This window comes from Acomys russatus, chromosome X, assembly GCF_903995435.1.
Source record: "Acomys russatus chromosome X, mAcoRus1.1, whole genome shotgun sequence".
Classification (NCBI taxonomy): Eukaryota; Metazoa; Chordata; class Mammalia; order Rodentia; family Muridae; genus Acomys; species Acomys russatus.
This window is the reverse complement of record NC_067169.1, coordinates 63,484,444-63,628,622: the sequence shown is the minus strand read 5'-3', so window position 1 is coordinate 63,628,622 and position 144,179 is coordinate 63,484,444. Positions and strand designations below refer to the sequence as shown.

General features: G+C 33.4%; 1 protein-coding gene and 1 pseudogene across 1 annotated transcript; both read right to left on the bottom strand.

Moving 5' to 3' along the window:
* Positions 1-43,184: 43,184 nt before the first annotated feature.
* Klhl4 (kelch like family member 4) lies at positions 43,185-103,452 on the bottom strand. The gene is made up of 11 exons (XM_051141823.1): positions 102,793-103,452; positions 73,251-73,415; positions 72,555-72,691; positions 71,248-71,444; positions 66,841-67,053; positions 56,027-56,213; positions 50,811-51,035; positions 48,738-48,900; positions 46,804-47,016; positions 43,730-43,901; positions 43,185-43,244 (listed from the first exon to the last, which is right to left on the bottom strand). Exons 1-11 carry the CDS (start codon positions 103,212-103,214, stop codon positions 43,185-43,187), a joined length of 2,154 nt encoding a protein of 717 aa, XP_050997780.1. The 5' UTR covers positions 103,215-103,452.
* A 37,456-nt stretch (positions 103,453-140,908) lies between these two features.
* On the bottom strand, positions 140,909-142,913 carry LOC127185317 (thymidylate synthase-like; annotated as a pseudogene).
* Positions 142,914-144,179: the final 1,266 nt, after the last annotated feature.

The window sequence follows — 144,179 nt, the reverse complement described above, 5'->3', positions numbered from 1 at the left end:
TTTAATTTAAATATCTGATGTGTATTACATCAATATATAACCACTAATTCACAGGTTGAAAACCACTGCTCCACACCCCAGGCTCAGAGAACATTGCAGAAGAAGGATGGAAAGGACAGATGATCATAATATCTGCTACTACATAGTGTCTTTTACACATGACATTGATCATGCACACATGAAATTTCAACAACACAACTGTTGGAGCTTGGTCTGATGTATTTTGATGATAATTACTGCTTGCTGTCTCTGTGACCCACCTTGACAATAGAAGACCATAATACCTGGGCAGGGCAAATGGGATCAGTGTGGCTAATGCTCCAGGGTGAGGGGAGACAGGGAGAATATTGGAAAGGAAGGGACAAGAAGAGAGGAGAGGAGAGGAGAGGAGAGGAGAGGAGAGGAGAGGAGAGGTGATGAAAGCTACACTATGGGATAGGTGGAGGAGAAGCACATGGCTGGCATGGATGGAGGATTTGGCCCAGATGAAGAACATTAGCAAGTATTTGGGATTATGAATGGGAAGTAGCTTGATAGAAATTATTAGAACTAGACACCATGGGCTTGGGACAGGAACCGCATACCTGCCCCACTATGGAAGTAGTTTAGGGCATTAGTATCTGCCCTACCCCAGGTTAACTAAAGATATTTTAAAATATAACACATGGCTGTGTCTTGATTGATTGCTAGCAGGTTAGAAAACACAGCTGTAGTAAGAATTATAGACCTTATAATAAACATTATTAGGCTACACTGGTAAATTAACTGCAACACATGACTGACAAAATATTACCTGAATAATGACACCATCAGTAGACATTCCATCATTGATGAAGGTAGTTTTAAGATGCTCCATTAATAGATGAAGAACTACAGTTAATAAATAGCTTCAAAGAGTAACAGGATAAGTTTTCTGAAAGGATTAGTGCCCTAATGAGTTATGCAGTCCAAAGTGGTTAACCCTAAACACATGAAATATTGGCAACACTAAATAGGCTCGGTAAGATGTCTGCGTGTGTATTTGTGTGTGTGTGTGTGTGTGAAAGTATGTTTGTGTGTACATTTTAAAGGATTAACTTATCTAACCATTAAAAGTTGACAAGTGGATAAATAAATGTACTTTCACATAAAATATATGTTTAAAGTATAGTTAATAATTTTATTTTGCATGAATGTTGAAGTTTTATATGACAATTTTATCATGGTACATATATTTACCTTTAATTTGACAGGTGAGAACACTGAAATTTTGGAAACATAAGTAACTTTCCCCAAGATAGCATATCAATCAGTATTGTATAGAAGACTCAGAGTGGTCTTCCCTCATCTCAACCCTTCTGTTTTCTCTGGTACAAAAAAAAAAAAAAAAAAGCAAAATTTCAGAAACAATAGAACTCATGCTACTTGAGATTGAACTGTTCAGAACTTACATGATGTGAACACAAATCTCATCTTTTGGAACAGTTGTAACAACCAAGCATGATGATTTTGTTACGGTGTCCTGAGTGTTGTGAGACAACTATGTTAAGATTTCATATTTTTTCTTAAAAAAACACATTAGAGACATCTGTTAAGGATGTTTGACCATCATACACTCCTAGATGGAGAGTACATTTGTTTTCTTTTCAGTATAAACACAAGGTAACTTCTTCGTCCAATCATAAAAAAAAAACAAACAAATAAACAAAAACCTTAGGCAAGCAAGTTTCTTACCGGAGACTGTTCTCTAAGCATACTTGCAGCTTTCTGCAGTGCTAGAAATTTACCATGTGTTGTTACCATGGTTAATTTTCTGTGTCATTAAGAAGAGATCTGAAGTAATAAAGTGTAATCTTCCCACACAATGACATAGTTTCAGCTACACGAGCTTTTGTTTAGCTTAGTGATGATGGATATTCAGAGGCAGACAGTTACAGATACTCTAGAATGTTTGGTCACCTTAGTAAGGATTCTTGACTTAACTTTCTGAAGCATATATACTGGAGAAAAAAAAGCCACTTTCAGAGACACAATTATAAGGATGAAGCTAGAGTTATTGGAATGGAGCTATGGATGCATTTAAAATATACACTATACATTTATATTTTATATAAGCTAGGTTATACAAAAATGCTCTTCTGAAAGTACTGGGTGTGTCCTAACATTACCCTTGAAATATACATATTTCTTTGTGTTTATTGTCTTAATATATACTTAGGAACAGTTTTACAATTTTGGCATAAGTTGGAGAACAGTCTCTACATATGTTTTTATTTTTAAAAATTATTATTATTACTATTGTGTGTGCATGACAATATATACCCATGACATATGCTAGGAAACATGTGGTCAAAAGTACTATGGTTTGCATGTGGAAGTCAGAGGGCAACTTTGTGAAATCTGTTCTTTCTTTCTGCCTTTAGATGGGATCCAGAGGTGGAATTGAGGTTGCTAGGTTTAAGCAGTAAATGCCTTTGTCTGCTAAGTGAGCCATCTTACCAGTCCTGAGTATTTGTTTTTAAGACTTAATCCTAATATATAGTCCAGTCCTGCCTTGAATTTATGATCCTTATCCCACAGGTCCATTACTTCTAGCATTGTAGAGACATGCTAGTATATGTGACTTACATTTTACATTTTTGGTAGTAACCAGTATAGATTTTATGAAATACTACATCAATTGAATTCCTATAGTGAAGAACCTATTATATACTTTTGGCTATTTGTTTATCTTCTTTATGGATATTTTTTCCCACCATGGATAGAAGTTTTACTATTTTAATTTGTCCTATTTTTAAGTATATAAAAATTCCAGTAAATTCAATATATTATCTTTTTCTTACATAAAGTTTGTTTTTTGTATCAAATTTCAAAAAACCTTATCAAAACTCATTGGTTTTTTTGGTGCATTTTTATTCATTTTTATAGTATAAAGATGAGGCAAAATTATTTCATTTGAACAAGAGTTTCATTTATCTCAACATAGATCACTTATTGAATGGTCTTGTTACCCGTGTAAAAATAACTTGTAAATATTTATTTGTGTAAATCTTATGCTATTCTGTTGATATATATCATATATACAATAAGAAAATTTCTGACATTACAATGTTTGAATTACTACAAGTTTGTAGAAAGTTTTCAAATAAAAAACAGTAGTACTTCCAACTTTTTTGCAATATTATTTAGGCCACCTTCAGATTAATCATAAATTATAAAGCTCTTATTTGTTTTGCAAAATAATTATTTGGATTTTGGTAAGTATTGGATTATATGGCTTAATTTTGTACTATTTCATTGAAAATATATTACAGCTTCAAATCTGTGAAAAGAGCATATTTGTCTACTTAATGTGTATAACTTTGAGATCTCTGTTCTATACTATAATTTTCACTGTACTTTTGTTTCTTTGGTTGCATCTATTCCTACATAGTTTGGTGATTTTCCAGTAACTATTTTGACTTAACTTTTATGTGTAAAAATAATAATGATTAAATTTATCCTTTATCCCCAACTTACTTCTGTCCATTTCTTCCCAATCTCCTCCCTTCTACTATTCCCTCCCAATTTCATGTGCGTTTTTTTCTTTTTCTTTTTTTTTATTTAAAAACACGAGTGCACTTAGTATTATATGTATGAACAGGTGTTGGACTATTTGCAACAGCGTGGATAGCCACTGTAAGCCTGCCTTCTTGAGAAAACTTGACAGTCTATCCCACAACAGCTACAAATTGAAAATAGCTAGCTCCTCAAATGTGGGTGAGACTTTAGAACTCCATCTCCTAAACATGCTTTGGTCTGACTTGACCTTCTGTATGTACTGTGTGTAAATTCAGAGTCTCTGTGGTTTCATGGAAAAAAGAGTGTCCTCATGTCAAGAAAGCAGTTTTATTGAATTCATCCACTATATTAGGCTTTTACAACCTTTTTGACCACATCTTATACAATGATCTCTGAGCCCGGGAGGAACCGCCACACTAATTCTCATTAAAGATTGCAATAATTTGCTTTCCCATCAACAGTGAATGAATGTTTCTCTTTTCCCACATCATCCCCAGTATTTATTGTCATTTTTATCTTAGCTATTCTGACTGAGGTAAGATGAAATCTAAAATAATTTCAATTTGCATGTCTCTGACAGCTAAGAATGTTGAACACTTTTAAAAAACTATTTATTTGAGAATTCTTTATTTGTTCTGTGACTCAATTTCTTTTTTTTTTTTTTTTTTTTTGAGACAAGCTTTCTCTGTGTAGCCTTGGCTGCCCTGAACTTCTGGCTGGCCTAGAGATCCACCTGACTCTGACTCCCGAGTGCTGAGACTAGAGGTATGTACCACCATGTTTGGGCCTTTTTTAAAATTTAAGTAATCTATTCATGGCCTTTGAATTTTTTTATTTATTGTAATTTATTCACATTACATATTACATCACAACTGTTATCCCCTAACTCCTTTCTTCCAGCTCTAACTCTCCCTCTGTCTTCTGCCCTCTTCCCCTCCCCTAGCTCTCTGACAGAGGGAGAGGAGGCCCCTCTCCCATCTCACTACAGTCTATCATCAGGATAGCCTGCATCCTCTTCCTACCCAAGGCCACCCTGCCAAAGGGAAGTGATCAAATCATGGGCACTGGAGTTTAAGTCAGAGGCAGTTTCTGCTTCAACCACCACCACCACCCAACATGGAGAATGAACTGTCCCTTCACTACATCTGAAGAGGGCTTCTAGGTTCTCTGCATGTGCATCAGTTTGTCCCGGTCCCCTGGGTACAAATCTGCCAGATTGCATGATATCCTTGTGTAACTCCTAATCCTCCAGATCCTTCCATCCCCCAGTTCTTCCATACAACTCTGAGCATGCCTCCCAGAGTCCAGCTGTAAGTCCAAACCTCTGTGCTATCTATGCTGGGTAGAGTCTCTCAATGTTGGGCTAATATCCACTTATAAGTGAGCATATACCATGCATGACTTTCTGGGTCTGGGTTACCTCACTCAGGATGATCTTTTCTAACACCCATTTGCCTGCAAATTTCAAGATTTCCTTGATTTTAATAGCTGAGTAGTATTCCATTGTGTAAATGTACCAGTTTCTTTATGCATTCTTCAACTGAGAGACATCTAGGTTGTTTCCAGATTTTGGAAATTTTGAATAAATAGCAGCTTTATTCATAATTATCTGGGACTCAATTTTTAAAAATAAAATTTTAATCACTTTTGAGAATTTTGTACAATGTTTTCACTTTCCTCTCGCAACTCTTCCTAAGCCATCCTCTCAACCATCATTTTTCCAGCTCCCAAATTTAAGGTTTTCTTATCAGTTTTCAGAAACTCATCCTAATTTTTAAATGATTTGTTAGTTTTCTTGGTGTTTAGTGTTTTGAGTTATTTATAGAAAAATACTATGTCAGTTGTTTATCTGCTAACGATTTATTGGACATTCTGAAGGTTGTCTTCTCAGTCAAATTATGGTGTCCTTTCCTCTACAGAAGTGTTTTAGTTTCATGAGGTCCCATTTGTTAAATTTTGTCTTAATGCTTATGCTACTGGAACCATATTCAGAAAGCCTTTACCTGTGCATAAGTTGAATTGTATTCCATTCTTTCTTAACTATCAGATTCCTGATATCATATCTATCTGAAGGTCCTTGATCCATTTTGAATTGAATTTTGTACACTGTGAAAGCTAAGCATCTAGTTTCATTCCATTATATGTTGCTGTATAGTTTGACCAGTATTATTTGTTGAATAAACTTTGTTTCATATATTGTGTATTTCTGGCCTCTTTACAAGCATAAGCATGGTTGATTCTGACAATTTTACTAGCTTGTTCTTTGATTATAAGCTGGGAAGCCCTTACAACTACTTACATGACTCTTTTCCTCTGATGTTACTCCATGCTGAACGCTTTTTAAAAAGTTAAAAACCATGAACAGTGTAAGAAAGTCATTTTTGTTTAAAAATTAGTGTTAGAGGAAATGTATAATCATGAAAGAAAAGATATGTGACCCTAAAACCCACCACGTACACAAAACTAATTTGTAATACAGACATAACAGTAAATTTTAAATCCAGATAGTTTCTGCATGAAAACATATGAGAATATATTCACATATGAACAGTAACTGACCACAGAAAATAATAAATATATGAAATAAACTCAATTATACTGTTTTCACTTCTTAAAATCTATTACTTATTTAAATGTTTGTGCAATCAAATAAGTAATTTGGGTCCATGATATGTAATGAATACAAAAGATAATTCTTTTAAAAATACAATGGTAAAAATACAATAGTGAGCAAAATATTTCAAAGTGATTATATAAGATTGTCATTATAAACATAAAAATATGGTCATTATTAGAAAACTGCCAAATACAAATTAAAATAAATGGGATATAATTCAAAAAGCCTATAAAATACTACATATTTATAAATATATAAAAATAAATGGCATCATTATTGTAACTGGTGACTTTTAAAACAAAAAACCAACGTCCTGCAGCTGCAATAAGCTAGACATTGCCTACTACTGATATGCCTATTAGACAGACAATTATTAGTTATAAACAGAAAGATTATTGTGTTAGAGTTTTTTAGAAAAAAAAAAGTGTGTGGATCACTTAAGTCAACAATAACTGGCTATGCACGAAAAGTCCAAGAATCGAGAAATCCATCAGTTCATAAGAATGAATACCTCAGTTCATCTTCATTGGACTCTACAATCCCAACTTTGGCTCTAATATCAGTGTAAGAATGAAGTTGCTAGTATGGTAAGAGCAAGCAGACAAAAGGCAAAAGGTTTGGACTATCATGTACTTATGTAATCTTCCAGCAGAAGATGTGACCCATATTGATGATGCTTGGCTTCCTGCCTCAAGATCAGTATTAGAAGTGCATCTTCCTGATTCAAATTAACCCAAAATCCCTCACAGGCATGCCATCCATTTTGGATTTAGCTAATTCCAGACTCAGTCAAGTTGACAAACAAGAATAGTCATCAAAAATATCTTTATATAAATTGGTAACATTGAGAAAAGAAAAACAGACTAAATATCCAGTGATACTTAGTTCATCTCTGGAATATTGAACCAAGCTGTAGATTTAAAATAAAGAGCATTTGAAGAAGGGAGGGAAGGTATCCACATATAAGCAGTTGGATATGGTTGTTTTGAGTATTGATTCTGGGCTTGTCTTAAAAGATGAAGTAAACAGGCTCTCATTGTTTGAAATGACAAACTGGTTCTTAGGCAATAATCTCTTCGATATTAAGGTGATGTTATCTCACTCCTGAATAATTGGCTCATTTCATAGGCTATTCTTTTTTTTAACACATTCTTATTGAAAAATAAAATAATTCATATTACATCTCATTTTCTATCCCATCCCATGCATCCTCCAATTCCTCCCTCCCTCCCACTTTCACCCCAATCCCCTTCCCTATGACTGTGACCGAGGGAGACCTCCTCCCCCTGAATATGGTGCTAGGGTATCAAGTCTCTTCTTGGTAGTCTGCTATCCTTCCTGCGAGTGCCATTGGGCCTCCTCCACAAAGGGACATGGCCAAATATGGGGCACCAGAGATCCTGTGAAAGTCAGTCCCCAGTCTCCACTTAACTGTGGAGAATGTTCTGTCCCTTGGTTAGATCTGGGTAGGGGTTTGATGATGACTGCACATTTTGTCGTTGATTGGTGCCTTTGATCAAGCAGAATCCCTGGGCTCAGATCCACCTATCATAATGTTCCTCTTGTAGGTTTCTAGGACCCTCTGGATCCACCTACTTCCCTATCCCCTATATTTGCTCACCTAGAGTCTCAATAGGATGTTCTCACCTCTATCCCACTTTCCTGGTAGGTGCAGACTTTCATGGGATCTGCCCCTTGGGCTAGTGTCCAGTTATAAGTGAGTATATACCATTTGAGTCTCTGCTTCTGGGTTAGTTCACTCATTATGATCATTTCTACCTCAATCCATTTGTCCACAAATTTCGGGAATTCTTTGTTTTTAATAGCTGAGTAGTATTCCATAGTGTATATGTACCACAGTTTCTTTATCCATTCTTCTACTGAAGGACATTTAGGCTGTTTCCATGTTCTGGCGATTATGAATAAGGCTGCTAGGAACATGGTTGAGCAAATTTTTTTGTTGTGTGCTGGAGCATCTTCTGGGTATATTCCAAGGAGTGGAATAGCTGGGTCTTGAGGAAACCCTATTCCCATTTTTCTGAGATAGCACCAGATAGATTTCCAAAGTGGCTGTACTAGTTTGCATTCCCACCAGCAATGAAGGAGTGTTCCTCTCTCTCCACATCCTTGCCAGCATGTGGTGGCACATGAATGTTTAATTTTAGCAATTCTGATGGATGTAAGATGGAATCTCAGAGTTGTGTTGATTTGCCTTTCTCTGATGACTAGAGATGTTGAGCATTTCTTTAAGTGTGTCTCAGCCATTTGATATTCCTCTGTTGTGAATTCTCTGTTTAGTTCCAAGCCCCATTTCTCAATTGGGTTATTTGGTTTGGTGGCGTTTAATTTCTTGAGTTCTTTATAAAGTTTGGATATTAGACCTTTGTCAGATGTAGGGTTGGTAAATATTATTTCCCAGTCTGTAGGCTGTTGCTTTGTTCTTTTGACAGTGTCTCCTGCCTTACAGAAACTTCTCAGCCTCACGAGGTCCCATTTATTGATTGTTGACCTTAAGGCCTGGGCTGTTGGTGTTCTGTTCAGGAAGTTGTCTCCTGTGTCATAGGCTATTCTTATAACTTTTGTTCTTCCAGAACTCCAAGCTGACTTAGTCATGAAGCCAGTTGGGACAGACTAGGTAGACAGTCACACCTTGAGTGATTAACAAGGATGCAGAAGTACACAAGTAACTCAAAGTAAAAGAAACAAAAGATAAAGTCAGAGGTGACAAGTTTTTGTCCTTAATTTTGTTAACAGGTTGGTCCAAGTAATAAATCAATGTAAAAGAAGTAAAATAAGCTTGTAAATATTTCTTTCACTCTCCACTGCTGGTAGGAGTATAAATTTCTATCATTTTTAAGGAAAGGTTTTCATGTCTTTCTAAAAATTGAAATGTAATTCTTGTATACCTCAACAATTCTAGAGGATTATATCTCATACAGGAATTATATCAAGTATACACATAAAGACAAAGTGACTCCATGATGCTTATTAATGAATGAATATCTGTAGAAAAATATATTGGCCAAAAGAAAACAGGAGAAAAATTTTGTGCATTCAATAATTTCACTTGTCAAGATCAGAAACAGTCAAAATTATTTTTTTTAGTAAATATAACAATAAGTTTTGAGAGGCTGGAGAGATTTCTTAGTAGTAAAAAGCATGTGCTGCTCTTTCAAAGGACTAAATTCAGTTCCCTGAACCCATGTAGAGTGGCTTACAAGCTCCTGTAAATTCAGCTGCAGTCAACACAATGCCCACTGTGTTGTGGTCTCCTGCACTCATGACCCATATATAGTCAAACACATAAATGTATAAAAAACAAAAATAAAAAAATATTTTAAAAATGTATCTGCAAACAGATCCCAGGATCAAACAGAAGCAGAGATGCAGAAGCTTTGTGGAATGATTAAAATGTTGATGTATTAATTGAGATTTTAAAATAGCAATATGCTTTCACTGTGATTAAAGTATACCTCAGAGAAATATAAATAAATTGGTTGTCAACGATTATAAATACATTTATTCATCATTTCAGTGTGTTCCTTTCTTGTCTTGATAGAGGCTTATGAAATGCCATTCTTCTCACAACTCTATATAATAAGGATTGTATTACTATAAGATAGTACACATTTTCCTCTTGTTTCTCACCTGTTAGTTTGTAGATAATTTAAAGTATTATATATCCATAGAGTCTTAATCCTAAGAGGAAAAAAAAAGAATGTATATGAATGGCTAAAGTAAATTAGAAAGTTCATACTAAATAGGTTGTAGGCCTCTGTCTAAAGTGTTCCTTCTTGTAGATAACTAAGGTTTTAAAATCTATTAATAAAAGTAAAACTTTTCCTCTTTCATCTGAATTTAGAGTAAATTTCCCAGAGCTTTATGAAAGTTTTCTTCTCTTGGGTCACATCCAAGGCTAATTGACTGGGACACAGTTAGTGAGACAGCCCTGAGAAATCCTATCTAAGTTAGCGGACCCTTATGATTCAGTGTGTCCACCCTTTCTCTTGACAAAATTACTCAACCCATAAGAAGAGACTAAGTGATAATATTAGAGAAAGAAAAACATCATTGACATTTTGAGGTTTTGTGTTCTATAGAAAGCATGTCTTCTTTAAAGTGGGATAGGTAGCAATAGCCTCAAATTGGTATCTACAATAGATAAAATCTTTTTTAGAAATTGAAGTCAGGTAACAAACAAGTTCATTGTGACTAGAGTCATTCATTTTTGAAGAAGAAGGAAACTTTCTGCTTCAATGTTCCTTTCATACATTCTTTAGAGAATCTATTTTATTCAGTCACATTGAAGAAATCCTCTGGCTATTGATAAATTTTTGAGCATCTTCTTGCTATAAGAAGGCTCTTGTGACCTGAAGCAATATAATATTCAGAAAGACTAGTAGTTTTCCACATGGATTAGAATTTCTTTTTTATCATCAGTTCACTTGTTAAATCAAATGCAATAGTTGTGTTATAACCATTGCATTCTATTGTAACCTGTTTCACACCTTCATCACTTACATAACCTGTACAGATTTTAATAATTTATCTAATATTGTTATAGTTACCTATCCTGGTTTTGGTGGATATATGAAATGATATTATAAAAAATTTAAAGATTCACATATGAAAAGCAACATATAATGTGAAATTCATACACAATGAGGGCGATTAATTACAACAAAAAATACACTTTTAATTATTCTTGAGCTTACATCATTTCATCTTTCAAAAACCAAATAGTCTTAAATAACTATACAATATTTTGATGCAACTTTTTGCTTCAGAGTTAGATGTTTTAAAATCCCACATCTTCTAACTAATATTTATGTTTCCTCTCATCTATAATTTTATGTACTGTTTTTGAATTGTCAATGCATCACAGAAAATGCAGCCATATTCATTCATAAAAATCTCCTTGATTTCTAAATTTTTCACATCTAATATCCTCACGATTACTACTAAGGATACAAACATATGTGTGTATACACACATACTTGTGAAACTGCTGTTAAAAGTAATAGGTAATCTTAAGTTTAGGTCAATCTGAAATGATGAAAGAATCTATATTAAATGTTATTTGCAATCCTGATAATTTGCTTTCACTGATTTTTTATTTTGTTATACTTTTTTATAGAAACCCTTTCAAAAATAACAACAAAGAAATTAAACAAATAATAAACATAAAACAGACTCACTTGCTTATTATATTGCTCCACATCTGTTGTGTAGTGCTGATATACATGGTGAATTTTATTTACTTATTCTAAATTCTTGACACCTTCATAAACATTCAAAGGTACATAGTACATAAAATTTAAAAATATACACATATGGGTGTAATAGCAACTCATGTAAAAAGAGGCTGAACTTTGAATGATTGTGTAATACTTTCTTATTTATCCATTACAGTGCCAAATAATAATTCTCAGAATTCTCATTCTATCCCCCAATCAAAAGTTTACTTTTCTGCCTTTACTAATAAGGATTTAATGCCCAATAATGTGGCCCAATAATGTGGCTTGACCAGTTTTCAATCAGGTTTCATTATTAATCCTAATGTTGTGACCCAAATCCCCAACTGAGCCAGCATCTTAATATAGACCAGCACACAACCTTGAGCATACCTAAGAGTTGGCTGACTGCAAGGGAATTATTTCAGGTTCTTAACTCTCTAGTCACATTCTATTTTACCTTATCTATCTGTTACACCTAGAATGTAAATTCTTATGATAAAAATAAACTAGTAATTGACATGACCATGATTTAATCAAGTAACAAATAACTTATATAACTTACTTTTATCCTAAACAGCCTGCAAAAGCACTTTCAAAGCATTGGAAATAAACTTTATATTATAATTGTGTTATATGGGGACAATACCACATATTAGAGTATAAATATATATCATGTGTTTGAAGAATAATCTCAAATTTGAATTCTATATCAATGTATCTAAAATTAATTTAATTTGCATCTATATACAAAATTCTATACCAGAAAATAAAAAATAACCTTGTGAGTGACAATTAAAGCATTAAGTTGAGGAGTAGATTCACTAATCTATTTTTTGCCCTATCATTCCTATATATTTCTATATCCCCCACTTCTTTCTTTTCACCCCCTATCCCTAAACCTAAGAATGAAAAGTAAAGGAGAGGAGAGACATCTCTGAGTTCAACTTTGTTTTCTTTCTATATAAGTTCAATAATAACTTATAACCAACTACCAACGAAAATAAGCATCTGTCACCTAAGAAAACAACCAAAAACCTACTCAAACTCCTTATGCGAAATGGGGCATCATTCTCTTAAGGTTTTTTGTGGTTGATTTGTGGAAAATAATACCTTTGTATGGGCCCAAATAAAATTGATGTAAATGATTAAACAAGCTAGGAATAACATTTGTGGCCTAGTTTCTAAATGTTGAGAAATTCTAGGCTTAATTAGAGTCCTGTGTTAAGCAGTCTGAAATGCTGGACCAGTTGGGATCGTAAGCTTTCTTAAAAGTTCTCCTGGAAGCTGTCCTGTTCTGATGAGGCACAGCAACTAAAACATTTAGTGCTGGAAAATGAAGGATGCAGGACATCAGTGTCCAGCATGCTGAGAGAAATGAATGCTATCAGGTCTAATCCAATGTCAGTGTCCAGTTCTTTTGTTCAGAAAACATATAATTTCACACAAGCATTATATGGTCCTAAAAGTATAAATGTATAAGTTGTGTATGATGCATACATAGAACAATTAAGGCTGGTTCTCTGTTCTTTGTATGTACAGAGGAAAGACATCTGCAAATCGTCATTCATATCATATAAGGAACGGAATCTAAAGTCACATGGATTCTGTGACCAACAAGAACCCTTGTCTGTGCATAGATATTCATGTCTCAGCCAGTCTCACAGTTATTCCCATGTCATGAGATTAACAAAATAAGTTACCTGCTTGTTCTACAGTTTGAATTCTTCACATCCTGATTGTATCCTTTCCTATTCCATCCTCCCTCCCTTATCCCCTCTCCCTCCCTCACTAGTCCTCTGAAAGGGAATTCCTCCTCCCCTAACATCGGACTTCAGTCCATCAATTTTCAGCTGTACTACCTGCACTGTGTTTTCTAACCTGTGCTTTGCTTTATAGAAGTACTTGCAGTGATTTTGATGATCTTGGACAATGAATACACTGAACCTGAGATTTAGGCTACAAATGTAAACTCCAGTACTTTATAGAATGAATGGGAATATTAAAACAAGTATAACTGTACATTTTAAAATGTTTATTTATTGTCTTAAAATTATTCTCAGTACATTGATAGAATAGTAACAACAGCATATTTTGAGTTAGTGTAATCCATACTCTGAAATATGTGAGCTGCAGCATTACCATTGGCCTTTGTGTGTCCTGAACTTGATGTTTCTGGGATTTTCTATTGATAACAGAAGTGCGTAGTGGAATAGTTTTTACTTTCCTGAACAGCTTCATGACTACAGTAGCTGAAAATAATATTAAGAATAGCATATAGAACAATAAACATTAACTTTTCCTTTATAGTTTCTTGTGGAAGATCACTGAAAATCACCAACTCCCACAATATTTGTAGGGATGGGTTCATAGAGTATGTTGCTTTGCTATTTTAGTTTTCAACTCCCTTCTGAACTTGAGAATTCGTCCTTCTTTACTCTTGTTCTTGGTGTGTTGAATGTGATGAGTTCCTATTTTTTATAAGATTTGATATGATTTAGACCTCTTTCTCTTTAGTATATAAGAAAACATACAAAACAACAAAAACAGCAAACACAAGAAAATGAGTCTCAAGACATAGCTTATCAATTAATAACATCTCTTCTTTCAGAAAAGAGCTGGGTTAGATGCACACCATCTACACAGTAGCTCATAGCCATATGTAACTCTTGTTCCCGAGGATCTGATGATGTCTTCTGATCTCTTCAGTAACCAGACATGCATGTGATACATATAGCAGACATGCAGGCTAAATCTTCAGATACTTATGTGCATAGAAATAAAATAAACACATCTTAAAAGACCATTTTCAAAATGAGACTGTTACAAAAAGTAAAATCACACATCTTGTAAAGACAAATTATCGAAATGCCAAAAGTCAGGTGGAGCTTGGAGTAGTCATGTATACCTATAACTCCAATTCCTAAGAAGGCTAAGGCAGGGAGAAGACGAGTTTAAGGCTCACCGAAAAAAAGTTTAATGAGCTCAGTTAAGAATTAATTTTTTCTTCTTCATCAAGTTCACTTGCCAAAGTTAAGTGAAGAACAGATAAACAAGCTAAATAGTCCCATTTCCCCTACAGAAATAGAAACAATCATCGATAGTCTCCCAACCAAAAAAAAAAGGCCAGGGCCAGATGGTTTCAGTGCAGAATTCTACCAGACCTCCAAGGGCGAGCTAATACCGATACTATTCAAGCTACTCCAAAAGATAGAAATGGATGGAAAATTACCAAATTCATTCTATGAGGCCATAGTCTCATTGATACCTAAACCTCACAAAGACTCAACAAAGAAAGAGAATTTCAGACCAATTTCTCTTATGAACATCGATGCAAAAATACTAAATAAAATACTTGCAAAACGAATACAAGAACACAACAAAGATATCATTCATCATGACCAAGTAGGTTTCATTCCAGGCATGCAGAGATGGTTTAATATATGGAAATCCATCAATGTAATCCACCATATAAACAGACTGAAAATAAAAAACCACATGATCATCTCTTTAGATGCAGAGAAAGCATTTGATAAAAACCAACACCCATTCATGTTTAAAGCTTTAGAGAGATTGGGGATACAAGGCACTTTCCTCAACATAATAAAGGCTATATATAACAAGCCAATAAACAAAATCAAAGTAAATGGTGAGATACTCAAGGAAATTCCTTTAAAATCGAGAACAAGGCAAGGCTGCCCACTCTCTCCATATCTTTTCAATATAGTACTCGAAGTTCTAGCCAGAGCAATAAGACAACAAAAGGAGATCAAGGGTATCCAAATGGGAAAGGAGGAAGTCAAATCATCCCTATTTGCAGATGATATGATAGTGTACATAAGTGACCCTCAAAATTCCACCAGAGAACTCCTACAACTGATAAACACCTTCAGCAAATTGGCTGGATACAAAATTAACTCAAAAAAGTCTGTAGCCTTCCTATATACACATGACAAGCTTGCAGAGGAAGAGATTAGGAAAACCACACCCTTCACATTACCCACAAGTAATATAAAATATTTAGGAGTTACTCTAACTAAGCAAGTGAAGGACATGTTTGAAAAAAAATTCAAAACTCTGAAGAAAGAGATTGAAGATGACCAGAGAAGATGGAATGATCTTCCTTGCTCATGGATGGGGAGAATTAACATAGTAAAAATGGCCATCCTACCAAAAGCAATCTACAGATTCAATGCAATCCCTATCAAAATACCTACACAATTTTTTAAAGACATTGAAAGTTCAATTCTGAACTTCATATGGAAAAACAAAAACCCCAGAATAGCTAAAACAATCTTGTACAATAAAAGGTGCTCTGGAACAATCTCCATACCTGATCTCAAACTGTACCATAAAGCAATAGTAATTAAAACAGCATGGTACTGGCACAGAACAGTCTGGTTGATCAGTGGAATCGAATCGAAGACCCAGATATTAATCCACACACATATGGTCACTTGATTTTTGACAAAGAAGCCAAATCCATTCAATGGAAAAAGGATAGCATCTTCAACAAATGGTGCTGTGTACTTAACTCATGAACTTTTATATGCAAGGAAGGATCCCTACTACTGAGCTATACACTTATACTCCTTCTCAATGGAGATAAGAATCTGCATATTATTCAGGTTAGTTATAAGTTTACACTTTGAGATTACCTTCCCCAGTATCCATGGTTTATCCTTTTTTGGTATAACATAATATTTTATTTTCAATTATCAGGATTCACTAAAAGCCAAGAAAAGAAAAGGAAAAAAAAGTATTTTATATTAGTGCATTAAGGAGTAACAATTGATTCTGTAGAAAAAATTTTTAATTAGCATAGTTGGCTGCTAAAAGTAACTTATTATACTTGTTCAATAGCTTAATTAAAAGTAGTTATAAAAAAGACTTTGTTCTTAGAATGATAGCTTTTGAAACATATCTAAATTCTAACTGATAATTGGTATCAAAGATGGAAGGAGATACTTATATTTTGAAGACACTTGAAAATATTATTACTCAATAAAAACTTCACAAAAATTCTATTACATTTTGTCAACAAGGCTCATTTAATATTTTTATTACACCGACTGGCAGGATTTTATAGTAATATTTGGGTGTAGTTTGAGTATATTTCTATTATAAACAATTCCATAAACATTTTCTAAAAGGTTGTTTTCTATGGAAAATATGATTCATGATTCAACCAATATTTAGGATCATACTGTTACTATAAACTACTTCATTTGTAGATTAAATTTTAACTGAATTTAAAATATCATTCAGCAGAAGGCAATAGGGAATATGTGAACAAAGTAACATGTATTCAAAAGTGAATCCCAACACAGTGAATCTCAACGTTTTGTAGGTTAACTAAAAATAAAATGAAATAAAATCATATATAGGGCTGGCTAGGTGGCCAAAAATTTAAAGGTATATGCTGACAAACCTGACAATGTGGGTTCAATAATGTAAGGAGAAAACACACTCACCAGTTGTTCTTTGACCTCCACATACACATATGAGAGAAAGAGAGAGAGACAGAGAGAGAGAGAGAGAGAGAGAGAGAGAGAGAGAGAGAGAGAGAGAGAGAGAGAGAGAGAGAGAGAGAGAGAGAGAGAGAGAGAGAAGAATAAAGGGGGTAAGGAAGGAGATCTGGGAAGAATTAAGAGAAGGGAAAAACATGATCAGAATAGATTGTTTGAAACAAACGAGGTCAGCCAGGCATTGTGGCACACACCTTTAATCCCAGCACTCAGGAGGCAGAGGCAGGTGGATCACTGTGAGTTCGAGGCCAGCTTGGTTTACAAAGCGGGTCCAGGACAGCTAAGGCTACACAGAGAAACCCTGTCTCAAAAAACCAAAAAAAGAAAAAAAGAAAACAAGCATTGTCAATAAAAAATAAGAAATTGTTCATAACAATTTCAAGTGTTTTATTTTCTCCCAAATAAGAAAAAAATATTCTATTGGTTCCATTGAATCTGATAAAATTATTTAAATAATTTATTTGAAAAGTTTGATGTCACAGAAATTATCCTTACATTATGATAGTTTTTCTAGCCGTGTAGCCAATTATAGCATTTAGTCTTTTACTTTTTTCACATGTATGTAAGCTGAAAATCCAATGATTTAAGTTAACTCAGAATAAGAGTTCCTCGATCTAATTGCATAGAAATTTTATGCACACTCTTTGTAGTTGTGAATTAGCAGTACTTAACTCTTTACGCTCAACACTTACTGCATTTTGTTCAGCATAAGTTATTTACACTATCCTTATGAGAAATGTCTTGATAATATTTGAATGCGACAGAGTCAGATTAACTAACTTTATTTATTGCATTTACCAGTAGTAGAAAAACTAAAATCTGAAATTTAACCAGAAAAAATAGATGTTAGTCAAACATCCAGCTATAATAAGCCCTCATATCCCCCATAAGGTCTTAATTTAATACCTTAAGAGCATGGGCTACAAAATATAGTTAAGTGAATCAGGATATATTATTTCTCATATTTCAATTAGATTTTCATAATTAGTTTAATTTCAGATTCATATGGTGTTAGCTCATATATTGTCTTATTTCAATTTTACTAACAGAAAAGAATGTCAGTTCTCTAATATCAAATGTGTTTGGTCCTTAAAAATCAAACGACATCAACACAGTTATAAAACATTCAGCTATAGGATTATAATGATTTATTCTTAATTTTTGATGTGGTTTTGTACCTGAGAATATCCAAATTTTAGTCATTATAGAGGTATTGCTTAGATCTACATTGGAGAGAATGTCAATTAGTATTTTGAAGCTTCTTCTAACTTCTCTCACAATGTGAGGTATGTCTGTCACCAGATTAACATTCATCTTACTTTTAAATACCATGCAATTACATCTTATTGGTCATGGTGGTAATAATTATATGAATTTTCACATTTGGAAGCATCAATATTAACACTGGGAAATATCAAGGTTTAAAAATTTCAAGTAAGTATTTTAAACACTATCAAAACAAAGTCTTTTCCAAAAGAAGAATCTGGCACTGGACCAAGTTAGGGATTTGCTCCAGTTCTTTGTGTGATACATTTAAATTTCTTTTTCACCCACACAGTCAATTATTTCATTTTTGCCATTCAACTGATGTATGCATACAGTGGGGTATTATCAAATAGTGCTTTTGTTCATATTTCATATTCTTTCATGAGTGTCTGTTCTCTAGGATTTAAAAGTAATGCCTGCTACTTTCAAACCTCTCCTTTATCTTTGTTACTTTTCTATGTCTCACTTGAAGAACACACTTAAACTTAACTGTGTCTTTATGGAGGCTCTGCTAGAAAGTGATTATATAGTAAGAATAACATGAACAGAGGTCACATAAGGGCATCTAATAGTATAGAATTTCCTCTAAAGAGACACTTGATCTTGATGTAGACAATCGGGCACTGAAAACCTTCTAGGTTAGGGTCCTGAGAAAGACATGTGTTAAACCACCTCCATGACCTCCCACTGGAACCCTGTCAGAGCAAGACCTTATAGGGGTTTCTCAAGGAGAGACTTTGAAAGAAAATTGCAGAAAAGATAAAAATAGCCAGGATAGTGAGATTTTCTAGAAGCTGGTAACACTGCCTGTCCAAAATAGATCTTAACCTACCCCAGAAGGTGTCAACAGTAATTGGGGGTCTGCTTACATTGGTATCACTTCACATGCTCAACATGGAGCTATCACTTCTAAATTAAAATATTGCAACAGTTCAGAATGATAAGTCAATTGCCAGAAGAAACCCAGAGTTAGTCCTTGTGGACTTAATGATTTTATTAAGTACATGAAGATATAAAAAGCACTTGTTTCTTTATAATCTTAAATTTACTCCTTTACAATCCATATTTGATGATTAACAATTTGTTTTAAAAATATTTTTTTAAGTATAAAACTAACAGCTCACTTAGTTTTTTTATACCAATTCTTCTCTCAACCTTAGTGACTACTGATCTTTTTGTCACCATCATGGGGATTTCTTCTATTTAATTTTCTTTAGTTAGATCACATTGTATAGTTTAGTCATGAAATCTCACATCTGATGATTGGACTCATTATATTTAGTGCACTTTACAATTACAAATGTATTAGTGTAATTTCTAAATAATATATCTTCTTTACCATGTTGTGGGGTCCAAACACTTTACCTTACCTATGTATATCAGTGCATTGCAGTATATCTAGTAGTGAGTGAGAGCTACATGATCTGAAGTTTGCCAGACTCTGATTTTACCTTTCACTTTATACTGATTTTCTCATCATGTTCAAGCAATTATGCTTTTATATTTTCTATTCTTTTGTTCCACCTACTAATGTACTTGAATTTCTGTAGATATTTCATATCATTTAAAACTCAGATTAAATATTATCCCTTAGTGAATCAGTTCTTTGTGGTACCCAAAGAAAAGAATCAAGTCATTGTATACTATAGCCCTTGAGAGATAGTTGATGGTAAGAAAAAATTGAGAAACTCAGTCTTGTTCAAGGGAAATAAAAATAGATTAGAAAAATAACCCACTCTGTGTATAGTATACAAATGTTACCCGGAATGTTTTCTGAATTTCAAGAGCAGATGACTGTGATAATATATCTGGAAAAAATGAAAAGACACCATATGCTCTGGATTGGGCAACAATGATTCCATCACTCACATTAATTTAGAAATATGACATCACAGCACAAACCTTAAGACTGTAGAAGTTAGATATCTGTCACCTTACCCTGGATACTGATAGGTATTAGTAACAGCAGTTCTACCTTCATCAAATTGTAATACTTCTGTTGATCTGAGAGCACTAAATGTTGAAAATGGTAACCCTATGGTTTTTATTATTTTAAAAACACACTTTAATTAAAAATAGAATGGCATAAATTTCCCCTTCCCTTCCTATATCCAGCTCTTTCTTCCCATGTCCCTCCCATTAATTCTCAAATTGATAGTCACTTTTGTGTGTGTGTGTGTGTGTGTATAAACTGAATCCATATTTGTTGTTTGTGCATATATAGTTTCAGGGCTGATCACTTTTTGTTGGATAACTATAAGCATACTCCTGCCTGGAAGAAGCTAATTCATTAGGTCCCTTTTGTTCTTTATTTAGAGGCAGAACCTCATGATATTTCCCTTCCATGATGTCATGTTTATTGATACTGAAGTTGTTATATCTTGTTTATGCATCCATTTCTAAGACACAAAAAAACACAGAAGAATTTCTAGCATTCTGACTCTTAAAAATCTTTCAAATGCCTCTTCCACAATGTTCCTTGAGACACAGATGATTAATCTGTGCTATAGATGTATCCATTGTGGGAATGATTTTAGCAATCCACTAATGTCTGCATTGTGTTCAGTTGTGCCTTTTTTCTGACAGTCTCTGTTTTTTGTACTTTTTTTAAAGAAAAGTTTTCCTGAGAGATGGTAACTACAAGTCTCTGTAAGCAGAAGGATAAGATTTTGAATGTAGTTACAGACTTACGCTGGTCAACAAAATGTCAGTAGTGCACTGTTCCAATATGCATAACTTCACTAACTCTGGGTATTTGACTAGGGCATGATTTCCCTTCTTTTCAATGGACCATAAAATACAGCTAGCTGTTAGTACCAGCATGTTGATACCCCTTTTACTTATATCTTTGTGTATATCTTCCTATGTTGGTTATTATTGTGTACTATAGGTGTCCCAGGTGAATAGGACTATTAATTCATTCTGCCTCATGGCAGCTTGTGTAGTATTTTATGTACCATGGAAGCTCTACTACAGGGAGGAGGCTTTAAGGTAGATATAACTTGAATATTCTGCACATTCTAACTTTAGTGTTTTCAGTATCTGCAGTGTTTTCATCAGTAAGGGCTTAACTACAACCTCTGATGGATATCCAAAAGAAACAGCAATAATCTATGTTGTTCTGGGAGTGTTGGAGAGTACCCTGACCAACCACCTGAAAGGAAATATCTTACTTCTGATAGTGAGTTCTTTTTAGCATATAGACATTTATGTTGTTGTTGTTTATGGATCTTGTGAGGTGTGTGATCAACCCAAGTGACATAAATTGCTTTAAGATATGTGTGTAAATATACATATATATTGTGTGATGTGTGTGTAAATATATGTGTGTGGTATAATTTTAGGTAAACACAAAATATGCAATTCCTTCAGGTTTTATCAAATAACTTTGCTATTTTTGCCTTCATCTCTCCTTCTTCTGTATTAACATCCCTATTCCCTGCCTAGTTAAACACCCTCCCCTTTTTCTTTTACTTTTATCTTGCTATTTCCCTCACAAGCCATACACTGTCAACTAATTTGATGCTGATAGCAGTATTCATATGATGATGAAATGAGAAAAATGGCTATATAACACCATCTACTGAGAAAATCTGAGAATACAGAAAAATTGACAAAATCAGTTCATTCAGCTTTAGTTTTTGTATCCATCAGCATCTCCTGATTTCATAGTATAAATTAATGATTTCTGGATCACATTCTTTATTGATTTTAGTAAAACATTCAAGGGAAACAAAATCCATATCTGTGTACATTCCCTTGTACTTTATGTAGTTAGTGCCCACAGGAATATGTCACTTTTGTGAGCAATGCATAACTCAGTACAGCAATGATCCAGAGAAGTCAGTAAAGTATCATGGCAAAATCCTAGGCATATTGAGTTGCAGAGACAGAGATGATTATGAGACAGATGTCTGCAGGAAATCAAGACATTTTAGTTAGTGGTGCTATGTTAGGAACTAAAGGACTAAACAAGTAAATCTGTTAGAAAATGAAAAGTTGGTTTTTGTATAGAAAAGGAAAAAAGCTGATGAGCCTTTCTAACAGGGAATCTATTGATTTTGTTTTTCAGATATTATTGTATCGTGTGTAAAGAATTTTGCTCTGAAGGCTTTAAAAAGATATAAAATTTCAGGTAGCAACCACCAGGTATGATACATTCAACTTTAGCTTCTAGCACATGCTATAAAGCTTCATATGTTTGTATACGTATCTAATTATTTTTCACAGTAACTCTGAGGCAGAATTATCAAACATGAGCTTTTATATCCAAACTCATTCATCTTTTTCAAAGTCACACCAGGAGCTACAACTATGTATTAGTCAGAGTTCCTAGAAAAACAGAACCAATAGAGTGAATATATATGAATATATGTATATATATATATATAATACAATATATATGGCATTTTAGAGTGGCTTATAAGTCATGGTCAGATGTTTCCAACAATGCCTTTCTCTTAAGGTAAAAATGAAAGTGGGATCAGACCAATTTTACTAACCAGTGCTGGACCATGACTTCTAGAGTCCAGGCCAGATCATTTAACTTTAGCCATATTTAAGCAAAGCACAATTTAAAAAAAAATTATGATAGCATCTTAACCCCTAAACAACTAAGCTTCATTGTAAAACTAAGGTCTAGATACATGTTTTAAGTTGATAATGTCAAGATGTGATGGAGATTTATTTATATTCACAATTTTAGATGCACCAAGATAGGAAAGATGTTTTCTTCAAGGCTGCCAAATACAAATAGCCAAAACACTAAGAATGTAACATTTATACAATTTTTGATTGTGTCCCAGTTCTTCTTGCTATAGGTAGTTTATTGTATATATGTGTAATAATATAAACGTATATGTAAAAAATAAAAAATGTTTAATTAATAAAAAATTCTGATAGCAATTAACTCATTCCCAAGAATACAACAATTTAAAGACATATTTACATTGGGATTCTTTACAAAGTACATCTGGTTTCTTTCACAAAAATACATGCTGTTGATTAAAAGTTAGTGCCCAAGATTTAGTGTCTAGGGTGAGTGACTGAGGTAAACATTATTGCCTGTGTCATCAGGAATGGCCTGGTCATAAAATAGCATAGAAGTCACTTAGGCTGCTTTAAAGCACAAGTGACATCACTCATAAGGATGTGTTTTATGCCCTAAAGGCAATGACCCAAGATTTAGGGGGAAAGAATCAAGGATAAGTAACACTTAAATTCTGGGAAATATGGACAAAGTCTATCTCATTTTATAGCAAATATTAAAAAGTTATAAACTACTTTTCCCCCAGCACACCAAGGAAACAGCTGAGCATCTCTTTCCATTGAAGTGCCTAACTGAGTGCACAAGGCCATTTTTGCCCTCTGTGGAAAGTCCAAGAATCTCCTAGTTCTTTAGCCTCACAAGCTCGAATATCTTTCATGCTGGAATCTTGAAGTAGTTTCTAATGTCAGTGAAGGAATAAACTTGCCAGCACAGCAAAGTACAAGAAGGTAAACAGCAAAAAGTTTCTTTCTTCATTTCCTTTACAATACCTGCCACTGGAAGATGTGGCACTGATGATCTGGCTTTAAGATGAGTCTTCTGACTTCAAATGCTCCAATTCACTTAAAATCCTTCCCTGGCATGCTCAGAAACTTGGATTATTAGTTAACTTTACATGTAGTCAAATTGGCAACCAAAAATAGTCATTACAAGCCCATCCTCTGTCAATTTGATACAAAATCATATGTCTTTACAGCATACTTAATTTTTATGTGAAAATAATAATCAGGTCACAATTATTTTTAACATGATATAATTATCCTATATACAACTACAAACATGTAATATATTTATAATCTCCATTGAGAGATAATTTTTAGTATTTCAAAACTGAAATATGATAACCTTTAAGATTTTCTAAATTGGTATTAGATTACACAATACAGAACTCAAAGAAAGAAAACACAGATATTTGCACAAACACATTCTTAACAAAATGTGACAGAAATAAACATATGAATTACAATCCTTATTTCTGTAATTAGTCACATAGTCTTAGCTGGTATTTATAACTACCTTCCTCTAACACCCATTCGGAACTTCACTCACCTTCATAAAGCACCTTAAGAGGTCTCAGTTCTATTTCTGCAGGAGTTATCCATGTCTTCATTCTTGAAGTGTCTGTTTCCTTTGTCTTTATGCCTAGATTGGGTTTTTGAAGTTTTCCATTGGCTTTAATCACAACACAAAGATAACATGAGTGGACAATCTAAATGATCTCCTGAACTCCAAACGTTCTTTCTTGCTTCAACTGTTTCCCCTTGGTAATCCAAATCAATCACCTCTTCTAATTCTATTATTCCTTTGTTTGTCCACTGGCTTAAGGATATCAGAATATCAAAGGGGTCAGGAAGTAGTCTCAACTTCCAGTTCAATGTAATATCTGTTGTGTCTCCTGGCAGGAGTCTTCCGCAATCTGGAATAAAAATTCTAGGCGAGTAGAATCTAAGGTGGTAGAAATAGTGAGCATTTTTTCCCAGTGCTCACAAGGGATGAGATACTGAGTAGAGCAATTCTCTTTTCTACATCTTAATTCCTAGACTTTTGGTTCCTGTCTATGAGAGAAATCATATCATATATTTGATGCTCATTCAAAGTATATAATGCATTCTGGAGAACTTGACCCCAGACCTCCAGTGGATTCCATGATTATGGGCCTATTGATGTTGTTTTCTAGCTGTGATATTCGTTCCTTGATGAGAACCAATATGGTTTGGAATATCATCCCTGAATATAGCTTTCTGAATGTCTATGTATGATAATTTTGGGGGAAGAATTATGCACAGGGAAGGCAAATCCATAACCAGTGTGAATGTATATTAAAGTAAGAACAAAGCATTGCTGTTTTCATGAAGGAAATGATCAAATGTAGTCAAACCAGACACCAGGTTTCTGGATGGTTATCCTGGGGAATAGTGACATATCAAATCCTCATGGTTGGTCTTGGCTATTGGCATATTTCTAGATCAGCAGCAGTTGTATGTTGGTCAGCCTTGGTGAGTGAGAGCCCATGCTGTGGAGCCCTTGCACAGCCTCCATATCTGCCAACATGGCGATTTTCTTCAATAACCCACTGGGCAATAACATGTATGTCAGAGAAGAGACTGTCTGCAGAATGGATCATCCTATCTACTTGACTATTGAACTCCTTCTCTGTTAAGTCACCTTTTGATGAAGATTTGCACAAGACACAAGAATCTTCACACACTTCCCCTATTTGGGGAGATCTATCCACATAATTCTTCTCCAGATGTCTTTCTCAGCAATTTTGCAATCATGAGCGTTCCAAGTCTCTGATCATCCAGCCAGTGTACAATCTCATATCTGACCAACTATCCTTCCAAACAAATAGTATGAGCATATGTGGTGCCTGCATTTCTCTCCACTGTGATGATTTTCCATCACCTCTGTCTTTCAGAGTTGCCCAAGATAAGGATTGTAATGTAGCAACTGTCCACTTTTGAGCGGTGCCTTTATAATGTGCCAAACCATCAGCAAACCAGACCTTATTTTCCTCTTCCTCAGTCAACCAATCATATGATAAACCCTGTGGCACCATAGGGGGATGTTGCAAACAGGCAGCATTTTAACATCAGTAGAAGCTGTAGGAATTTACACAACTTGCTTGTAGCTTCAGAACCTCTGTGTACCTAATAACATATACTACTTCCATTTGATAATGGATTGCTGTTATACATGGCCCACGTTATGACTTTGTGGGTAAGCTAATACCCAGAACACCATGAGATGCTTAGTTCACAGGCTAATTTGGTGGCCCATTGTCAAACATACACTTTTACTAAGGCCCAGTAACAGACTCTGAGCTGTTTCTTGGGGGAAAAAAACAGAATATTGTCTGCAGATAAAAATAGAACCTTGCTCCAAAATCCCAAAGGTCTCTTCTGGGATTTACCTATAGTGACTGCCAAATGCTCGAAGCAGCATATGGTCCAAATGGTAGAACAACCTCCACAGCATCCTGGACCCTTTGAAGATCCTTCTGCTTCATGCCCAACTCAAACCTAGAACCTATGTACTAACTTGATATACAGGCTATAGTAATACTCCCACATAAGAAATGTGGTATTTCCAGAATCCAGAAAGGACCATATCTTTTTTATGATAGAGGGCCAAGTGCTAGACCTTATCCTTTACTTTAGGAAGAATATATCTGCATGTTCCACAGCACTGGGCTCCTAAAATTACATTGAGGTAGAAGGCCCTTGCTTTTTGTTTTGATTCATTTTCCATCCTCTAACACGTATATTTGTCACCAGCAAGTCCAAAGTGTTTGTCATTTCCTGTTCACTTGGTTCAATGACTATATTATCATCAATATAGTGGGCTAATGTATTATTTTGTGGAAAAGACACAATCAGAATGTTTTCAAACTAGGTTATAACATGGGGTTGTAGAATTAATACATCCTTAGATAACTGTAAACATTAACTACTGGCCTTTTGCACTGAATGGACATTCCTTCTGGTGGTCCTTATGGAAAAATAAATAGAAAAGGGCATTTGTTAGATCCACAGGTGCATACTGTGTACTATAGATGTGTTAATCTGCGTTAGTATTGACATCACACCTGGGATAGTAGCTGCAATCAAACTCACTACTTGATTACATTTTTGACAGTCTACTGATATTCTCATTGCTCCATTTGTCTTCATTAATGGCCAGATAGAACAGTTAAATGGAGAGGTGCTAGGAACTCACCCCTGAACCTTACAAGTCTGTGATACTGACACTAATTTCTGCATTTTATCCTTGGATGCCACATTGCCTTTAATTCACTATTTCCTTGATAAAGGCAACTGTAATGGTTTCTTTTTTACTTTTACAACAATAATAGGAACTCTATATGTCAGGAATCCAATATGAGAATTCTGCCAATTTATATGTATATACTTATCCTAATTTTACATTCTGGATCTGGGAAAATTACTACTGGGTGAGCTCTGTGATCCAATGGACCTACAATGTGGTGGACTGCAGGCAAAACTCCAATAATCACCTTACCACCATGAGCCCTTGTTTAAACTGCAGGGCCACAAGGTTTCTTGTGGTCTTCTGGAATCAATGTCAAGAGAACAATATCAAAGGTGCAAAAATGTGCTCTGAAGGGCTAATAACATTATGATGAAATTTCTGATAGCAATTACCAAGTACTACTCCTTCATCTTCATGTTCTAGTACAGGCTTTTTTAGCCTTAAAGGAGGGAACTGTAGATTAGCATTCAAATATTTTTTTTTCTATTGAAGAATTGCAGCATCAGAAGGCACATTCATCAAGCACTGGGCATATTCTAAAAGCATAGTCCTTCTAGCTAGAGGGAAATTATTTTATTTAAATTCAGTTGGTCAAAGTACAAACACAGTTGTGTAATGTATGCTGTGTATTCAAAAATAGCAGCAGCAGCAGCAACAACAGAAGTAGTAGAATTGTATAAGTATGCCTCTGGATTTTATTATGGAAAATAAGTAATTTGGATGAGAAAAGCTATCAATTTTTATATATCTTTTTGAGATAGAGTACATGACTGCTGTATATATTCAGGATAACTCTAGTTGTCACACAAGAACTTCATATATTCTTTTTGCTATTATATCATCATCATCATCATTATCATTATTATTTGGTTTTTAAAGACAGGGTCTCTCTGTGTAGTCTTGCATATCATGGGCTTACTTTGCACACCAGGCTGGCCTCAAACTCAAAGAGATCTGCCTGCCCCTGCCTACCAGAGTTCTGGGATTACAGATGTTCACTATCGCTCTTGGCTGGGATCCTTAATTTTAAGTGATGGTTCTTTTTGTTTATAAGACAAAGTCAAAAAAGGTAAACATATGGCAATTTCTTTCTATGACTAACACACACAGTTTCTCACAGACTTGTACACACACACACACACACACACACACACACACACACAGCTTCTTTGTTATATCTGTTATCTGTAATTTCCTCAGAATGTTTTTTTTTTTCTAATTCCAAGATATCTTTATAAACTTTAAGTGGGAGACCCAGGAATACCTACTTGTAATTTAACATGCATTCTTATTGAATTCCTTTTTCTTATATCTACATCCTTCAAGCTTACAATATGAACTATTTTTTAATAACTTCGGAATGGAGTAATAATTTAAATAGTTGTGAAAGAACAAGCAAAAAAATAGTTTTGAACATAAAATAGTATTGAGCAAAACTGGTGAATGACATTGACATCTCTGTTAGCAACTAAGCTAAATGACAGATAACAGCACTTTGTGATTCAGGCTAATATTCTCCAACAAATAGAAACATAAAATCTCTAGGGTATATAAAACCAGGTGGGTGCCATTTTAATAACTTTACAAATATTTATTTAGAGTGAAATTTATATGGTAGGATAATAACTCACTTAAATTATAGACTTTTTGTTTTTATAATTTTATTTGTAGAGTTATTTAACCATAACAAAAATTAAATTGAAAATTTTGTTATCTTATAAAATTTCAAACACACTCATTTATATCCCAATGTTTAGCCAGCGATTATCTCCATCTCAATTCATTAATGAGTTTTCAATTTTAAACACTCAGTATAAATGAAATTACGTGATTCTGGGCCATGCCAGAAAATCTGTGAAGATGGGGTTACTGTTCTACTGGTTTCAGAATATGAGACCTCTAATTCTATATGTCTGAAGGATGTGTCTACTATTCAAAATAGATATGGAAAGTTATGCCTCTGTTCCAATCTGTTTCTTTTTTTTTTTTTTTTTTTTTTTTTTTTTTTTTTTTTTTTTTTTTTTTTTGCTTTTCACCTTTTTTGTATATTTGCATTTACATATACATTTATATTATTACACATAAATAAAAGAAACTACATAGAGCAAGAAGAAGCACAAAACAATCAGGAATTATATAAATGTTACATTCATATGATTTGGTTATTTGTTCTTGGCAAACTTGAAGTAAACATCTTTCCTTTCTTGATGAATCTAAAATTCTGAATGAAAATTAATATCTATCATATCTCATCTCTATCCACTTAAAATATCTATCTAGACCTAAAAACAACTTAACCCCTAAACAACTAAGCTTAATTGTAAGATTAAACTAGTCTTCAACTCCATCAGACACTTGAGAAGGAATAAAATTAATTATCTAAGTGAACTAGAAGTGTAAGCTAGAAGCTTCCAAAATGAAAAAAATGACAGAGACAGTTTGCTGCATGAGCATTCACCCAAGACTCTCTATAATGGTGGAACATCATCTTCAGCCTTCTGACACAATATATCTGGCATACTTATTTGTAGGGAGGAACTATTGAGGACTTGCTTACCTGGCCTTGGCAGAGTTTGGTCTTTGACTCTGCCTGCACCAATCTTACCCATTTTTAGGGAGAATTCTGTCTGTGGCAGAAACAAGGACATATTTCCCAGTGGCTGGCTTGCTACAATTGAAGGCATCTCTATAAGGAGGTTCTTTGATGCTCACCGTCTTCTTTGAGGTAGGCTGGGTGTTGCCAGGAGTTAACCTGCCTTGTTGTCAAAGAATCTTTAAAATAATAAAAACATCTTTAAATGCCATATTCTTTAGGTCTCTAAGGCTCTTAGCCACCTTATCCAACTATTTTACTTTATATATCTATAGAATCATATTTCTCTGTAATTAAACCTAGGATATATATTCTCATGATAAAAATAGACTAGTAATTGACATGACCATGATTTGATCAACTAAAAATTAGCTTTTATCATGTAATTATCCTAAACAGCCTGAAATACCACTTTGAAAGTATTAGAAGTAAACCTTGTATTATAATTAGAGTTGTATGGGTATAATACCTCTTACTATATATATATATATATATGTATATATATATATATATATATATAATGTGTATGAAGAATAATCTAAAGTTTTAATTCTATTCTAATGTATCAAAATTAAACTCATTTTCTATCAATATACAAAATTATTTTTTAAAATAATTTACTTTTAATTTTCAATAAATACTTGCTACACAGGCATATCTCCAATGGTAAAGCAACTGTTCTGAGTTAGTGAGTTAGAAATTAAATTTATAACATTTTTATAAGAAAATTATTTATTATGCAGCATTTAATAAAGCTGAAGAGTTCAAATTTGACACATTTGTGACAAGTTTTAAAAAGTAGTTCAGTCAAGAGACAATAACAATATATGCCATTCTATAACCTCAAAATCGTAATATAGTATATGTCTATTCCTTAGCATCAATTTACTCACCATAAACTTCCTCATTGCTACCTCCTCCCACTTCCACATCTAAAGTTAAGATTACAATGAATTAAAATTAACCTTATTTATGAGTAACAATTAAGGCCTTAAGTTGAGTAGATTCAATAATCTACATTATCATCTATCCTCTCTGTATATTTCTATATCTTCCCATCTTTCTTTTCAACCCCTATCTCCATACCTACAAAAGAAAGATAAAGGAAAAGAGAGACATCTTTAAATTCTTACCTCAAGTGTTAAGTTATTGGCTCTTCCCAGCCTAGCAGAGAACTGACACTTTCAGGCAACCACATGATCACGAATGTGAAATTAATACACTATTGTTCATTGTGTTGATGTTTTGATATTTAGTAGTTTAGGGATATTAAATGTACACTTAGATGGGTTTTTGTGATGAATTATTAATAAATAATACTGCCATACATTATGAAATATTTGTACTCTAGACTTTAAGATCCAAACTAATTCTTTTTGTTGTTGTTATTTTTTGGGTTTTTTTTTTTTTTTTTTTTGGTTTATGTTTGTTAGGTTGGTTTGGTTTAAAATTGGTATTTGGGATCTGCCACTTCTCTTTTCTTTTATTTATATTTTAGAGGGGACAATCTATCATATTCCTGTCCCTTTATTAATATGTATATTTATTTGATGATTAGCAAATAAATAAATAATAATAGAAATACTTTTTATACAATGTAGTCTTAATTCTGAACCCATTCCCCCTCCCAAGTCCTCCCAAATCCCCTACCACCTACATACCCACTGTCTCAAGACATTTTCTTTCTTTTTCTGTTTAGAATGTAAGCAGGCATACAAACCAAAATGAAAATAACAACAGCACAAAGAAAAACGCACAAGAAAATACATACATACACACACACACACACAAACAAAACTTGTTAAAAACACAAAATTCAGAAGCAATAGTATAGAAGTAGAAGGACAGTAGGACAAAAATATGCCTCAACAAAACCACATGAGACAATATGTCTACAAAATTAATTATGTTCTGCAAATATTTATATATTTGAAATATGATATTATTTAACTCCAGTGTTTCTTTGTTTAATTTTTGTCTGTATGTCCCATTTATTGGCAAGAATTGGACATTGAAATCTCCCACTGTCACAGTGTCAGAATCAATATGTGATTTAGTATGCCTTTTATGAACTTATGTACCCTTGTGCTTGGTGCGTAACTGTTTAGAATTCCAATGTCCTCTTGGCAGACTTTTCCTTTGGTGAATATATAGTGTCTTTTGCTATCTCTTCTGATTAATTTTGAAATCCATTTTGTCAAATATGAAAATGCCTATACTGGATTGTTTCTTAGGTCTGTTTGCTTGAAAAATCTTTGGCCAACTTTTACCCTGAGGCAATGTCTACTCTTGATGTTAAGGTATATTTATTGGATGCTGCGAAAGGATGGAAACTGTTTTCTAATTCAATATATTCATCTGTGATTTTGTTATTGGCGAATTGGGAATATTGATATTGAGAGTTATCAATGAGCACTATTTTAAAATTCCTGCTATCTTGTTTTTACAATGTGCCCCCACGCTTGAATAACTCATCTGGAATTATTCAATTCTTATGCTTTTTTGGATGTGTTTAACTTCCTCAGCTTGAAATCTTTCTAGAACTTTCTGTAAAGCTGGATTTACAAACAAATACTGATGAAATTTGATTATATTGCAGAATGGTTATTTCCCCCCTTTTTTTTAGATTCATAGTTTTGTTGAGTATATTAGGATAGACTGGCACCTTTAGGTTTTATAGTTTATAGAACGTCTATCCAGGCCTTTCTGGCTTTTAGAGTCTCAATTGGGAAGACAGGTGCTATTCTAATTGTTCTGCCTTAATATGTTCCTTGAAGCTTCTAATATTTACTTCTGTATGTTTAACTTTTTATTGTTATGTATCACAGGGAATTTATTTTCTGATCCAGTACGTTTGATATTTTGTATGTTCATTTTCCTGTTTCTGGACAGATTTTAACGGAAGACAAGAAGGAGAGAGTCCCAGCCTGATGGGATTATAGGATGTTTCAGATAGAAAATATTTTTAGGTATATGGGACTGACCCAAAGGAATCTCATTACAATTTATACTCACATTAATGTGTTTGGTTGCATAAGGTCATGAATGGAAAATATTTTTCCTTAGGATAAAACATATCTTTATTCATACCCGTATGTGATTTAAATCTTTAGGTAAAATGTTAGACTTCAGGATTCTGAATTAAATCCAAAAATGGTTTAGTGTCTATAGTTGTTTCAGTGGAATAACTACTTTACAGGTAATATTATATTGTACTTTGAAGAATCAGGATTTAAATATATAAGTATAGTATTTATGCCTCTTACCTAAATACATGATGCAATCCTACTTCTTATTTATAATGATATTAAGACGGGAGGTTTTTCAAAAGTAATTGATCCCATGAACACAGAACTACATTTAGTTAAATGAATAGTTTTATAATAACTCTGAAAGCATGTTCACTCTGTTTTCCATTTTGTTAGGATTTAAGGAGAAAGTGGCAGTCTTAAGGTGGAAAGAGAGCCATTACAAAAATCATATCATGCTGGAACTCAAACCAAGATGATTTATCTGTCACCATAGCAAATAAATGTCTATTTTAATAAGGTACTCTATCAATGGTATTCACAAGCTAAGAAACTACCAGTTGTTTTAGTGTTGTTGATTTTACAGGTTCTTTGTATATTTTGGACAACTATCTTTTTTCAAATGTCTTTTGAAAACATTTCCTCCAATTCTGTTGATTATATTCTCATTCTTCTTATAATATCTTCTACAGAGATTTATTCATTTTTTAAGTTCAATAAAACATAACATATCAATTCTTTCTTAGATTATGTGTTTGGTGTTATACATAGTGAGCCATTATCAAACAAAGACCACCTAGATTGTTTCACATGTTGCAATTTAGAAGTTAGCTTTAAATCTTAAATCCATTTGGAACTAATATTCAAAAAGAGATTTGTATTTTCCAAATTCTTTTTTGTTTGTTTGTTTGTTTTTGAGACAGAGTTTCTCTGTGTTTCATTGGCTGTCCTGGACTCACTTTGTAGAGCAGGCTGAATCCAAATTCACAGAGATCTGCCTGTGTTTACCTACCAGACTGTTGGGATTACAGGCATGCACAATTGTAACTGGTTTTAAACTTATTTTTATATATTTGTTGAAAAATTACCTAAATCACTTATATTAAATTCACTTATTTGTCATATATTAGTTCTGTATATTTTTGTAATCTTCTGTTTCATTTTAGCAATTGATTTGTCTGTGGTTTAGTTAATATTACATATTGATTCTTGTAGATTTTATGACAGTCAAATATGTATTATGTAAACTATCTAAATTTGTTCCTCAATATATTGTGGCTATTCTGGGACTTATGCCCCTTCACTTCAAATTTGGAATCAATGCTTCAATGTCAATATAACTCGTGATTATCAAGAATAATAATTTATTTTATTTGAATCATCTATTCATCAATATATTTAAATATTACAATTATTTATTTATTGTGTGTGCATGCTCTTGTATGCATGTGGAAGTCAGAGGATAACTTGGAGTCATTTTTCATCTTATACCATATAGGTGCAAGGGATTGAAATCATGTTTTCAAGTTTGATTATATATTCTTTTAATCATTAAGCCATATTTTTGCTATCTTAGGATTTTTATATTTCCAATTTTACTCTTCAGTGTTAAATTCTGAGAAATGTACTTTGGTCTCTTATGAGTTCTACCTCATTTGTTAGCTCACTTTGTCAGCGATTTTTATTTTTAGTATTTCAAATATCCATTTTTACAAATGTACTTTATCCATCTAACAGCACTTATGATTTTATGATCTAAGTCTGCACTGGTACTAAGAACTCATGTACTTAGAATGTATGACTGAGATTATTAATTCCAAGATTAACTCTGTTGCCAAGTGAATGTACTATTCCTCATGAAGTTCCAAGTGCTTTGATTTTAACTTTTTAGAGCTCAGCTATGTATCTAAATTTATAACCTTTCATCTGACATTACTATATTTTTTCATGTTTCATATTTTTATTTTATTAAAATATATTCAAAATATCTCTATTGACCTGAGAGAAATTTTTGGGTAACATTTTTTAATGTAAGGCTCCACTGAAAAATTTAAGTTACAATTTGAAATTCACATGCTTTTTATGTAATATTAAGTAGACCTTTTAATTTACTCAAACACCATAATTTTATATCCACAATAAATTCATTCATAGAAATATATTTGTACATCAAATTCTTAAAACCTTCAGGCTCGAGAATAGATAAAACAAATACAGAGACACTGACTTATTCTAATCTGGCCAATATGCCAGATTTTTCCTTCTTGTTTTCAAAATTTTATACATGTATACAAAATGTGCTGTGATCGTGTTCACATCTAAAGCTCCCTTTTTTCTTTTTTTATTAATTTAATTTTCACTTTACATCCTGGTCATAGCTCTCTCCCTCTTCTCCCCCTAGTCTACCCCTCCCTCTCCTCTCCTCTCTTATATTACACAGAAAAGGTGAGCCCCCCCATCTATCCACCCCATCTAGTCCAGTTGTATCAGTACTGAGTTAGTCCTCATAACCTGTGGCCTAGCAAGTGATTGAAAAGCAGGCAAGAGTGTCCATGTCAGAGATAGCTCTACTGCCCGTACTAGTAAACCTACATAAAGTTTGAGCTGCCTATTGGCTACATCTATGTAGAGGACCTAGGTTCAGTCCATGCATGATCCTTGGTTGGTGCTTCAGATTCCACAGGCCTCTCTGGGCCCTAGCTACTTGACCTTGTTGGTCTTCCTATGGAGCTCTTGTTATGTCGGGGTCTTTTTATCGCCTCCCCCACCCTGCCCCACTTTTCCATTAGACTCCCTATGCTTGGCCAAGAGTTTGGCTGTGCGTCTCAGAATCTGTTTTGAACTGCTGCTGAGTAGAGTCTCTCAGAGTACAACTATGATAGGCTCCTGTCTGAAAGCATAGGAGAATAGCATTAATAGTGCCAGGGCCTGGTTCTCTTCCATTAGGTGGGACTTGGGTTGGGCTAGGCATTGGGCAGATATTCCTTTAGAATTCTCAGCAAAGGCATATTGAATGGCTGAGAAACACTTAAAGAAATGTGCAACATTATTAGTCATCAGGAAAATGTCAATCAAAATGACTTGGAGATTCCATCTTACACATGTCAGAATGGCTAAGATCAAAAACTCAAATGACAGCACAAGCTGGTGAGCATGTGGAGAAAGGGGAACATTCCTCCATCACTGGTGGGAGTACAAGCTTGTATAACCACCTTGGAAATCAATCTGGCACTTTCTCAGAAAATTAGCAATAGTCCTACCTTAAAGCCCAACTATACCACTCCTGGGCATATACCCAGAAGATGCTCCACCATACAAGAAAGACATTTACTCAACTATGTTCATAGTAGCTTTATTTGTAATACCCAGACTATGGAAACACCCTATGTGTCTCCAAACCAAAGAATGGATAAAGAAACTGTGGTACATTTACACAATGGAATAATACTTAGCTATTAAAAACAAGGAAAGAATGCAATTTGCAGGCAAATGAATGGAACTAGAAAAGATCATCTTGAGTGAGGTAACCCAAAACCAGAAAGGGACATGTGGTATTTACTCACTATAAGTGGATTTTAGCCATATAGTACAGCATAAGCATACTAAAATGCACAGACCCAAAGAACATAAGAAACAAGGAGGAACCAAGGGAGAATGAATAAATCTCAGTCAGAATGGGAAATAGAATAGAGGTAGTGGATAAAGAGAGGGAACAAGGTAGGAGAGAGAGTGCAGAGAATAATAAGGGTGGAGATCAAACCTAGGGTAAGCAGGTGGGAAGACAAGGCCTGCAGAGAAAAGAGAAAGTGTGGCTTGGGGCATCTCTGTGACCTGGAGACCTAAGACAGAACAGACTTCTGAGAGGATATTGAGGGATGCTCTTGCTGAGAATCCTAGTAGCCGGGACCATGGAAACTGAATAGGATACCCTCTAACTAGACAAGATTCCTAATAGAGGGAGAACACCAGTCCACCCACAACAATATTAATACAAAATTTACCCTGCCTATGAGATATACAGGGATTAAAATAGATCCTATAAAGTTCCTTTTTATAACTCACCTACTTCTTATGATTTTCTTTTATTTCTCAACTAATCTTTCTCATATCTTTGTACTACGTGTGCAATAAACCAGAGCTGCTCTCTGTTCATGGTTGCAATGGCTATGTCATGTCCAAAAGACAATATTATACAACACGCTCCCCCCACTCCAAAACATGTACACCATTACCATCCTGTTTTTTCATTTTGATGTATATTATAGGGCTTAACATATCTATTAACTTTTAAAAATTTTTTTATTAATTTATACTTGTTACATCTCAATGGTTATCCCATCCCTTGTATCCTCCCATTCTTCCGTCCTTCCCATTTTCCCTTTATTACCCTCCCCTATGACTGTTCCTGAGGGGGATTTCCTCCCCCTGTATATGCTCATAGGGTATCAAGTCTCTCCTTGGTAACCTGCTACCCTACCTCTGAGTGCCACCAGGTCTTCCCCTCCAGGGGACATGGTCAAATATGAGGCACCAGAGTACGTGAGAAAGTCATATCCCACTCTCCACTAAACTGTGGAGAATGTTCTGTCCATTGGCTAGATCTGGGTAAGGGTTTAAAGTCTACAGCCTGTATTGTCCCTGGCTGGTGCCTTAGTTTGAGCAGGACCCCTGGGTCCAAATATGCCTTTCATAATGTTCTACTTGTAGGTTTCTAGGACCCTCTGGATCCTTCTACTTTGCTATTCTCCCGTTCTTCTCTCATCTAGAGTCCCAATAGGATGTTCTCCCCTTTGTCCCAGTTTCCTGGTAAGTGAAGGCTTTCGTGGGACATGCCCCTTGGGCTAGTATGCAGATATAAATGAGTATATACCATTTGAGTCTTTCTGCTTCTGGGTTAACTCACTCATTATGATCATTTCTAGCTCAATCCATTTGTCCACAAATTTCGGGAATTCCTTGTTTTTAATAGCTATTCCACCATATTTCCAGTGTTTTTAATTAGATCCTGGCATTATAAAATGGAAGGTCTTCGATGCAATAAAAAAAGTGTTTATTCCTCAAGTTTAAACCATTTCTAAACGAGAAATTATGACATTTATTGGATATACTACAATGAATAAAACCAAGAGTCAGCTTATGATTAGAAGAGAATTATGTGTTTTTTGCTTACTTTGACATTTGCTCCATCAAACAAATTAATGTACATTGGGCTGAACAGATGTCATAGGAGTCCAGAATGACTTTCTGAGCCTTATTTTGCTAGAGCAGAATTAGCAAAACAAAGACAAATGCAATTTTGAAGATTTGTGAAAGTATAATTGTCAAAGATCTGCATCTGATTTTCTTAGTTCAGGCCTATTTTTTGTAAATGCTGTTTTTATTTCCTCCGGTGAGGAAATACGATGAGAGCTGTACCTAAGTTTTATGAATATGGGGCTTAGCCTAAGCCCACAGTGCTTTTAACTATTCCTAGGCCCAGGTCTAGGCCTCTAATCTCTGTCTGCTATCCTGGGCCTAGAATGTTTTCAGCCTCTGAGAGTTACTCCTAAACAGGCTCATCCTTTCTAATCTTTCTGAACTTTGGTTTGATGGTTCAACTCAGTTCTTTGGGCTCAAACTCCTCCCCAAGCTTATTCAAACTGGCTTCTCCCAGCATCACACTGAATTGCTTTACTTAGAAAAACTGGACAAACTCAACTGCACACAAATGAACTGCACTAAATTGTACTGTACTCCCAAACATAATACTTAATTCCTCTACTTCATATTGCTAAATCTTTCTCTGATTCATCACTTTGTCTGCGCCTCAATTAGATGTCATTGTTTGCTATTAAAATTATATTCTAAATGCTACCCAGAGGGATTAAAGGTGTGCATTCCAACCAGATATATTAAAGGTATATACTAAGGGCATGTCTGTATTCCAGCTAGATCACACAGATATAGATATTTGTATGTAATTACTTGCCATAGCAGACATGTTGCTGTGCTAAAATTCCTCTATATGATTTAAAGTTAAATGAGTCTTGCTCTGAAAACCAGGCCTTCAGTAGCTTCCACTATAGTTCATAATTTCATATCAATTCAACTCACTTTTAGACAGTTTACATGAGTGCAATGCAAATTCGTCACTCCCAGTTTTATCTTCTTACCACTTACCACTGTTGTCAGAGCTTCTCTTCCCCACCAGTCTCTCTCACACATTCATGATTATTTCTCATGTTTTGTGATTAACCATAGGCCATGTAATTCTTCCTAGATCCACCCTCACCTTTCTACCAACCCAATTTCATATCCTCTTTTTTCTCTTCTACACCTAGTGAAGGGAGTGTACTTTCTTGGGTTTGGGGCTACCTGATAGAATGCAGTAAATCTACCAGGAGTCAAACCCTTAAAGAAAACAGACTGCCTTTCTTACAGGAGTTATAAATGGCCAATTTGCCTTGGATAGGGGCTTTGTCCTAACTCCATTCCCCATGCTGAGATTTTGTCTGATGTGAGCTTGTGAAGTTCTTAAGCATTCTATCACAAGCACTGGGAGATCATATGTGTAACTCTCCTATTGGCTCAGAACACACTATTTTATTGTAGTCATCTGCTACTTCTGACTCTTACATATCTTTCAATTTTCTCTTCCACCAAGAATAATTAGATTAAGGAGGCTGGGTTAGGATTTTAAGTATACTATTTAGGGCTGAACATTCCATAGTCTCTTATTTTCTGCATGTTGAAACATTATAGACCCTACTGTTTATCACCATTTTCTGTTTAAAAAAAAAAAAAAAACCAACAACCTTCTTTATGAGGGAGGATAGTATAAAGTTAGAGTCAGAAGTTATTAGGAGTCCATTTAGAAGAATAATAGTAATAAGTAAGTATTCACCTAAAGCCTATGATTTGTCTAGCCCCAGATTGTTGGACCCAATATTGCTGCCAAGTAAAGTGTCCATAATATGGAGTAGGCAGTAATCCAATCAGAAACTGTGTGATTATTTTCTGTAACATTTATGCCACTATTTCACCATTGGGCATATACATGTATCATTATATATGCAACATTCCGTCTACTAATTGTAAAGGGTTTAAAGGTAGGAGTTCATACACTTGTTATGAGAATGTTAATTAACAAATCATTTCATGTAGTGGTTTGAGTGAGAATGGCCCCATAGACTCATGTATTTGCATGCTTAAACCCTTGGTGCACAGTTTGGGAAAGATTAGGAGGTGTGTCTTTGTTGTAGTAGTTTAGTCTTTTTGAAGGAGTTGTGTCATTGGAGGTGGACTTTGAGAATTCCAAAATCTATTCCAGACCTAGTATCTTTCCCTCTCTCTGTCTGCTTCCTGAAGATCAGCATATAAATTTCTTAGCTAATTTTCCAGTCCCATGTCTGTCTGCTTCCCTCTCAGGACAAAAATGGAACTAATCGTGTGAAACTATAAGCAAGTACCCAATTGAATATGTTCTTTTATAAGACTTGATAGCCTATGACCATAGTGGGGGTGGAGGTCCTCCTTGGTCTTAGACCTAGGGAAGGGGAATAGGGTGAAAGCAGGAGGGAGCAAGGAACAGGAGGATGCAAGTGATGGGATAACAATTGAGCTGTAATTTGAATAGATTAATTAAATAAAATATATATATATATATTTAAAAAAGTGTTACCTTGGTCACAATATCTCTTGTGATAGAACAGTAGCTAATACATTTCTCTACCTTGGTCTGCTTAAATTAGCACTGGGAAATGGTCTCAATAATACATGGAAAGAAGGAACTGTTTTCACTCCATTTCCCAGCTATGTTTCACCGAGACAAATATAGCTATGCTTTTGTGTTTTAGGCCTCTGTAGTTCTCGATCCCTATTGGTCACTTACACTCAGATTTTTGGACTTCATTTTGCTGCTCATTCTAAGCTAGAGTGGCTAAGCATACTTTTCAAATGCAACTATGAAATGGTAGCCCTGGGCATAATGTGCATTTCTCCTAGAAGTCGATAAGCATTTAAATGGAACCAAAGCAAGTTGGAAAAAAAAAAGATGACATTCTATGAATGCATGTACACAGTTCTTTGTTGATACCATGTAATCACTATTTTAACATTGCAAACCTGCTGTAAACAATGGGTTATTTAAATTCTAACTTAAAACATTGTTCACAACCTTAGTTAACATGGTGCTTCACACTGTGTGATAAGGCTAAAGGTTCAGATATCTCTACCATTACACTGATTTGGGGAAAAGAATTTTAAATCTAAATCATCTTACCAACATCTCAGCCATGCTATGGTAAACTAATGAAACTCATTCAGTAGCAAAGTTAAATACAAAAGTCAAGAAAGATGGGGGTAGGTGAGAAGAGGGATAATATTGAGAAAACAGAGGGTAGTTGAATAAGTATGATCAAAATACATCATGTACATGTAGGAAATGTGACAAAACAACTCAGTATTATGTATAATTAATATATGCTAAAAACATTAAAATTTCAGCAAGCTCTTATATGTGTTTTATAGCCTCTCTGTGTCATTCTATCTCACCCCTAGACATGGAAACATCTGTAGCTTTTTGTTGAGAATTACAGACAAGTCTCTTCTTCGTAGCCTGCTATCCTTCCTCTGAGTGCCACCAGGCCTTCCCATCCAGGGGACATGGTCAAATATGGGGCACCAGAGTTCCTATGAAAGTCAGACCCCACTCTCCACTCAACTGTGGAGAATGTCCTGTCCATTGGCTTGATCTGGGTAGGGGATCGAAGTTTACTGCATGTATTGTCCTTGGCTGGGTTCCCCTCAGTCACAGTCATAGGGGAAGGGAATAAGAGGAAAGTGGGAGGAAGGGAGGAATGGGAGGACACAAGGGATGGGATAGTAATTGAGATGTACTATGAATAAGTTAATAAAATATATTTAAAAAAGAAAAGAATTACAGACAAAATAAAAACAACAGAGGAACCATATATTAGCAGTAAAATATTTTTGATATTGAGGCACTGCAGCATCAGAATGATCATTCAGCATGCACTGGGCACATTCTAAAAGCATAGTCCAGTAAAAGGATAAAGATTTATACCATCTGAAATTCATTATGAAAAGTTAGTAGGCAAGCTGACACTATGGGGCAGTAAGCTGGGCTGGTTTGTGTGTCTGTTTTTACCATTTATAATGCTGTGGTGATTGGCATATTTCTTATATTATGTGTTGAATTTATTTTTAAATGTAAATCTCCTTGAAATACTATAAGCAAATAAGTGGAAATAAAATGTTCAACTCAAAAAAAATCATAATTCTTATAGACAGAGGAAAAAGATTTTATTTAAATTTAACTTGTGAAAGTACAAACACCTTTGTGAAACTTTGCTGTGATTTTAAAAAAATTGATAGGTAGCAGTAGTATATTTGCGAAGGATCTCTCTGGATTTTGTTTGTTGCTTTGATAGTCTACAGTACAAAGTTCATTGAAAAGAAGATATAGAAATCCTAAAATGAAACATATAGTTTTATCATTAGGTAAGGTGAATGAGCATAATAGTTAAAAGCTAAAATATGACTCAATAGTCTTTTAATTTTTATTTTCAAAAAAGTAGTAATACATGTGTTCCTACGATTTGCTGCTGGATAAACATGATTATGAATTTTAAGAAAGCAAGTACTGATAGGGAAAAGGAAATTATATAATTAACTATGCATAGTAAACATATTAGTGTTTCCAAGTATTAACATTGTGTATCCTTTTCTCAATTATAATCTTCTTTAGAATTGTTTAAACCAATTTTTTAATTTAATAGAAGCTGTTTACAAAGAACACATTAAATGTTTGAAGAGAAAATTAATTTCTGTACACATGAAGCCTTCACATTTAAAAGTTCAGGTCACAGTATGTATCAATATGATATTCACTGTTTCAGAATATAGATTGTATTTGTATATGTCACATTATACTTTCCTGTAAATGAATCTAGCAAGACACCACATCATGAAATAAACATCTACATGTGTATTTTGGCAGATAGTTAACTGAAAATGATAGGCTTGTGAAAAGTTTGACATAGTGTGATTAGTATAGTAAATTACATCAACGAATAATCTGTTTCAACTTTGACACAGAAAAACTTTTCTTCTTGGCAATGTGAGGTATTATTAGCTATGTGAGCTATTGTTTGAAAATCAGACATTATGCTTTAACGCTTCTGTTGTTTTTTGAATTAAATTATTCCAGACAGTTGAGTACCTTTAGTAAAGCTTGCTTTTACTTCCCATATTCGTACATGAAAATTGTTAATGCATTCATCACTTTCATATATTGCCCACCACCAAATGTTCATTCGATATTTTAAATTTTAAATAGCCCATTGGATTTCTCGTTAGTCTATAAACTGAGACAGAATACACACTTAACATAAACAAGTAATCCACATTTAAGCTTTGTTTTCAGCCTTGTGATTGTTAACACTTTCAACTATAGATAAGAATGACACCACAGAATTTAGATTGCTTATCAACTTCATAAAAGAGCAGTTTTTCTTCGAAATAATTCCATTTCGTTGCGTTAGCTAACTATAGTTTCAGTGTAGCTTCACAACTACAACACAGGCACCAGCTCTTCCGATGTTCACAGGGACTTCCTAAGACAAAAAGAAGAAATGAAACAATATCATTAGCATAACTCAGAAGGTTGGCCTTCAAAGAGTCTTAACCTACTTTGAACTTTCACATTTTCTAAAAATAAGAAAACTGTAGCCCAGATCATTGTAGACTGTTGAATGCTAATAGATTGTAGCTGGAAGAGTAGTTGATTTTGGATAAGTTTTACATTTGTGAAAAATTCCCCAGTTAAAAGGGCACCACTAATGATATTACTCATCAATTTTTGAGGATTAATAAAATAATGGATTCCAAGAACTTGAGATATATAGTAATACTGCCATTCTCTGTTAGTGTTCTTTTATACTTTGAGAGATTAAAGAATGAAAAAGTGATATATAAAAATAGAGTCTAGGTTTCTTAAATACTGTGTAAAGAAATATGAAATTAAATCCAAAATTAAACTTAAAATCTTTCTTTAAATTCTGAAAAATTCTCATTTGAAGATTTTAAAAAATAACAGTACCTCTTTCCATTCATCTTTCTGCGCATCATATGATTCAACAGTATTCAAATAAGTATGGCCATCATATCCACCAACCACATAGAGTTTGTCTCCAAGGGGGCACACGGCAACAGCATCTCGAGGAACACTCAAAGGTGCCACAGTTGACCACGAATCACGTTTTGGATCATATCTTAAGAGATGTAGGAAGACAATTGAGAAATAAACTCCAGTAATGTAACAATGAAAATTAATAGGTTTTAATAAAATGTGTTATGGTGTAAAGGACAGAGTTGGAAACACTGCAACTATTAAGTATAGGATTGCTATTCATGAAAAAAAGAATTTTCATTAAGGAACATGTACATGACATAACAGGCTTTGGTCACAAGAGGGCGCACAAAGCATTGGAAAATTTTCAGAAACTTTGAAGTGTATGTTAAAAACATATAACATTAAATATAAAAAGTCTCTCTGGAGGATCTTTTATTGCACAAAACTGTTTTAGCTACTCTGGGATTTTTGTTTTTCCATATGGAGTTGAGAATTGAGGGAACGCCTAGTGGCACTCAGAGGAAGGATAGCAGGCCACCAAGAAGAGACTTGATACCCTATGAGCATATACAGGGGGAGGAGGTGCCCCTGAGTCACAGTCATAGTGGGGGGAAGTAGGGGGAAAATGAGAAGGAGGAAGGAATGGGAGGATACAAGGGATGGGATAACCATTGAGATGTAATATGAATAACTTAATAAAAAATAAATATAAAAAGTGTGTAAAGTTAAGGAAATTATACACGAAATAATCTCTAATCATGTTGAACTATTTGTAAAAGCACATAGAAAGTATTTTTATGTATCACCTTATACTAATTTACTTATATTAATATTACGTCTTTTAAATTTTAAATTTTTCAATAGATATCTAAAATATCTCATTTTAACTTGTATATGAATTTAATATCAATTCAATAACATTTTAATACTCTTAGAAAACTATAAATTATCAAGACAAACTCTACGTATTTATATATTATTGAATGTCTTTAGTGTATATCCTTAGATTGTTATAGTATGTTCAGACCTAGAATTAAATCTCTATAGTTGATGTTTTAAGTGCTGCATCTTCCAAGCAATGTTGTGAGTTGAAGCTATAGTCAGTTAAATAATGTACTTACTTGTACAGAGGGAGCCAGAAGTTGCAGAGGGGTGTCCTTGCATATTAACATCAACTCTCAAGTCTTTTCTACTCATGTATAATTAAGTGCATATTATCAGGTTATTACTTAATTCAGAAAATGTTGAACTGATATGATTTTGGCTTATTTCTTCATTATTGGCATTCTTGTGGATTGAATCTGGGTTCTTAACATGGTTGACAAATGTGCTAACTCTATCACTTTCTATATCCACAGCCCATGAAATATTGAATTTTTGGAAGAGAGTGAAATTGTTAAGTTTACAATCAGTAAAGACATGGAGTGGTAGTTATCAAGCCACACACGAGTTCATCATATTCAATTTAAAATAGCACCGATTCTCTCCCTGAATCTCCTTTTTTTTTTTTCAGTCTATAGACACACACACATAAATTCATATTCATTCTAATGGAAATGTCTAATGATCTTGAAAACACAAGAAAATTATTTATGATACAATAATGGTGAACAAATTATTTCACTTCTTGAACTGCATTTTAAGTTAGCATTATAGAAAAATTAATGTGTACTGTTTGGGAACCTATTAAGTAAATGCTTGTATGTTAAATAATGGCTGAGAGAATTCCAGGATATTGGATATCCATTATTTCAACAAATAGTAATGTCAGAAAAATAAAGCAATTTACTGGTTAGTTTTTGACAGTTAGACACAAACTGGAATCACTGGTAAAGTGAAAGTCTCCATTGAGGAATTGCCTTCATTAGATTTTGGCGTGTAGGCAGATTTGTGGGTATTTCCTAGACTAATGCTTAATGGGAGGTAGTGCAACCCCCTGTGCCATCACAGTGCCATCACAGGGCTGGTGGGTCTAGGTTTCATAAGAAAGCAAGCTTAGTAAGACTTGGGGAACACACAAGGAAGCAGTGTTCTTCCATAGTCTCTGCTTCAGTTCTAGGCCCCATTTCTTTCTTGAATTGCTGACTTGGATTCCTTGATCATGGATTATAAAGGTATAAACTTAAACAAATATTTTCGTCTCTTAACTTAGTTTTGGTCAGTGTTTTCTCATAACAGCAGAGAAGTAAACCAGAAGAGTAGAAACCCTTCTTTTTCTTTACTTTAGTGACTTTAAATGTATGTGACTCTGTGTGTGTGTGTGTGTGTGTGTGTGTGTGTGTGTGTGTGTGTTTGTGTGTGTGTGTGTGTATGCATGTGCACACATGCTAGCAAGAAAATTCCAACAGAAACTTATGTCTATAAAGTACAAATTCTAAATGCTCCATGAATTTCATTAAAGGCATAATCCCTATATCATCTGAGTCTTCATATATCCAACAGAAAGTTTGTGACTTGGTGACAATACAGTTTTTGAAACTGATTTTATACCTACACATGCTGTCTACTTTGAGAAACAATGCAGACAGATGATCCTTATTTTAAGCAACACATCATGCTCTATTTATCTGAATCAATGTTTTCCACTCAAATTAACTCAGTTTTGAGCAAGGAAATATTTATTTCAGTAAGTAAGGTCATTGTTCAGAAAATTAATTTTATTTGAAAATTCTGCCTATATTCCTTGGTAACACTTTTAAAAATCACATTGAGAGTTGAGCTGAGTTCAGAACCAGTAAACTTAATTTGATTTTGTTCTGATGAGTTGATTGATATCTTTTCATAAAATGCACTTAAGGTGTAAGGGCATTTATTTCTTTTGTGCCAATACTTTATAACACAACTAACAGAAATATATTTCATAAAGTTTTATGCTAAATTTTGTAGACATTTACAAAATACTTTGGGTCTAAGCATAAGGGTAGATAGAATGTTACAAACAGAAAATATACTTAAGAGATTAACATATAAGTAGATTGCATTCCGATAGCTGCAAATTTTTCTTACTAAAATTTCCAAATAAGAACATACATAAAAATTACCTTTCCACACAGTCGGAGAGCCTGGAGCAATGGTTCGGAGCTGGGGCATCATGACCCCCTACAACATACAAGTATCCATTGTGTGTTGCTACGCCTACACCTCCACGTCTTTTGGACATCGGGGCACACAGACTCCACTTGTTAGTGTGTGGATCAAAGTACTCCATTGACTTGAGGCAGGAACTTCCATCACGCCCACCAATGGCATACAGCCTAGAAAAAATATAGACATATATTCATTCTTATATAGGTGCTCATATTCACACAAAATTCATTCACAGAAATAGGAATGAAGGCGTTTTTCTCATACTTCATAATGAATATTCTATTTTATCACTACAACAAAAATTTTGTGGTTTGTGAATGAGTACTTATCTGTGGGACTTATTTCTGCCTCGCCTATTCCAGATATCCTCCTTTCATTTTTGTCACAGTAAATTTAATATAACACTAAAAGATCCAGAAAACAAGTATGTGCAGAGGGCCAGAATGTATCAAATGGTTTTACACATGTTCCCAACAATGATTTTCAACAATTAAAGGAGGTCCAACTGCTTCACTTCACACTTTATGTCAGGCATAAATTGTTTAGTATGAAATATATCTCCTAAAATATATTGATGTAAAACATTTAAGAAGACAGAATAGAACTGAGAAGGTGGGTTATCATTAGGAAGAAAGTGTAGCTATTACACTTTCCTAGTTATTTAAAAATGTCAATTATTTTGACATATAATACTTTAATTTACATTTCATTCTGTAATAATACAGATGATGAGCATTTATTAAGCCACATGCTTGCAACTTTCTTTCACATTGAATATTGAACAGCAGAAACCCAGTAAAAACAGAAAAATAGTTCAAATTGATTTGAACAGGGTGTGATGTGCTGAGGGGATTATGGAACTGAATCGCTTAATATCCTCACGTTAGATCAATCAGTTTAGGACTATGAGAAATCCCAAAATATTATGAATAATGGGCTCTTTTATGCTGTAAATATTTTTTGTTTCTACTTGTGTTGAGTTCTAAAATATATCTGTGCTTATCCTTTGCTGAGCTCCCTTATTTGCTCATTTTATGCACAGCCCAAGTACAAATTACAGAGTCACATAGCTGTTTTAGACACTGGCTACCCTATTGTATGAAATTACTATCATGTAAGCTATCCTTGAGTAGTTCCATATCCCTGAAAACAGATATAAGTAACATTATAGAGACTAAGCATGGTATATTTAGCAATATATGTATAAACACACATGAATGTGAAAACAATTAATGAAAAAGAGGCCCTAAATTTGAACGAGAGAAATGAACAGGACAGTTTGGAGAGAAGAAAAAAATGATGTAATTATATTATAATCTCAACAATAGGAGAAAAAGTAAAAATAACAATAATTATGTGGTACTAATTCAATAAGTAGAAGCATCATTAAGTTTAGTTTATTAGCTCTATCTCATAGAAAGAGGAAAAAGTAAATTTTTCAGTAAAAAACAAGATGGATTTTAGGACTTATAAACCTTCAATTCTCTGAGGAATGATAGTTGAACAAAAAGGTATCTTATATCTAAACATTATCAAACAGATGATTTTATAAATTTAGAATAAGTAGCAATGCAAAATGTGCCATTTATTTGTGGTAAATTATAAATGATTATTCACAACAGTGTTCCTCAAATATATGTATATACACTTTTCCTGATGATCTCATTAAAATGCAGATTATGACTCTTTTCACATAGGGATAAGATGCAAAATTTGGCAAAAAGAATTTTGATATTTCTGGTCCTGGGACCAAAACTTGAATAGAGGGTCTACAAAATATTTAATGAAGCAATTATTTTAGCCAACCATTTTCTATTACAATAGAATGTAAGGGAAGTTTCCCCAAAAACTTTCATAATTGCTAATTAGGATGTTCACTTAGGCTTACTTGTTGTTTAATGCAACAACTCCAACTGTGCTTCTAGGAGTTGACATGCTGGCTACGTAATTCCACTGCCGTCCCTCAGGATCCCATCTTTCTACAGTATTTAGATAACTCCATCCATCGTGACCTCCAACAGCATACATTGGTCCTTCAAGGGTGGCTACGCCTAAAGGATAACATAGTATGAGGGATCACCTAGATATGCTTTATGCAATACATATATTTTCGCTTTACACTCAACCAACTGCTTATTTTTTTTCTATTTTGTATCTGAAATAGTTTTCTGTTCATGTGAGTATTTTACTGATTCCTGTATGAGACTAAATGTGGTTTAATTGCCAAAAAACTTCCACTAATCACTATATATCATGGAAATCTATCATTCTTATATCACTAAAATCAAGAGAACTAGTAGAGTATAATACCAGTAAAGCAATTAAAATGGAAAATAACATTTTTCTAACATAATTTCAACACTGTTTATTAATGCAAACACACACATGCTAGGATACTTAACATAAGATAAACCACTATTTTCATCCTTAATGTGGAATGTCTTTCCAATTTAAATTTGAATACAAAATTAAAATTATTTCCTTGAGATAATTCAATAATCATCCATTTTTTAGGCGAATCTGTAAGTTTCTGCCTCTCAGGACTCTAATAACTGGCCTTTCTTTTCCACTTTAATATTAATCAGAATCTCATTGTGTTTTGTACACCCATCTCATGTACATGGTTACTTACACCTGTTAGACTGTATTTTTAAAAGTTTGCTTTTACTTTTTCTACAGGACATGCACATTTATAAGAATTACATTGCTATGAGAGATAATAACTATATTGAAAATTATTTAACAGAAAAATTTATCAAAGCAAACGAGGAGAAAATTCCAGTCCTGGAACTGATACTTAGTAGCTCAAAAGAAGTCTATTGAGCTAATTAGAGAAATAACTCAGTAGTTAAAAGTGGATACTGATCTTGCCAAGAGTTCAGTTCTAGCACTTAAGTCTGGCAACTCACAATTGCCTGTAAATCAAGCTTCAAGAGATATTGTAACTTCTTTTGATTTACAAGGCACCATTCATGTGTTAATAAACCCACACTTAGACACGTTAAGCTACACACAATTTTAAAAATCAACCGTAAAAGTCTATTGTGTAAAAAAGCAATGAAATACTCTATTTTTCAAATATCATGATATTAAAAGCACATGGAACATAAGATAAGGAAAAATGTATTTTGACAAATATTCAGAAGAATTAATTTTCCCTACTATTCTACATGACCTTACTCATTCTTAAACTGTTTAGAAAATTCTGCCTTGATTGTACTTTAGAGTTCTGATCAACAGAAGCCCTAATCATTAATATATTTATGCTGGACCTACACCCTAAATTTTTCAATGAATGCAAATTTTCTTGTTGTGCCATGAGTAATTTTCTAACTACAACTTACAATGCTTTGCCATTGTAAAGAATGCTATACTTTCAACTGAACTTGAAGAGAGTGTTGCATTTTATATTCTATATAAAATTTATATTGCTTTTTATATTCTTTTTTTTATCTTTTTTTAATTAATTTATTCTTGTTACATCTCAATGTTTATCCCATCCCTTGTATCCTCCCATTCCCCCTACCATTTTCCCATTATTCCCCTCCCCTATGACTGTTCCTGAGGGGGATTACCTCCCCCTATATATTCTCATAGGGTATCAAGTCTCTTCTTGGCTACCTGCTGTCCTTCCTCTGAGTGCCACCAGGTCTCCCCCTCCAGGGGACATGGTCAAATGTGAGGCACCATAGTATGCTTTTTATATTCTTAAAATATTTTTTCTGAAAATTATCTTCTCTGAATTGGAAACCTTTCAAAAGTGGGTAGAATGGATATGGAATTAAAATATAACTTTATGTTAAAATTAAAAATTTCCTTGAGATTTTCAGGTTTGCTTAACCTTCCAGGAACTATGAAGCCACTGTGAATCTTTAAATAATTGCTCATAAACTGCATCTAGATTAATTTTAAAAGCTTTCCTGTACATTTCTGAGAAATTATATAGCTTCAAATATCTTACCTAACCCATGTCTATGTGTTGACATAGGAGGCATCACAACCCAGGCTTTGGTAACTGGATTAAAACATTCCACAGTATTTAAAGTTTTTAAGCCATCTCTTCCTCCCACAACATATAGTTTATTGTCAACAACCGCAACACCAAACTGAAGTCTACGTCCACTCATAGTGCCAATTTGGATCCAATTGTTGGTTCTGAGGTCATACTTCTCAATTGTAGTGGTACCTGTTAAAGATGCAATTAGTGATGATAAAACCATGTTAAAATTCTGACTTAGCTTATTTCATAGTATGTGTTATAATTTACCACATAGCATGAGGAAAAAACTCAAATTAACTAGCTCAGATGACAGTACTAACTAAAATAAAAGGCAAGCAGTGATAACTCTACCACTTCTGGGTTAAACTGGAAGATTGAGAAGAAAAGAATTTAACATATGGGGCTCATGTCATCAAAATATGATGTACATGCTAGTATTAAATATAGTATGAAATAAGATAAAATAAAATATTAGTAGTGGTACCAACACAGGTGTCAAACATATATAATAATAAAAAAGTCCATATCTTAAATTATTTGCATATGTGTGTGTGTCTGTGTACTGATTTAAAATGAATTAAGCTTTATATAGATGACTAAACAATTAGAAATTAAAATTCCTTTCAAGTAAGTTCTTAGCATTGGTTCTCAAAATGTTATACCATTGTGGCCAATGGTATAGAATTTTGAGGAACTATCTCACTGATAAAAGTTTTTCTTTAAACTTCTAAAATGTCAATTTAGTGAAATAGTATAATCTCACCAGTGCAATAGTACATTCTTCTTATTACTATAATAAATTTTTCACTTATGTAGCCAACACATTTTGTAATTCACCAAAGTCACTGCTTAGTATTTTCAGTTAAGCTTGCTTTTTCACTATGGTAAGGCTTCTAATGAAAAAATAAAAGTGAAAGTTGGTCAAATTAGTATTCACTTCTTCAGTTTACTGAAGCCAGTGAATTGAGGTTTCAGGGAATCTTAATTGTATAAAATCAACCACAGGAATAAACAAAATACTTTCCATGCTCTCTTTGTGGGAAAAATAATTCATAGTGATGGTGAAGATAAAGTTAATATCTGTAATATTTTCATTGACTATAAAGCTACACTGTAGGGTCATACAAAGGCAAAACTTCAACAGAGCATATATTGGTTCTAGTTAATTTACTTTGGATCAGGTCATCTTTTCTTCACGAAGCATATTTAGATGATAGATTTAAAACTGAAATAGACACAAATTAATATATGATTGCACATTCAGTTTTTTGTGAATGTTTTATGCTCCTGTTTAATTATTCTAATTTTCATAAAATTTTCTTATCTTCTGGTCTATTTTATTTTGTTTTAATCATTTAATAATAGCATAATAAATTTATATTATTATTCAAAAATTAAGCTGTGCTAATTATTAAGAAAATATAGGGTAATGGAAAGGTGATAGGTTAAAATATTAGACAAGGCTACATGAATTAGCTATCACAAAAAATTGAATTTGAAATATTTAGCTATGTGCCTTGTTTCAGGGCATTAGGGTAGTGATAGAAGGTTTTTTTTTTTTTTTATAACTTCTTTACTACAATCATAAAGTTTTGATTTGTAATTAAGCAACTTGAATTATATTTTCTCAGTTCCTTTATTCACTTTTACTGACAATTTATTCAAAACTTAAAATTTGGCTCTCATCTTGGTACAGCTCTCTGATGCTTCTTTTATGATACATCATCATAGGCATTAAAGTTAGCTTCAGATATTTGTGTGATATCTATGTCTAATTAAGTAATTGTGTATTTATGACATGATACAGAACCAAAATCAAATAGGAGAGCACTATATTCCCAGCTATTAATAAATGAATTTTAAAAAGCATCTTTAAGGTAACTGAAACAATATGCTATAATGCAAGGCATACACAGTAGTGTGAAAACTGTACTGAGAGATGCTTTTTCAATATAATGTTTATTTAATTATTTATTATTATTATTTATTTTTTACCAAAAACTGATATTTTTATTATTTGTTTATTTTAATTTCAAATTTTATTTTTATTAATTAAACCAAAACACTAAGAATTTACCATTTATATAATTCCTTATTGTTTCATGGTTCTTCCTGCTAAAGGTAGTTTATTGTGTTATGTGTAATAATATAAAGGTATATGTATAACATATAATGTTTATTTATATAAGCAAATGCAACCATTTACATTTTTTTGCACTTAACACTTAGATTTTGTATCTAATTCTTTACTGTTTTAATGTTGTTCTTAAGGGTTCACACTGGTTTTTAAAGAGCCCATAGGGAGAGTTTTGTGTCTACCCCTTCTAGAATAGTGGCAATAGAGACAAAGGCATATATATATATATTTTTAGTACAAATTCACTCAATAGCATTTCAAGATTATATAATCTTAAAATGCACAATGTTGAAATAATGGAAGCTCTTTTGAGTACTATGGTCAGACTTATGATGTGTTGTCAAAAGATAATTGAAAATATGAGCTCTTATTGTTTTCCTAATTTAAGCATTTTCCCATAGAGACTTTTATGGCTTCTCTGTCTATCAGGAACTCAGAGAAGGCACCTAAAACTGAAAGGTTTGACTGCTTACCAAACTGAACTGTAATTGTAATAGAATTTAGTTACAAAAATTTCCTACTTCCCTTATTTTTAGAATAAGATATAAAGCTGCATGTACTTATAACTACATTGTTGTTTAAAAAATCCATCTTTTAAATTTAAAATAGACAATAAATTCTTAAAAATGACAAAATAGAAGTAAATGCAAAAAAAACATGCACACATAAATGTTTCTATACTGTACCAGAAAAATGGCTCAGTGGATAAGGGTGCTGGTAGCTAAGCCTGATGGCTCGAGTTTGATTCCAAGGAGACAACTGCTGCCTGTAAATTGTCTTCACATGCACACTGTGACACACATATGCTCACACATACAATTAATAAATGAAATAAACAAACTCCTCAACATTTAAAATTGTTCCTATATTGCAGAGTGTGCCTTTACAGAAATCACAAGTTAGATAGAATTTTTAGCTCAAAAGTAGAACAGTATCTTAGCATGTTCATTTAATTTAAGTACCACAAAGCTGTTAAGTTTTTTTTTATTCAGTGCAATGATGCCAAGCATAGTGGCTCATGTCTGTAATCCCAGCACTTTAGCTGATGCAGGAGGACTACCATGACCTTTATGTCAGTCTACACTATGGAAAGAAAAACTAAACCAAAACTGAAAAACAAAGCAACAAAAAGCAATAAAATACCAAATTTTCAAACAATTATGCTATCCTATAATATTTGTTATTTTCTGAAAAACACTAGTTGTATGATGTAGTTCTACAATGTTGGAAATTTGCATCCATTTACAATCTCATTTTCAGAAGTGTCGAATTTGAAAATAAATCATCTAGGGTTCTGTGTTTTTGTTTTGATTTGGTTTTGTTTAGTTTGGATTTTTTTGTTGTAGTTTCCTTGTTGAGACGTTGTTTCTCTGTGTGGCCCCAGGTTTCCTAAACCATGCTGTTTAGATCAGGCTGGTCTTGAAGCCAGATATCCACCCGCCTCTGCCGCTCCAGTGATAGGATTAAATAAGTGTACCACCATCATCACCTGCTTTCTTCTAGAAATCATATATTGAAAATTTTGTCTATAATATGGCAACATTTAGAGATGTTTACATTTGAAGAAGTGATAAAATGATGAACTATTTCCCTCACAAATTAATTAATTCTGCTCTCACAGAACTCTGGTAGTTATCATGAGAGCAGTCTATTCCAAAGTAAAAATTCAGCAACATTTTTAAGAAAAGACAATAATAAGGAGAAAAAATAAGAGAGGTGAATAACAACAAATTATATCATATGTATATATAAAAGTGTCATAACTATTCTATTCTCAATTAAGGGACAATAATAAAAATCAGTATTGCTCCTCTATGCTTTTTACTATTTTCACTTTCTCTTTTATCTTTCTACTTTCAACTATGTTAGACTTCCAGCTCTATTTTTATAAGTTTCTATTGTTTTAAATTTCTCAGACTCAGACTTTTATAGTAATAGAATATTCACTAATTGAATATTAACATATTTTCTATGTTCTATTAAAAATTTGAACTAATATAATGGATTTTCAATTTCTAGTTCATTTTGTCAATTTATCAAGTATAATTTCAGCTTTTGAATTTTCAATACAGTTGTCTCTAAACATGATTTACATTATTCAAAATCAAATTTTAGTTATAAAATCCTTGATCCATGTTGTAGAGATGATTCAGCTGGTTAAAGCACCAGCTGCTCGTCCCCATAACCCAGGTTATATTCCCAACACTAACATGGTGGCACAATACCATCTGTAACTCAGCTTCTGTGGGACCTGATGTCTCTTTTAGTCTCATTGAGACTATATTCATGAGAATCATATATGCATGTTTCACAGACATGCATGAAAACAAAACACCCTTGCATATAAAATAAAATAATAAAAACTAAATCTTTGCTTCATCATATGAGCAAAATGTATTGCAAGAGTGAAAAATCACTTACAATAACCAAAGTCATAGACAAAATATGTTCAAGAAGGGGAAGGCTAATAGATTCAGAAATTTCTTATTTCATTTCATGGAATTATTATTTATGTGAAGTCAAGCTTTTATTGCAAATTTGAAGTGATGATCTTACTTTCAGCACTTTAATATTTTTATAATTAGCCTTTTAGCATGTAGCAGAGAGCTGAGAGCAACATCTATAGGTCACTATTCCATTTGTGTCAAAATACACTTGAATGCACTTATCTCTTTTACTTTTCACTTACCATATAAACCTATATAGATTATATGGATGTAGATAGATAGGTAGATAGATAGATGATAAATAATGTCTCTGAAAAGATTTGATAGGGAAAACTGAATATTCAAACATAGAATTGTGTCCATAAAATAAAATCCCTATTCAGTGTTAATTCAATCCTAATTATAGGATTAATGATCCATAAGATAAGAAGAAAAAAAGAGATCACAAAACAATACCCTATTTATGAAAACCAACTTCAAATACACTTAGATAATAAAGATTCAATCGCATCCTCATAATGTGGAGTTTGTTAGAACTATCTCTTCTTTTTCAAATGGAGATATTTCTCAATTGATTAATGTGTTGCTTTTACCTTTAGCAGCATCCATACCTCCCACAGCATAAAGTGCACCCACAGTTGATTTTCTAGGTTTGGTACGAGGGCTTTGCAACATGGATCTTCTCTCAGGCAAAAGATGATACTTCATAGCTTCCATTAGTAGCTTCTGACACTCCAGATCATCAGTAAACATTGCACAGTTTTCCAGATCTGCAAGTAACTGGAAATAAATGGTACATTGTACATATATCAGAAGTCCAACATCAGAAATATTTTTCTGTCATACAAAAGAGTAAGTATTGGAAAAGACACTTATAAAAATAATTAGCAAAAGTAATAAAAATGATTAGCTATAATCACACAAAGTCGAGTATCTTAATCCATTGCTTGTGGATAATGCAATAAATTGACATGTTTGTATATCTGGACTATCGGAGATGTCATAGAAACATGCTGTGTTAAGATATAATCCACTGAAAGGGTACTGTATCTTTATCATTACTTAAGAGCATTATTCTAAAAGTATATGCTTTTTAAAATGAGTTAATGTATAATGTGAATAACTAGTCAAGACCTTCAAAGTAGGTGATGAATTCTATCATTATGTGATACAATATAGGATCCTAAATAACACTGAAGAAATATAAGAAAATATTGCTCCCAAGATGAACTGGTGAAAAGTCATGGACAAATTTCATAATGCTAACATGTATTCTATTCTATTCTTTTTTTTTTTTTTCAGTTTTGGATATGTGCTGTCATAATACATGAAAAGAGATAGCAACCAAGCTTGCTGGAGTGAAATTATTAATCGAGTTTCATAAAATTTCTCTGACATTTCCTTATTTTTCCTGGAAATGTGCAATTTTGTTTTCTTTCAACTTGTAATTTCAGGATTAAAAAAATGTGTTCCTGATTGTAGCCCCTTTCCTCTTTATCTCCCAGTCCCACCCTCCCTCACTTATCCCCCTCCCCCATCCCCTAGTCTTCTGAAAGTGGAAACATTCCTCCTTTATCATCTGACCTCAGCCTGTCAAGTCTCTTATGGACTGCCTGCATCCTCTTCCTGGGTGGCCTGGCAAGGCCACCTCACCAGGGGGAAGTGAACAAGTAGTGGGCACCATATTCAAAATAGGTTTGAAGACTAAGATACACAACTTTAAAAAAAACACTTTATAGATTTATCATCTTTGTATATTTTATTTCTATCATGTTCCTTGCATATTAACTAGTCTAGAAAGCTTACATGTGTATGTCATTGCCTCTCACTAACAGCATGAGGAAATTTTTACATAAACATATTTTAGGCATACAGCATTATTAAAGTTGAGAGAACAAGAGTTGTATGTTTAGATATAACATATCCCTTCATTCTAATATAGAGAGCTTTAAACTAATACCTACTGAAAAATATAAAATCTACATAAAGAACTTAAGTTCATGAGCTTCAGATACAGAAAGACTTCTCAAGATTTTGCATACCTAAAAATATCTGATGCACAGGTTAAGACATATATTTGTAAAGTTGATGCTAGACTATGATTGGCTAGTCTGAGTAGGGCCTAAAAATCTTAGATTCTAGGAGAGGCCATGACGAGGACTCCAAAACAAAAGCATCTGAGTTTCCCAGATGAGAGGAGAGCCCAAGAGTGGCAGGAACTAAGTGTTTCAACCTCTGGCCACACAACTACTCCTGCCATCACTAGGAAGCCTTGCAGGTTCTGGGGCATACAGTTCTATCTTCTGGCCACCTGACTTTTGGGATCCAGAGAAATGGTCTCAGCCTGTGGTCCAAACCTCTACCTGCCTCCCTGATGAGACCTGCCAGACCTTAGGAACACACAAGATCTTGCTCCAAGATGATGGCTCCCATTGTGCACAGTGTCTGGACATCTGAAGCTAAGTGACTGTGAAGTAAGAAAGCTAGTGGCAGGGTTGCTGACTCCAAGACTTCCCTTGCTGACAGGAGGGCATCTGGGATCATGGGGAGACCTGTAGGCTAGACATCCCACCTCTAATACCTTTCCTGTGTATCCAAATGAGACACAGCCACCTATGAATAACTGTGGCCTAATCCCTGAGATCCAGCTGCCAGGCCACCATACACACCATCCTGAAGAGGGCTGCTCCAGGAACATCTAGCCTCCTGCCCAGTGCGCTTCCCCAGAGAATCAGCAGGCACCAGAAACAACCAGCCAATGTTAGAGACAACCAGGTGGCTAAAGGGCAGCCTAAAATCAATCAAAAGAAGCCAGGGCAATATGACAACAACAGAACAAAGCTATGCCACTAAAAGCTGCCCTGGATACCCTAACACACAAAAACATAGAATAAAATTACCTTAAATATATGCTTATGATGATGCTAAAGGGGTTTGGAGAGGAAATTAATAAATCCCTCAAAGAAATACAAGAAAACAAAAGCAAACATATAGAGGCCTTTAAAAAGGAAATTAATAAATTACTTAAAGAAATATAGAAAAGCAGTAACAAATAGGTGAAGGAAATGAATAAAATGGTTCAAGACCTGAAAATTTAAATAGAAAAAGTAAATAAAACACAAAATGAGGAAATCCTAGAGATTGGAGGAAAACAGAAAATACAAGAGGAAACATCACCAACAGAATACAAGAGATGAAAAAGTAATCTCAGGTGTAAAAGATACAATCTAATAAATAAATACATCTGTCAAAGAAAATGTGAAATCTAAAAAGTTGTTGACTGAAAACATTTAAGAAATCAAGAACACTAAGAAAAGACAAAATCTAAGAATAGTATGAATAAAAGAATGAGAAGATTCCCTTTTCCAAGGCCTAGAACATATTTTCAATAAAAGCACAGAAGATAACATTTTTCCAACCTAAAGAAAGAAATGCCGATAAACATAAAAGAGGCCTACAGAACACCAAATAGATTAGACCAGTAGGGAACATCTTCCTGCCATATAATAAGTAAAACACTAAATGTACAGAACAAAGAAAAAAATACTAAAAGCCACAAGGGAAAAAGGCCAAGTAGCATATAAAGGCAAATGTACCAGAATCACACCTGACTTATCATCAGAGAGTCTAAAACCTAGAAGATCTTGGGCAAATGCCTTGCAAAACTAAAGAGACAACAGATGTCATCACAAACTACTGTACCAAACAAAACTTTCAATAACTATAGATGGAGAAAACAAGATATTCAATGACAAAACCAAACCAAAATAATATCCATTCCCATGCCAAGCACAGTAAGAGATAACTAGAAAGAAAACGCCAACAAAAGAAAGTTAACGACACTCAAGAAAACACAGGAAATGAATAACTTGACTGCAGCAAAACCAAAAGAAGAGAAACACACAATATACTGCAAATACCAATACAAAAATAACTTTAATTAACAATCCTTAGACATTAATATCTCTCAACTTCAATGGACATAATTTCCCAATAAAAAGACACAGGCTAAGAGAATAAACATGTAAACAAGACCCATCATTCTGCTGCATAAGCAAAGCACACCTCAACAACAAAGACAGACATTGCCTTAGAGTAATGGGCTGATAAAAGGTTTTCAATGAAAGTAGACCCAAGAAGCTAACTGGAGTAGTCATTTAATATCTAATAAAATACTTTCAAACAAAAGTAATCAAAGGAAATGGGGAAGACCACTTCATATTCACCATAGGAAAAATCTGCCAAGATGACATCTCAATTCTGAGCATCTGTGCGCCAAATAAAAGGACATCCACATTTGTAAAAGAAACATTGCTAAATTTTAAAACACACGTAGATCCATATATACTAATAGTGGGAGACTTCAAGACCTCATTCTCACCAAAGGACAGGTCATCGAGACAGAAACTAAACAAAGAAATAATGGTCCTTGTATTGTTCTTGGTTAGTGCAATAGTTTGAGCAGACCCCCCAGGACCCTGATCCAACCATCACGATGTTCTTCTTGTAGGTTTCTAGGACCATCTGGGTCCTTCTATTTCCCCATCTCCTATATTTCTCTTACTTAGAGTCTCAGAAGGACGTCCTCACATCTATCCCAATCTCCTGGTAAATGAAGACTTTCGTATGACTTGCCTTTTGCATTGAACCACTACTCTGATCTACCCAACGGACAGGAAATTCTCCACAGTTATGTGGAGAGCGGGAACTGACTCTGACATGAACTCTGGTGCTCCATATTTGACCACCTCCTCTTGGTGGGGAGGCCTGGTGGCACTCAAAGAAAGAAGCAGACTACCAAGATGAGTCCTGATAGCCTAGGATCATATAGTTGGGGAGGAGATCTCCCTCGGTCTTAGACCTAAGGGAGGGGAATAGGGTGAAAGCCGAAGGGAGGGAGGAATGGGAGGATAGAAGAAATGGGATAACAATTTAGTTGTAATCTGAATAAATTAATAAAATTAAAATAAGAAAATAAATAATGCAAAGAAGAAAGGAGTCAAAGGGACAGCAACAAGTGTGAAGGCAATAGAAATAAAATAGTAGTGTGAGATCTGACTGTTTTCCATCTCTATAATTTGACTCTTAAAAATGCTATATGAATAGATTTGAAGTAGTCTATTGCCATTGACACTGGCTTTTGTTTCTTGTCATAATGCTTTTGAGATCCATTCACATTTATTTCATGTATCAATAGTTTTCCCCCTTTTAAGCTAAGTGATAATTCATGATATGAATATACAAGTGAAATATTTACCAGCTAAATAACAAGTGGGGTGTTCTAGCTTCTAAACTTGAAATGTACCATCAGGCCTCCACACCAAGAGGAGGTGGTCAAATATTGAGCACCAGATTTCATGTCAGAGTCAGTCCCTGCTCTCCACATAACTGTGGAGAAAGAATAAGCAGGCTACCAAGATGAGACTTGATAGCCTATCACCATATAGTGAGGGAGGAGGTCCCTCTCGGTCTTAGATCTAGGGGAGAGGAATAGAGTGAAAGTGGGAGGGAGGGAGGAATGGGAGGATACAAGTGATAGGGTAACAATTGAGTTGTAATCTGAATAAATTAATAAAATTAAAATTTAAAAAATTAATTTGAAACGTAAACCTGGTTTCAAAAAAAGAAAGAATGGTTCTAACAGATATCTACTGAACATTTCATCCAAACACAAAAGAATACACCTTCTTTTCTGCACCTTATGGAACCTTCTCCAAAACTGACCATATACTTGGTCACAAAGCAAGCCTCAACTGATACAAGAAAACTGAAATAACCCTTGTTTTTTATCACATCAACACATTTTAAAGCTAGACTTCAACAACAACACAAACAACAAACAGTCTACACATACATGAATCTGAACAACTCACTACTCAATGACCACTGGGTCAAGGAAGAAGTAGAGAAATAAATTAAAGACTTCATAAATTCAGTGAAAATGAAGGCACAACATACCCAAATTTATGGGACACAATGAAATCTGAGCTAAGAGGAAAGTTCATAGTACTAAGTGCTTTCATAAAGAAAGTAGAAATAGCGTATACTACTAATTTAATAACACAGATGAAAACCCTAGGGAGGAAAGAAGCAAACATACCCAGGAGGAGTAGATGGCTAGAAATAATCAAATTCAGGGCTGAAATCAATAAATCATAAACAAAGAGAACAATACACAGAATCAACGAAACCAAGAACTGATTCCTTAAGACAATTGACAGATAGACAAACCCTTAGCCAAACTAACTAAAAGGCAGAGAGACAATATCCAAATCAACAAAATAAGAAATGAAATTGAGGACATAACAACAGACCCTGAGGAAATCCAAAGAATTTTCAGGTCTTTTTTCCAAAGCCTGTAGGCCACAAAATTTGAAAATCTAAAAGAGATGTACAGTTTTCTTGACAGATTCCACTGGGCACAGTTTAGTAAAGATCAGGAAAACAATTTAAGCAAGAAATACTTATGAAATAGAAGTCACTAACTTCTTCCAACCAAATAAAGCCCAGAGCCAGATAGTTTCAGCATAGAAATCTAACTTGCCTTCAAAGAAGAGTTAATAAAAATACACCTCAAACTATTCCACAAAATTGAAACAGAAGGGCCATTGCCAAGCTGATTCTATGAGGCCATAGTTACCCTGATACCTATACCACACAAAGAACCAACAAAGAGAATTTCAGACCAATTCCCTTGTGAACTTTAACAGGAAAATACACGATAAAATACTCACAAACTGAATCCAATAACAAATCAAAAATGTCATCCACCATGACCAAATAAGCTTCATCCTAGTCATGCAGGGGTGGTTCAATGTACAAAAATCCTTCAATGAAATCTACATATAAACAAACTGAAAGTAAAACCACCACACATTCATCTATTTTGATGCTGAAAAAACATGACAAAATTCACCAGCCATTCTTGTTAAAAGCCTTAGAGAGATAAATGATACAAGGCACATATTTAAACACAATAAAGTCAATATGTAGCAAACTAATAAGCAACATCAAATGAAATGGAGAGGAACTTAAAGCAATTCCTCTGAAATCAGGAACAAGACAAGGCTGCCCACTCTCTCTATATCTATTCAATATAGCAGTTGGAGTTTTAGCTAGAGTAATAAAACAACTGAAGGAGACCAAGGGGATAGGAAATTAAGAAGTCAAAGTATCTCTCTTCATGGATGATATGATAGTACACACATGTGACCCCAAGAATTCTATGAGAGAACACATACAGCTGATAAATACCTTGAGCAAAGTGGCTGGATACAAATTAACTAAAAAATCATTATCCCTCCTTTATACAAAAGACAAATGCACTGAGAAAGAAACTAGAGGAAAAGTCACCCTTCACAAAAGCAACAATTATAAAATATCTTGGTATAACTCTAAACAGGCAAGTGAAAGTCCGGTATGACAAGAACTTCAAGTCTTGGAAAAAAGAAATTGAAGAAAATATCAAAAGATGAAAAAAAATCTCCCATGCTCAGGGATCAGTAAGATTAACATACTAAAAATGGAGTATTTCTAGGGATTCTGCATTTTTAGTATATTAATCTTACTGATCCCTGAGCATGGGAGATTTTTATCATCTTCTGATATTTTCTTCAATTTCTTTTTTCCAAGACTTGAAGTTCTTGTCATACAGGACTTTCACTTGCCTGTTTAGGGAGGACATCCTATTGGGACTCTAAATGAGAGAAGCATGGGAGAATAGCAAGGTAGAAGGATCCAGAGGGTCCTAGAAACCTACAAGTAGAACATTAGGATAGGCAGATTTGAGCCCAGGGGTCCCGCTCAAACTAAGGCACCAGCCAAGGACAATAACAGGTGGTAAACTTTAAGCCCCTACCCAGATCTAGCCAATGGTCAGAACATTCTCCACAGTTGAGTGGAGAGTGTGATATGACTTTCTCACGTACTCTGGTGCCTCACATTTGACCATGTCCCCTGGAGGGGGAGACCTGATGGCACTCAGAGGAAGGACAGCAGGTTGCCAAGAAGAGACTTGATACCCTATGAGCATATACAGGGGGAGGTAATCCCCCTCAGGAACAGTCATAGGCGAGGGGAATAATGGGAAAATGGGGGGGAGGGAAGAATGGGAGGATACAAGGGATGGGATAAACATTGAGATGTAACCATAATAAATTAATAAAAAAATTTTAAAAAAAGAAAAAAATGTTTGTCTTAACAGAAGCAATCTACAAATTCAATGTAATTGCCATCAAAATATCAACACAATTCTTCATAGACCTTGAATGAAAAATTCCAACTTCAAATGGAATAACAAAAAAACCCAGACTAGCTTAAACAATTCTGAACAATAAAGGAACTCCTGAAGGTATCTCTATCCCTAACCTCAAGCTGTACTACAAAACAATAGTAATAAAAACTTCATGGTATTGGTATAGAAACAGACTGGATGATCAATGGACTATAACTGAACATCAAGAAATAAACCCATACACCTACAGACACCTGATTATTTGACAAAAAAAATAAAACTGTACAATGGAAAAAGAAAACATCTTCAACAAATGGTGCTAGACTACCTAGATATCTACATGTAAAAAATGTGAATATATCCATATGTATCACCCTTCACAAAACTCAAGTGGATCAAAGACCTCAATGTAAATCCAGACACACTAGGTCTATCAGAAGAGACTTGGCACCTTAGACAACTTCTTGAGCAACAGTAGGTTAGGCTTTAAGATCAACCATTAATAAATGGGACCTCATAAAACTGAGACACTTCTGTAAGGCTAAGGACACTATTAATAGAACAACACAATAGTCTATAGAGTGGGAAAAGATCTTTAACAGTATTACATCTGACAGATGGTTAATCCAAAATAGGTAAAAAAAAAAACAAAAAAACAAAAAAACCTCAAGAAATTAAACACCAACCAACAAAATAAACCAGTTAAAATGTAATTCAAAGCTAAACAAAATTCAGCACAGAGGAATCTCTAATGGCTGAGAAGCACTTAAAGAAATAGCACTTAAAGAAATAAAGACGTTGGTCTTTAATCATCATGGAAATTCACATCAAAACAATGCTGAGATTCTATCTTAAGCCTATAAGAATGACCTGAGACAAAACAAAACAAAACAAAAAAACAAAAACAAAAACAAAAACAAACTAAAGTGACAGTACATGTTTTCAAGGATGTGGAGAAGGGGAATTCAACCTGTACAACCACTTTGGAAATCAATCTGTTAATATCTCAGAAAAATTGGAACCAGTACTACCGCAAGACATAACTATACCATTTCAGGGAATATACCCCAAAATTGCTCCAGTATACTGTAAGGACATTTGCTCATCTATGTTCATAACAGCTTTATGCATAATAGCAAGAATCTGGAAATAACCTAGATGTACCTCAAACAAAGAATGGATAAAGACAATATGGTACATTTACACAACGGAATACTACTCAGCCATTAAAAACAGGGAAATCATGAAATTTGCAGGCAAATGGATGGAGCTAGAAGTGTTCATCCCAAGTATGGTAAACAACACTCAGAAAGGTACATGTGGTATATGGTCATTTATAAGTGGATATTAGCCATATAATGGAGGATAAGCATACTATAATGCACAGACCAAAAGAAGCTTAGAAACAAGTAGGACCTCCATGGACGAGGATGAGTTCAAATCTGATGCAACTTGAGGGGATGGGTTGGTGGGGGCTTCCCCTTTTCTGAAGAGAAGAGGAGGGGATAAGGGGGAAAAGGGTAGGTTGGTGGGACCAGAGTGAGAGAAGGAAGGAATCTATGATCAGCATGTAAAGTGAATACACAAATTAAAAATGAATTTAAAATATAACTTAGATTCTAAAATATTGAAAGAGTATGTCATGATTAATGGAACATCATTTTCCTTTATAGAGTCATCTGTTGATGGCCATCATGGTTTATTCTATATCTGAGATTGTGTGAATAGTGTTGCAGTAATTATGACTAAGCAGGTAACTATGTACATAGAATGTTGAGTTAGAGTTCTTTAAACATACTCCTAGGATGGTGAAGCTGGATTATATAGTTGTTGCTCTGTATTCTAGATTTTAGAGAAAACTTCATACTAATTTCCTTTTATTAGTTTAATTTCATTTATTAAAGACATAAAGAGGAACTAGATAATACCATTTGCAACATAATGGAGGGAACTACAGATGATTCTCAGCAAAACCAGCTAGCCATAAAGAATAATACCTTTTCCAGTTATATACAGAATCTCGTATTTAGTTATATACATGTGTACTTATGTGTATGTGCCCCTTCTACTTTCATGGCATGTATATTTGTGGGGAATAAAAGAAAGGCAAGAGGAGGTGACAGTAACCTGAATATCAACAACCTATATTTGATGCATATGAAATGTTATAAGGAGAGCCATAATTTTTTATGCAAATTAAAAATTAAAATAATATCAGGTAATGATTTTTCACTCCATTAGAATGGGAATAACAGCCACATTAGAAAAGAAAATTTGCTTGGGTTTAATGTTTTTTGTGAACACATATATAAATAAGTAACAGCTAAAAATTAAGGGAGAAATTATTCGTACATTAGCATTTGTTATACTTAATCAGAAAAAGTTTTATAAAATGTATTAATTTTGCATTAATCTTAGAAAACTCTTTTTTCTCAAAGTAAATTATTTAGAACATATTAGACCAATTCAATAAATAAAAAATCCATATTATCAATATGTTCTTCTATATTGTACATATCATACTTACCTTTGATCAGTATTCTAGAGAGATAAAATGTGTGATTAATTTAAATGGTACAGTTAAGCAATGGCCCTGCATTGCATTTGAACAAAAGTTAATATTACAATTGAACAACAAATGAGATAATCTTGGATCTTACTTAAGGACATTTACTTTTAGAATTATCTTTCCTTTAATCCTTCAGTTCAGTATGCACAATGAGAATTCCATTATAATGAATGCATCTGAAAGGACAGGAGCTTGCTTTCAATTACCAGAGATAATTACCCATGTTTGTAGGTATTATCCATGATCGACTCCTCATAAAGCCCCTTACACAAAGCTGCTATCTTGATTATTACCACTTTACTTAGAAGGTGAGTGGAAATAGAAAAGGAGGCCCAGTCATTTTCCTCCATTGTTATAAAGTATTTGTCAAGGGAAGAAAATGAAACTCATGGACATTACAACATTGGGCATCATCTAGGTTAGTCTTTTAAGCATATTTCTTTCCCCCCCCCATTATTAATGCCTTTAATTGAAGACCTTTTCTATGGAATAAATTCTTTATATGCCATTATATATTCTTTGAAAGAAATGACAAATAATGACTGGTTTGATGCCTAGGGGTAATTTAGAAATCTAATTTACTTTACCTTGATAAAGTTCCATACCTGTGGTGAAAGTAATGGCAGTCTGATATAAGAAAGCAGCTTCGCCAGATGTCCTTGCCTAGTCTGAGAATCATGACCTACCCACTGCATAAGAGCATGGAAAATTGTTTCCTCATCAGGTACATTAATGTCATCACTACACAGAAGTTTTGAAATTTCATTAACCGGAAGGAGAAGGAATTCTTGGTTCTTTATTACATCAATGAAGTGTTCCTAAAAAGAAACAACATCTTCTGATACAGTACTTAAGAAGCTACTTAATAAAATAAGAATATTTTGGTCACAGCAGCTGCAGATAAAAAATAATACAAAAACATTTTATTTTGTTAACTTCCATAAAGTTCTGAACACACGTTTTAATACATCTTATGTTAAATTTGTAATTGTCATATATTTCATCTGGTAAGAAAGTATAAGCAGATATGTTTCAACTTTTCATCAAAGCATGCCTGTAATTTCTAGTTCTTAAATATATATTTTTGAAAACAGTTTATAATATTTTTACAGATGAAGTTTAAATACAATAAATTATTGTACTCTTCTAATAATTAAAAAATTATGTTTTTCTCAGGACATCTATGTCAGATTCTAAATAATTGGGGACTTTGAATAAATCAAATCATTAATTAGCTTCTATTTTAGGAAGTAGTGAAAGCATCCTAAGAGCGCAATTTCCCATAAAGTAGAAAACAATGCTGATAATTCCATAATAAAATGCAGATGCTGTGAATTCCCAAACTTGCATACCTATTTAGACAACGAACCTTTTGTGATTTGAGACAGAACTGATGTTCATAATGTAACAAACCACTCTAGCTGATAATACTCCCATTTATAGAAAACCACTACAATACTGTTTCACACATTAATAAACAATTATGCAAGTGTTAAGTAATCTCTGTGGGATCTCATGAGGGGGTGGCCTTACCTTAATGACAAACTTACAGTACACATTACTTGATCTCTATATAATGAGCTGAAAATCTGAATTTAAACATTAACATCGGTAATCATGTTTACTATATTTTCTCAATTATATAACTTCCTTTTCTAGGTGGTAAAGTAGTTATAGATATGCTAAGGAAAAGTGCTATAATGTTCAAATGTATAATTAACTGTCATTGTTATTGTGGATTAATCCTGAAACTGTATTCCTCAAATGAAAATGGGAAACCTCCAATGGAGATATTCAGTGTATAAATTCCACCACTTAGTGTGCTACTTGAAGTGCTATGGTGGGTTAGTGGAAGGCCCTACTTTCCTGGTAGGGGAGAGGGGAAGAGGGAAGAGGATGAGACCAGGAGGAGAGGAGGAGGAGAACTACAATTGGGATATAGGGTGAACAACTAAATAAATTAAGTTAAAAGTTTTAAAAAATCCTACTCTATGCCAAAGTGGATCATACAGAAGTTTATTTACATTTCCAACATTGAAAATTAGAGTAATGGTATATAACTATCAAGATATGTAATATATAAGCATAATTTATACTTTGTGATGCAATTGCTATCACTTAAATGTGTTGCCTCATTAGAATATTGGAAAATGATGAGCATTACGGAGTAGTGTAAATATGTCCAAACATCTTTGCATGCCACTATGGTATTTAGTACTATAGAGAGCAATCATTTTAAATAATTTTATTTGAAATTATTTTTAACCTAGTGCACTTCTTATTGTGCAATTTTGCCCAAAATCTTTTATGTTTCATTAATCATTTAAGATCTATATTTAATTTCTTATAACATTTAAAAATAAATGTACTGCTTATCACATTGTGAATACTTACATGACAAAGAGAGACTTTTAGGTGCCAACTTGGGGTATGTATATGGGAGAAATTGCAGATGAAAAACCACACAAATCAGTGTAGGCAAGCTGCTTTCCTCATTTTACCAACGTAACAATAATTTGTGTGCATTACAATGTATTAATGACTAACTCTGAGCCACCAGTAATGCATTGGTGTTATGTTAAAGAAAGAAAATCATTTCCCCTTGGAGACCCCCTTAAAGTCATTCAGCCAAGATTACAGATTTAATTCTCTCCTTCATACTCCCTGTGTGTTCAGTCCTGTTTGTTTTGAGTCTGAATTTGTTCATGAATATGTATCTGTGCCTGCCTCTTTGTATTTGTGTGTGTCTCTGTTCCTGTAAATAACAAAGAATGATATTTTGTATTAAGTCAACATCATAGAAAGCATCACACAGTGAAAGTATGGGATACTCTACAGAAATCCTTAGCAGAATTTTATAGTAAGTCACTGGATCCAACTGATCTCAAATGAGGCAGGCAACAAACATTGTTTATTAACCAATATTCATGCATATTTGCTTTCAATCTTTATGGTAGACTTCAAGAAGTTGTTTTTAGCTTCTGTATTTGATACTTTAAACAAATTATATACAGAAATAGTCTAGGTCAAAAGCATGGAAAAGGATATAACTTCAAATTGTAGGTACGCATTATCTTAGGTTGTGAAAGTTGATTACATCTAAAATGCAAAGGAACTAAGATTGGTTGGGACATTGTTTTATTAAAATCAGGCTAAACAAATAGTTTGAGTACATAATAAGAGAGTCCTAAGTCTTAACTGACTTCAAAGTGTGCTAGTAACTCTGACTGTGAGGTCCAGCAAAAACTTCACTCTCATTAAATTTAATTAAAATTTTCATAATATTGCATAGCCACAATAATTGAATACCTACTTTGTCTAACATTAATTTCAGAAAGTAATTCTTGCATTCTAATCCTATCAATACAGAATTGGAAAAAAAATTAAGAAGCATTTTTTCTAACTTTATAGTATTCAGAATAGATGCATATCATTGGATAGAGTGTTAAGGACAAAGCACTATTGCATTTTTATGGACATCCTGCTTAACACTCAGTTTGGAGAACACAATACAAAGAGGAAGACAAGTTCATTTTGACCAACAAAAATAATTCAAGTTGTTTATCAGAATTTATTTTGTCTGCAAGAGTAAGATACCAGACAGGAAACTGTTAATATTTAGTTCAAGAATTTAAGCAATTAACAGGAAGTGTTCATGTTTGTCTTTTATGGTAGGAATAACCTTTGAACAACTAACTGCTTTTCTTTTTATAGATTATATGGTAACTGTATTTACGACACAGGACTATAAATAGCATAATTAAATAACACATTGTAAAATGTCGATCTGTGATAGTGTGATTCTCAACATACTGCTATTGATTCACGATTGTATCTGACTTTTATGTGCTAATATTTAGAAAACTGTACATATGAGTGCTAAAACATGTTAGTTGAATTGAATAATTCTATATTCAGTTATTTATTGTTCACTACTATACAAATGCCTCTTTTTAAACTTTTATATGATTGGAGTAATTTAAAATTTGTTCAAATTATTTATTTTTTGATAAAGTTTAAAGAGACCCATCTTTTTTGTAACCTATGGCTTTAGAGGTTAAAAAAAAGTTCATTCCTTTGTATCAGGGAAGCAATAGTAATCACAGTAAAAAATTATACTTTATATCCAATGTCCAATTTTCCTTGACCATCTATGTTCTATATGCCTTTTGATTGTAATCCAATTAAATAAAGATAGCCTTAATTAGTACAAATTCTAAATAATGATTGAATGATATATTCACTTGATTCATTATAACATGATAGAATTAAGAAGGATTTTTAAAGTTCAATGAATAAAATCAAAATTGTTTTAACCAAATCACAAGGTTTTTCTAAGATAAAAAAGCCAATTCAATAAAATCATTAGAGTTACTAATCTTGAGGATCTGATGTTATTTGCATTTTTCTTTTCTTCTCTTGTTTTCTGTAACAGGGCCTCATGTATCTCAGGCTGGCCTCAGATGCTGCATGGAGTTGAAGATAACCTACAATTCCTGATTCTACTGCCTCTAGAATACAGGCTAGAATACAGATATTATCTACAGTGATCAGTTTATGAAATGTCTGTGAGTTGAACTCAGAGTGCTGTATATTCTAAGCAAACATTCTATAAACTGAGCTGTAGTCACAATCTTAGCACTTTTATTAAATTGAGTAATATTTAATTTTAACAGAAATTCTAGTTTGTACAATTTTACAAAACTAATTGCTAATTATGCAGAAAGTCAGAGAGGTAATATTTTTACTACAGTAGATTGAATTAGAAATACAGAGATGTTCAATTTAATAATAAGTAATATTTTAATTTTCTGGAGCTTAGAGACTTAATAAAACCTTTGTTGTTCTGAAATGAAAAATTTTGGCTGAGTATTATTCAACTAAACAAAAAGTTTTTCTATTATATATTATTAAAAGTTACCTAAAACTAGGTAAGCTTACATAGGTTTTCAGTTTTATCAAAGAAAGTATATATTTTTACAGTAAGTTAATTTGAAGCAAATAATTTTTACCATGGTGTACTTATGTGCCACATTCTGAAGCTCCACACAACCCTGGGCATCTCCAAATGAGCGAATCCCTAGGCAGTTTGAAGGATGAAGCTGCTTTATGAGGAAATTGCAGCAGACATCAATGACCTGAGTCAGCTGTAAGAGACATGCTGCAGCCAGCAAATTCTCAATGGTGTCTTCTCTCAGTTGCAGAACACCTAAATGGTTTGAATTTGTAAAGAATGATTACACATCACATAAAATGGAACACATATATTCTAGGTGATATTTCTGTTGCCTTTTCTAGGGTATCTATGCCTTTTAATGTTTAGTAGCATTGCTAGGAATGTGGCTTAAGACTAAGAAATATAGAAGAGTCTGTGTACATATACAAAAGGAGGAAAACTGCTGTTAGACAAAGTTATACAAAATGACTGTAGCAAATGAATAGAGAATATTATAAGGAATAGTTACTTAGTGTTTTCTTATTCGCTTAAAGCCTGCCTTTCAATTTTATATTAATAATTTCATATTTCATTCATACATAAGAACACCGCTTTGAATTTATTCAATTGTAAATTATTGATCACATATAAATGAAGCTGGAAAACCTCACATTATGAGTTCTGGTATGTAATATCATGTTTCCTAAGGATGATAAAATTGCTCATAGGTATAGAGATCATTTTAATGGGCATAGATCTTGTAAACAAGGGATATAGATATATTTTCTCTACATTTTGTATGTGCATTTACTATCTGGTAAGGTTATATTTGTCCAAGAACTATGCTCAGAATTACCTCTGACACTGTCTCAAAAAGTAGAGAGTATTGCAAGGAGTTCACAAATGAAACTGCTAATTTGCCTTACCATTTTGGTATTGTCACTTATGAAGTTATAATTTATACATAATAAGTTTAAATTGATAAACTTTAATCATATGTTTATAGTGCTCTATGTGTTGTTTTAGAAAGCATTACTGATATATTATTGCAAACATTCCTAAATGGACTATACTCTTATGTTTGTTTATAACTGTCTGCAACTCCAATTCCAGGATCCAATAATCTTTTTTGGTCTTTCAGAGCACTTTCACATTCATTTATTTTCTGTTAATAGCTTTCTTCTCTCCTGATAGCAATATTTAGCAGCATACTCTATATTTTTATTATGGTGATTAATCTTCTCTTTTGTCCTTTTTCAAACAATTTTAGAAAGTGATTTAACTGCTACACGGTATATTTTTCATACCTGCTGCACATAAATACTTATAATGTTTTTTATCTAATGTGGAATTAATGTTAGTTAATAGATATTGAAAACTTACCTGTATAAGCATATTGCACCAAAGAATTAAGTGCATGTGGATCTACTCCTTCCATCCTGACCTCTTCCTGTCTTGCTTCAAGCACATCATTAGTAAACATTGCAGCAAAATAATCAGACACTGCACTGAGAACCAATCTACAAATATAAATTTTGAGTCAATACTTATGTTAGTCAATAGCTTCACAAGTAATTATGCAATGCTTTCAAAAGTTTGTAAAACTTATTAGTATGCCGTCTCTATAAAAATTTACAATTGTCAGACATGCTTGGGATGCAGAGCCAAGCGAATTTGGTGAAGTCTATGTTAGCTTAGCTGACATAGCAACTTTCAGGCCAGAGAGGTATACATAGTAAGACTCTGTCTTAAAACAAACCTACAGCCTATTATATATGTGTGTAGTAATATAAATGTATATGTAAAAATGTTTAACTAATAAAAAAGGAAAAAAACCTACAAAATATCATTGATGTTAGGGTAATTAAGCAGGCTGACACTTTTAGGGTTTGTTATACTTTGGTTTTTATCATAACTGTCTCTAACTGTGGCTTCCTTAAATACTGGGCAAGAAAATATTAACTTTTCAATATTTCAAAAAAAAATGATTCCCCCATGGTCCAACATATAATCAATTTTCAAAATCTCCCTCATTCTTCTTATACCTGTTAGATGTTCTGACAGCAAAAGGATACTTACCGGTGAGCTGGGATTTTGAGAGGCCCAGCAATAAGTAGCACATCACACAATTTTTTCTCTTTCAAATAGTTTTCCATTTTACAGAGAGTGTAATTTGCATGGTTTTGACAACGGAAGTGATCCTCACAACTGCTATTCATTTCTTCAGGTTCCTGAACCTGTAGTCTAAAAGTTAAGTTAAAATAAGAATATGAGTTATCATTTCACTCTTTTACACTTAAACTTTCTCCTAATTAAGAAATATGCATATAGTAGAAATCTACTCAAGACTTTTATATAAAACGTAAAGATGTAGCTATTATTACTGACTCAACTTCTCAACTTACATTCAGATGAAGAGTCATAGTATTTTTATTCAGAACAACATTACAATTATATGTTCCAATCTGGTATTTTCATGTGTATAAATATAATCAACAAAATATGACCCCATTTTGTGCTTAAAATAAGAAAACCAATAAGAGATAAAATACCAAAAAGCAACAACAACAACTAATGCAGATAAACTTGACATCTTTTTTCTTTTTCTTTTTTTTTTTTTTTTTTTTTTTTTTTTTTTTTTTTTTTTTTTTTTTGCAACTTCTAGTAATCCTAGACATGAGGCTTGCCCTGGAGTGGTTGATGTACACAGTGACGCTCAACTGGAGAACAGTGATTTTAGGTTCATTTACCCTTCTCAGTGCTATGATTTTGTCTGGTTGAAACCTTACTGGTCCTATGCATACTGTCATAAACTATGTGAAATCATATGTGTATCAATCATTTTGTTTCTGGAAAAGACTTTTTCTTTAGAGTAATCCACAACTTCTGGCTTTTACAATCTTGATGACTATAGTCTCAAGATACCATAACTTTTTTTTTTTACAATATAAAAAAAAATCAGAAAACAAAACTGTGTATTTCCATAATGAACATCCATCTTTCAATATTTAGTATCTGAACAAATACAAAGGTAATGAAATTGATACCAGTGAAAGTTGATTTTAAGTATTCTAAATATTCAATGATTGTAAATTTATATACCTACACAAACACACAGGCTTCTACTCAGTAGATGTTATACAGTTGGACAGTTGGATAAACTCATTAAAATATATAACTTATTTTCATGTACTAGTTTCTATAATTTATTTATTTGTTTTTATTAGCCTATGTTCACTGTATATAATTATGAACTTAATGAAAAATTTGTTGCCCTTTGTAATGTTAGGCAAAACTATAGAATTTCAAAGATTTAAAGATATTTTCTTTTAAAATTTTGGTGTTATAATTACAATGTTTTCCCCTGTCATTCCTCTTTCTGAAGCTTTCCTTATACCCTTGTGTTCTCTTTCAAATTCTTGCCACTAAAGACTTTTTCATTTAATCATATGTGTTCCTCTCTATTATTCTTCCTCTTCTAACCCATCCCACTAGCACACTATCTTTTCAGGATTTTACAGGCAACTTAGCATGTTTTAATATCTCCTCTCCTTTAATGATTTAATTTACATTAACATGTCAATCAATAATTTTGTATATAATTGTTTAAGTTATTACCAAGTACTTACTAAAATAGAGGAAAATTCTCAATGGAGATGAGAGGTTATTTGGAATTGTGTGACAAGATATTATTTTATTTTGAGTTTTCTTCAGACCAATTTGGTTAAAGACAAAATATTTTTAAATACCAATTTAAATTTTTACTTAGATATAGTACCTTTTATTTCTATCATTCATTTTTAAAGCCTAAATTTTCTACAAAGATTAGCCCCACATACGTTCACAATCTTTCATGTAAGTACCACAAGATACTCAGTTGAACCGCGGGAGTGACAAGTTTTCAGTATTTTGAAACAAAGACGTAAAACTATGTTCAGTCACTTTAAGAAATAAGAAACTAGTGTTTGCAGAGGTGTAGATGAAATGTAGCAATATATATATACATATATATATCTGTATTATGAAACAAAAACCTAATATATGCCTTATTATTATTTGAGAAGAAAGTAATGAAACAAAACAGCAAGCCACAAACAAAGCCAGTCTATTTTCTTAACATGACTTTAGTAATTTCCTAGAGTTTATGACATTTTTTCCTTAGCCTCATTTTAGATACTATATTATTAGGTCAGGTATGGTAATGGATACTGCCACATTAGACTGTCTTTCGTTCATGGTGTGCTAACCACAGTTTGTAACATGAGAGTGGGGAGCATAAGTAGTCAATAAAAGCATACTCTATGGGGTTAAACAACTTACATTAAGTGAAATAATAACCATGTATTGAATTAGTTATGCTGTGCAAATAATTTTATCTTTCCTAACATTGACTTTATCTGACAAAATTGGGGTAAAAATAATATTGATTCTTCTGTCCCTGGGGACTCCATTAGTTAACAGTGCAGAGTCAGCTTTGTTCACTCCTGAGGACCATTTCAGCTTCCTTTCTAGCCAATTCCCACTCCTTTGACTGAGCCACTGCTATTAGAAAACACCTTCTACCAGGAACTCCATTGGCCACACCAAGCTGGGACTCAGGTAGGTATTTTCATTATTCTTTTTCTCAAATCTTTCCAGTGTACCCATAGTCCTATGCACCCATCACTTCACCTCTACTCACTGAGGAGTCAGTCTTTGTGAGGACGCAGACTTACTCTCCTTAGAGCTTTTCACCCTCCCTTTGAGAAGATCTCCATTCCTTTGTGTCAGCTGCTGATACCTAGAAACACTTTCCACCAGCGGTCCAAGGTGGCCACACTTGGCTGGGACCCGGGTAGGTAACTCATTATTCATCCAGTCTTCCATTATGATCATTTTGGTCTCACCCTCAGCATTGTAAGAATCTGTTTACAGGTGATAATCCTCCAAACTTCATTAGAGAAAAAAGACAACCTACTTAATAAATGGTCTTGAGAAAACCTGGATAACTACTTGCAGAAGAAGAATATAATGAAGATCCTTCAGTCTGCACAAAATGCAATTTACAGTGACTCAAAGAGCTCTGTATAAAGTCTGAAATGCTAGAACTTCTGGATAAAAAATAATCAGGATATAGATTAGGTAAAAATTTTCCAAAGAGAACCCCAATAAAACAAGAAATGGTGCTAATAATTAACAAATAGGATTACTTAAAAATAAAAAATACAGCAAAATAATCCATTTTCAGAATGAGCAGACAGAATATATAATGGTAGAAAATCTTTGGCATCTATACTTCAAGCAAGGGCTTAGTATATAGAATTGATAATGAATTTTGAAAAATAACAAAATATATGCTAATCATCTCTACTAAATAAAACAGTTTTCAAAAGAAGAAATGCAATAAATGTTCTTAGAAATGTTCAATACCATTAGCCATCAGCAAATTCAAATAAAACTTAATTTGTAATTCCATCCTATACCAGTCAGAATGGCTATCATTATAAAAAGTTTAAATAACAAATCAGTCAAACAAACAAATGAAAAATGGCCCCAAAAATGCTAGTGAAGCTAGGGGAAGGAGAAAAATTTATTCAATGCTGGTGGGAATTTAAAATGGCATAACTATGACAGAATTCAGAATATGCTTCTGGGGGAGAATTTTTATCAACAGTATTTGACATCACATACTGCACTTCTGACATACCAAGGAAAATACGACAACCAGTGCTATAATGGTGTGACTTAAATACGAGTAGCCACTTACTTTCTTATTGTATATGAGCCCCCTTTTACAGGAGAGAATTCATATCTGGTGCTGTAAGCCAAGTGAAATGCACATGCCTATGCTGATCATAAGCCCTACTTGTACCAGGAAAGTATAATGATGATGATGATGATGATGATGATGATAATGATGTTGATGATGAGATGATGATGATGAGATGATGATGATAATAATAATAATAATAATAATAACAATAATAATAATAATAATAATAAAACAGATAAATATAATGATGTTTTATGACTCAGACATGTCCTTTTTTGGGATATATACTCAAGTAGCTTTATATCTTACCATATATATATATATATATATATATATATATATATATATATATATATATATATATATATATATTGCTGCCTGACATAATAGAAAGGAAATGAACTCAAACTGTATGCCTAGCAATAAATGAATGGATAATTTTTACCTATGTGCTACTTTTATCCCCAAAAATTTTATTTAGCCATATAAAAAGATTAAGTTTTTACAAAATGGGTGTGAGACAGATAAATACAGGAAATAGCTTAAGGACCTAGAACATCACTTGGCTTAGGTTATATACATACAATACTTCTCTTTTATTATTATTATTTTTCTTTTTTTAATATACATTTATATTATGACAAATATATACATTATACTACATATAGCAAGAAGAACCATGAAACAATCAGGAATTATATAAATTTTACTCTCTGAGTTTTAGTTATTTGTATTTGGCAACCTTGAAGAAAACATCTTTCCTCCCTTGGTGAATCTAAAATTGTGACTATATGTCAGTACCTATCATATTTCATCTCTATCAACTAAAAACACCTATCTAGACCTACAAACATCTTAACCCTTAAGCAAATAAGCTTAATTGTAAAATTAAACTATCTGGTCTTCAACCCCATCAGAGAATTGAAAGGAAATAAAATTAATTACCTGAGCAAACAGGAAGTGCAGGTTAGAAGCTTCCAAAATGAAAAAAAAAAATAACAAAGACAGTTTGATGCCTGATCAGTCATTCAAAACTCCCTATAATGTTGGAGCATCATCTTCAGCCTTCTAGCCCAATATATCTAATAGATATATTTCTGAGGCAGGAACTGTTGAGGACTTGCTTACCCTGTCTTGGCAGAGTTTGGCCATTGACTTTGCCTGCACCCAAGCTTGCCCATTTTTAGGCAGAATTCTGTCTGTGGTAGAAACAAGGACATTTCCCCCAGTGGCTTGTTTGCCACAATTGGAATCATATCCATAAAGAGGTTCTTTTATGCTCATCATCTTCTTTGAGGTAAGGTTGGTGTTACGAGAAATTAACCTGACTTATTGTCAACGAATCTTTAAAATAATAAAAACATCTTTAAACGCCATATTCTATAGGTCTCTGAGATTTTTGAAGGCATTGTCTATTTTACCTTATCTATCTATATAATCATACCTGTCTGTTAACCCTAGGATTTATATTCTTATGATAAAAATAGACTAGCAATTGACATGACCATGATTTGATCTACTTACAATCAACTTGTGCAACTTAATTATCCTAAACAGCCTGCAATAACACTTTCAAAGTATTGAAAGAAAAACTTGCATTATAATTGAGTTGTATGTGTTCAATACCTTAGAATATATGTGTGAAGAATAATCTTAAATTTGAATTCTATACCAATGTATCAAAATTAAACTTATCCTGGATTAATATACAAAATTCTGTACTAATAAATTAAAAATAGTCTTATTTCTGAGTAACAATTAAGGCCTTAAGTACACACCTTTTCTAATAGTGCACTTGACAGCCTAAGACCTTCATCTATACTTACTACCCATGCTGCCTTGTTCTAAAAGTATACCTATGAGCGATCTAGGACCTCCACCTGTTCTGAAGTTCAGGCACCCTCCACTCTGAACAATAGAATAAGTTTCTTCTCCACTTCTGACAATCTTTTACAATGAATCTCTAAAACCTCTGAGACAAAGTTAAGGGTAAGAGGGACAATAACCTGAACTAGTCTGGGATACATGTCTAATAAATGAGTCTATGTCTCTTAAGTAAATTCGTAGAAAGAATCTCTTCTTATTATCTTATGTCTAGGCATATTTTCCATACATAAGACTAAAATTGAAACATCATGGGAAAGGACATATAAATAATAAAAAGCTTACATAATCCAAAATAGAGAACCATCTACACTACATCTCTTTGTGACCAAATTGCTCTTTCTCTTAAACTTCACAAAAGAAACTATAAATAAAAATATTATTCCAAGATTTCTCCCACTTATGTTGATTGCTGTCAACTTTGACAGCAAAGCTCTTTTTTATCTGAACTATGTATTTGCTTTAAATAAAGTTTCCTCACAAGTTTTGCAATATTTGTCAGCCTTATTTCAATTTTAGGAATAAGAAGCTGGAAACAACTGACACACATGCTAAAATGCAGTATCAGATGGGACTGGAAAATATTATATTTAAATGAGGTCATTCAGGATCAGAAAAGTCAGTACTTCATGATAGTTTATGCTTTCTTTCATATGTGAATGCTATTAATTTAATGTGTGCAAGTGTATGCACAAGTTCTTGCAAACATACATGCATGCATGCAGAAATGAATATGAGTAGAGTCTTGGAAATTAGGAAACCTGCCCTTAGAAGGTTAAAATGAGGAGGGTCTTTAGAGGAGGGGCAAATGGGGTAGGGGTAAAAATATATATGGTATGATAAAAGAAAGGATACTGGTAGTAGAAGAAAATAAATAGTGGTCGGGGAAAGAGAGATGAGAGAGAGGAACAGCTGGGGCAAAGAGTATCAAGTTAAGATAGTTATGTATGCAAATATCACCAAGCTTACATTTTATGTATTATTTGAAAACAATAAAGTAATGAAAATAGAAAAAATAAATTACACAATATAAAGTACTTATTTCATTAATAAAAACACAAAGTAATCATCAATACAATTCCAGAAACCCAACATCATTATATAAAAAGAATACATGTAGTGGCCAAATGGAACTTATCCTATGAAAGTTGATTCACTGTTTAAAAGTTTGCCAATAGTTAAAACCCTTTAAAGTAATGAAAAGTAAAAAAATGTGCCAATCAATGAAGTGATGCATTTGATATAATCTAATAACATTTTCTGATGAAAGCAAAAATATATGGGTTTAGAAATTATCTTATTTAACTCAGTAGGTGATTATAATGATTAGAAGTTCACATCTAAATTAAAGATGAACAAAATCATAACAATATAAAAACACATGCCTCGCACAATGTATATTTTCAAAAACCAAAACGAACCACATATATTTTAAAGAATAATAATTATTCACATGTATTTTAAGAAATGAGAACTCTTGTACATTTTGAGCTACTCTGTAAAATGACACCTTTGGAGAGAAACATTGTTACAGCTTCTCAAACAAGCATGCAATTTAAGCAGCGGTAATTCTAGATATGAACAAAAAAATAAAAGCAGAGACTCAAGTAATTATTTTTACAGAGATACTTACAGCATTATTATGTACTAAATATACAAGTCATAAACAATGCACATACTCATCTACTAGTAAAAAAGTAATATACTCTTAATAATATATTCATGGGATAAATCATTTTCATATTAAAATGATTAAAATCTTGACACACACTACAACATGAATGAATCATGAAGACATGTTTCAGAAAAATAAGCCCCACAAAAAGTGGAAAAAACTATGTGGTTTTTTCTTTAATCTACAAAACTCCACACCAACACAACAGAAAATATAAAGTTAAACGAAGAAGTGACTAACAGCCTAAACAGATCCATAAAAAATGAGGAAAGGGAAACAGGAATAAAAAGTCTTCCAACTAAAATCTGTTCAGGTATAGATGGATTAACAGCACAATTATATGAGACTTTCAAAGAAGAAATTCAGCCAATCCTACTTAAACTCTTCAAAAAAGAAAGAAAAAAAGGAACAAAAGGATTATTCCCAAACTCCTTATCCTAAACCAGTGTTGTTATAAAAACAAAACCATTTAATGAGCACAGAGAGAGAGAGAGAGAGAGAGAGAGAGAGAGAGAGAGAGAGAGAGAGAGAGAGAGAGAGAGAGAGAGAGAGAGAGAGAGAGAGAGAGAGAGAGAAGGGGGGGGGAATCTCACAGTTATAAAAATCCTAAGTAAAATACTAGCAAACTGAATACAAGCACATACCAAGACTATCGTGCACCACAGTCCGGTTGCCTTTATCTTTGCAATGCATGGTTGCTCCAAAAGTCAAAAGAATATTGAGGAAAACATAATATAATGTCTAGCATTTGGCTTTAATGGAAAGTTGACGTACTAACTGTAAGAATAAACTATTATTCCTATGAGCAGTGAGTAATAACATTTAAGCGAAAACTTGAAATTTTGTTTGTACTTTTCTTTCTTAGAAGAACAGTATTAAAGTTAATATAGTTGTCCCTCGGTAGAAACAGTGTTCTTTAAGGACTTCTTCAATTTCACAGCACAGCACAGTAGTATGCAAAAGCTCTTATATACACACACTTCTCAGTGAATCATATTACTTAAAGAACTATTGGGAACTAAAGTACATAGAGTACTGATTCTCAAGTTGTCTACTTAAATTGTTTCTCCTCTGGCATCAACAAAAATGTCATCATTGGTCTACAAGTATAGCCTTTCAATAAAAAAAATAAATAATATACACAATGATCCAAGAAACTAATTACAAAGACAAGGTGGATTATACTATCTAATCTAGGGGCTTCTCTAGCAAGGAAAAGATACGAGTTCCTAATTTTTGTGTTGCTAATATTTATGTACATATGTGAACCAAAATTAATATGTTCAGAGGGTTATGTAAAAATTCCATATTCATAACTTGTTCTTTATTTTTTACTAGGTAGGATATCTGTTATCTGAAAATATATATGAAAAAACAATTATTATACCCAGGATGAAAATTTTAAAAGAAAGCAATAGACACAAATTAATATTTCAAATAAAAAAGTCAGTTACTAGGTATATAGAGCAAATGCAAGTTTTTATAGTTAAACTTGCACTTCTCATAAACAAATACAAAAGGAAAGCATGTTGTCATAAATTGTTTAAAACCAAAAGCATACAAGTTCATTGTGAGGAAGACACTTTCTGTCAGAATTTTAATCAGGTATCAATTTGATGGCTCATTGAAATAAAGAATTTTGTTTTACTCAAACAGAAATTCTTTGACTAGATTCATATAGGCCAGTAAGATTTTATATGAAAAATTTTCAGTGACAATCAATGATATTTGAAGGCAATAAATGAAATTATAAATTCAGTAAAGGTAATAGTGTTAATTATCCATTGAAAATTTTATGATTAATATATTTTGATGATATAATATTACAGGGACAGAATTTTAAAAATATCTTGAGTAGTAAATTAGAATTTATTATAGGTCATTAGCTTTCAAACATTGATCAACTCTATCCAATAGAGAAATTACATTAGTAAACTGCTGGCAACATGTTTAATCAGCACTAAATCCTTAAGCCAAAATTTAGACTTTTTCAAGAGAGTGTACTCCCAGGTTATAATCCATAAAAAACATAGTTGGCTGATTTGATATAATACTTTGTATTGTGTTTCAAATATTAATTATTTAAAATTTCAAACATTAGTTACTTAAATTTACAATGGTTTGTACAGAAATTGCAATTGAATGCTCTGATAAATTACAACTTTAAACTATTTACTGATAGGTGGAACGAGTTAGAGGGGATGAAGAAAACAAGTTCTAATGAATCAATATGTGTAAACCTTATATGAACTCACAGAGACTGAAGCAACATGCACAGGGATGCATGGGTCTGAAGCAGGTACTCTGTGTGAATATGATGCATTTCAGTTCAGAGTTTTAATGGGACTCCTAAGTATATGAACAAATGACTGGGTCTCCCTTTCTCGTGCTACAGTGGAATGTCCCACACTCATTGGCATATAGTCAGCAATATTTGGATTAAGAGGACAACTAGATAATTAATTATTTAGCTAACTCCACAAAAGGAGTTATGCCCAGAAGCTTGTCTTCTGGAAGAATCTACACCCTGTGAAGATAACACTAAATATTATCCACCTATTACTTGTAACATTATTTACAAATACAGAAACACCTAAATTAAAATAGATGAATTAAAGGATAAATCCCTGTGTATTCATGAAATATGATTCAGTACTGGAAAAATATTCTTATTATGTGAAATATAGATAAATTTGAAGGATTTTGTGCTGAACAGGATTATGTAGCAATAGCAAGACAAAACTACATTACTTATATGGTGTGTCCTCAAGACTCAAGCTCATAGAAAAATGGAGTGGAAAAGTAGGAGGTTATGAGTAATGGCAACATGGAATTGTTGTAAGATCATGTAAAGTTTCAGTTATGCATGAGGAATAAATGCAAGAGATCTGTTGTATAATATCATTCTATAGTTAACGCTGTACTGTACATCTAAATTTATTAATAACTTATACCTAATGAAGTATTTTTGTCACAATAAAACAATAAACAAGTAACATATGGAAAAATGTATTGGTAGTCTACAAATGAACATGTTCCTATTGAAAGTAGTAACATAAAGGCCATGGCTATTTACAGCTAAACAAAAAACAATGATGGCCTTGAAAGAAAGGAAGTAATCTCCAAAAATAAATACGGAAACTCAGCTAGATGTATGATGACAAAATATTTGGGCTGTGAACCATTTTTTTTCTAGTATTCCTTAAGCTATATACTGCCTATCTAGGTTCATGCTATGAGAAGTCTTAGAAGCAGAATAAACAATATTGTAAAAGGGTTCTAAAAACAAATGCTAGTTGGCAATGTTCCCATTTAAGTATCATGATTTTATTTCAGTACAAACACATATTCCTTGTATACATAAAAGAGCTAGTCATTTATGAAAGTAGCAGTAAGTGCTTATATTATATACTTCAAACAAGAAGTATGTATTTACACACACACACACACACACACACACACACACACATGCTCATGCATATACATGTGTGCATACACTCACATCAGGAGTTAACATACTGGGGTCAAAAGTTTAATTCTTGGAAGCATGTTTTTCTACTTTAGCAAAAACATTGTTTATGACATAGTTTATACTGTGATTTAGAATTTATTATTATAATTGTTGGTATTCATGTTTGTTATTCATTAAAATGTAAGCGAATAGAAAGCATGTTTTAAAGATATATTTTCCATTTTAACTTATCATACATTTATTATACATTCTACAAATATCTATTGAACTTAAGATCATGGATAGAGGTACCTTCTACATGCTTTATTTTTGCTGTTTTCTATCAATATCAATTTGCTGTAAGCTTTATTTTAGTTTTCTTAACAGTGTTGAGAGAATCCTAATAAAATTAAGTGAGTCTAAACACAGTGTGAAATCGGAACACTTCCAAAAGAGTAAGCTAGAATAATCTACTGAGAATGGCCAGAAAGTTCAAAGCTTTATGGAGCTCCAAAAAGTCTGTCAACCTAAAAATTTTTTCATTTTTTTCTTCTAAGCAATAATAATTTTATGCCTCCCAGTATGGTTCTAGAATAAAGGTGGACAAATTACAGCTTGTGGGCTAAATAAAACCAGCTATCCACTTTTAATGCATCATGAACTAGGATGAACCTTTATAATTTTGAAATGTGCTGTGGAAAATTAAATGTTCAATATCTATAAATATGGCGTTATTGAAACTCATTCATGTACAAGTTACAAAAGAGCAAGTATTATTATTTACTTTATTTTAATATTTATCCTCTGTGCTTTATAGAAAAGATACATTCACTTATATGTTAAAACATTCACTAAATTGATTTTCAGAATGTCCATCTAGAACACCTAGAAGAGACAAAAGTAAGCTATATTATCATATCTTATACATTGATAGTTTGATTTAATATCATGCAAACAAGACACTGATAGAGGGAGGAAACAGGTGAATTTCTCTTTCTTCCTTAAAGCTTTAATTTCAACATATCATTAAAAAACATTATAGATATACACAGGAAAAATATATGTATATACAACTAAAATAATCTAATTAGAACATTGATGCCTACCATCTAATATTGAAGCTGATGTTTCTGGAAGTCTGGCTTTCTACATGGCTGAAAGGAATTGATTAGTATTCTTCCTTGATCACATTCTTTCTTTTTTTTTATGGACTCTATTTTTTAGTTTTTAAATTTTAATTTATTGTAATTTATTCAGAGTACATCCTGAATGTTATCCCCTCACTTGTATCTTCCCATTGCCAATCATCTCCCTTCTGACCTATTCTCCTCCCCTAGACCTCTGATGGAAGGGGACCTTCACCCCCATCATATGGTCACAGCATATCATGTCTCATCTGGATAGCCTGCTTCTGTTTCAAGAGAATACACATGAACTTCTAAATAATGCTTCTCTAGGGAAACAATGTCTCCAAGTGCCTCAGTAATATCCCCCTTTTCTTGCCCTTGTTCATGTACCAGTGCATAAAGGTACACTTGACATACATCAGTTGAAACTTCTGGTCAGGTAAGCCCAAGCCTCAGCAATTGCTCTAGTATTGCTCAACATGCAAACAGATCTCTGTACTTTGGTCAGATCTCCACCATGTACCATAATGGGGTGGAGGGATGGTAATTAATGCCAACTCTGAAGCCAATGGGATACCAGTCTGCAAACTTGATGTTGTGCTGGGTCTTGATGGTGGCAGTGGCAGCACTGACATCTTTGGGAACCATATCACCACTGCACAATAGGCAGCAAGCCATGTATATACTATGGGGAGGATCACATATCTCCATCTCTTGGCCAGTTCATAGCAGGCATTGGTGAGTCCAGCTACAAAAAGCTGCTTATAGTAATTTTTCCCATCTTAGATGACAGGGGTATATGTGGCCAGAAGGAAGTACGTTCAAGGGTAGAGTGCAAATTTGGTTTGAAATTATGACATATAAACATTCAAGGCTTCAACCAATCTGAGGGAAGCAGTGATGTAATCTACAACGTGGCTTTAAAAAGTAGATATGATCAGTGTAGGTAAGGTAACTGTGGGTTGAGTCTCAATATTGATATTGCTAAGACAGATGCCATAGATGGCCTGATTTTCTACCATGAAGGCATAATCTGAGGTGGCGTGGTTGATGGGTAGAATTGTAGAGCTCAACAGTGGTAGTGGAAACCTAGGGTCTGGGTAAATGGAGAACATCAGCTTGGACTTCTCTCCATAATCAATAGAGAACCATTCCATCAGCAGAGAGTAAATCTAGGGGCAGTTCCCCTGCAAAAATCTGTGGAAAACAAAACAACAACCAAAACAAAAAGCCCTGAAGATCTGTGCACTAGTCACACATCTTGAGAATTTGGTTCAATACAAGGTCAATGTTCTCTTTCCCAGTGGTGTAGTGGCCACTAGCATAGTTGTTCACAACTGCTCACCTGTGATGAGCTGGTCAAGGTGGAAGAGGTGAACCAAAATTTATCAATAACTGTGAGTTCCGTGACTACAAACACTGCCCTGGGCACATTCCTGCCTGGCTCACCAAAGAAGGTGTTGCAGGACTCATCTTCTCCACCAGTGGTCTTATCATTTGGCATGTGGCCATTAGCTGGATGCTATGCTTTATGCAGTAGAGCTCTTAGCAGGCATTGTTTATCTGCACACCACCCTGTCCAACATAGATCAAAATGCATTAACCCATGGTAGTTACAGGTTAAGGAGATCAGGGTGACAGAAATGGAGACTGGGTTCCAATTACAGTTTCCAACAAGCTACGATGTGAGGTAAGTGGCACGATCAACTGCTGAATTTCTTATATTCCATTCCCTGCGTATATAACCAGAAAATATTAGCTTTGAAATATTATTCTAGAAATTTATTTTAGCAAATCATATTTAAAATAGACTGGAATGTGGAAATATCTCCAAATACCAAGTGAAGGGATAATAAAATAACAAATATTTATCATTCTATAAAAGAACTAAGTGAATCAAAAATTACTGTTTAGGAGGCATTTTTTCTTACCTCAAAGCAATGCTAGCTACATTTGCTTAATTATTTTCATTTTCTCAAAATATAAATGAGGCATGCTCAAATTATTCAGAAATATGGACTGACAATGCTAACATTTGCGGAACATTTGTGGATAAGGAAATGTTTCAAATGTTCTCAATTTATTTTCTCAGCAAATATTTCACACAGTCATATGAAATATTTGTAGCTACTCTTCATTTCATAGATGAGAGAAATTCAGGCTCACAGATATTAAATAGTTCACTGGAGTTTATAATAGCATTAAATAGTAGAAGTGTCACTTGGTATTAGATACTTTGCAAAGGCATTAAACCATGCTTTTCTATACAGAGTGTGCAAGAAACACAAATTTTATTTGGAGGGAAGCAATTTTATACTCCATATAATAAACATTTTGGGAGGTTGGTTTCCTTAATTTAAAAATAAATTTCACTGCTTGTATCAACTAATTATTCATTTAACATATTAGAAATCTTGTCAGATTGGTTTTTCCTCATTCTGTTAGTTTTGTAAAAGCAACAATGACGAATATTTTAACAAATTGACTACAAACTGACAGACTAGGAAAACAAAGATGATGTCAGAGAAAACAAAGAGGAGTTACAATGTCACACTTTGTTATCCATAACAATTACCAGTTAATCTCTCCACTTGGAGCCAGCAGCAAAGTGAAAAATCAAAAAGTGAGAGGAAAACTGTCTTGCATTTGCCTCCAGCAAGATAATAAATATATGTAAAAATCAGCTCAAGGATGATTATGGTGATGTTTCCTTGAAATTCAGAGATTTAAGAAACTAATCTTGACAAAATTCCATTTCTGCTTGTTTAGTAAAAGATCACGATGAAAGGCAAAGATGTATTGTTAAAATGGTATTTGATTAGGTCAAGATCACTTCACCATAATTCATTCCTAATTATTAGGTAAACTGCACTTACGGAACTTCAATTTATTCATTTAAAGTAATAGAGCATAGCCTCAGACAATTTTCAGTTAGAATAAAATCTCTTACTTCTTTAGAAGTGTCTATATTACAGTGTATCTATACTTTATGATGTTATCTTCTATTCAATAAAATCATTCTCATGTATTCACTTAAAATTAAGAAAAGAGATGTTCATCTTATCTTTCTCATTTTGGTTGTGTAATTTTTATTCTATGTCCTCTTTTTAACAAAATTGCCATCCATGGTCAAAAGTAAGTCAGTTATAAAGATTGACGTGGACAAGTGAAAATGCTGCTATATGAGATAAAATAATAGCAACATCTTAGGCTCTCAAGAGACTCACAATATGACCCTCCCTACCTAAGTTTAAATGATTCAGGCTGTTATTTGACATCTTCTTACTATTAAAGTAGAAATATTGATGATATCGCATAAGTTTAAAACCAATTTATATAAAGGTTTATATAAACAAAGGCCAAGAAAGTAGAAAGAGTGGGAATGGATGTGTTTATAATTTAAGGACAAGCAAAGTAATATTTGTTATAGAAGAAATTTTATTGCCGTAATGACTACAAACACAAAGTGATATCACAACTGAGATATACTCATTTGGTGATTTGGCTATATGTAAAGATGACATAGTAAAAATGCAAAACTTGGTATATTGATATTTATTTAGAGAAAATCAGGCCATGCACAATCTAGAGTGTTTACTACTCTGACCTGCCCATGGCATCAGTATGAACTGGTGCTAAAAACTTTTGCTGAAAAACTGATAGATATTAAATGTTAGGTAGTAAATGAATTATACATGATGTTATTTTAGAATATAATGAGTCAAATTTTGAGAATTATTTTCATTTTGCCAGCAAAAAATTTAAAAATGAGTATAAAATACAGACCAATCTTTTCCTTTCCAAATGTCTACAGAATTTACCTTGTATTATTTTTCTTCCCATGGCTTCTAACTTCATCATAAAGACCAAAATTAAATAGTAAACAGTAATGAAATGCCATTTGATTGATGGTAATAAGTCAAGAGAATACGTATTAATAAAATTCTTTGTAATAAACCTTATTTCATCTATAATGGCATATATGAAGATTCTAGCTGCTTTAGCCTCTGTTTAGCTTATTGTCACAATATGTGAAAAAGTTTTTGCACATGATAATATTATCATAGTAATTGGGAAAATTATAAAAGTCAACAAACGGGTTTTATATTAATGTTGGAAGCCATAAAATGTGTTTTTCTACATTGGGTATATAGAACAATTAAGATTATGAAGAAATTATAAAACTGTGATGTGTAGCAGAAGAGAGAAATTTATTTTCCATATAGAGCAGAGGTTTTAAAACAGCAATATTCGCTTGGTTAAAAAATGTTATATGCATTCTAATTATTAAAAAAAAGAGTGTCCCCTGGAGGGGGAGACCTGGTGGCACTCAGAGGAAGGACAGCAAGTAGCCAAGAAGAGACTTGATACCCTATGAGAATATATAGGGGGACGTAATCCCCCTCAGGAACAGTCATAGGGGAGGGGAATAATGGGAAAATGGGGGGGGGAGGAATGGGAGGATACAAGGGATGGGATAAACATTGAGATGTAACAAGAATAAATTAATAAAAAAAAAAAAAGGGGAAAAAAAAAAGAGTGAGCTGGATGCAGTGGTGGAGCACTCAGAAGGCAGTGGTGGCAGATCTTTGTAGGTTTGAGGTTAGCCTGATTTACATAGTAAGTTGTACAGCAGCCATAGCCAGAGTACACAGTGAAACACAATCTCCTCAAGAAAATAGTGAAAATGACATTGAATTTAGAAGAAAGTAGTCTATCCTCTTTATTCCTCTTTGGGGATACAATAGATGATATGGAATACCGAGAATACTGAGGAGATTAGAAATTACAGAGATAATAGCATAGAATTAATCTAAACACAAAATGATTACAATATCTTACCACATATGAGCGTTCCTTTTTGTCACTGTCTATACAAAATATATATAATATATTTTCTGTATTCTTGTTTTAATGTTTGTTAAAAAGAACATTGCAAGCTGTTGTATCTATTTTAGGGATGCTTTTTAAAATTCTAATATAATTATCTCTCCTCAACGTCCAGCTATATTATTCTTGTGCATATACTGAAAGGACTCTATGTCATACTCCAAATGTACTTGATCATCAATGTTTTGTTGCTTCTCTATTTATAGTAGCTAGAAACTGAAAACAGAGATTAGGCAACTATTAAGGGTTCAGGAGGGAGGAGGAGCAGTTTCAAGAAAAAGGAAATAGAATACATCCTTTCAAAAAGATAAAGGGGAAAGTAGAACAGGGCAATTATGGGGAATAATATGAGGGGGCAGGATAAAAGAGAAAATAAAATATAGAAAATGACACCGTAAGGCCTTTTTAAAAGCCATATGAGAGCAGACTACTTATGACGCTTCCTTAAATATATATGTATATAAAAGGGATTTAAATGAAGTCATCATATAATAGGAAACAATGCTTCAATTAGACATCTCATGCTACCAAGTAAAACTCTCCATGCCAGCAATGGGTTACATGCTGTTGAATTATTGGCTGAAGGGGTTCTATAATACCATTCAAACATTACAGGCTATTGAAAATGCTATTGATTACCTTCCACAACCCAATGGTAAGTCCCTGTTGCTGAAGAACAATGTCATTCAACATGGAAATATTTAGCTTTGCCCAACTAGAAGCTTCATTCCTATCAATTACAGTACATGGTGCTGGAAGACACTTTCTACTCTACCAGAAGGCAGAAAGTAATCATCATTATCACCCAACTATAAAACCTGTGACTGACATCAACAACGTAGCTGCAGAATGTCCCATTGCAATACTGACACAAATGTTATGGGAGTAACAAGAGACATTCTATGAGATGGAACCCAAGCAAAAGGTTGTTAATGAAGTCAAGAACCTTATACTAGATAAGTTAAAGTCCTAGGTGAAATCCTACTGCCATTATTATATTTATTAGTAATAAAGTGACTCCTTATTACTGATTACTATACCCATATATGTCAGTGCATCACTGCAACCCTTATCACAGAATCTTCTTTTAATAGATGGTAACTAACAGAGAGGTTCCCAACACAGCTAAATATTGTTAATTGGAACAGCCAGTCCTAAACGGGATGGCTCCACTAAACAAGGATCTATGTAGAAGAGAAGGTGGAAAAGTTATAAGAGCCAAGTATGGTGAATGAATCCAAAGAAATACTGTCTTCCAGAAATAACAGGACCAATACACATGTGAACTCACAGAGACTGTGGCGGCACACAGAAGGCCTGCACACGCTCAAGCCATACAAAATCTTAGCACTAAGGTGTAATTGACACAAATTCCTCTCACTGATCAGAAAGCTATTTTCAATTTATATGGTCTAGAAAAGGAAAATAAGTTTTCTACAATATGGTGCCACTGGTTATATCAACCACATTCCAGGGCAGGCTTCAAGCCCGGAAGTATTTGCCAACACAAGAAGAGACTCAACTTTTGTTTGGAAGTATTTTGTTTTGCTTTGTTTGTGTAACTGGCTCCTTGTTATGTCTCTTTTAATACTTGAAAGAGAAAAAATGTGAAATTAGGAGCATCGACAATTAGAGGGTGAGATCAGAGAAGAGGTGGGGGAAGGACTAGAAAATGACTTAAACGTATTGTATGAAAAATAATGATACATATTATATTCATATTATTCCTTAAAAGAAAAAATAAAGTATAAACATTTCATGTGGTCTCCTTGATTTACTCTGTAAATGACCTATTGTCTTGACTACAATGTGAGGAAAAAAATGAAAGGATTTTGCAACACTGTCCAGAAGTAAAAGCAATTTGAAAACAGTATCAGGTGCAGCATAGGGTCTGTTTTATCTTCTTACCTTGTTTTTATGCAGTAAACCCTTGAGGTTAAACTGGAGGAAAACAATAGAATGAACAGTGGGTGATGGTGAAACTCACTCATATAATAAGTAATATTTAATAGTAAATTTGAGGACTTATTATACTTCACTCTAGAATTTTAGCAAACTGTCAAAAAATAGAAATCTTCCTTTAAAACAACATTTAATAAGTTCAAGTTTTGAGCACATCCTTTAATATCTGAGACATCTCTCCAGTCAGCTACAAATACTTTGAACTACAAGAGTAACCTGCTTGTAATATACACTGGTGCAATAGTCACACAAAGGTTTGTGGACGTAATCAACTAATATCTGATTTATGTTAATGCCCAATCCTTGAGGTGGAACCCATCCATACACCTACAATTTTTGGATGGCCAGGAATATGAGATTAGAAATGCTAGGAACCTAAGGAAAAACTAAACATTACTGCTATGCTAAAGGAAGATACCAATAAAATGACTCCCAATGACTGTCTTCAATACTCGTAAATGTGTTCCTTGTTCAGCCATCTTCAAAAATGTTTCCTTTGGTAGCAGATGAGAATAAGTACAGAGAAAATATGCAGAGTGAGACACCATGGAATATTCAGTCATAGATGGGAATTCTCCAAGAAGTAACTCCACTAAGGACTCAGGGAACTTCAGGAAAAAGAAGGCAGAAAAAGTGTAAAAGTTAGATGGGTTAGAGGAATCAAGGCCTTCTAGACACAACAGAACTCATATACATATAAACTCACAGAGCCTATGGCTCATGCAAAGGGTATGCATGGATCTACATCAGACGGGGTCCTAGGGCTGAGAGAAGTGGTCACATGCCCCAATCTTAATCCAGAAACTATCTCCAATTGATAGACACTGTTAAAAAAATTAGCTTTCTCCAAAAAAATTTCACTGGGAAAGCAAATCACTTTTAAGGATGGGCTCCATGCCTAGCAATAAATAGCAAATAAAATTTGAGTCAACATAATCATTGGAATTTATTTGTCTCCTAATGTTAAACCGGGGTTCGTTTTAAAAGTTTTATATGACTAGTCCTTTGTGAATACATTATGCATATATATAAAACATATATGACAATTTATGTATATATGTAGTGTTTTGTGTATATTTATTATGGCTTCCTTTTAAAATTGAATTACTGTATGTGTGCACATGTGTCTGTGTTTATATGCATTTTATTTCACTATAGTTCTTGTGTGATCTGTGCCCTAATTTTATTTGTTTGTTTTCTTATCTTATTGCATTTCATTATTGTTCCTTAGATGCATATTTATTATCTAGTGCGAGATAGAAAAGGTGTGGATCAGGATGGGATGGGCAATAGAGAAGAACTGGGAGGAGTAAGAACACGGGTAATCATAATCAAAATATATTATATGACAAAAAAAATCTGTCTCAAAACCAAACCATACCATATCAAACCAGACAAAATACTAGAAAACATCACAAACAGCAATTCATTAACTTCTTTTTATCTATATTAACATGCAGAAGCCAATAAACAATGGTCCTTCTTTACTGGCTTAAATTCCACAGTATCTGCAAAGGCCATCTTTTGTGATAGACAACTTACGCAGACTAATACCTACATACAAATTGACTACTCCTTATCTATATTTGCCAAATGATGTAACAAGCTCATTTAACCACATATATTCTATAAAGATTTGTGAAGTATCAAAATGCATCTTTGATATGATAGGATTGCATTTTCAAATGGCACAGTTAAATTAAATACTTAATTCAACAAAGTTCTCTGTGCAAATTTATCTTAGTATTTTGGGTTTTTCGTATTTTTGTTCTGTTTTGTTTTTGTTGTTGTTTAGTTTGGTTTTTTGAGAAAGAGTTTCTCTGTGTATTCCTGGCTAACCTGGACTTGATTTTATAGACAAGACTGCCCTTGAACTCACAGAGATCTGCATTTCTTTGCCTCCTAAGTGCTGGGATAAATGGTGTATACCACTACACCAACTAATTTTGATACCTTTCAACTATAATGCTAAGTTCAGACTGATAATTTTTTCAGAATGTAAAAATAAAACATGAACTTGAGAAAGAAGTATGGTGAGCATCCAGAAGTTAGAAAATTTTGTTTACAGTTCTGTTTTTTCCTATGAATTGGCTGTGGTTAATTTATAGTTGGGATTTACATTGTATATTTGTGTAGTTCTTTAAAGGCCTATCAAACTCAAAAATACCATAATATTTTAAAATGTGATTATTATGGACAGCTCAATGGAAATAAAATGATCAGAATTCTGTGCAGCAGCATGGTTTAACCTCAGATATACAATAGCCATGAAAATTTGTTGTGGGACCTGGGGAAGAAGAGGAAATCCTTTGAGTACTGTGACAGATCATGATTGGCAGAATAAATATTTGCAGCATATGTAGGATTATATTAGCAAACTTTCAAACTACTCATCAGAGAGTTGAGTAGAGTCCAAGTGATAATAGTACATTATTGGTTACTTTATTTTTGATATTGGAAAATGAAAACCAAATAAAGTTTTCACATTGCTGCACTTATTTCTATTCTTGAATTGAGCCTTTCCCCATTTGTATTTTGAATCATTAGACTTACTGTCCTACACTAAACACAAAGAGATCTAAAGTAAGTTGCTGCTGTTGTAATTGCACTTAAGGCTTTTATGGAGGAAGTGTATTTTCTTTTTCTCACACCCACCATTTTTAAACCATTCTGAACTGCATTGTAAACTCCTTAAGGACATGATCTTTAACATATTTGCTGTTCTATAGTAGAACTTAAGGAAGCCCATTAAATATCAAAGTCGTACAAGGCTTAAGTAATGCTATAGACTATTTATTAAGCATTTTCCTTTCGAAATATTATGAGAAATTGTTACTATAAATCCCAGAAATTTCTCAAAGGAAAAGCTGATTGTAGTATCTTCTCTGTCTCTAAGGCTGCGTTGTTGTGGTCTTTATAGCCTTAGAGAGCTACTAAGGGTGCTCTACTTTTTTATATTCCAACTCAGCTTTTAAGATTAGCTTTACATTACTAGTGCTTTTTGTGCTACTTTTACACCAGAGTCAGTTTCTAGTTTTATATATTTTACCAAATAAAGTGAATATTGCTTCTATTCAACTCCCTTTATTTAATCAACTTTCACTACTCCTATATCTTGGACTATACGATTATGTTTCCTAGTAAAGTTTAGATGTAAAAATAAAAAGTGATTGAGTTAACAACCTGAGATTTAGAATCTAAGTTATCTTAGCTTCAAGGAGATAAATTCTAACACACCAGGCCTACAATTTTCAGCATTTTTGCTTATTAACAAAATTTTCCCTTGCCTATGTACTAATAGACTAAGAAACTGAGAATAAAAAGTGCCTGGGATTTAAGACAGCTAATTACTACCCTAATTACTTGTATTTAAACAACATTCTTAAACTTTATGGTAGGAAATAGACCCATCTATTATCTTATGATATATCTCATTTTTATTTTATTGATTGCAATTTCATTTGCAGAGGAATTAAGAGTATATTGCTTTTTTGCATTATAAAACTTTTTTAGCCCTTTTAGTAAAAAAATCTAAGTTTGTTCATTAATAATGATACAATTTGAAATTATAACATACAATGGATAGAAAAAAACAAGTTTCTTGGAATTTTCAAATCCTGTCATGTTATATTTTGAGATTCAGGGACAATAAATTATAGAATTTTCAAACTTATGATATTTTAAATATGCTAAATGGGCAGTTACCTTACTGGAGACCAGTATTTTGAATTGTTTTAATTGAATATTCCTATAGGGTAGAATTGTAAATATTACTAAAATTTGGCTACTGAGAACAAAGAAGAGTAGGAAGAGTAAAGGGTGAAAGGTACATTTTTTTACAATAACATTTGAAGGTTAACAAAGGTTAAGTCACTATGAATAATAAAGGTAATAAAATGAAGATTACTAAAAAATTTAAGGGTCATTTCTGGAAGTTGCATAAATATGCTCATTGGCATTTTCCCTCCCAATGTAAATTATACTGCTATATAATGTATTATATCTATTAGTTGATTTAGAAAACATAGTTTATACTGTTTCCAGAACACACACACACACACACACACACACACACACACACACAATGTTTTTGTTTAAAATATCAACAATTCCCTTTTTTGCATTACAGTTGGATGATTATAAACAAATTGATTTAGATTTTTCTCACTTATCATTTACTGTTCTTAAGTACTTTTAAAAATACAACTGGAAAATTGTCTCTTCTACTATGCCTAAACATTTGACATGCTCTTTAGTAAAATTATCTGAATTGAATAGAATAAACATAAATAAATTGTACTCATTGGCTATATGATCCCTGTATCATTGGAAACTAAAGTTTTTATATAATGATTAGTGTTTTATATGTATTGATACTTACTTCTAAAAAAGCAGAAGACAGCAATGCAAATGCATTTTAAAGTGATAAGTGATGTTTTCATTTGAAAATATTGATAAATATTCACTGTTACTAGTATCCATAGTATATTCAGTGATTAAAGTGTGACATTTTAAATTGGTAACTGTGTGATATTATGAGTTCTATACCAATATAATTTTTACACACTAAACGATAATCATGGAGAATTTCATCTGGATAAGACTATTCCATGTTGTTATTAAAACTTTAGTTAACTACAATAGGATTGTCTTTAGAATATTATATTGTCATAAAACAGAATATAATCATTAGAGAATGAAAATCAAGATCATTATCATTTTAATGGTTGTGGAAGAATACAAACATATTAAGAAACAGCAAATACTCACTTACCATAATTGTATATAATCCACTAGTGTTGACTTAGAATATCTATTTAACATGAGGACCATTGGCTTTAGTTGCCAGAAAAGAGACTATGGTCAATACAAGTTTAAATCTATTTAACATGAAGATCATTGTATTTGTCATAAAAGAGACTATGGGCAAAAAGAGATTAAAAGTTGAGCAAAAGATTCCATTTCTAAAATGTTTGGAATTACTTCACTAAATTTAAATAAAAAATGCGCTATATTTTCAGTGAAAGATTTTAAGAACTCTTATATTCTGTATAGTTTGCTTTAAGTCACATTCAAGAATTTGTAACCTCAACTCTTCTATAAAAAAATAACACTATAGTTTATTCCTAATTTTTCCATTTGAAATCAGTTTCTATTGAATAATGCAGTGTAAAGTTAAATAATGCAGGCCTTGTTCCTTAGAACACCACACTATTTTTGCATTGCAAAAAGATATGCAACCACACATACCCAGACAAACATTTCACAGAGAAATATTAATTATCCATATGAATAAGAACTCTACAATAAAAGCTTTCCTTAGAAAGTACAAGAGAGGGAAAACATGTAAAGCTTTGTGTGTGTGTATGTGTTCATATGTGTGTGTGTACCAGGAATATAGTAAATGTTGAAAGAAGATGAATTTTGGATATGCCAGCTTAATACCAGTTACTACCATCTCCCTTTGCTATAAACAACTATAGTTCACTATGGACTAGCTAATAATTCACATTCTTTTTGCATTGTTAATGCTTTTTTGCAAGAAATTTTACTTACAGCGAAGCAATTCTGAAATTTTAGGATTATGATCACTTTAAGAGTTGTCATTGTTATTAGACAAAATTCATGAGGTTTTTAACCCAAAAAGTACACAAATGTTTTATATTATTAATCCTTGGAATTCTTTAGAATAAACTTTTGCACGAAAGAATGGGGAAAAAAAGAGTGAGACACTGTGGCTATGCCAGATAAATTATCACATTTGGATTTTTTGAATAGAAATATTGATGTATGTTTTGTGTATTTTAAACATGTACCATGCATATTACCCCAGATATAACAAACATGTTTGTATTTTGTTTGTATGAGAACATACATGCAAGAGCATCACTTTTTATTATGAAAATTGGAGATTCTGTTGTTAGAGAAAATTAGGCCTCTCAATTCAGTTTCTCTATAGTTTTATGCACTGAGCCAGGCATATGAAATAAACAGTGATAATATGCATTGTAAAATGAGATGTGGTAAACAAGGTTTTACCTATTCACTTTTAAGAGCATTACTATTCAGTACTGTTTTTTCTTTTCTTCTTGGTTCTTCATTTGTGCCTAAATAATCTTCCACATTTCAAATTTATCATTTACTTAAGATAAAATTTTGTTTCTTTTTTTTAAGATGTATTTATTTTTTATGTATATAGTGCTCTGCCTGCATGTACACCTGCAGGACAGAAGAGGGCATAAGACTGGATTGTAGATGGCTGTGAGCCACCATGTGGTTGCTGGGAATTGAACTCAGGATCTCTGGAAGAGCAGTCAGTGCTCTTAACCTCTGAGCCATCTGTCCATCCCAAAAATTTGTTTCTAATGCATATAAAAATGTGTGACTTATAAGTAAAATTGCCTTTTAAGAAATATACAAACTCTGCTACCCCATTTTTGACCACGTCCCCTGGATGGGGAGGCCTGGTGGCACTCAGAGGAAGGATAACAGGTCACCAAGAAGAGACTGGATACCCTATGAGCATATACAGGGGGAGGAAATCCCCCTCAGGAACAGTCATAGGGGAGGGGAGTAGGGGGGAAGCAGGAGGAAGGGAAGAATGGGGGGATACAAGGGATGGGCTAACAATTGAGATGTAATATGAATACCTTAATAAAATTATTAAAAAAAGAAATAGAAACTAAATTTATTTTTTCCATAAATAATTGCAAAGCTACCTGTAATACTATGACTGTAACCATGAATATTGTCCTGGTGATATTTATTATAAAATAATGTATTCACATTACATCCTGATATCCTCTCACTCTTATCTTCCTGTTCCCAACCTCACTCCCTCTTCTACCCTATTCACCTACCCCAGATCTCTGACAGGTGGTGTCTTCCTCCTCTACCCTCTGACCACAGCCCATTAGTTCTCATCTGGAGGGCGTGCGTCCCATTCCTCTGTGTGCCCACAGGGCCTCTCCTCCAAAGGACAGTGATCATCCTGGTGATGTCTTACACACATATCATCCTACCTTGAAATTTATATTTATTTTAAAGGAGCATTAGACTAATGAGTAATTAAAAGACATATTTTACATCTTTCGATGTAACAATCACTTGCACATCTAAAACTGGTTTCTTAAAACACATTTCATGCCAAGAAATAAAGATGACAATGACATCTTTTAAATTCCTCTCATTTGTGCATTATTATTGCTTTATTAATATTATCTCTCAAAACCTCTCTGCTCTCACTGTTTCTATTACACACTGTGCTAGAAGATGCTCTGGCCTTTTAATGCACCTAGTACACTTCAATCACATGGTCATTGAAAGTGTTGTTTTACTTTCTACAAATACTACACAACTGGCTCTTTATTTTGTCAGAGAGAATATTAGAATAAGTTTTAGAAAGAATAATAGAATAAATTTCATCATTTTCAATTTAGACTTCCTCATATGCTTTAATATTTTCCAGGTAGTTTTCATATTATATATTGGTTTTGGGAGAGAGTGAAATCCATATTGAATTAGTCTCTATATGAGTAATTTTTTTGTCAAAAATTCAACTTCATGGTCAAAGGGTATACACCTCTCTTTATGAGGCACATTGTGTTGGAGTGGAGTATCCAGTTGCTTAGATAGCATAGTACCACCATGGATACAGGATGTCTGGGAGGTCACCTCTGTGTTCATTGGGCATGGATATGATCATAATATCACCAAAATAAACAGAGAAATGTGCAAGGTTTTGTTCATCACTTAATCTGAGCATGTTTTTTACTTCCTTCAAAGGGGACATATAGCACTGATTTGCACAGAAAAAGTGATGTTAAGGACTCTTCTATAAAACAGTGACAGTGACCTCATACTTGTCTCACATTTGTGGGTCAGGAGCTTGGTGTCTTTCACTGTACTTGAATCTTTGATCAACTTTGCTTTGGATATCCTATCACTATGTGAAAGAATACTTTCTTTTCCACTCTATCCCCTTTAATTTTTTTAAGACCACTAATGGCCATTTAAAATTTGTATTTTGGCTGTTTACCCCCTCTTTTTCTCTGTCTATTAATATGAATTTATAATATGCATATACTGTGAAAATAGATTATTACTTTTGATTATTCTCTATTTCTAACACCTAGCAGATTTCCTGAAGAAACTAGATACTCAGTATTTGTGGATTTACTTACTGAAAAATTCTGCCATTAATACAGTTCTCTTTTCCTGTTCTATATTAATATTTACAAGAACAACAGAAAGTGATGAGTGAAGGCAGAATATTGAGTCATATCTCATAGTCTCAAACTAGAAAGGTATACATATTAATACATCTGTGCAGTTGTTAGTTTTCCAAAACCTTACAAGTCCAACAGATAGAAGAGCAGCAATGCAATCCTCATTGCTTTTGATGTCCTTAAACTAAGAGCTCTTTAACTGTCAGCTTAGGGTTTGTGCTAGTACTGTAAACATGCCACATTCATTTGATTTAATAACTGATGTCGATTATATGTGGGTTAATTTTAAAACTGTGATTTTTCACTAAACAATAACACAATTAATTACATAGGAGCATTCAGCTATGGCTATAGCTAAATATTGTTTCACTTAGCATGATCATAATGTAATATTAGAATGTTCTTCATTGGAAGTTTATAGTTGAAACAAAGAAGAGAAAAATCTTTTCTTGAACAAGGTAGTTACAGAAAAACAAAGATGCGGAGTTGGCTGATACACTGATGAGAGCAATATTGATATACTCATCATCATAGTGTTTACTTTTCCTTAATATACTACATACTTGTGATTCATGCTTGTAAGTATATATATGAGCTTTTAATTATTGTATCAACATATTAATAAAACTATAGCATGGCATATTTAATATTCTGGAAAAATTAATAAGACTCATTTTGTTATACTAAATACTTGTAGATTAGTCCATTATGGATTTAACTTCTATAATACATACATACAGAAAGTAGAATATCTCAGTACTCTTTGCTAAGGTATCAAAGCTCACCCATTCTACTATCATGATTTCTCCATATGGGTTGCTGTTTATTTGTTGTCAAAGTAATTGTATCAAGGATGTGGCACACTGATGTCAAATTGGCATACTCTTTTCTGCCAATTATGCAATCTTGCTGCAGAAAAGAGAATTAAAGTAGCAAGAAATCCCAAAGCTCTTCCTTGAACTCTCTTTGAACAAAACATGGAAATTTATAATATGTGCTAAGAGGATAATAAGCCATAACATTTTAATTAATAAGCTCTTCAACTTAGTCCTTTCCTTGGCACACTTATAAATACTTCCTGTGTTTATTTTAAGAAAATACTAACTTTCCTATGAAAATTTCAGTATTAGAAAAATTCTTTGGAATATAAGTAATGTCAAAATCATAAATAAAATCATCTGGTGATACTTTAGACTGGACATTTTAGTCATTTTCTTCTAGCACTTAACTTACTTTACTCATTTCTATTCTATTCTGTTTTAGTCTCAGAAACTAAAATAATTTTCTTAGGAAATGACAGTGAGTTTTTAAAGTTTGTATATAGTAGAGTTAAATATATGTATTAGACTTCAAATTGTCCTTTAAAAAGTATAATAAAGATAGTTAACAGGAAAATATTTTGATTTAAAAACTCTGACTCTATATATTCTGAAATTCTTTTAGTTGTATTAAGTTCAGTTTTCAATCTTTAGGTAAAGTAAAATGCATATGCTCAGAAAGAAACACATGAAATCTTAAAGGTTCTATATTACAGGAAATCTAATATGCTTAAAGTTATCTCACAAATTCATTACATAGTTACATTTCATTAAGACCAAGTTCCTTTAAAGCTCTAATTTTGCATTTGTGATTTGTCTAGATATACTGAACAATCTCACACAATGAGAAAAATACTACAGTCCTTAATAGAAACACATGTCAAGCTTCAAGATTTCCAAAGTTAGTTTTTCTTCATGATAGATTATTTTGTGATTTTTCAATACATCAAAACAGGTTCTTTTTTCTAAAGCAGTTTTAAAACGTAATTTCAAATAAAATTCGACTGTGACTTAATCAAATTAATAATGTATTTTTTGTACCGGCAATACAAAAATGAATGATGCAGTAGGTTTACTAGAGGACAGATTAAACATTTCTTTCATTCAAACCATAGTGATGAAAGCAATTTAGGATTAAAATCACATGTTACAATATTTCTACCCCAAATACATGTTCTGTTTTCTTAGTTCATTTTAATACCTTGAAATACTTGGCATTTCCTATTTTAAGATCTCGCTCATGTGAGCAACTTTTTATTACTTGCCTAATGAATATTTCTATGTTTACAAACTAGCTGTGAAAATCATGCCACTTTAAATGACTCTCAAATCCCAAGGTATTTTATATATTCTCTCTTTAAAAGATACACAATTTCAAAAACATTACCATATCCTAAGTAGTAAGCAAGGATATGCTCAACAGTTAGAACTCGTATGTATTTTTCTCAAAGGTAACCCTGTTCATAAAATCAAAAAGCGTTCTGATTTAGTGCATTTGTCAAAACTATCATTACTGTTGGACATCTAAGCTATTTAAGATATCTGCAAAGGTTAGTCATTTAAAAAAATGTCTCTTAAAACAAAAAGACAATTCTGAATAGATAGGGAATGTAATAGAAGTAAACCTACCATAGGAAAAATAACTTCCCATTAATTATCAAAATATATGCGTGATTACAGTGTTCTTTCACAGGTAGGGGTTTATTGAAGACCCTGATTGGCTGCATACAACCTCAGAGATTATTGTAACACTTCTATTTAGCACGAAATGAGACTTTTCTAGAATAAGTTAATCTAGGCTAAAGCTTTTGCTTACATAACCAAAAACTCATACCTTGCTCTACAATCTTCTATATTGTCATCACTCATCATCTCCAAATCTCGTGAGCTCTTGTCACAAGCTTCTTTGAGCAAATTTTCTTCTGGAACGCCTTTAGGAGTGTCTTCATTTGCTTGAAGATGTACTATTATGTTTTGTTGGTGCCAATTCTGAAGGACTCTTTGATGGGTAGGGGCTGGTCCAGGCACAGGCGTCAGTATGTTGTGGTGGACAGGACTATTGCTTTTCTTCAGTCCGTTTCTGTCCCGTGAGTGGTTCTTCAACCTGCCCTGAACCGGGGTCCCTCTATGCTCATATCCTTCCTGCTGAAGGCAGCTTCCAGTGTTAGGCGATCCTTGAGAAGGATGACTAAACCATCTCCAGCGCAGCCTCAGGATCTGTTTCACATCAAACTCTTTCTTGCCTGACACTGACATTGTTTCTAGAGGAAAGACAAAAGCCTTCTCTAACAGAAAGGAAATGGAGCCTTTGTTATCTCTTGTTTCCCTGCCTCTTGTGTAGAACTAACAAAAGCACAAATGCTGAGAGAGAGAGAGAGAGAGAGAGAGAGAGAGAGAGAGAGAGAGAGAGAGAGAGAGAGAGAGAGAGAGAGCGAGCAGTCTTTCCTGCTTTCTCTCCCCTCCCCCTCTGCCTGTGAATACTTCCAGTTTAGCTGAAGCAGAAAGCTGCCGCTAACAGTGTAGGTGGGAACCCATACTGACAGGATGATGAGGTCAGACCTTAAACAAGTAAATCAGCTTAGCACAGGAAAGCAGCTACCACAAACACACTCCAGCTGCTAGATTTGCAAACTCAGAGCCCTCACGCCTAAACTCGTAAATATCTAATCCAGCTGCTTTGATGACAATATGCATAGCTTCCACTTAAACTCAGGCTTGTGAGTAAAAGCAAACTGTTTAAAGTCACATCTACACCCCCTCCCCCCAACCACTGTCATAGTCACTCCTTTATAGCCCACTTTTAAAACTGTGCCAATTTGTCCCCGGAGAATTAGTCATGGTGAATTCGTTATGATCTATTTTGAGATTCTTCTTATGGAAAACTTGAATATAGCTCATTAAGGAAAAGCATCGTATCCTCAGTCCTCTTGTGCAGATCTGCAGTTATTATATGCAAAGCTCTTCTGAAAATGTGACGCCTTCTGTGTAAACATTCTATTCTAAAATAGAAGCTATAAAAATCATAAAATTATGTTGATTTGCTGTGACTACTCCCCCACATGCCTACACACACATGCGTGCGTGCACGCACGCACACACACACACACACACACACACACACACACACACACTCATCCCACTAAATTCTGTCGGAATAGAAACCAGCTTAAGCTAACATATGGAAAGAGAAACAGTGTTTTTCTGATTTAGATTGAAAGAGATATACTCTATTGTTGACCATAGCTTGAAAATAATCGTATCATTCTGACCATTCTGGCCTCTCACCTATAAAAACACTTCTTTATCATACCATGTACTATCACAGGCAGTGATAAGATTTATTTTCTTTGTTCAGAAGTCATTTTTAAAAGGATAGAGCAAAGCATGTTTTAAATTAACTCAAAATCACCATACTGTTAGTAGTATCGAAAATACTTTGACATCTGGTTCAGAGTAACTATTTTATGCCAAGGCAAATATTTCTAATTCACATTAACATATAACAACAGTATAATGCCAACTTCATTGTACAATTTGTTTTAAAATATGCCCTGCTCTTCTGTCTTACACTCACTCATATTAATAAAGGGGAACTTATCTTAGCACAACTTTGAAATCAATACTGAGTTTGTAAGATTTTGAGTTTTGACTTTGTAGTCAATGAGCTGTGTTTTCCTGAAGAAGACACTTTTTTGCATCTCAGTTTCTTCAGATGTAATATGGAAAAGCTGAATAGATCTCTAAGTATCTACAAATACAAATATAAAATTATTTTAAAAATAAATTAGAGAAGGAAATTAACTCTTATAAGTTTGGGATTTATCTCCAGTTGTGTATAAATAGAATCACATCCTTCCCTTTTCCATATCCTTTTGTAAGTATGATTATTATGCTATGGCTAACTGACAGGGCTACACAGTACCCATATACTTGATTAGACATTTATTTAGCTGTTTCTATGAGGGTGTCAGTGTAAGTTTAATATTTACATTAACAGAGTGATGAAAAGAGATTGGCATTATTCATTGTGATACAGCCAACTAGTGGAATGCATGCATCTTTGTACAGATTTAACTAATATTGGCTCTTCCTGGAATTTAGACCTGAAATAATTGAAACATGAACCACACAAGCAGAGCATGTGCATCTCCAACTTCCTTGCTACATATCTGAGAATCCCAGCCTCAATAATCATATAATTTGTTCCTTTGTCTTTATAATCACTCTCTCTTCTCTTCCATCATGCACCCTATGAGTTATATTATCTGGAGAACCCTGGCTAATGCAGTAGGTTTGACTGATATCCAAAAGTAATTAAATATATACCAATATAATATAGAGCTCATTTTGTGAGCAATTTATTCTCATCTCCAAATTTCTAATCTATTTTCCCGTAGATTCTTTAGTCCTAGTGTTAGCAACTATAACAACCTGTCAGCTTTATGGCCAGTACTCATCATGCTAATAAGAAATAACTGAATAAAACATCTGAATAGTTCTTTTTATAAGTTCAATGTGCACAGAAAACTAAATCTGGAGTCCTTTTGCATTATCTAAGTATGTAAGACTCCTAGTAAACACCCAGGATTCAGGGTACATGTTTTAGACTCAATATATATAATACAATGTTGCACAAAAACAAAGTAGACTGTTGATACCAGATAGAATAAATAAATAAAAAACTTTAATAGAGGTTGCCATGGTGTGTGGCAAGAATAAGAATAAGAAGTACTTTATCTAGTAAACTTAACTCCAAACAATGCTAAAGTTTGAGTGTAGGTTCCCCAACAAGAGTTCATGTTTTGGAAGCTTCTTCTGCTATGTATCAATGAGGAGCAATTGTCGGACCTTGAAGGGATGGAAATTATGAAAATCAAGTGTGTATAAAATCTAATATTAGGAAGAACTGACGTAGTTGTCATAGAACTCAAAATTTACCAGAGCAAAAAAAAAATGCCAACATTGATTCTTGAGTCATTCTTCAACTTCCTACTTCAGTATGTGATTTTCTCCCCTCTTGCATGTGCTCCTACCACGATGAGGGCATTACGCATATGATTCTCTTAACTAGAAGCAAGTTGCCAAAAGTTCTATTGTTTGGTACTCTAAATAAAAAAAAATCACAATAGTTTAGCTAAATTCAATTCCAAGATGATATCACATGGAATCTAGGAACATATTACAGAACTATTAGATTTCTGAAACATTCTACAGCAGAAAAAAATATACAATGAGAGAAAATTGGTTGCTTTTTTTTTGAAGTCATTTAACTTTAAAATTAATTATATATATTATATTTAATCATAAGTAATAAAATTAGATGATGTTCTTTTTAATTTGTAGTATGCTTTCTTACTTAACATAAAAATGTGAAAAAATGGACTTTAACATAAAACATCTAAGTGTATGCACCCATGTGTGTTTTACAGTATTTTCAACAGACTCCTTTTTTTCTAAAATAATTTTTCACCTTACTTCATTATGAAAGCAAAAAAACTTGGGTATGAGTTGTATAAGACCATTTGGTTTAATATATGTACAGTTGTATATACATCAATGTCTAAACATTTGAAAAGAGTATAGTTAGATTTAATTTCTAAGATTTTTGGAAAATAAGAAAATTCAGGAAGAACTTAGAAGTGAATTTAGAAATTTCAGTGTAACAAAACAATCCAATCTCAAGGTTTGTTTGTTTATTTTTTTAATTTTTAATTTGTTTATTTTACATCCTGATTGTAGCTCCTTCTCTCATCACCTCCCAATCTCACCCTCCCTCCCTCATACCCCTTTCATCCTTTCTCTAGTTCTCAGGAAGGGGGAACTGTCCTCTCCTAACCTCTGACCTCAGCCTATAAGTCTCATCTGGACTGCCTGCATCCTCTTCCTCTGTGACCTGGCAAGGCCACCCTGCCTGGGAGAAATAATCAACATGTGTGCATCAGAGTGCATGTCAGAAGTAGTTACTGCTTCTCAAATTATGGGACCCACAAGGAAACTGTGCTGCCTACCTACCACATCTGAGCAGATGATATAAGTCTCTGCAGCCACCCAATGCCCAGATTTCTTAGCTCCACGGGTCTCCTTGCAGAGCTCCTGACCCCTCAAGGTCCTTCTATTCCCCAACTTTTCCATAATAGTACCTGACCACCACCCCAAAGTTTGCCTGTGAGTCTCAACATCTGCGTGGATCCCCTACTGGGTGTAGTCTTTCAGAGGACATCTGTAGTAATCTCCAGTCCTGTTCGTTCTCTATTTGTTTTTCTGAATGAAAAGTAAGCATTCTCTCTGTAGTCCTCCTTGTTATTTAGTTTCTACATGTATGTGTATTGTACTGTAGTTATCCTGTGTTATTAGGCCAATATTCACTTATAATTGAATGTATACCATGTGTATCTTTCTCGGTCTGGGTTACTTCACTCAGGATGATCATTTCTAGTCCCACCCATTTGCCTGAAATTTTCAAGATTTCCTTGTTTGTAATAGCTGATTAGTATTTCGTTACGTATGCCTCAACTTTTTAAAGTACAGGTTCATATACTTGTCAGTACATGTCATAATTATAAACCATGTAATATAATCTGAGCATGGTGGAGCACACCTTTAATCCCAGCACTTGGGAGGCAGGGGCAGGTGGATCTCTGTGAGGTCCGAGACATCCTGGTCCACAGAGGGAATCCTGGACAGCCAGAGGTACACAAATAAACCTTATCTCAAAAAAACAAAACCAAACAAACAACCCTGCCAAAAGCGTCCTGCAATGCAGTGTAGAGAGTGTACATTCAAGTGTTGAGATGTAGAAAGCTATACATACATTCATATAGCATGAACCAAATTATGTCTTATAGATAAAAACTTTTAAATTTTAAAGTAGCAAATTCTCTATAAAATAGTAGTGTAATATTCATTTTTCCTCTACTACAAAAGTACACTGACGAACATACAAAACTTGACAGGGACAAATAACATATGTGTGCACACATGTTAATTCATAGTTATTTTATGTAAATATAAATTTAAGAAGTATAGACAATAATAAACCAGCTCTGCCAATTTTATTAATGTACCTTCTCAATTTATCACAGTTAACCACTTAACAATGTACTTTGCTGATAACTAACACTTTTATTCAAAATGTATACAAGAATGCGAAAGCATTTTGCTTTCCACAGCAAAGATTGGTGAAGAAATGAAAAATACAAAAATAGTAAAATCTTCTTAAATATAATAAGAGTATAGCTACAGTATATGGATTAATTAAATTTTAAATTGATTGAATTCAGTATCTCAGGGAAATACTGGAATGCATAAATTGAAACTGTACTTTGAATATTTATTCCTGGTGTTCAATATTGATCAATTGTGGAAATAAAGATGTGAGGGACCTTTTATTTATGTCATTGTAAGATTTTAGAATTTTCAATGTTTAGTTGCCATCAGATGTATATGAAAATATACAGCATCTTCAGTAATAAGAAATTTAAATTACACATATAATAAGATATCATTGTTGCATCTGTGGTTACTGTTAAATAAGTCCTGAACCTATGGTTTGGGAAACATTACAGAGGAGGGAGTACAAAGATGTTAAGCACCAGAAGACTAGGAAGACAGCTGTAAAATTGTGCCTCCTAGAAATGGGTGCTTAATCAAGACTCCAAAAGTGTGAATATCAATACACATACTAATGCAGATGGGAAAAATCTTATGGAGTCCCAACTTCTAGAAAAAGAACTACAAGCAACTAATGACTGCTGAGTGTAAGAGAGTTAGCCTCTCTCAGATATAAACTTCCTTAATGGTTATCCGGTACAAAATGGTAATAAAGAAAAAGAGGTTATCTGTTTGAGAAGGAGATGGACATGGAAGAGGGGAGGGGGGGGGAATGAGGTCATGCGGTAAGTGTTGAAGGGGAAAGAGGAAATGATATAATTATATTCTAACTTAAAATATATAAAATAAAACAAATGTCAGGGAGAATGGTCAGGTAAAGGATACTTTATACAGTTGTTAGGGTAATAAATCATTCTTTGTAGAAAGAGTATAAAACTATCATATGAAACAAGAGTCTTACTATTAGATATATTGATAAAGGATTTAATAACAGTACATTGAACAGACATCAGTACTACTATGTTAGTTTAACAATTATTTACAGTAGTAAAAATATGGAAAGAACTTAAATGCTCATCTATGGTTGGATGTGTTAATAATTTCATGTAAGTACACAATGGAATACTCATTGGACTTCAGAGAAAGAAATTATGTCACATGTGACAACATGACTGTATCTAGAGAACATTATGTTAAGGGAGAAAAGAAGGCCCAGAAAAACAGAATTATATGATATATATATATATAATCAAAAGGAATTGAACTCACAAAAGTATAAAATACAAGGATGATTATCATTGCAGGGGGGAAAAGGTTTCAAGTGAGAAAGGGGAGATATTAGTTAATGATTACAAAGTTTTAGTCAGAGGTCAGAAATGAATTACATTATTCTATTATACAATATAATAGATGTGATTAATAATGATAGATTCAGTGTTCCAAAATATTTGAGGAAAAAATTTTAATGTCCTTACTATAAAAAATGATAAATATTTGAAGGCAAATTCTTCCAATTATCTTTATTTGACCCTTTAATAATATAGACATATCAAAATATTACCATTTACAACTTATATATATATATATGTATATGTATAATTCTCTGCCAATTAATAAAAAAATTAATTTCTCTGCCAACTTACATATAGATGGCTGTCAAAGTGGGGAAAAGGGAGAAAAATTAATTATTAAGATTCAGAGGTTAGGAAATGTTTTTTTATTAAGATTTTAACACAATATATTTTTATTCTCGTTTGTCCCTGCATCATCTCCTAACAAATCCTACCCATATCCTTAGCAACCATCTAGCTCATGTTTTAGCCACACATCATTATGCTTTTTCATCATTCAATGAAAACCTATGTTATTCAACATGGGGATGAAATAAAAATAAAATGCAAGAAAGTAGAGATTGAAGCTGGTACCCAAAATACACAAATTGAGAATAATAAAATAAAGATAACTTATTTATATGTATAATTCATATACTATAATTAGAACATTATTTAGAACTATAATGTGTGGAAGAGAACACTGAGCTCATAGTTACAAAATTCTGTTTGTTCTTGTTTATATATCACATTGTTTCATGTAAAGAGTAACAGGTAGGCATATTTCATGAGTAATTCCTTACACTAATTACCTATAAAATTGAAAGAAATTTATATGAACATTATATAACTAGCATTTTTAGCACTCTTGGTGATATGAATTGTGACAATACATGAAAATTCATATAAATATCAGTTTTCACTGTAAGCATTCCAGGTAATTGGAAATCCAAATTAATATCAAGTCTGATTGAACATATTTATATTGATGCTAATAATAATCCAAGAGCTAAATTCACAATTCCTATTTCTTTCAAATATGATTAGTGTTCATTTGGTCATGCAGAAATGATGAGTTCCATCAAAAACTTACAATGTATATCTGAGATATTCTGAATAAAAATACATTTAAAAAGAGCTTCCTAGGGTTTTGAGAACAATTGCGTATAGCAATATTCCTGAAATACACAAAGACATACAGTGAAGCAATCATATTTGCCTAAAGAAAACTAAAGGTATAGTATTCTCAGCTTCCTTACCAATTCCGCTTTCTTTTATAGAAAAAACTTGAAGTGTGAGATAATGTTTTAATGTTTTTTCTCTATAAAAGAAAGCAAACCCAATACAGATTTTTCTAGTGTATGAAATGTTTTGAAGAAAGGTGACTTAAACTAGAAAATATTATTTCTCCGTGTAACAACACTGGTTTTCCTAGGCTTGCTTTAAAGGGGTAGAAGGGAAAAGAGGGAGGGAAGGTGGGACCAGGAGGACATGAGGGAGGGGGCTACAATCAGGATATAAAGTGAATAAATTAAAAATAAACACACAATATGAAACTCTAAATTATAAAATATTTATAGATATTTAGAAATAAGCAATATATGTAAGTACCATTATATAGTTATTGTTAATCTATTTGGAAGCATTTTTCTGTCTAACAACTGCCATGACAAAATATATTAAAGTCCTTATTTGTCAATCCTAAATAAATTAAAATATAACAGAATGAGCAGACACAGTGGAATTATTAGAATTGTGGTTAAGTGTTACATTTAAAAGAAATTGCAGTTCCTTTATCAGAATGTAAATAAAATAGTCTTCAAAGAGCTAAAAATCCACCTAAATATTGCCATTTATGTCTTGTGAGTACATGTGTTTAACTGCCAGTTTAGCATGATCAGAAACATATAACAAGAAGACATATAAATATGTGTTGTCATAGAAAAATGCTACTGAATTAAGAATAGAAAAAAGAGAAAGGTGTCTTGATTTAATGTTTTTTCAAGATATTTATCAATGTTTAAATTTTTATATTAGAAACAAATATTTCACCAACACATTTGATTAAATTTGTTTAATACAATTATATTGTCATAACAATATAAAAATAAACATCAGTCTTATGCAGCTTTAAGCCCTATAGACTGCAATATCAACTGGTCTGGAAAGACCTTCCCACTGATGCAGTAGTGGAACAAACCTCACAAAAGTAACCAACCACTTTTTGATTGGATCTAAATGCATCTCCAAAAGTTGAAAATTACACCTTGTACCATTGTTAGGGCATAAATCTATGGATAGACAGGTTATTAGACCCCAGGAGCAAATCTAAAACTGTTTATCTGCTAAGTACTCTAAATAGTTTATCACTACACTCGTAAATTAGTGTATCTACCATCTCTCAACCTGAGAAGCTGCTCTTTGTAGAACATGGAGATTAGTAAACTGACACACAACTCATCAATGTACAGAGAAAAAGAGACTGCAGAGCAGATGGAACACTTATATCACACCCCATTCTTGCAAGGTTCAGGAGTCATCACAGAAGGTGAAGTGTAAAGTTTGACATAAAGATTGAGAAATGTTTGATAAAAACAACAGGAAATTGGCATATATGAACTCTCATTAGTTTGGGATAGCATACATAAAACTTGAACAATCTGAAGTGAGAAAAAAAATCCCAGCATGGAGAGAGGAGATGGGCATAAAATCCTACAACTAGATGAGGAGCTAATGGTGATTGACAGACGCTGGGAGAGGAAAAATTAGTTTTCTTTAAGTATAAGGCCCTTAGTAGGATAACGGTGGCCAAGTAGAAGGCTACACATCAGAATGAAGATATGATAAATTGGTTTTGATGTTTAAAACAAATGAGGACACACATTTGAGTGGGCAGATTTGGGAGGAGTTGTAAGATGGCCAAAAATAGTCTACCAGTGTATTTGGTAGAGAATGGAAGACAGGAATCTGCAAAACACAATAATGTATGGGCTAAAATATTATCTTTTTGCATGTATTAAGCAAAATAAACTAACATAAATATATATGTACATAAATATATATGAATTCATGTATGTATATATTTGGGTATATATTTTAAGATGTATACAGGCGAGGTTTAGAATACATATATGTATAACATAAATTTAAAAGAATGATATACTATTAATGAAATTTCTATCAACATTGCTAAAGATCTTTGTAGACATAGATAGAATACAATTAAAATATATGAGGGCTAGTATAAGCCTTTAATATGTAAAAACAGTATCAAAAGTAAAAATATAGAATACAGGTGAAATGAAACAGAGTTAAGTACTGTGAGATTAAAGTTTGAGTGGCAATGTGGTAGGGGGGTTGAGAAAAAGAAGGAGACAGTAGGCCCTTTAACCAAAATTAAAGATATATATAAATTCTGTGAAAACCTTAAGTCAATGTGCTAATTTTGAAATACAACTTTATAAAACAAAACTGGAACAGAATTACCCTAATTTGGGTTCAATACCACTCCTAGAATATATGAATTATTAAATAAAATCTCAATGCATGTTATCAGAATTCTCCTCATGAATTATTGATAAAGGAGGCTCCACAAGTCTTTAAAACAGCATGGACTGTTGTAGTTGCCCTTGGTTATGTACATAACTTTATAGTAAGACCCTATTACATAAGATACCACATACTTTGGTTGGAGGGCACATGGAAATAAATATCAAACCAACAGGAAAACTTCTTTCCCACTGACTAGCTGTCATGGTACCAGAACAAGTTGTGTAAGCTGCTGAAAGAGAAAAGCCAATGGTTTTACCCAGCACTGAACTCAGCATGCTGCAATAATGAGCAGTCAAGCAAAGTATGCATACTGGTGGATTAGTGGCAAGGCTGTTAATGGGTAACTAACTACTCTCTGATTGGAATTTACATTTGCTCCACAGGAGAGGATTTCATGCCCAGTACAACAATCCTGGATAAAAGCCTTAGGGTAGGCATTAGCCCTAGGGTATGTGCTGTTGTTCTTTTACTTAATGGCTATATTGTGAAATTGACACTACATGTTTATGCTTAAACCTATAGACCTAGGCTACTTTCAAGCTTGGCTGGAAAAACTTCTTTTTTGCAATGGATGGCAGTTAGTGGAGAGGTGGAGAACTATTATAAATGCTGAGACTAAGAAACTAGGTCATGGCCATAAGTGGGGCATTAATATTAACCTTAACACACCAAAGTTAAGGGAACATCAGAAAGAGAAGGTTAAAGGAATGTAAAAGCCAAAGGACGGGACCTGGGTTTGGTTCCCAGCAACCACGTGGCACCTAGCAATCATTTGTACCTCCTGTTCCAGGGGATCAGGTGTTTTTTTCTGGCCTCTGAGGGTACTGCACATACATACATACACACAAAACATCTGCACACATTAAATAAAAATAAAAATGTTTGCAAGACATGTAGCTAGCAAGGAACTAGGATTTAGAACACATAAAGAACTCAACGATATGGAAAGACATCATTCAGTTAGAAAATAGACAAAAGGCTCAAGCTGACATAGTAGCAAAATGAGTGTAAAGATGCAATTTTAGCTGGTACAAGGAGTCATTCAGTGTATTTGCTACTAAAAATGTAGATATACAACATGACTCCGGTACTGTTATTGTAAGACTGTGGATTGCCACGTGTTAAGGGCTTGATCTCAGTGAATTGTTTTCTAAAATAGTGAGATTTTTGAGAACTAATAATATTATACACTGATCATGCTCAAAAATTGATTATTTGGAAATCTAAGATAATGTGAAGGAGATATGATTAATTCTTCAAATAATTGTCAAGCAAAGTGGGCATCTTTCCTCCACTTCCTTCACACTGCTAAACACAGGGTAATATCATATACTTTCATGTCTTTGCCTTCAGAACTGTGTACCAAAATAAATCTTCTTTCCTCTTAAATTCTCTACTCTTTTAGGAACAGAAAATGAATTAAGACAATTACATTTAATTTTTTGGAAAAGATGAGATTACAACACTGTCAAGTATTGGTGTCTAGAATGTCAATCATGCATAGATTACAAAGCAGTAATACAAAGTGGTCTAACCATTTTGAGATAGTGTCTTATAAAATTAAATATATGACTGCAATACAATCAGATAGTTTTACTCTTGAATATGTTGTTCCCCAAATAATTAAAATTCATTTTCATGCAAAAGCATGAATCATGGCATATTTATTATCTTGATAATCCAAAGTGAAAATTATGCATATTTATTTTAATAAATGAATAGTTAAAGAATTTATGGTATGGAATAAAGGCAGACTTCAACAACAGAAATTAAAGAAAAATGTACAAACTCACAGAAACTGAACAACTCTCTATACAATGACAACTGGGTCAGGGGAACAAAAAAGGAATGAAAGTAAAGACTTTCTAGACCTCAGTGAAAAGAAGGGACAACATATCCAAACTTATGGAACACAAGAAAAGCAGTGTTAAGATGAAAGTTCATAGCACTGAGGGCTTTCATAAAAAAAATTAGAAAGTTCTCATATAAGCATTTTAAAAGCACATCTAAAAACTTTAGAACAAAAAGAAACAAACACACTCAATAATAGTAGACTAGTAAATAAGCAAACTGAAATCAATAACTTAGAAACAACAACAACAAAAATACAAATAGTCAATGAAACCAAGAGCTGGTTCTTTGAGAAAATCAACAAGATAGAAAAACTCTTATCCAAACTAACTAAAAGGCAGGGGGACAGTATCCCAAATAACCAATATCTGAGATGAAACAGGATATATAACAACAGACATGAAGGAAATCCAAGGAATTATTACTTCAAAAGCCTGTATGCCACAAAATTAGAAAATCTAAAGGAAATGGATGGTTTTCTTGACAGATTTCACTTAGCAAAGTTAAATCAAGATCAGGAAACAGTCCTATAACCTCTAAGGAAATAAAAGCAGTCATCAAAAAGTCTCCCAATCATAAAACTCCCAGGGCCAAATATTTTTAACACAGAATTCTATCAAATATCCAAAGAAGAGTTAATACCAATACTTGCCAAACTATTCCACAAAATAAAAACAGAAGGAACTTTGCCAAACTCTTTCAGTGTAGCCAGTCACCATGGTACCTAAACCACACAAAAACTCAACAAAGAAAGAAAACTGTAGACCAATCTTCTTTATGAACATTGATGAAAAAATACCCAATGAAATTCTTGCAAACTGAATCCAAGAACACATCAAATACATCATCTACTATGATCAAGTAGCCTTCATCTCAGGGATGCAGGCATGGTTCAATATACAAAAATACATCAATGTAATCCACAATATGAACAAACTGAAAGAAAAAATTACATGATAATCTCATCAGATGCAGAAAAAACATTTGACAAATCTCACACCCCTTCATGATTAAAGTAGTTGAGAGATCAGGGATACAAGATCTATAATTAAGCATAATAAAAGCTATATACAGCAATCCAATAGCCAACATCAAATTAAATGGAGAGAAACTAAAACAATTTCACTAAAATCAGAGACAATACAAAGCTATCCACTCTTTCCATATCTCTTCAATATAATACTTGAAGTTATTGCTAGAGCAATAAGATAACTCAAGGAGATCAAGGAGATACAAACTGGAAAGGAAGACATCAAAGTACTACTACTCACATATGGTATGATAGTATATATATATATGACACCCAGAATTCTATCAGAGAACTCTACAGCAGATAAACACCTTCAGCAAAGTGGCTGGATACAAAATTAACTCAAAAAACAAACCAAAAAAACCACTGTAGCCCTCCTGTATACAAAGGACAAGTGGGCTGAGAAAGAAATTAGGCATACAACACCCCTAATATTAGCTACAAATGATAAAGTATCTTATTGTAACTCTAACCAAGGAAGAAAAGGACCTTCACATCTCTGAAAAAAGAAATTGAGGGAGATATCAAAAGTCTAAAAGATCTTCCATGCTCAAGGATTGGTCAGATTAATGTAGTAAAAATGTCTATCTTATGAAAAGAAATTTATAGATTCAATACAATTCCCAACAAAATATAAATACAAATCTTCATTGACCTTGAATAATTCTCAATTTCATATGGAAAATGAAAAACTCAGAATAGCTAAAACAATACAATACACTAAAAGAACTTCTGGTGGTATCTCCTTCCCATCCCTGAGTTCAAACTGTACTACAGAGCAATAGTGATAATAAAAAAAAGCTGCATGGTATTGACATAGAAATAGAATGGTTGATTAATGGGATCAAATCAAAGACTCTAAAAGAATCAAAAACCATACAATGGAAAAAAGAAAGCAACTTCAACAAATAGACCCACATTTATTATCCTACAATAAGGTCAAATCCAAGTAGATAAAAGATCACAATGTAAAGCCAGAAACACTAAATCCATTAGAAGAGAAAGTGGGAACCAGCCTTGAACTCATTGGCACAGGAGACAACTTCCTTAGCAGGGCTCCTTCAGGCTCTAAGTTCAACAATTAATAAGTGGGCCCTTAAGACACTGAAAAGCTTCTGTAAGGCAAAGACATTGTCAACAGAACAAAACAGAAGCTTACAGATTGGGAAAAGATGTTCACCCTCTCTACATCTGACCAAGGGCTAATATCCAAAATATATAAAGAACTAAAGAAATTAAACACCAATAAGCCAAATAATCCAATTTAAAATATGGTACAAAGCTACATAGAGAATTCTCAACAGAGGAATAACCAATGACCTAGAAACACCTAAAGAAATGCTCAACATCTTCAGTCATCAGATAAATGCAAATCAAAACGACTCTGAGATTCCATCTTTCACCTATCAGAATGGCTAAGAACAAAAACCCAAGTGACAGCACATTTTGAGGAGGATCTGGAGAAAGGGGAACACCCCTCCATTGCTGGTGAGAGTGCAAACTTGTACAACCACTGTGGAAACCAATCTTGCACTTTCTCAAAAATTGGAGATAGTACTAACTCAAGACACTTCTGTACCCCTTCTGGGTATGTAATCAAAATATGCTCCTTATACTGTAAAGACATTTGCTCAGCTATGTTTATAGCTGTTTTATTCATAATCTCCAGAAACTGTAAACCACCTTGATGTCCTTCAACCAAAGAATAGATAAAGAAAATATGATACATTTACACAGAGGAAAATTATTAACACTAAGAATGTAACATTTATATAATTCCTGATTTTGTCATGGTTCTTCTTGCTATAGGTAATATATTGTATATATGTGTAATAATATAAATACATATATAATTTTTTAATTAAAAAAGAAATTGAATAAATTCCAACCTGAAGTTCTTATACTTGCTTTTGCCCTTTGAATGTTGATAAATGATGTCTGATTGTCACTTAGGAATCTTGAATGCATCTTTCAATGAGTTCTTTGTTACAATTGGAAGTTTCCATAGGTAATATACAAATGCTTAACCAGAATAATGGAAAACTAATTATTATATGTTGGCTTTTTTTGTGTTATCTCTATTAAGGTTTTGAAAACAAGGAAATCATGAAATATTCAGGCAAATGGATGCAACTAGAAAGAATAATCCAGAGCAAGGTAACCCAGACCCAGAAGGCATATATGGAATGTACTCTCACTTAGAAGCAGATATCATCCATATATTAAAGGATAACTATACTGCATATCATAGACCCTGAAAAGCTAACAAGGAGGGCCCACCTAAGGGCGGCCCTCCTTGAACCTCCTTCTGATGAGGAAATAGAATAAACAATGGAAGAGGAAGTAGAGAGGGAAACTGATAGGAGAGTGTGGAGGCAGGTAATCAAATGTGGGGAGAATGGGGAAGGGATGTTTCAGGGCCAGGAGATAAAAGGGAAACCAAGGGGGGACATCACTGAGACAAACTGGCTACTTTGAAAGGGTAGGCTACAGGGAGGATATATGGATATCTTTAGCTGAGCCTTCTACTAGAGTGAGACAAAAGACTGAGGAGACCACCTTCTAGTCAGGCAGGACCTATTGTGGTGGGAGAGGAATACCAATACACCTTCAACTTCAAACCAAAATATACCATGCCTACAAGAAGTGCTGAGTTGTAGCAGAGACTGAAAGAATGATTAACTAATTCCTGGCCCAACCTGAGACCCACCCCATTGGAGAGAGCCATTAAAGATAATCTGTTATGTTTACAAACAAGAGACTAACTTAACTGTTCTCTCAGAAGCCATCCCTGAAGCTGATATAATCAGATGCGGAGAATCACAGACAAGCATTAGAGAGAGTTCCAGGAGTCTTGTGAAAGAGTGGGAGAGGCGGATAGAAGAACCCTGAGGAGACCAGAATGCTGCAAGAAGACCAAAGAGTAAACTAGCCTAGACCCATGGGGGTTTAGAGAGACAGAAGCACCAACCAAAGGCCATGCATGAACTGAACCTAGACCCCATACACATATGTAACCTATGGGCAGTTTGATCTTCAAGAAGGTCTCTAATAAATTGAGCAGGTTCTGTGTATGACATGTACTCTGCTGCCTGCTTTTGATCACTTCACCCAATGTGGGATGCCTTCCCTGGCCACAGTGGGTGAGGACGAGCTGAGTCCTCATGTGGCTTGATGTGCTGAGATGGGTTGGTGGGGGATACCCCTTTTCTGATGACAAGAGGATACACGGAAGATGGTGGGAGAGAGGGACTGGGAGGAGAGGAGGGTGGGCACTATGATCAGGATATATAGTGAATATATAAATAAAAAAAATTTAAAAAAGAATCTATGTTATGCTTGTATAGTTGTATCTTATTAGGAAAAATAATGAATTTCCTATACATGCAACAATTTGTGTTAATTTCCAATAAATTGTGCCTATTTGAAAAGGGCTATATCCAAAAACAATTATTTCTATTATATTATGATTTTAATCATTATGATACTATTTCTATTATATTATTGAAAGCACAAAGTTATAAAAAGAGAACAGTTGCTGATTTACAAGAATTATAGACAAAAAATGAGTGTAGATTTGTCTTTTCTAAAATTTATTTTTAATTTATGTATTTTCACTTTCCATCCTTATCATTGCCATCTTCCTCTCCGTCCAGGTCCTCCCTACCATGCTCTTCCACCTATTAGCCCTCCCCCTTGTCCTCAGGAAACGGGAGGACCCCACCAACCTACCAGAGCATATCAAGATGCATCAAGACTGAGTTCTTCCTCATTCCGTGAGGATAGTGAAGGCAGCCCTGTGAGAGCAAAGTGATTGAAAGCAAGCAACAGAGTCCATGTCATCAATTTGTCTTATAAAAGGATATCACAGTGTTTCTCTTTGCTAACAAAACTGTTCTGTGTCCTGTCTGTATCCTGGTTTAGATATCATACCCACTAGTGTTTTGCAAGATGTCAAACTGGGAAATTTAGTAACAATGCAAAATCTTACTTTTATTTATTTTAACTGCTTAAGAATCTACAAAATAAAGGAAAACACACAGCCTTGGTATTGAAGCAATGACTTTATTTTTACCCTAGAAAATCACTTAAAAATACAACCACCTAATTTAAGCAATATACTCACGATGTATCTCTTTTACAAAATATCTCCCAGTTAAACTCAATTCAATAAATTGCTGCACAAATTTAATAGTTTATCTTAAATAGAATGAGAGAAAATATTCTGGAAATATTCTTAAATTTCTATTAAAATGAATCACATTTGAATTTGTAAGATTCTGTTGCTAGATAATCACTTGCAAAGTTGGAAAATTACTTTTATTCAAAAACTAGGTAGAATAATTATTAGCAGAAATGGGCACTATTTAGAATGATTCATATCATTTACTGAGCTTTAACTGTATGAAATCTGTTTTTGAAATAAGAATTTCATCACCGACTTAGTTGAGCAATCCAATGTCTATCAGTGGTAAGCACTGCTAAGTAGTTCAGCACAGCTGATTCTGATATACATTTTCAGAGTTTTACCACATGGTCTCATAGTCAATATAATAGGAGTGTTTTCTAAATCAAGATGGATGCTGCTCAGCTAGATGAATTATATGTGATAGATTTATTCATTCCCTAAAGTAGTAGAATCCAGGTGGCAGCACTGAATCACCAAAGGCAAGGTGGTCATAGTCATTCTAATGGGTTGCGTAGGCAAAGTAATATCATAATGGCTTGATCCAGAATGAGCACCACAGGAAATGTGATTTTTATGATTGCATGACTCCTATGGACCTTAGCTACTGGTTAATCAGTCATGATATTTCTAGTCATGAAATAGATCAGAAGACTACTCAATATTTGTTGATCTGTAAAAGGAGAAAAAATAAAATCAAACAAATTAAATACATTTAACATTATATTAATTCAAGAAGGAATCATAGCCCATGATCCAACTATAGTAGTGTGGAGCATGCATAGATATTTCTCTAACAGGAAGGATAAGTTATTGTACCTAGGACAACCCACCTTGAAGAAAGGAACACAATACATCCTAGCCCTACTTGGGTCAATTACATTCTTTACTTGGATATATTACTGTGGTTCACATATCAAGTGACTCTGAAAACTGCTAGATTTAAGCAAGGTCTAGATAGGAGAAGGATATTCAATCTGTTCAGGCTGCTGTGCAAGTTACTCTGCCACTTGGGTCAGTGGTATCCAATGGTACTTGAGGTTACAGTGACATATAGGAAAGCTGCTTGAGGCCCTTACAAATCTCAATAGGGGATTCATAGGAGAGGCCTTTGGGATTTTAGAATAACGTAGTGCTGTTATCAGTAGATGACTATTTTCTCTTTGATGGGACAGTTCCTGGTCTGTGGACCTTTGAGTAAACTGAACACTTAACAATGTGCTACCAAGTTACCATGTGACTTGAGTTTCCCATCATGTATTATGTATTATATAAAAGATGAAGTTCTAAAATAGATGCTGAATAGTAGCAATACATTACCAAATGGTAATAGTATGTATTTCTTTGAACCCTAGCAGGTTTTGAATGCACAAACAAGTTATATGAAAAAGCTACTCGTATTCCTATGGATTCTACTGCTGTTAAAATGCTGATTGTTCACAACCTGCATCCGTAGTCTTCTGAGGTGACCCCTATTTGGTTGATTGAGGAAGAGAATAAAAGTATCTTGTTAATGATGGTTCTGCAAGTTATGCAGGCACCACCCAGAAGTGGAAAAATGCAACATTTCAACACCTTTCAGGGACAACCCTGACAGACACAAGTAAAAATATCTTCACAGTAGGCAAAACTTCATGCAGAACATGTGATATATTTTGTTTGGAAGAAGAAATGGTCAGTTTTGTGATTGTTCACAGGTTAGGGAGTTGTAGTCAATGGAATGGCTAGATAGTCAGAAAATTTGAAAGAACATGATTGGAAAATTCATGAGAAACACAAGTGGAGAAGTAAGTGGATAGATGTATCCAGTGGGTAAAGGAAGTAAAGATACCTGTATCTCATGTAAATGTTCATCAAAAGGTGACTTCAGCTGAGGAGGAGTTCAACAACCAAGTAGATAAGATGACCATCTTGTGGCTATTCTTCCTCTTTCCTAAGCCACTCCTGCCATTGCCCAAAGAGTCCATGACCAAAGTGGTCATGGGAGCAGAGATGGAAGTCATGAATAGGCTCTACAACATGGACCTCCACTCAACAAGGTTGACTTAGTTATAGCTGATGCAGAGTGTCAGATATGCCAACATCAGAGACCAACTCTGACCCCCAGATATGACATCATTCTCTGGGGTGACCAGCCAGTGACCTGGAGGAAGACTGACTACATTGAGCCACTTCTTTCATGAAAAAGATAATGCTTTTTTCTTTTTGGACAAGATCCCAATTCTGGGTATGGATTTGCCCAATGGTATACAATGCTTCTGCAAAAACTACCAAGTGTGGATTTACAGAATACCTTATCCACCATCATTTTATTCTATACAACATTGCTTCTGACAAATGAACTCACTTCACAGCTAGAGAAGTGTGACAAATTACTATCACATATGTTTCTAAACTTTCATATGTGATAAGTAAAATTCAATTGATTTCATTAACTTGTATCTACTTTCTTGTAATCTAGTACTAATGTAAACAAAAGTGTCTAATAAGTGGATTGTAAGGCAAAGAACAATGTGTAGCAAATTTTGTAGTATTTTATCAAATTAAGAATACAAAAATCAATGAACAGATTAAATTGAATTGAGGCTTGAATGATGAGAAAACTTTTACATGCTAATGATGTTAGAATAAAAGATGTTATAACAAGTATGGCAATAGATGACACAGACCTATATGAACACTAAGAAATATGTGGAATTTAGGCATGTCTAGAAGATATACTATAGGAAATCAGTAGCTATATGAAATTTTATGGTCTGTAATAGAGAAAGAAGTACTGTGACACAGCTGTAATACTACCTTAAGGCTTTTTTATAGACTGAGGCTGTGTGTTTCTCCTTACTTCTCCACTCCATTAAAGCTGAACTTCCCACGCTGATACACCATAATTATTTTATGCAGTGCAAGAGATGTTATTATAACTTAAAAGAATTATAATGACTTGGCATATGTATAAGTTGTCATTTTCTAGATAGCTAATAGTCTTCTTGCACTCACAATAATGTGTGACTATTGAGCACCATTTAAAAAAAAGTAAATTAGGGGATAAATTCTGACATGAGTAAAAGCTATGAACAATTTGCTGTACTACAGCAAAAGCCAAACTAGGAAGACTGGGTCAATTATTGTACATATGGCAGCAAAGAAAATTGTGGAATATGTTTTAGTTTCTCCTCTTAAAAGGCTCATCTCAAATTAAGTTGAAAATGTGGAACAAGAAACGTGTTTCTTTAAAAAATGGAAACAACATTGATTTGAGATTTTCTTCATTAGTCCTTTAGGTTTACAACACTAGCTAAACTTTTAACATGATAATGATGAGTGAGACAGGAAAGAATATGAGTAAAATTGATTATCAAAATGTGTGAGCAAGTACTAAGTGGGCAGGAATCACGATTATTTTGTTCCTCTCACTTGGTGTATTAAGGAGCCTTAAACATGCTATAGTTATATACCTATATTGATTGTAATTTCCTATTTGAGAGTCTCAATTCTAGCTATATTAGAGAACAATATAGTACTTGTTCTCAACTTTTCATCTGTGTTTACACATTTTTTCCTATTTTAAGAATCACCATTTTCTCTCTAAACAACTCAAATATTGTCTTTCGAGTACTTATATCTACTTGCCCCGTATTCACTGATTATTACTCTCTTCTGAAATTAGGATTATTTTATCCTGGTACATAAGTAGTTTTCAGTATGTTCTTGGCTAATGTAAAAATATAGCCTTCATTTTCATTTGAAAATTTTTATGAAATTTTCAAAGATGTAATTCAGATAAAATATCAAATAACCAACAAAAGTTCCATTTAGCATAGTCATAATCTCTTTCCTGGCTAAATATGTCATTTCCTTTCTAAGTACTTCATTTTTATCAATTCACTTAATTCAAAAGTTATGTATCTATATGTCTTTTACCTTCCCAACAGAGAATAAAGGCTGATACACAAGTAGCTACTATAATTAATTGATCTTATATAATTAATTGATCTTTAAACTAATTTACATCAATGCTTTCCATATGATTATACCATGTTAAATATTAACACAAACACTGTATCTTACTGTAAACAATTGTCATTAGAATTATAGCACATTTTTCTTTTTTGTAATGTATACTTTTATATTATTACATATGAATAAAATACACTACATACAGCAGGAAGAACCTTGACACAATCAGGAATTATATAAAAGTTATATTCAAAGTGTTTTGGTCATTTGTATTTGACAGCTTTGAAGAAAACAATTTTCCTATCCTGGTGTGTCTAAAATTCTGAATGAAAGTCAATATCTATCATATCTCAGCATTATCAACTTAAAGCACCAATCTAGACCTAAAAACATCTTAACCCCTAAGTAACTAAGCTTAATTTTAAAACTAAAGTATGTGGTCTTCAACTCCATCAGAGAAGGAATAAGCCTTAAATTCCTGAACACAGAGTATAGATGAATAAAACTTCATTGCCTATAGTGCCCACATTTTCTTTGGAACAATGAAGTTACATCATTTCAATGAAACAAATGAAAACAGGGACGATAATTTTACATAAAGCAAGCCAAACTTAGAAAACATTGTATGTCCTGAATGTATATGACATACTTGTATAAAAATGTCATAATGGAAACTCATTTCATTTGTTAAAATTAACATATGTTAATAAAGAAAATTTGAAAGAATTCTATCATACTTTATGATTGAGAACCTAAAATGATGCAAATTTTGGCCTTTGAATCATTTTAAGTCACGTCATTAAGATTGCTTCAATAATGCAATCATCATTCCAGATAATAATAGGTATCTATAGAGAATAGCATTTTTATTACTCTACCTTATTATTAGGAGATAATTAATTTCATGAATATATTCTTAAATCTACATGATTCAGAACATTTCCATTTAATATTCTCTTAGGAAATTCCACAGACACATTCCATATATCCCAGCAAGATTACATGATTTTCCTTTCAAGTCAGATATTCCAGTCACAAAATGACTTAGGAAACCCAATAGAACTATAGGGGCAAAGATTATAATTATTTGAAATTAATATTGAAATAGGGAGTAATGTTTCTTTGGAGAATTATATTATGAAACTAATAAAATAATATGGAACAATATGGTGCAGTTTTGTAAAAGTAAATTACATGAATGTTTCATATTAATATTAAGACATGAATGCTAGATGTAGGAGAAATAAATATTTTGATATGTAAAGATACAGAAAGAAATTATGTTCAGGAAAAATAAGATCTCAGGCAAAATTGGAATAGGAGGCCCACAGTTATGATCCCTTGTATAAAATACAAATTTAACTATTATTAATAAAGTAGAGTACTTTTATTTGAATTCTAAAACATTGAGTCTGGCCACAGAACCCTGAGAGAACATGGAGACACAATGAAATGATAAATGGTAAAAGTAAAAATGACACTTGTTTATACTGAGCGTTGCTTGGATCAGTAAAGCACCAGATAGGAAAAGATCCCATCGAACACAGTATCTCTTTGGAAAAAAAAAAAAAAAAAAAAAGACCAAGGCGAATGTTCACTGGCAATAACTCAAGGTACTGAACAAGAGATCCAGTATAAATTATGTTCCATTATACAGTAGGTATTGGGCTCATTTTTATTATGTTCCATTTTGAAAACAGGATGTGCTGGTTATTGGTACAGCTATACTTCTAGGGAAAGTAAGGAACATAAAATGATGAGTGCACAGAACTTCATGGTGACTTTGGAGACATATGCACTAGTTCTGTCACTAGAATTGTCACCAAATAACTTCACTCAAGTATGGAGTTCCTCTAAGTTGTACTGTCTGACTATGGAAGCAAATTATTATCCCCAAGGATATTGAACTCCAAGGGAGACATCACACCCAATCAGGGAGCCTAGCCAACAGTGAACTCTAACCAAAAGCCTAAATAACAGCCACACCCAATCAGTGAGCCTAGCCAACAGCCTGCTTGACCTTGGAGTCTAACTGAATAAACAAACAGCAGCCCAAAAGCACATGAGCATACAAATCATACTGGTAAAGTACATGTATAAACAAACTGCAACAGTGGTAAATAAATCAACTATAACCTTAATATAAAAGTTTAAAGAAAATAATTAAAAATAACAAAAGCCACTAAGTTTTATTAATGGATATACAATGTAGAAAATATAAACATTTGTGTCAGTAACACAAAGCATGTTTGAGGAAGCAACAATGTAGAGATTTCATCTATGATTTAAGTTGCTACCAATTTTGAATCCATATATATTTTTCTGTCTATGTTAATAATCAGATGTGCTTTTCTATACCTCATGAATAAATTATTCCTCTTGTATAAAATAGTACTATACCAAAGAAACAATAACATTTCATTTACAGGACAAATGATATTATATTGCTGATTATACACAATGTATTTTAAAGGAACATTATAATTTTAAAATAATTATAAACAAATTTCAGAGTGCTTGTTTCAAGCATGAGGAACTCTGAATCTTTATTAAGACTCCAAGTGTGGAAGCACACAATTGGAATCCCAGGGCTGGGTAAGTGGAATGGTTTCATTCCTTAGAGTTCATTCAAATCTACATAAATTGTCAAGCTTCAGTTCTTAGCAAAAGATCATGTATCAATTATCCAAAGGTAAAATATTAAATATAATAATAAATTTTAATAAATACACTAACAATAAACAAAAATGTAATAAATAACATCCTACAATATTAAAATATATTATTGAATATAACAAACAAATTACAAAGAAAATAAGTTCAAAGCATTGAGAACAATATTACTTCAATTAAACAAGCAAATTACAAAAATAATCAAAGAAAACTTAAGTCAGATGAACTAAGTTTACTTCTATAGAAATACGGCTGAAACTTCCTGATATTTTTGTGTGAATATATGCCCTCCACCCTGACTGTGCTTCATTGGTATTCAGATCTTTTTGTTTTTATCTTAACTCTCAGCATTTGAAACAACAGATTGATGTTTGGAGTTTAATCCTAGAGCCATTTGGTGTTGATGTGCAAATAAAATGTAAAATCTGGCCCATAGCTTAATCAAGTTTAGATGTCGCTTCTCTGTATAGAATAACCTTTCCATAGAGTTAGCAGGTTCTTGTTGCAAAACTTAGATGTCTATGAAATGTTCTGAAGGTTCAAATGGTAGTCCATAAGTGGCAGATACTAGGGTCATATCTGGAGTGGATGATGCTACCTGGAGAGGTGGACAGGGCATGGAGTCCTCTGGTTACAGAATGAATATTGTGGGTGTTGTGGGTGTTCCTACCTGGTGGATTTCCTACAGCCCTTTTTATGTGGTACACAGGCCATTGTATATCATTTTTATATATTGGAGAAACATTATAATTTTTCACTAACAATGATTTTCTAGAAAATTTATGGCAAAAACACATGAAGTAAGGTGCTGACACATGTAATTATCTTAACTGGCATTAGTTCCCCACAATTAATTCCAAGAGTATCCATACATTTCAACATCAATTATTTTAATGACTCTGAAACATATATTTTAAGTGAATAAAAAATCAACATCACGATTACTGTCAGTGATAGAGCTTCAAAAATGATATCGAAAGCATTAAAACTAGGCAAAGTCTTACTTTATGTGGAAAAATGGAAACAAATTATGTTAAAATTAAGTTTTTTAGCAATATTTCATTGATAGCTAGGTTCTAAATTTGGGTCTGAGACACATTTAATATAGTCATTGGAAATTCTGAAGAAAATAAATTTTAATTGATTGTACAAGTATTCTTACATCTGGCTTCAAAAAGTTTAGAAGTATGATATCTATGAATAAGGTTTCTCTATTATGAATAATCACAAAAGCAAATCTTCCTGTATAATGTTATGGTATTAACAAAAGCACAAAAATACCTTCCAAAGTATGTAAGTTCTTTGGTAACTGATAGGCAATGTACCTGGGGAGTTAGTATGAAGAGATAAGAATCATTTATTTTTTTAATTTTAACTGATTTATAAATAATAGTCCATGTGTTCCAAATATAACTTTTATGCTGTAATTCATAAGGTAAATACACTTTTGTATCATTCCTTACAATACACACACACACACACACACACACTCATACACACACACTCACACACACACCTCAGATTTCTTCAAACTCAAATAATCTATTATTTAAGCTGGAGATGAAATAGATAACAATATTTAGTACGTAAAGACAAATTTGTGATTATAATTAAAATAAGAGCAAAGTAAATTATTACTAATATTTTTCTTCCTTCCTTGCTCATAATAATGATTTCTTAATTAATAACTACTATGTGCTAATTAATGGAATTCCACCAAAAATCAACAAAATAAAAGCTTTTAATAATAGAATTGTTTGTCACTGGAACAAAAACAAAAATATTATTACTAGCCAATTTTACCCTTTGTCTACAGCACTCAACTCCCTAAACTGAGGAAAACCAAAAGCACACATGCTGAATCATACTACCCGCTGGCAGGCACTGCACTGAAAACAACCATTTCTATTGGACTTCAATTGCACTTCAATAGATTGTTTTAAACTCCCTGGACTTCAACAAATTGGTAAAACCAAGTATATGAAATTACACTCTCTAGGTTGTTTTAAACTCCCTGGACTTCAACAAATTGGTAAAAACAAGTATATGAAATTATACTCTCTAGTGACATTTTAACCCATAGTGACAAGGCAGGAATTAGTCATCCTATATCTGAAAGTGTGTTATCAAAGGAAACTGATCAGCAAAAATCCATAACATAGTAATGTATAGAAGTACGGCTTCCACTTAATGATATGCTTTTTCCTCATTACTCTAAGCACAAAAATTTATGTTGTACTGAAAGATACAGAAAGATTCACTTTAAGCAAAAGGAAGCTCTAGAAGAGAAGAAATAATTCAGAACACTGTACTTTTTAGCTTGGGGCATTTCTAAGATACAGTTGTTCAACAAATCTTTCAAAGTTTGTTGGTGAAATCTCTTTGTCTCTGAGCTAGTGATTGCAACTAGAGGGAATCAGACACAGGAAACTAAAAAAGGAGTAACTTTCTGCCTTACTGAAGTCATCATGAGCACAACTATATACACAATAATCCTTAATGTCCTTACAGTTCCAAAAAAATATATAATGAAGTTATATAACTCTTTTTAGGTAAGTACTGGACAGTGTCTAACCATAAAATGATTCTCTCAATCTCTTACATTCTTTATACCCTGCTCTTCTTTGTTCACTTTCATCTAATTAGGTTGACTCTTAATTAAGAGAAAAAATAAAAGCTATAAGTGTCACCACATGCCCTGTATTTGGCACAGACCTTATTTGTAGTCAAGAAATCTGTAATACATTTTATAAAGTAAGCTACAGAAATCACAAGCCCTGTATGTATTTGCCAAAAATAATCATACAAAGGATAATTTATTCTCTAGAATGGGAAAAAAGAATATAAAATGTTTATCACAGCCTGAAGTAGTTCCTTAATGACATAGATCACTCTTGTTGTTCTTTCTATCCCATGCAGTGCTTATGAATAGCAGGAGATCAATTAGCTCTATTAATTTTCTAAGTACAACTAATTAAAAATGATATTTAAGATGTTAGAAAAGATTCAGGGTTTATGTTAAATTTAAAAGCAAATGTACTGAATGTTTCAAATATGAGTCCCAAAGATACAGCATAAAATTAGCATAAAATGATGATTATAATATAATATTGTTTCTATAAAGCCATATCACTTGTCCAAAAATATCATTAGTGAATTTGCAGTAATTAAGCTAAAAAAAAAGGTACAAAGTATTTAAGAAGCTTTGGATGCTGAAAACTATATAATTAATTTCTTTCAAAAGATTTATATTTTTAAAGAAAATGAACATATGTAAAAGTACAGGTAATGTTAATAACTACTAATTATGACAGTATGATTTTTTTATACTTTGTTATAACAAAAAGACACCTACCTTTAAAGAATTACCCTTTCAAGTGTTAGAAATTATAGTATCACAAAAATGAGACTGCTAAATAATATTTGTTGTACATGTAAAAAAAATTTGAATCTATGACATAAGGAAAGCTTAAACAATTAATGATTACACTTAAATGTTTATATGTTTGGTGAGTATCTAGAAATTATTGAAATGTCTGCAGGTCTGAAAATTACAGTTGCAAGTACATACATTAATACATTGGTTGATGTACATACACATTTAGGTGTTTTCCTCTTTCAAAGTAAAATCTATTTATTCAAGTTTTATAAGGTCTTTTTAAATAATATTCAATTACCCAAAAGTTTTATACTTCCTCTCAGATGTTCTCATTTTTATTATTATTGATAAAACTGAACAGACTATATGGTACTAATAACACTGAAATAAAAATAATAGTGTTAATACATTTCAAAAGGATTTAAGTTGTGTTAAACTGGTGATGGAAGTTTAAAAAGTTAGAGGTTGGTAGAAATGGGGAAGAGGGTGGGAATGTGAGACCAAATGGAATGGAGAGAGGGGGCCACTATTGAAATATATGTGAATAAATAATAAATTTAATTTTAAAATTTTTTAAACTTCTCTATCATATTTATAGAACATTTAATATATCTATGCAGTAAATTAATAACCTTACAAGAAATAGGCAATATTCTACTAAGTATATTAATGCCTAATATATATTCTGGATGAAGTAATCTTGACTCAGAAACATAAATATTCCAACTTTTTTGTTTGATTGGATGCTTGGATATTTTTTTTCATCTGTGCATGTTAGTTTTAAATGTTCAGAAGTGAGTGTTTTGTGTGGAATACCCATAGAGGTAAGGAAATTACTAAGGGGCTACGAAAAAGACCTGTCAAGGGGGAAGCATACAATGCACCAATATAAAGGATTAAAAGGGAACAATGGAAAGTAAAACTGGAATGAAGGAGTGGAAGGGAAGGCAGAGGAAGAAATGTAGAAGAGAAATAACTAATCTGATTCAAGAAGCCAGTGGAGATCTACTACTGTGAAAGTTTCCTTACACACACACACACACACACACACACACACACACACACACACACACACACATTAAAATGCCGTTCTATATAACAGAGTAACAACAACTCTACTGTACATGTGAGATTAATACGAGGCTCAAATCTAGGATGACTTCTTTTGGAGTTGTTGGCCAGTGAGGTACCATATACGTGCAAACTCTATAGGTTCTTGCCATTCCTCTTGGTTACTGTTTTAGTTCAGGATTTTATTGCTGTGATAAAACAACATGACCAAAACAGTTGAGAAGGAAATGATTGATTTCAGTTCATAGTTTCACATCACAGTCTGTACTGAAGAAAGTCCTCAAATAGAGCAGGAATCCAGAGGTAAGAACTGATACAGAAGTCAGGTAGAAATGATGCTTAATGACTTTCTCTCATGGTTTGTTTACTCTTCCTGCTTTCTTATAGCACCCATGACCACAAGCTGAAGGGTAAAACCACTAATGGTGTTGTGGGCCCTCATGCAATGATCACTAATTTTTAAAAATGCCCCAGAGTCTTCCCAACAGACCAATTTTGTGGAGATATTTTCTCAATTAAAGATTTCCTCTTCTTAGATGATGCTAGTGTCTATCCAGTTGACATCAAACTAGATCACACAATTGATATCTTGCCAACTATATACTTAAACACATAATTATTCAACTGCAACCTTCTCTTTCTTTTTTATTTCCAAGCTCTCTTATTAATATTAATATCACAATGTAGAACAACTTTAAATGCCACAGCTTTCTAACTCTCTGATTCATGTTTGCTGACTCTTAGATATCTGGATTTGTTTTCTAGATGTGTCTTTTGGGACTGGACTCCACATATCTGAATTTTGATTGGTTATTGTATTCAGTTATGAGTACCAAAACATGAGCTGAACAAGGACAGCAATAGAAATACTGCGCTAAAAGCAGAAAAGACCACATTACATCAACCCTATACAGAGAACTATAGGCATCTTAGAACTGTTGACAGTGTGAGAAATAGTCTTCCACAGGAAAGATAAGGAGCAAGAATTAGTTATCAAATGCCAAATGATGAACCCTAAAAATAAACCAGTACAATTATACAAACTATGCAAGTTGTATTTATGTATTTAGGAATATATGCACACACATTATCATATATTCATGCAATGACAATTAATGGAAAAGGAAGTCATAAAATTTAAAAAGAGCAAAGAAAGGTATATAGTGGGGTATGGAGGAAGAAAAAGAGGGAACAATGTAACTACAATCTCAAAAATAAAGAGACATTTAAAATAGAATGAAATTTAAACATGATATTTTAAAAAGAGTGCAACATAATACATATTCATAACCTTTAAAAGTTTGGTTTGTTCACAATGTTAAAGTTCAAGCCTCACTAAACTGTCCAAATTCTCCAAAATATACACAGTCTCTCTAAAATATCCACTGACTCTATAAGTGTACAGAGTCCCCCTAAAACATCTATAGCAACTCTAAAATATTGGTAGTCAACAATATCAAAAATCATGGGTTTGAGTATGGTGGTGCAGGTCTTTAATTCCAACCTGTTCTATATTGTAAAGCTATACAACAGCCAAGCTACCTAGTAAGACATGAAAGAGAAAAAGAAACAAAAAACAAAACAAAAAACAAAAAACAAAAAACAACAAAAAACGGAGCTTAAAAATGTTAGTCAAAATATCTCTTCAATTCCATTTTTTTAACTGTGGGCTTCTTTAAATAAATAAAAAAAATTAAGTTAAATATTTTCTTACTTCAAGATGGAATGACCAGGACACATTCTCAATCAAATGAAAACAAAGCAAAATTCAATGGTATTAAAAGTTCTGTGCTTGATGTCTGGGACCGGATCATGAATCCAGGTTCTTAAGTCTGCCATCACACAGCAGGGACAACCTGTTTCTTAGGTTGAGGCCAGCTCCACCCCACAGCTGCTGTTGTCTTCAGTGGTCATACCATTGTACTGGCATCTCTAAAATTCTGAGATCTCTGTCATTTGGCTGTACCTTCACTAATAGTATCTCTTAACATTTCTTCAGTGAGTGCTACCCTATCACACAGTGCCAAGGCTCAGCTGCTCTCCATGTCTTCTTCATGCCTATTAGTCTTTTATCACTTTACACATTACCAACTTTGCCTTCCAGCATAACATACAGCCTTAGCCCATTCTGGACCATAGCTTCTGTGTGCTGACTCTGTACAGTTGCTTCCCAAAAGATTAGCCATCAGAAATTCTGGTCTCTTCTTAATTTTAGCTCCAGGTGTTCAGCATCCATTGTTCCAGAAACACAAAGGATTAACTCTAATGAATAGTCTCTAGTTAATCCTAATGCTTCATTTTCAGTGTAACAGATACTACATGTTATTAACTCACATTGTCACACAAATGGCCCTGATAGTGTCTTAGCTTCCCCTAAAACTTTATAAGATAGCTTCCTTTATCTACAGTGCTCTCAGCATTATCTTTTAAGTTTCTATAAAAAAAAAAAATAGTGGAGTAATTTACTCAGTTAAGGGCCCCTCTTCCAATGACTCTAGTATATATAACACTGATATAAAATTATTCAGCACAGTTACCATCCAGAACTTGATAGCAGGAATCTATAGCTAAAATCAGTACATACTTGAGTTACAGAATATGATAAAACAAAACAACCCCCCCCCAAAAAAAAAACCAGCCTGATACAAATCAATAAATCCTAACCATAATGGTTAGCTTTCATAGTGCTGAAAGGGACTGTATAAAAACCAGAGGAGAAAAGTAATCATCAATGATACCCAGTGATGATGCTTGCAAGATGCAATAACAGTCCTGAAAATACACCATGTAATTAAGGCATGTATATCATGGGATTGTTCAACCACTTTTTGATTGGATATAAATCTTACTACACAAGATGAAACCCATACCTGGCACTATGATTAGTTCAAGAATCTATGGCAAACAAAATCACAGGTGATAAAGGAGAACCTACTAGTATTCCTAACTCCAAAATCTTAGCACAGATATTTACTATGTAGCTCAGGCTTGTCTTGAGCTTCTGTTCCCCATGCCTCCACCTCCCAATTGATGACACCACACCAAGCTAATAATAAATTTTATCAATTTTAAGAGGTAGAGATGGAAAAGGGTGCTCTGAGTTTCTTTGTAACTTTAATTGTAATTTTTCTTTAAGGAGATTCACTAACTTGAATTATAAATTTACAACTTGCCAATGTTCTAATTAGCATAATACCTAATCTAGGAGTTCTAGGGCAGAGTGGAATGTATCTTTCATAATTTAACTAGAAGAAAAGACATTTGAAACTGGTGACCTACAACTATAAATTTAAGTCACTGTTAACAAAAGATGAAGCAATACAATAACTATTTTTTAAGATTTTGGTAAATCAAATGTTTCTTTATTTCTTATAATTTAGTTGTAGTTGATCATTTCTGGCTTCCCAACCTCTGGTGATAATTTCAGGAAATATAAATACCTGAGATAAACTACAACAATACATTCACCTAATGATTATTTATTAGTTGTCTATATATTCCAATTGTTATACTAAGCACTAGGAAATAATAAGTAATTTAGCTGTATGCTCTGCTTTCAAAATTACTAGTTCTAGCAAAGAAGATGGACAATGAATTGACAAGGTAGAAGAAAGCAAGGTGTTGTATTAAGTACTTTGAAAAATACAAACATAATGCTATTAAAGGAAATACTTCAAACAAGATAGATCCTAAACAACAAACTAAGGACTGTCAGTGGATTGGCCAGGTGACCTGAGATCAGATCCACCCATACTCCACACCCTGAAATCTAATCTGGGCTAGCAGACTCAGAGTATGGTGGCCTGCAGGCCCACAGTTCAGTCTGTGACAGAGTGAATGCTAGTGCAGCTTTATGGCTGGCATGTGGCTATGCTTTCAAGATTGATCAGATAAGTGAAGAGTATAAGCACAGAAATCAGACACCACATGAAAGAACAGTTTATAGTTAACTAGAGCAATTTGATGAATACAAAATGTAGTAAATAATAAAGATACATATATATATATATATATTTCAAAAATAAAACACAAAATAGTTGATGAATTAGATAGGATCAATAGAGGGAGGGGAACAAAGGAGTCAAGGATACTCTCTTGGTTTCATTCTTGGTCATTAGAATTAACATTGGTGGTATTTTTTATAATGCGAAAGAAAGAAGTGGGAAATACAAAGTCCCAGTTTGGATATATTTTTAAAGAATCTGTGTTTTCCTCAGCCAGGGTTACCAAGAAAAGAATGGTTATCTGACATATTGTTGTCAATAAAACCACTCAAGACCCAGCTATTCCACTCCTTGGAATATACCCAGAAGATGCTCCAGCACACAACAAGAAAATTTGCTCAACCATGTTCATAGCAGCCTTATTCATAATAGCCAGAACATGGAAACAGCCTAAGTGTCCCTCAGTAGAAGAGTGGATAAAGAAACTGTGGTACATATACACTATGGAATACTACTCAGCTATTAAAAACAAGGAATTCCCGAAATTTGTGGATAAATGGATTGAGCTAGAAATGATCATAATGAGTGAGTTAACCCAGAAGCAGAAAGAATCAAATGGTATATACTCACTTATATCTGCATACTAGCCCAAGGGCATGTCCCACGAAAGCCTTCACGTACCTTTTGAATTTATTTTTTTCCAATAAATTTTGGCATTTAAGAAATACAAAAATAGGCTCTAGTTAATTATCTGCCTAGATAATTATCCAGCAGTGGGTATTCAAATCATACACAGATAAGTGAGGACTGTGTCTACACAGCTGGAGCTCTTCAACTTAGAGATATTTAAAACCAGGAAAATGAATGAGATCACCTAGGAGAGCAGACAGACAGACAGGAAGGTGAATTGGGGCTCTTATCAGGCTGGATAGAGAACTGCTTGAAGCAACTAGCATTTTCATTACTCTGACGCTTATGCTATCTTATAGATGCAGTTTTTGCTAACTCTGATGAAACCTTATCATCATCATGCTTCATAATCAACAAATCTTTCATCAAAATTTCAGCAGTAGAATCACTTACAAAATTTTATTAGTACAATGTCAATGTTTCTTTAATATTTGTGTCATAGATTTTTATTAATGTTTTTTTCAAATCTTTGACATATAGATAAGATAACTGTTATTCTAAATTTAAAGAAACTTTTATTTTTAATATTTTTGCATAGCTCTTCTTATAGCCTCAATATGTAAGTCAAATATTAGAAACAAATGCCTAATCTCTTTATAATTTGCTTTAACAATCTTGCAACTCAATGATTCCTCTGTGCCGTCTCAGATGATTTAAACCTGAATACTTATGGAGCCTCTTGATACTAAGATATGCTCATGTCCTTCCTATACAGGTTCCCAGATTTGTGCTGCCAACAATGGAAGTCATGTGTTTCCAGAGGAAGTTCAACATCTTTGGAATTTCCTGCCTGCTGGGATTTTACAGATACTCACTTTTGTTTTTGTTCTTTTAGGTTTAAACAGAAGTTTAAAACAAGATCAGTTTTGAAAATGCCACATAACCTCAGTTATGTGACAAAATATGTCTTTCTTTTTTTAACTTTAAACTTATTTTTTATTTGTTCATTTTACATTCCAATTGTAGCCTCCTCCCTTGTCCCTTCCTGGTTTCACTCTAGCTCCCTCTTCCCTCTTTGTTTCTCCCCTACTCTTCAGAAAAAGAGAACCCCCAGCACATCAAGTCACACCAGGACTGAACTCATCCTCTTCCTCTGCAGCACTGCCAGTGGGTGTGATAAAAAAAACTGTGCAACAGAGTCCATGTCAGAGACAGCCTCTGGTCTCCATATTAGAAGATCCACATGGAGACTCAGCTGCTAAACTGAAAAAAAACTCTGTAAGGCAAAAGACACCATCAACAGAACAAAATTACCTCCTATAGACTGAGAAAAGATCTTCAACAACCCTACATCTGACAGCAGTCTAATATCCAAAATATATAAATAACTCAAGAAACTAAGCACTAACAAACAAAATAATACCAGTTAAAAATTGTATTCCTTTGTTAAGGGAATATAGAATGGTTGAGAAGCACTTAAAGAAATATTCAATGTCCTTAGTCATCAGGGACATGCAAATCAAAATAACTCTGAGATCCCATCTTACACCCATCAGAATATCTAAGATCAAAAACTCAAGTGACAGCACATGCTGACAAGGATGTGGAGAAAGGGGAACACTCCTCCATTGCTGGTGTGAGTGCCAACTTCTCCAACCACTTTGGAAATCAATCTGGCACTTTCTCAGAAAATTGGGAATAGTTCTACCTCAGGACAAGTTGCATTTTAAGTGCTCTTAAATAATGACTTATTCACAAATCTGATTACAAATATTTTCATCATAAATGCAGACACATTTAATTCTTATTGAGCTATCCATATTAAGCAAGGACTTTGGACACAGAGGAGGTGATTCTCTATGAGATACTTATATTTTACATAATTCATGTGAGAAAGCTAAAAGAATACAGATCTAAAAAATTCTTCAGTGATTCACTAATTGTAAATGGTGCAGTAAGAATTCCATTTCAGGAAGTCAGATTATTATTTTACAGTATTTGCTGTATATCCCTCTGTCTTAAATGCCTATTATGATGATTCCTGATAGGCCATGAAGTATTTCTACCCCACATCACATTCTATCTCAAAAGAACAAATTGTGCCTCAGTCTTACACCCTGGCCACATATCTAAATACTGTCATGAAAAATAAGTTTCCAGTATACTCAAATTCACAATAACAAGGTGTTTTCCTTGACCCTGGAAATATATATGTGAAACAAAACATGTTTCAACACTTAACATTTTAAAAGGAGTTACATTAAGCTACCTAACTGAGATTGTGACAGCAGAGACTTAGATTAGTATCATTGAACAATGTGGAAGATTTAATTTCTCTCCTGAAATTAACTGAAAACATTTAAGCCACAGATAGAAACTGAGATGCAAATACGAAATAATGTCTGAATGGAATTTCTCCAGATGTCCACATACCGGTAATTCTGCGGGCTCTCCTGCACTCCTCTTTTCAGTAATGCAGCTAGATTTCTCCCAGTAGCCTGAAAATGAGTAAAATAACGTTTACATTCTCTTATCTTTCTACAAATACCCTTTAGATACACACATATACACAAAACATGGATGTTACAATGACTGAAAAGGCATTCCTTCTAAAAATGTGTTCATAGTGATTAAAAATGATCTCTAAATTTCTGTGGTCATGTGAGTAGTTTCAAAGCCTTTGAGACTATCTTAATGAATATGAAGACTATGTAATCATGTTTCATGCATAATATGAAAATGTAAGATATTGCTTAATTCAACTCAAAATAAAATAACATACATGTCAAAATGAAGGACACTCAAATATATAAAGGCAAAATATAAAATTTCTGCAAACCTCACTTACAACTTACTAGGGGATATTTGATTCTATAATTCTTCATGAAATTAAAGATACGTTTTTAGGTAAGAAGCCATTATAATCAAAAATATTATTCATCTTGATCTGTATGACTCAACAGTCAGCACTAGACATTGAAAAAATATAATTAACTCTTTTGAAACATGGCTATTCCTTTTTATTCATTTTAAAGTTATATTGAGTTATGTGCATAAATTATTTTATTTTAATGTCTAAGTCTTAGCTTTATAGTAAAAGACAACTCTCTCAATCACTCCTCCTTCCTCCTTTACAAAGGGATGTGTGCATATATGCCTCTGTCTATGTGCACATATGCCTTGATGTGCACATATGTGTGCATAGGTGTGTGTGTGTGTGTGTATAAATGTGTCTGAAACTTCTATTAGTTTTCCTCTTGGATATTAGTTTCAAGCATTTAAAAAATTAATTTCCTTAACATTCTGAATATTTATTGTCATAAAAAACAGCTTTAGATATAAATATAACTTTTAAAATACTTGGCAGTGGTATCTGCTACCTATGTTATTCAGGTATTGCTATACTAACAGGAAATAGACAATCTTCTTTAAGGTACCCTTTTCACTGAAAACAGCAAAGGCAAATATGGTAACATGTATAGTACAATGAAAACATTGACAATATATGAGGTTACCAGTGCCTAGAGATCATGATTATTTTCAGTTTTATTAAAAAAATATGTATAAACACAGATGTTTGATACAATATTCTGACTTACATGAATGGACACAAACTGTTTATGTAACAAAAAATATTTGATGCACAGAGCTCTGCATCACAGTATGAGAAAAATTCCCTCAAGAAATGTACTTTGAATTCTATTAACTGTGACCTGATTACAATAACTTCACATTGCACTATTTGATGTCTCTAAATGAATTATTAGTCTGTTTTATATCCACTTCCCTGACTGGCTGAAATTGATATATCAGACTGTTGGACTGCTAGTTTTGTTCTATTCTCTTTTAACAAAACAGAGAGTAAAAAAATTATTGCTAAAATATATCATTATATGAACAACATGTCATTTCAAGATCTTCTAAGAAGGAAATTACAATAGATAAGAAAGTTCACTGATGAGTTTGTACACTACACTTTTGAGAACAGTTGAAGAAATTGTGAGGTTCTGAGAACAGCATTTTTCAGATCTTCAGTTTTCCATTTATAAAGGCAGATCAAATTATATTTAGTATATATGTAAAATATTTTATAATTTTAATCTCAAAATATAGGATTCTACATTTAAGTTAATAAGTATATAAAATATTATTACAGAATAAATAGAAAGATATAAAATTTCCTAAACTAGAAAAAAGAACAAAGATAAATAGATGTTTTTCATCAGCTGTAGTTAACAACAAATTTAAAATTAACATAATTTTGTAGTAGAGTTGTATGCATTAATAATTTCAATGTATAAATAGGCCTAATGTCTACTTAGAAATAAGCTGTTGTCATCCCCAAGTTACTATTATGTATACCTCTGTACAAGGTAACACTGGTATTTGAAAATTAGGAAGAAATCACAGGACTAATAAAATGCTTGTAAAATCGATATATCTTTTTACAGTCCACCTGACTTACAAAACACTAAAATATATCTTATATTTAAAAAACTTATGTGTGGCTATTTAACAAGTTAAATCATGATCAGTTATTTAACACTAATCACATTGTGGTATTCAAAAATAGCAGTTAATATGACAAAAGAAAGTCATGAAATTTTCAGGCAAATGGATGGAACTAGAAAGAATCATCCTGAGAGAGGTAACCCAGACCCAGAAGGGCACACATGGTATAAACTCACTTATAAGTGGATATTAGCAATATAGCACAGTATAACCATACAACAATTCACAGACCCAAAGAAGTAACAAGGAGAGCCTCTTTGAATCTCAGTCAGATGGGGAAATAGAATAGATAGCAGAAGTGGATTAAGAGGGGATTTGGGTAGGAGAGTAGGTGAGGGAATTGAGGAGGCATCAGATGTGGGAAAGTAGGGAAGGGAGGGAAGAGGGTTTGGAGCAAAAAGGGAAAAAGAGGGTGGGTGCATATCTGAGACAAACTAGAGCTTTTGGACTAGGTAGGCTCCATGGAGTATATAGGGATGACTCTAGCTGAGCCTCACAGCAGTGTGAGACATGGAGACTCAGGAGGCCAGGCAGGACTTATAGTGGTGGGAACAGAACACCAATGCACCTATAAATCCTTCAACCCCAAATTTACCCTGCCTACATGATGTGCAGAAATAAGGATAGAACAGAGATGAAGGAAATGTCCAACTAATGCTTAGTCTAACCTGAGACCCACCCTATTGGAGAAAGCCAACCCTTGACACCATTTAATGATATTCTGCTAGGTGGTATGGGTAATCATGTAGGTGAGCAGAGCATAGCTGGCAATGTTGAAGTGCATGTCTAGAACCATGTCTTCTGACTGCTGGTACAACTGGCATGAAAGCTCCCATTCACCACATAGAGTTGACATAACAAGGAGGCAGTGCCATCAGAGGAAGATCTTTTTTATTCCAGCACACATGATGGATCTTCTGTCATCGGGATTGGTTATAATGGTGTCCATCATTTTTGCAGCTGCTCTACTCCTTACCTGAGTAATCTGAATCCATATCTTTAGTAGTCTGCTTCCCCTGGATGGGGAGGTCTGGTGGCACTCAGAGGAAGGATAGCAGGCTAACAAGAAGAGACTTGATACCCTATGAGCATATACAGGGGCAGGAGGTCCCCCTGAGTCACAGTCATAGGGGAGGGGTGTAAGGGGAAAGTGGGAGGGAGGGAGGAATGGGAGGATACAAGGGATGGGATAACAATTGAGATATAATATGAATAAACTAATAAAGTATATTTTTAAAGAAAGCAAAATGCCTCCACTAGAAAATATAAACAGGGCCCAGGTCCCCTTCCTGTCAGCCAGAGAATCCCAGACTATCCAAAAAGTCTTTGGACCCATTGGCATCCCAGATTCTCACTCCCTTGGAAGACAGTTCTATAACATTTGTATATCCCTTAATTAACCATAGCAATTCCTCTAATACACCCTTCCAGAACACTAGATGGTTGTGAGCAGAGGAAATTTCTGTCTCAGGCTGTATCATGCCTGCATACTGACAGAGTGCCAGTGCCTGTACAGTCCTCCTTTTTTTTTTAAATTAATTAAACAATTTTTATTTTTTACATATACATTTATATTATTACACAATACACAATAAACTATCTATATCAAAAAGAACCATGCACAATCAGGAATTATATAAGTGTATAAGTGTTACATCTTAGTGTTCTGGCTATATATATTTGACAGCCTTGAAGAAAACATCTTTACTATCTTGGTGTTTAAAATTCTGACTGTAAATCAATCTCCATCACATTTTGTCATTACCATCTTAAAACATCTAGCTAGACTGTTTCCATGTTCTGGCTATTATGAATAAGGCTGCTATGAACATGGTTGAGCAAATTTTCTTGTTGTGTGCTGGAGCATCTTCTGGGTATATTCCAAGAAGTGGAATAGCTGGGTCTTGAGGAAGCCCTATTCCCATTTTTCTGAGATAGCACCAGATAGATTTCCAAAGTGGCTGTACTAGTTTGCATTCCCACCAGCAATGAAGGAGTGTTCCTCTCTCCCCACATCCTCGCCAGCATGTGGTGTCGCTTGAATTTTTGATCTTAGCCATTCTGATGGGTGTAAGATGGAATCTCAGAGTTGTTTTGATTTGCATTTCCCTGATGACTAAGGAGGTTGAGCATTTCTTTAAGTGTTTCTCAGCCATTTGATACTCCTCTGTTGAGAATTCTCTGTTTAGTTCCAAGCCCCATTTCTCAATTGGGTTATTTGGTTTGGTGGTGTTTAATTTCTTGAGTTCTTACTTGATACCCTATGAGAATATATAGGGGGATGTAATCCCCCTCAGGAACAGTCATAGGGGAGGGGAATAATGGGAAAATGGGGGGGGGAGGAATGGGAGGATACAAGGGATGGGATAAACATTGAGATGTAACAAGAATAAATTAAAAAAAAAAAAAAAAACATCTAGCTAGACTTAAAGGCATTTTAACCCCTAAACAACTAAGCTTTATTGTAAAACTAAGCTACCTGGTCTTCAACTCCATCTTAGACTTGAAAAGGAATAAACTTGATTAGCTGAGTGTGCTGGGAGTGCAGGCTAGTAGCTTTCCAAATAAGAAGATGATAGAGACAGTTTGCTATCTGAATAGCCACCTAAAACTCTCTATAATGTTGGAGCATCATCTTCAGCCTTCTGGCCCAATATATGTGATAGACATATTTGTGAGGCAGGAACTATTGAGGACTTGCTTACCCTGTCTTGGCAGAATTTGTCCATTAAACCTGCCTGAATCCAAGCTTGCCCTTTTTTAGGCAGAATTCTGTTTGTGGTAGAAATGAGGATATTTTGCCCAGGGGCTTGTTTGCCACATTTTAAGCCATCTCCATAAGGAGGTTTTTGATGCTCATCATCCTATTTGAGGTAGGCTATGCGTTGCCAGGTGTTACCCTGTCTCATTGTCAGTGAATCTTTAAAAATAAACTGATTTCACCCAAACACAAAAGATTATATCTTCTTTTCAGCATGTCATGGAACCCTCTTAAAATTGACCACATACTTGGCCACAAAGCAAACCTCAACAGAGACAAGAAAATCAAAATAATCCCATGCATCTTATCAGACCACCATGGATTAAAGCTGGAACTCAACAACCAACAAAACAACTGAAAGCCTACAAACTCAATGACATCTGGGTAAGGGACAAAATAAAAAGAGAAATTAAAAAAATTCCTAGAATTCAATGAAACAGAAGGTACAACATACTCAAATCTATGAGACACAATGAAAGCAGTGCTAAGAGGAAAGTTTATAACGCTAAGTGCTTTTATAAAGAAACTGGAGAGATCCCACACTAGCAACTTAACACCTAAAAGTTCTAGAACAAAAGGAAGCAGACACGTCCAAGAAAAGTAGATGATTGGAAATCATCAAACTCAGGGATGAAATAAATAAATTGAAAACAAAGAAAATAATTAAAAGAATCAGTGAAACCAAGAGTTGGTTCTTTGAGAAAATCGACAAGATTGACAAACCTTTAGCCAAACTAACTAAAAGGCAGAGGGAGAACATTCAAATCAACAAAATCAGAAATGGAAAGGGAAACATAACAACAGACACTGAGGAAATCTAATGAATAAAGTAGTAGAAGCATTTTTAAATGTCATATTATGCAGGTCTATTAGGTTTTAAAAGACCTAATCTAACTATCCTACCTTATATTTCTATAAAATCATATCTATCTGCCACACCTAAGATGTATATTCTTGTGATGAAAGTAAGCTAGTACTTGACATGACCATGATTTGATCAACTAACAATTAACTTATACAACTTATTTATCCTAAGCAGCCTGTGATAGTACTTTCAGTGTATTGGAAATAAGCTTTTATTATAATTGAGTTATATGGGTACAATATCACATATTAGAATATTTATATATATATATATCGTGTATGAAGAATAAACTTACATATAAATTCTATACCATTGTATCTAGAAGTAAAGTTATTTTATATCTATATACAAAATTCTATACCAGTGAAT

Excerpts from the sequence above, each read along its gene's own strand:
- Klhl4 (XM_051141823.1), bottom strand. The coding sequence starts at position 103,214 with ATGTCAGTGTCAGGCAAGAAAGAGTTTGATGTGAAACAGATCCTGAGG. Across the intron at positions 71,445-72,554 it reads GGTGCAATATGCTTATACAG|GTGTTCTGCAACTGAGAGAA; the intron begins GTAAGTTTTCAA and ends CAAACCATTTAG. Across the intron at positions 43,245-43,729 it reads AGAAAGATGAATGGAAAGAG|GAAGTCCCTGTGAACATCGG; the intron begins GTACTGTTATTT and ends TTTTTGTCTTAG.